At 46.2% G+C, this 121,896-nt stretch overlaps 2 protein-coding genes across 4 annotated transcripts in view; one reads left to right on the top strand and one right to left on the bottom strand.

The window, feature by feature from the left end:
• The first annotated feature begins 6,676 nt into the window (after positions 1-6,676).
• IPO4 (importin 4) lies at positions 6,677-85,438 on the top strand. Of its 3 annotated transcripts, none has more exons than XM_068115444.2 (30): positions 6,677-6,982; positions 20,698-20,784; positions 30,789-30,868; positions 31,335-31,376; positions 32,491-32,623; positions 33,447-33,623; positions 33,992-34,057; positions 41,833-41,937; positions 42,205-42,288; positions 42,390-42,548; positions 42,996-43,049; positions 54,411-54,520; positions 54,731-54,839; positions 55,202-55,343; positions 55,507-55,623; positions 56,312-56,434; positions 56,531-56,651; positions 61,058-61,169; positions 63,062-63,180; positions 63,461-63,538; positions 64,156-64,213; positions 65,870-65,975; positions 66,157-66,350; positions 76,127-76,177; positions 78,314-78,439; positions 81,586-81,794; positions 81,909-82,041; positions 82,283-82,387; positions 82,608-82,677; positions 84,732-85,438. In XM_068115444.2, exons 1-30 carry the CDS (start codon positions 6,917-6,919, stop codon positions 84,854-84,856), a joined length of 3,261 nt encoding a protein of 1,086 aa, XP_067971545.2. In that variant the 5' UTR covers positions 6,677-6,916; the 3' UTR covers positions 84,857-85,438. The 3 variants fall into 3 exon arrangements, with proteins under 3 accessions (XP_067971545.2, XP_067971544.2, XP_067971546.2); XM_068115443.2 differs by having other exon boundaries at positions 6,764-6,982; positions 20,698-20,787; XM_068115445.2 differs by lacking the exons at positions 81,586-81,794; positions 81,909-82,041 and having other exon boundaries at positions 6,828-6,982; positions 20,698-20,787.
• Positions 85,439-106,696: 21,258 nt separating this feature from the next.
• REC8 (REC8 meiotic recombination protein) overlaps positions 106,697-121,896 on the bottom strand; it is a 117,817-nt gene continuing 102,617 nt past the window's right edge. The window contains exons 14-19 of the mRNA XM_078777430.1: positions 108,488-108,539; positions 108,113-108,188; positions 107,845-107,943; positions 107,626-107,732; positions 107,236-107,413; positions 106,697-106,790 (exon numbers count right to left, since the gene is read on the bottom strand). Of these exons, the coding sequence (XP_078633556.1) occupies positions 106,697-106,790; positions 107,236-107,413; positions 107,626-107,732; positions 107,845-107,943; positions 108,113-108,188; positions 108,488-108,539 (606 nt within the window). The remainder of the gene's footprint in view (positions 106,791-107,235; positions 107,414-107,625; positions 107,733-107,844; positions 107,944-108,112; positions 108,189-108,487; positions 108,540-121,896) is intronic.

The following is a 121,896-nucleotide window of genomic DNA, read 5'->3' as shown; positions in this document are numbered from 1 at the left end:
ACCATTTTATTAACTCGAATAGCTTTGAGGCCTGTTTAGTTAGGCCCATGCTGTCTTTCTCTCTCACACAGGTTTATTTCAACTCAAATTCGATATATCATTTCATTTTTAACAGTCACTACCATCGTGTTAGACTCGGTTGAAAAAAAACGGGAAGAAAATCCCATGAAAGTTTCCGTTTATAGAACGAAATGAATTCTCAAAGGCCTGTAAAATAAAGCCCATTCATTGAGTCACCCTCACGATTTTATATCGAATTCACCATCTGATTTAATTTTTATCGATGGTTTTAGACTCGGTGTCAGAAATAATTGAGAACATTGACGCACACACGGGAAAATGCAGAGATATATTTTTAAAAATTGCGCCACGATGATACACGAAAATACACCGCCTAAAATAACAGTCGGGGAAAATGTCGACCTATATTAAAAATTCGCTTTTTCTTTTCCGTTAAGATATATTAGTTTTACTTTTGATGACAGTCGTCACAAAACGACATATATTTCTTCGTTCTTATTTCATTCAACATTATTATCCAGAAGTAAAATATGTTTCAGGAAATTACCGAGAGATATTTATTCGTTTTTTTAAAATTAGTTATGTGCGCATACACTTTAAATAGGTTTATTTGAAATCTTTAATTTTCACAATGTAATTTACTTGCCATTTGTCATTTGATGATTACGAGACACTTCCTCTTGAGGATCGTGACAATTCATGCGTTGCGTGGAAACTTCAATTTCCAAAATGAATGAGACGATCGATGAAGAACGCAGACTTGAACAGGATGCAGCAAAAAAAAGAACGATACGGGAGAACGAGACCCTCGACGAACGTGATCACAGACTCGCACAGGATGCTGCTGCAACGGGTGAGGAGGGTTGGAGAGGAGTGAGGGGTTGGAGAGTGAGGAGCTAGGGCTTGGAGAGTGAGGAGCTAGGGGTTGGAGAGTGAGGAGCTAGGGGTTGGAGAGTGAGGCGCTAGGGGTTGGAGAGTGAGGAGCGAGGGGTTGGAGAGTGAGGAGCTAGGGGTTGGAGAGTGAGGAGCTAGGGGTTGGAGAGTGAGGAGCTAGGGGTTGGAGAGTGAGGAGCTAGGGGTTGGAGAGTGAGGAGCGAGGGGTTGGAGAGTGAGGAGCTAGGGGTTGGAGAGTGAGGTGAGAGGAGTTGGAGAGTGAGGAGTGAGGGGTTGGAGAGTGAGGGGCGAGGGGTTGGAGAGTGAGGAGCGAGGGGAAGGAGAGCGAGGAGCTAGGGGTTGGAGAGCGAGGAGCGAGGGGTTGGAGAGTGAGGAGCAAGGAGTTGGAGAGTGAGGGCCGATTGGAGCGGAGAGTGAGGAGCGATTGGAGAGGAGCGTGAGGAGCGATTGGAGAGGAAAGTGAGGAGCGATTGGAGAGGAGAGTGAGGAGTGGTTGGAGGGGAGTGTGAGGAGCGATTGGAGAGGAGAGTGAGGAGCGATTGGAGAGGAGAGTGAGGAGTGGTTGGAGGGGAGTGTGAGGAATTGGAGAGGAGTGTGAGGAATTGGAGAGGAGTGTGAGGAATTGGAGAGGAGTGTTGGGATTGGAGAGGAGTGTTGGGATTGGAGAGGAGTGTTGGGATTGGAGAGGAGTGTTGGGATTGGAGAGGAGTGTTGGGATTGGAGAGGAGTGTTGGGATTGGAGAGGAGTGTTGGGATTGGAGAGGAGTGTTGGGATTGGAGAGGAGTGTGAGGAGGTATTGGAGAGGCGTGTGAGGAGGTATTGGAGGAGAGTGTGAGGCGGAGTGGGATTGGAGAGGTGTGAGGGTGGAGAGAGGAGAGTGTCAGGTGGAGAGGAGTGAGGGGTCACATATTATGTGAAATAAATAAATTGTGTTCATTACACCATTTCTGGATCTGATGAATTGCCAGAAACCATTTTGTAAAATTTAATGCGCAGCATCTAAATCAAGATGTCCAAATGTCACACACATCCATGCCCGTGGGATTCCCACGGGTGACCCCACTAGTTATATTATATTGAAGCACGCGGTGCTACGCGCATGACTTGCTACCAAGGAGGAAGCGGACAACGTGGTAAGTTTAATGTTCTTTATTCAAAGAGGTCACTGTAGCACTGGCGCGCTCCGGGCTGCGCGCCCGGTGTATATCCTGAGGCCACGCCTAACCCTAGGGCGTGGCCGCCGCCCACTTGGTGCGCGGAATGATGTCACCACGCCAGTGGGCTTTCGTGTCCGCCACACGCGCCCCCCCCAGAATTCCCGCGCACCTGGAGGGCCAGTTTGCGGGGCAAAAGGATGACCCGGCCGAAGCGCCCTCTGGCGACCGGCGGCGTCCGGGGTGCAGGGATGCCAGGTGGGATGCCCCCGGCTGTACCCGGGATGGGTGCCGGACCGGGGGGCGGCGTGCCTGCGGTGCTGTGCGGTGCCGGGGGTCCGCCCGCAGGGGGGCGGCCCCGACGCGGGGGCCGAGCCAACGGCGGTGGGTGGTCCACGTCGAGGTGGGCCGGCTTGAGGCGGTCTATGGAGACCCGGTCAGGAGTGCCACCGATGTCCAGGGTGAAATGTTTCACCCCGGTCTCCAGCACGCGGAAAGGCCCGTCGTACGGGGGCCGCAGTGGTGTCCGGTGGGCGTCGTGCCGGACGAAGACGTACTCCGTGGTGCGAAGCTCCGGGGCGACGTGTGTAGGAGGGTGCCCGTGGTGCGCCGTCGGCACCGGAGCGAACCTCCGGGCGGTCTCCTGCAGCGCAGAACGCTCCTGCGCCTCGGACCAAGGTGCCGTGGGGTCGGGGAGGAACTCGCCCGGCACCCGCAGCGGTTGTCCAAAGACCAACTCCGCCGCGGATGCACGCAGGTCCTCCTTGGGCGCCGTCTGGAGGCCCAGCAGGACCCAGGGGAGCCTGTCGACCCAGCCGCCGTCGCGGAGGGTGGCCCGGAGCGCAGCCTTCAACGAGCGGTGGAACCGCTCGCACCGGCCGTTGACCTGGGCGTGGTAGGCCGTGGTTCGGTGCAGCTGGACCCCGAGGCCCCGCGCGACCGCGGCCCAGAGCTCCGAGGTGAACTGGGGGCCGCGGTCGGACGAGATGTCCGAGGGGGCGCCGAACCGGGCGACCCAGGTGGCGATGAACGCCTACGCGACGTCTGCTGCCGTCGTCGCCACCAAAGGCACGGCCTCCGGCCACCAGGTGGTGCGGTCCACCATGGTAAGGACATGGGTGAAACCCCGCGAGGGGGGCAGAGGTCCCACTAGGTCCACGTGCACGTGGTCGAACCTACGTGCCGGCACCGTAAACGGGGCCAATGGGGCCTGGGTATGCCGGTGCACCTTCGCGCGCTGGCACGCGAGGCATGTCCTGGTCCAGCCACGGATGGCCTTCCCGAGGCCATGCCAGACAAACTTGTCGGCGACCAACCTCTGGGAGGCCTTCGTGCCCGGGTAGGACAGGCCGTGGATGGCGTCAAAAACCTGGCGCTGCCAGCCTGCGGGCACGATGGGGCGAGGCCGCCCGAGGGAGACGTCGCAAACGAGGGCCGTGCCCGCGCCGTTGAAGGGCACCTCGGTGACGCGTAGGCCCGTGACGGCGGTCCGCAAGGCCTGGTCCCCGGGGTCGGCGGCCTGGTCCGCTGCCATCCGGGCATAGTCGATGCCAAGGTGGACTGCGTGGGTGACGGCCCGGGAAAGGCAGTCGGCCACCGGGTTGTCCTTTCCCGCGACGTGTCGGATGTCCGTCGTGTACTTGGACACGACCACGAGGTGACGCTGTTGCCGGGCCGACCACCGCTCGGCGACCTTGCCCATCGCGAAAACCAGCGGCTTGTGGTCGACGAAGGCCGTGAACGCACGGCCCTCGAGCAGATGGCGGAAGTGCCTGACCGCCAGGTGAAGCCCAAGCAACTCGCGGTCGAAGGTACTGTAACGGCATTCGGGCGGGCGAAGCTGCCGGCTGAAGAACGCCAGTGGTTGCCAAGCACCACGCACCCATTGCTCGTGCACCGCGCCCACCGCGTAGTCCGAGGCGTCGGTGGTGAGGGCGATCGGTGCATCGGGCGCCGGGTGCGCGAGCATGGTGGCGTTGGCCAAGGCGAGCTTCGCGCCCGAGAACGCCGCGTCCATCTGCTCGGTCCAGGTAACGTCACCTTTGCCCGACTTCCCTCGAAGGGCCTCGTGTAAGGGGCGCAGGAGCTGGGCGATGCGGGGAAGGAACCGATGGTAAAAGTTTACCATGCCCAGGAACTCCTGGAGCCCCTTGATCGTGCGGGGGCACGGAAACCCCTTCACCGCCTCCACCTTGGCCGGTAGGGGGACGGCCCCGTGCCTGGTGACACGGTGCCCCAAAAAGTCGATTTCAGCGACACCGAACCGGCACTTGGCGGGGTTCACGATCAGGCCGTGCTGGCCCAGACGTTCGAAGAGCGTGCGGAGGTGACGAAGGTTGCTCTTCGCGGGACGCGCTGGCGACGAGGATGTCGTCCAGGTAGACGCACAAAAAATCCCAGCCGCGCAAGACGCTGTCCATGAGGCGCTGGAACGCCTGAGCCGCATTTTTCAAACCGAAGGGCATCCGAAGAAATTCGAAAAGCCCGAATGGCGTGATGACAGCCGTCTTCGGGATGTCCTCCGGCCTGACCGGGACTTGATGGTAGCCGCGTACGACCACCTTTGAAAAGAAGGACATCCCCGCCAACCGGGCGGAGAAGTCCTGGATGTGGGGGACGGGGTAGCGGTCGGGGGTAGTGACGTCGTTGAGGCGCCGGTAGTCCCCGCACGGCCGCCATCCCCTGCCGGGCTTGGGCACGATGTGGAGCGGGGACGCCCACGCGCTCTCGGAGCGCGCACGATGCCGAGCCGCTCCAGCGTAGCGAACTCCGCTTTAGCTATGCCGAGCTTCGTCGGCTCGAGGCGGTGTGCCCGGGCGTAGACCGGTGGCCCGGCGGTGGGGATGTGATGTTCCACCCCGTGCTTGATGGTCCCCGCCGAGAAGGTGGGCCGTGTGAGGGCCGGGAAACCCGCGAGGAGGCGGGCGAATTCGTCCGTTGCCGGAAGCGTACAGATGAACCTGGCCGGAACGGAACCGCTCAGCAAGCCGCTCGGCGAGCCGCTCTGTGAGCTGCTCAACGAGGCGGGCAGCGCGCACGCGAGCGAGCTGAACGTCTCAGCCTGGACAAGCCTTCTGCGCTTTACATCGACCAGTAATCCATTAGCACATAAGAAGTCTGCGCCGAGCAGTGCCATGGGCATGTCGGCCGTAACGAACGACAAACGGAAAACCTGCCCTCCGAACCGCAGAGAGAGACAGCGTTTTCCGTACGTGCGTATAGACGTACCATTGGCCGCAAGCAGCGCGGGACCTCGGCCCGCGGTGTGCTTGTCGGACGTACCGGCAGGAACGACACTCACCTGCACCCCCGTGTCGCACAGGTAACGGCGCCCTGACAAGGTGTCCGTTATCTACAGAAGGCTGTTTGAATTGCCGACGCTCACCGTTGCCACCGAGCGCCGGCTCGCCCGTTTCCCGACCTGCCGAATGAGCACGGCGTGCGACACTGCCGAGCCTCGTGGCTGAACTTGGCGTGGAAGAAACACCAGGCGGGCAGCTGCGGCGTCGGAGGCCGCTGTTTTCTTTGCGGCGGCGGCGGTGGTGGTGGGCGGGGCGTGGCGGCGGACACGAGGTGCGGTGCATCGGGGAAAGCCTCGGGAGCCTCGGGAGCGGCAACCGCACCAAGACTCGCCTGCGTGTCCAAAACCGCGTAGTATTTGTCGGCCTCGGCAGCGAGCGCACGGGGTTCCGTTAACGCGGAACCAGCCAAAGCGAGGCGGACTCGTGCTGGCAGCTGGCGTCGAAATAACGCCCGGAATAGAGCGTTCGGGGTTTCGTCGCCCATGAGCGCCAGCATATGGTCCATACGGACCGACGGCCGCGTGTCCCCGATCTCGGGGAAGTACAAGAGGCGATCGGCCCGTGCGTCCACCGTAAGGCCGAACATGGCGAGGAGGAGACGCTTGACCGCCTCGTACTTGCCGTCGGCAGGTGGATCCCTTAGGACCGATACGACGCGGGTGGCCGTGCCGGGCCCGAGGGCGGCGACCACGTGGCAGTACATGGTCTCGTCCACTGTGATGCCTCGAAGTCGGAACTGGGCTTCTGCCTGCAGGAACCAAACTTCGGCTTGTGACTCCCAGAATTCGGGGAGCTTGATGGAGACCGCGTTGGTAGCCATTGTTGCGGCGGTTTCAGGTGGTCAGCGACGGCTGACTCGAATGTCGGAGGTCCCCAATGAAGCACGCGGTGCTACGCGCGCGACTTGCTACCAAGGAGGAAGCGGACAACGCGGTAAGTTTAATGTTCTTTATTCAGAGGTCACTGTAGCACTGGCGCGCTCCGGGCTGCGCGCCCGGTGTATATCCTGAGGCCACGCCTACCCCTCGGGCATGGCCGCCGCCCACTTGGTGCGCGGAATGATGTCACCACGCCAGTGGGCTTTCGTGTCCGCCACAATATTGCCGTAATATAAAGCGGGTATTTTTTTACTCCAATCACTGCTTTGTACATCCGTCTCCATCCACAACTCACAACCCAAATGTATCCGTTCCTCGAGTCCCGGCGCTCACATCACATATTTACCTACGTAATATATAGACTTATCTTAATCCGCCATCCGCGTCATGATGCAATTTCTGAGAGCGAATGATCTGCCAAGCATTAGGCGGTGTATTGGTACTGTGTACAGTGCAGCTTGTTTTGCGTGTCGTACACGTGATTGCTGGTTTATACTGTACTCATGAGAAAAGGTACCGGTTGAAGTTCGTAGATCTCTCGGGTTGAACGAAAGAACGATCTTCGATTCATCGACAGACAACAACCTCGACCATCGCCGGTTGGGCTTCTGGTGGTGGTGGTGGTGGTGCGTGGTGCGGGAGGATCTTGGGGTCGGTTCCCTGTTCATGGAGACTCCCTTGGAAGTCACGTTGAGCCGTTTGTTGGAGGCAGACACGTCAATCATACAGGAGGTACGTATCCGGATGATGTAGACAGGGTGCGTTGAAGGGCGGAATGGGGTGCGTTACGGGGAGGGGAGGAATGTGGTGCGTTACAGTGAGGGGAGGAATGTGGTGCGTTACGGTGAGGGGAGGAATGTGGTGCGTTACGGTGAGGGGAGGAATGTGGTGCGTTACGGTGAGGGGAGGAATGTGGTGCGTTACGGTGAGGGGAGGAATGTGGTGCGTTACGGTGAGGGGAGGAATGTGGTGCGTTACGGTGAGGGGAGGAATGTGGTGCGTTACGGTGAGGAGAGGAATGTGGTGCGTTACGGTGAGGGGAGGAATGTGGTGCGTTACGGTGAGGGGAGGAATGGGGTGCGTTACGGGGAGGGGAGGAATGTGGTGCGTTACGGGGAGGAATGTGGTGCGTTACGGGGAGGGGAGGAATGTGGTGCGTTACGGGGAGGGGAGGAATGTGGTGCGTTACGGGGAGGAATGTGGTGCGTTACGGGGAGGGGAGGAATGGGGTGCGTTACGGGGAGGGGAGGAATGTGGTGCGTTACGGGGAGGAATGTGGTGCGTTACGGGGAGGGGAGGAATGTGGTGCGTTACGGGGAGGGGAGGAATGTGGTGCGTTACGGGGAGGGGAGGAATGTGGTGCGTTACGGGGAGGAATGTGGTGCGTTACGGGGAGGGGAGGAATGGGGTGCGTTACGGGGAGGGGAGGAATGTGGTGCGTTACGGGGAGGAATGTGGTGCGTTACGGGGAGGGGAGGAATGTGGTGCGTTACGGGGAGGGGAGGAATGTGATGCGTTACGGGGAGGGGAGGAATGTGGTGCGTTACGGGGAGGGGAGGAATGTGGTGCGTTACGGGGAGGGGAGGAATGTGGTGCGTTACGGGGAGGGGAGGAATGTGGTGCGTTACGGGGAGGGGAGGAATGTGGTGCGTTACGGGGAGGGGAGGAATGTGGTGCGTTACGGGGAGGGGAGGAATGTGGTGCGTTACGGGGAGGAATGTGGTGCGTTACGGGGAGGGGAGGAATGTGGTGCGTTACGGGGAGGAATGTGGTGCGTTACGGGGAGGGGAGGGGAGGAATGTGGTGCGTTACGGGGAGGGGAGGGGAGGAATGTGGTGCGTTACGGGGAGGGGAGGAATGTGGTGCGTTACGGGGAGGGGAGGAATGTGGTGCGTTACGGGGAGGGGAGGAATGTGGTGCGTTACGGGGAGGGGAGGAATGTGGTGCGTTACGGGGAGGGGAGGAATGTGGTGCGTTACGGGGAGGGGAGGAATGTGGTGCGTTACGGGGAGGGGAGGAATGTGGTGCGTTACGGGGAGGGGAGGAATGTGGTGCGTTACGGGGAGGGGAGGAATGTGGTGCGTCACGGTGAGGGGAGGAATGGGGTGCGTCACGGGGAGGGGAGGAATGTGGTGCGTCACGGGGAGGGGAGGAATGTGGTGCGTCACGGGGAGGGGAGGAATGTGGTGCGTCACGGGGAGGGGAGGAATGTGGTGCGTCACGGGGAGGGGAGGAATGTGGTGCGTCACGGGGAGGGGAGGAATGTGGTGCGTCACGGGGAGGGGAGGAATGTGGTGCGTCACGGGGAGGGGAGGAATGTGGTGCGTCACGGGGAGGGGAGGAATGTGGTGCGTCACGGGGAGGGGAGGAATGTGGTGCGTCACGGGGAGGGGAGGAATGTGGTGCGTCACGGGGAGGGGAGGAATGTGGTGCGTCACGGGGAGGGGAGGAATGTGGTGCGTCACGGGGAGGGGAGGAATGTGGTGCGTCACGGGGAGGGGAGGAATGTGGTGCGTCACGGGGAGGGGAGGAATGTGGTGCGTCACGGGGAGGGGAGGAATGTGGTGCGTCACGGGGAGGGGAGGAATGTGGTGCGTCACGGGGAGGGGAGGAATGTGGTGCGTCACGGGGAGGGGAGGAATGTGGTGCGTCACGGGGAGGGGAGGAATGTGGTGCGTCACGGGGAGGGGAGGAATGTGGTGCGTCACGGGGAGGGGAGGAATGTGGTGCGTCACGGGGAGGGGAGGAATGTGGTGCGTCACGGGGAGGGGAGGAATGTGGTGCGTCACGGGGAGGGGAGGAATGTGGTGCGTCACGGGGAGGGGAGGAATGTGGTGCGTCACGGGGAGGGGAGGAATGTGGTGCGTCACGGGGAGGGGAGGAATGTGGTGCTTCACGGGGAGGGGAGGAATGTGGTGCGTCACGGGGAGGGGAGGAATGTGGTGCGTCACGGGGAGGGGAGGAATGTGGTGCGTCACGGGGAGGGGAGGAATGTGGTGCGTCACGGGGAGGGGAGGAATGTGGTGCGTCACGGGGAGGGGAGGAATGTGGTGCGTCACGGGGAGGGGAGGAATGTGGTGCGTCACGGGGAGGGGAGGAATGTGGTGCGTCACGGGGAGGGGAGGAATGTGGTGCGTCACGGGGAGGGGAGGAATGTGGTGCGTCACGGGGAGGGGAGGAATGTGGTGCGTCACGGGGAGGGGAGGAATGTGGTGCGTCACGGGGAGGGGAGGAATGTGGTGCGTCACGGGGAGGGGAGGAATGTGGTGCGTCACGGGGAGGGGAGGAATGTGGTGCGTCACGGGGAGGGGAGGAATGTGGTGCGTCACGGGGAGGGGAGGAATGGGGTGCGTCACGGGGAGGGGAGGAATGGGGTGCGTCACGGGGAGGGGAGGAATGGGGTGCGTCACGGGGAGGGGAGGAATGTGGTGCGTCACGGGGAGGGGAGGAATGTGGTGCGTCACGGGGAGGGGAGGAATGTGGTGCGTCACGGGGAGGGGAGGAATGTGGTGCGTCACGGGGAGGGGAGGAATGGGGTGCGTCACGGGGAGGGGAGGAATGAGGTGCGTCACGGGGAGCGGAGGAATGAGGTGCGTCACGGGGAGCGGAGGAATGAGGTGCGTCACGGGGAGGGGAGGAATGTGGTGCGTCACGGGGAGGGGAGGAGAGGAAAGAGGTGCGTTACGGGGAGGGGAGGAATGAGGTGCGTTACGGGGAGGGGAGGAATGAGGTGCGTTACGGTGAGGGGAGGAATGGGGTGCGTTACGGGGAGGGGAAGAATGTGGTGCGTTAAGGGCAGGGGAGGTATGGGGTGCGGTTTTTTTTTTGTTTGTTTTTGTATACAAGATCGAGGCTCGTGAAAGAGCTAACAATCACACAAAAAGTCAAACCGACATATAAAACACAAAATAAGGGGAGTGGTAGACAAGATGGGGAGAGAGGGGGAAGGACGCAAACAACGTTTGAGAGACATCGGGAGAGCAGGGACATCTCCCGATCGGGAGAGCAGGGACATCGGGAGAAATGTGGGAGGGAGAGGGCTTGTGGGGAGGTGGGAGAGGTATAAAACATATGGACACTGCAAGGACTTCCAGGAAAGAAGTTGGAATTTCGAAAATGTGTATCTGGGGTGGATTAGCGGGGGTAGAAAAGATCAAGGTTTTGGATGGGGGAAGATAATTGGTGGTGGTGAACAGCTGTTTTAAAGACCTGGCGGGAGGAGTGGGATTGAAGAGAGTGAGGGAGTTTGTTCCAGAGGTGGGAGAAAAGACGAATGAAAGTGTGAAGGTAAATAGAGAGCCTAGATTTTGGCAGTTTAACCAAAAGAGGGTTGCTGGCAGATCTTGTGCGACCTGTAGGAATATTTGGGGGACAGAGCACAGAGAGATGGGGGAGCAAGGCCGGAGAGGAGTTGGTAGAAGACAAAGACCACCAACGTGAAAGGCCCTCGGAGTTAGCTTCATCACAGGAGATTCCAATGATTCTGAAAGCTTTGGTTTCAACAGCGTGAAGCCGAGCTAGGTGTGAGGCAGGAGCACCGGCCCAGTGGGGGGAACAGTATTCCATTGAGCTGCGGATGAAAGCCTTGTATGTGGTGAGAAGCTCAGGTGTGCCAAGGAAGGACTTCACACAACGGAGGATGCCCAGTCGGCGACTGACTTTGGAGGCCAGCTTGGAAATGTGGGTTTCCCAATAGAGATCATGGCAGATAGTGAGACCCAAAACCTTGAGCGACAGAACTTGTTGGAGAGAATTGTTGAGAAAGTAGATGGGAGGGTTTTCCAGTCGGTCTTTTCGGAGAGACCTTTTGAGAGTGTGAGATTTGTCAGGATTGAAAGACATGTTCCACTTGTTTGACCAGTCTGTGATTTTGTCCAGGTCTGCAGAGAGTGAGGAGGCTGCAGACTGCCGATCTGAGGGATGAGGAATGGAGTGGGAGAGAGAGGAGTGATCAGCAAAGAGATAGAGGATTTTCCAGAGAGTCGGAGAGATCATTAATGAAGACCAGAAATAGCACAGGGCCCAGAACACTACCTTGGGGAACTCCAGCCAGAACAGGAAGGGGAGATGAGAGAAATCCATTCAGGGCCACACGTTGACTACAACTGGAGAGGAAGTCCGCAAGCCATGAGTGTAGATTTCCATGGATATCATAGGAGGCGAGTTTGGTGAGCAGAGCTGGGTGACAGACCGTATCGAAGGCACATGATATGTCAAGAGAGACAGCTCTGATTTCCTGTTTGGCATTGAGGACCTCCATCCATTGTTGAGACAGCAGAAGCAACATGTCCAGAGTAGAATGACCCGGTCTGAATCCAAATTGATGATCAGACATCAAGCCATTGGAGAAGAGGAAGGATTTGATATCCGAAGCAATGATGAATTCCATGACTTTGCTGATAATTGGAAGCAGGCTGATTGGTCTGTAGTTGCAAGGATCTGTTTTTGCACCTTTTTGTGTAAAACGGTAATGTTTGCTGATTTCCAAGATGCTGGCAGATGACCTTGAGCAAAAGAGAGGGTGAAAAGAAGAGGGAGGGGCAGCGTGTGTTTGGAAAGGCAGATGGTGTGTTTCACCGAGTGTAAATTTGACACTCGAATAAAACAACCGGAATCTGCTATATAAGAGGGAGGGGTGTACGAGGGGAGGGGTGTAAGAGGTAGAGTCCCTTTATACAGAGAGTAACGACATGACGATCCGGAAAAATACGGTCACGTGACTCAGGGAGCCATTTTGGAGCCAAATTCGCGTTCGCTTAACTTCTCGCGTTCGCGTGTTATGCAAGTACAATCGATTCGACTACCTACGGAAGCCTTAGTTCACTGAAAATGCCGGGTTGTTGTGCATTTGGATGCACAAATAGACATGACAAGGGTTTCAAGATGTACAGATTCCCTTCAGATCCCAATCGACGTAAAATATGGGAGAATAAAGTGAGCCGTGTGGGCTGGAAGCCGGCTTCGTCTTCAAAGCTTTGCGAGGTAGGTCAAGTTACTGTTCAGTCCCACGTATTGTATTCCTTTAACACAGGGAGCACCCGGTTCCCGTAGAGATCGAGTGGAAACTTTACACAAATGTTCCTCATGGGGGTATGTTTCAATGTTACTTGAGACGTTTTGATAAGTCACATGGTTTGGCCGCAATAAATAATGGAAGTTAAATTTTAAAAATTCTTTTTTTAAAAATAAAATAAATAAAAAATAATAATAAAAAATTCTACAAAAAAAGAAGAAGTCTCTGTTTGGCATTATTGTGTATTCGTGCATGCATCTCTTATTGTGTATTCGTGCATGCATCTTTTATTGTGTATTCGTGCATGCATCTTAAGAAATAGCTTGCCCATGTCGCATATCCACTTACCCTGTATTTGGTCTTGCCATTTTTTTTTCTCAGGGGAACACAAAAGTTCTCAAAAAATTCCACATAATGCAATGAAAGTTTTAATGATTGTAAAGATAAAAAGCAGGAAGTTGCTATTCATATTGGGGTCTCAACCCTCACAAGACCTCTAATTTGTATCGTTCTTCAAAATGGTAGAGATAAATGGTAAAAAAAATTCATCACATATTGCAATTTTGACAGCTGGACTACGTTTCATTTATTCTGATTGTACCTGGATCTGTTGCTGGATGTGGTTAACTGATGAAAAGAAAGCTGAAAAGGTTAATTTACAGTGTGTGTGTGTGTGTGTGTGTGTGTGTGTGTGTGTGTGTGTGTGTGTGTGTGTGTGTGTGTGTGTGTGTGTGTGTGTGTGTGTGTGTGTGTGTCGCGTGTGTGTGTGTCCCGCGTGTGTGCATGTGTGTTTTAATGTGTTGATGTTTGTATGTATGTATGAGTTTATTGGCTCTGAAAACGCATTAAATTTGTTTCAGTTTGATAATGTTTACATTAAATTCATTTCTTTCAGACAAAACACACGTGTGTTTTAATGCCCCCCCCCCCCCCCCGCTTTTCCTATCCTCTTAATCGAAGAGGTTAAAGATTATTTTAGGTTACAAGACTACCTTGTCACATAGTATGTTCAAATTCTCTCCAGGCATCGTGAGTAACCCAAATTATTATTGCCAACATCGCGATAATGAGGATTCAGAAATCACCCATTTTCTCACTTCTCATCAACCGCTCATTTTTTCAGACAAACTAATATCCCATTATAGGCAATCTGGAACATAATGGAGCTAATACTCATAGACCGACATCTCGATACAATAAAATAAATAAATAAAAACATTCACCGAACTCCCTAACCCGCCCCGTGTTTGTGCAGTGGTGCATTGCATTATACACGCATAGCTCATAGTGCACTGTGCATGTGCCGGTTCAGTGGTTCCGCACAATTGGCCCCAAAATGGCGGCGTATTCTCAGTTGTCGTTACTCTCTGTATAAAGGGACTCTAGTAAGAGGGAGGGGTGTACGAGGCCATAGCGCTGAGAGATGAGGGGGAGGGAGGGGACTTGCCCAGCTGTTCCTTCTGCGATAAATTGATCGTGTGTGTGTGTGTGTGTGTGTGTGTATGTGTGTGTGTGTGTGTGTGTGTGTGTGTGTGTGTGTGTGTGTGTGTGTGTGTGTGTGTGTGTGTGTGTGTGTGTGTGTGTGTGTGTGTGTGTGTGTGTGTGTCAGTCGCCATTTTTCTCAGAGATGGCTGAACGGATCTTCATCAGTGAGTGCCTGGGAGTGTTTTAGGCAAAAAGAAACGAGAAGGACACTCTTCGACGCCACAACCTTGACTGATATGCATCCACCCACATTATTACATCATTATAACACTTGTGACAAGTTTGATTTAAATACATTCAGCTGTTCCCAAGTTAGCACATTTTTACCTGACATGACCTTTGACCTGTTGACCCCAAAATCTAATCAGTTCATCTTTACATCATGCTACATAACGGTACCAAATTTGGTCAGAATCCCATCACTGGTTCACAAGTTATCGCGGTAACAGTATTTTTACCTAACATGACCTCTGACCTTTGCCCTTTGACCTGGTGACCTTAAAATCGAACTGGTTAATCTTTACCTCATTATACATACCTGCACCAAGTTTGACTGAGATCCCTTTGGTCGTTCTCAAGTTATCGCGGTAACGATAACCTATCACGGACGGACGGACGGTCGAACGGTCGGACAACCTGGAAACATAATGCCTTCGGCGACTTTGTCGGCGGAAGCATAAAAATACAGTATATATAAAAAAGTTTTTTTTATTTTTTTATAATCTCTCTTATCGTGCCGAAGCCTTTTTGATTAATGACAGTTATATGCAAGTACACATTCACATAAATAAATACAAAACAATCACCAGACATTTTAACACAAATAATAAAACAATCCCGGAAGCGGTCGAAGTTGGTGGTAAGGCTTCTTCTTCTTCCTGTACGTCATCATACTTAACTCAGAAACGTCTTTCGAGGAAGATCTCGCGAGGAAGATCTTTCGAGGAAGATCTTTCGAGGAAAACGAGGAAGATCTCGCGAGATCACGGCGAGGTCACGTCTTTTCGAAGCTGCTCCATGCGCTCACGCTCTCGAAGCTAAGTGATCTATCACAATCGTGTTTTTGTCGAGACTGTATCTATCCTTCGGTGTGTGTACCTATAGCGTATCTTTTGGAAAATTTTCGGTGCTAATTTTTCGTACATGTATACACAATCGTCGGTTAATGGTATCGAGTATTCTGCGGCCTAGTACTCGTAGGCTTAGACTACCGTACCGTCTCCGACCTTGTGGTTTTTTCTCTCAGCGATTCGTCGAATGCGCTGAAATTATTTTCGTTCTCTGTTTCGTCCCAGTCGTTCACCCCGTACCTCCTTGTTTAATATCTGTACTCACAAAAAAAAAAAAAAAAAAAACCCCCAAAAAAATATTTCCTTCCCAGGTCTTATTCGTTTATTTGTTGTTCTTTTTGTTCGTTCGTTCCTCGTTCGCGATCACGCGGCTAGAAATGTATAATCTCTCTCCTGAACAACTATTTTCTCTCATATTATAACACCCTTTTCTTCTTTTCCAACAAAAGGATGCTTTCGTCTTGCTCACCAAATCTATTCATTCCAAAAAATATATATAATACCATCTCTTACAGTTCCTCCTTTCTACATTCCCTAAACTATCCAGAACTCCACCCCTCCTCCAGTGTCCTCAAACGTATTTTTGACTCGAAGGTCTCAAACTCATTTTGCAAAAAATGTTCGTTTCCCATGAATCGTACACTTTTCAAAATCCAATCTCACCCCTCCCCTCCAAATCCTCCCCATCACCCATCCCTTTCAAATCTCCCCCCTTGCCCCTTCCCTCCCCTCCCTCCTAAACTCCCCCCACACCCCTCCCCTCCGAGACTCTCCCTCGCTCCTCCCCTCCTAGACTCCCCTCTCACCCCTCCTCCTCAAAGCATCCTCCCTGCTTCTTCCCCCTTCCAACTTTCACCTTCATCTCCCCAAACCTTCTGCCTCGCTCTTCCCCCTCCTCAAACAACACCTCACTGTACCTCACCCAATCTCCATCAAACCTTTTGTCCGCCCCATTCTTCCCTTTCTCCAAGCTATTCTGAAATCTCTGAAATCTCTGACACACCTTCAACAGCTCTCCCTACCTCTTCCTCCTCTTCCACATCTTACCCTACCCCTCCCCCCCCCTGTTCTGGACCCGATGCTCCCCCTTCCTCTTCATTAACGGTATGGACCTCAAACATCCGGGGCCTTCGCTCAAACTTGATTGACCTCTCCATACAGGTTGCTTCTGACAAACCAGATGTGATCTGCTTAACAGAAACTTTCCTCCTTCATGATGTCTCTGATGCCTTGGTATCTCTCCCAGGTTACTCCCTCCTCCGGTATGATAGACCTGAGCCTCGTCCTGGAGGTGGGGTTGCTATCGTTATAAAAAACTCTCTTCCTCACTCGCCCTCCACTGCCCTCTCTCCACCTCACCCCCAAGAATACCTTTGGCTACGGCTTCCCCTTCGCTCCCACCTTTTGTTCATATGTGTGTTGTACCGTCCACCAAACAGCGATGACTCCATCTACATCTCACTGTCTGATAATATGGACCAACTTCTATCTACCCATCCCAACTCTCTCTTCCTCATATGTGGTGATTACAATTGTCACCATGCCAGTTGGCTGGGGGTGGGTACCTCTCTCACCAGCCATGGCTCTTCAGCAAAGGACTTCTGCGACTCACTGGGACTGACACAATCTGTCAATTTCCCGACCCGGATCTCAGTCAACGGAGCATCTTCTCTTCTGGATTTGGTTATGACAAACTTCCCTGAAAATGTCTGCTGCTCTTCTTCTGCTCCAATCGGCTCATCTGATCATGTGCTTGTCAAAGTGGACATCTCTCTGACCATTCTCAGAGAGCCTCCTCAGCGTCGACGAGTCTGGCATTTCACTCAGGCCAACTGGCACGGTCTTCAAGCAGCCATCAATCATCTGGACTGGTCTCCCATCTCTACCGCCTCTGACATCAACTCATCCTGGGAATTCTTTCAAAGTAAATTGCTCTCTCTCATGCACAGATTTATACCATCTCGTCTTCAGTTGTCATACCCTTCCTCCCGTCCATGGTACACGGAATCTTGTGGTGAGGCTGTTGGCCTGAAACAACTTGCTTTCGTCTCCTGGAAAGCAAATCCAACGGAAGGAAATCTCATTTCCTTTCACAAAGCCCGAAACAAGTGTGTGTCCACCCTCAGGAGAGCCAGGAAACAATATCTCACCATTCTCAAGACTGAACTCTCTTATCTGTCTCCCTCTTCCAAATCCTGGTGGCGTCTGGTCAAATCTGTTTCTGGTGTTTGTTCCCCCTCCATCCCCTCCCTCACCTCAAACGGCTTAACGACTGACTCCGCACGTGAAAAAGCTGAATGCCTCAACTCTGTGTTTGCCTCTAAATCTTGTGTCCCAAACCCATCCCTCTCTGTACCCACCGTACCCAGTCGTACCCAGCTGCTCCTGGACTCTGTGTCCTTTCCTCCTGACAAGGTGGAAAAGTTTCTGTCAACCCTCGACTCTGATTCTGCAACTGGTCCTGACGGCATCAGCCCACGGGTCCTAAAATCATGTTCTTCTGCTCTTTCACTCCCTCTTTCTGTTCTCTTCACCCTCTCTTTTGCTCAAGGTCATCTGCCATCTGCTTGGAAATCAGCCAACATCACCGGTTTGCACAAAAAAGGTGCAAAAACAGATCCCAGCAACTACAGACCAATCAGCCTTCTCCCAATTATCAGCAAAGTCATGGAATCCATCATTGCTTCAGATATTAAATCTTTCCTCTTCTCCAATGGCTTGATCTCTGATCATCAATTTGGTTTCAGACCTGGTCACTCTACTCTGGACATGCTGCTTCTGCTTTCTCAACAATGGATGGAGGTCCTCAACGCCAATCAGGAAATTAGAGCTGTCTCCCTTGACATTTCACGTGCCTTCGATACGGTCTGGCACCCTGCTCTGCTCACCAAACTCTCCTCCTTTGGTATCCATGGAAATCTCCACGCATGGCTGGCGGACTTCCTCTCTGGTCGTAGTCAACGTGTGGCCCTGAATGGGTTTCTCTCATCTCCTCTTCCTGTTCAGGCTGGAGTTCCCCAAGGTAGTGTTCTGGGCCCTGTGCTTTTTCTGGTCTTCATCAATGATCTCTCTGACTCTCTTGAAAATCCTCTCTATCTCTTTGCTGACGACTCTACTCTCTGTCGCTCCATTCCTCATCCCTCAGATCGGCAGTCTGCAGCCTCCTCACTCTCTGCAGACCTGGACAAAATCACAGACTGGTCAAACAAGTGGAACATGTCTTTCAATCCTGACAAATCTCACACTCTTACAATGTCTCTCCGAAAGGACCGACTGGACAACCCTCCCGTCTACTTTCTCAACAATCCTCTCCAATAAGTTTTGTCGCTCAAGCTTTTGGGTCTCACTATCTGCCATGATCTTTCTTGGGAAAACCACATTTCCAAGCTGGCCTCCAAAGCCAGTCGCCGACTGGGCATCCTCCGTCGTGCGAAGTCCTTCCTTGGCACACCTGAGCTCCTCACCACATACAAGGCTTTCATCCGCAGCTCAATGGAATACTGTTCCCCCCTCTGGGCTGGTGCTCCTGCCTCACACCTTGCTCGGCTTCACGCTGTTGAGGCCAAAGCTTTCAGAATCATTGGAATCTCCTGCGATGTAGTCAACACCGAGGGCCTTTCACTCACTCACTCACCGCAGGCAGGTTGGTGGTCTTTCTGTCTTCTACCGACTCCTCTCCGGCCTTGCTCCCCCAGCTCTCTCTGTGCTCTGTCCCCCCAATATTCCTTCAGGTCGCACCAGATCTGCCTGCAACCCTCTTATGGTTAAACTGCCAAAGTCTAGGCTCTCTGCTCACCTTCACTCTTTCATTCCCCTTTTCTCCCGCCTCTGGAACAAACTCCCCCACTCCCTTCAATCCCACTCCTCCCTCCAGGTCTATAAAACAGCTGTTCACCACCATCTCTTATCTTCCCCCATCGAAAACCTTGATCTTTTCTACCCCCGGTAATTCACCCCAGAGTCCTTGCAGTGTTCATATGTTTTATTCCTCTCCCACCTCCCCCCAAGTCCTCCCGATGTCCCTGCTCTCAAATGTTGTGTTTGTGTCCTTCCCCCTCTTCCCCCTCTCTTTTGTGTCCTTCCCCCTCTCTCCCCACCTTGTCTGCCGCTCCCCTTGTTTTTTGTGTTTTGTGTGTCGTTTTGTCTTTTTGTGTGATTAATGTTAGCTCTTTCACGAGCCTCGATCTTGTATACAAAAAAAAAAAAAAAAAAAAAAAAAAAACGTGATGAACGGCACATTCAGAGCATATATTCAACAAAAAGGTAAAATGATGATTTGACATTTGTGATGGATTCTGATTTGGATGTAATTGCTTTTCCATTATATTTTTCCTCATTTCAAATATGTTAATGTTTCTTTTTCTCTTGAGCAACGTCGGGTGCTCCAGCTATAAACACTAATATACTTTACTCGTGGTACAAATACAAATTTGTTTGGGGGGGTAACATCGGCTATGTGGCCGCAGCCTCATTCGGCGGTGTGGGGGACCGGGAGCGGGGTGTAAATTATCTATGTAAATGTGTACCATGTAGCGCCACCTCGTGATGATGGCAGAGGGTATTACAATTTCCTTTTCACTCCTCAGCCCAAATTGGGCGAAGGGGTATTGTCGTCACGGGCATCGTCTGTGCGGGCGTCCGTTCGGGCGTCCGTCAACTTTTGGTTTCTGCCAATTTCAAGGAGAACGGCTTGTCCGATTAAATACATTTTTGCAGTGTGTGTTGGGGCTGAGTAGAGGAAGGTGCCTTTCGAAAATGGGCATGCTGCGATTTTCAATATGGCCGCCACGGAAGCCATCTTGAAATTGGTTTCCGTCAATTTCGAGCAGAACGCCTTGTCCGATTAAATCCATTTTTGCAGTGTGTGTCGGGGTTGAGTTGAGGAAGGTTCCTTTCCCGATTTTCAATATGGCCGCCACGGTAGCCATCTTGAAATTGGTTTCCGTCAATTTCGAGCAGAACGCCTTGTCCGATTAAATCCATGTTTGCAGTGTGTGTTGGGGTTGAGTAGAGGAAGGTTCCCTTCGAAAATGGGCGTGCTGCAATTTTCAATATGGCCGCCACGGCAACCATCTTGAAATTGGTTTCCACCATGCATGGGCTGAGGGGATACGCCCGCTTTGCGGTGCTATTTATTTACCTGGGCAACTGAGGTTATGAAACACTTTGCATGGGAAAAAATTTCCTCCTACCCTTTCCCCCCTCCCCCCAAATGGAGGGGCCTGTCAATGTCACCATCCTCCCCCAAAATATGTATATGTAGTATATTTTTCCCCTCCCTTCCCCCTTCCACTCCCCCAACTCCCTTCCTCACCCCTCCCTCTCCTGCCACCCCTCCCCCCTGGGCAATGCTGGGTACTCCTGTTAGTTCTTTAATAAAATATGCTCCCATATTTCCGGGAGGATGAAATAAAATTTGTGCGATACCTTTAGTTTGTAGTGCTCTGAATCATGCAAGAGATGCTTGTCCAGGTGTGTGTCCAGGTTCTTACCTGATTTTTTAACCTGATACCTGAAAATTTTCCTCCTACCCTTTCCCCCCTCCCCCCAAATGGAGGGGCCTGTCAATGTCACCATCCTCCCCCAAAATATGTATATGTAGTATATTTTTCCCCTCCTTTCCCCCTTCCACTCCTCCAACTCCCTTCCTCACCCCTCCCTCTCCTGCCACCCCTCCCCCCTGGGCAATGCTGGGTACTCCTGTTAGTTCTTTAATAAAATATGCTCCCATATTTCCGGGAGGATGAAATAAAATTTGTGCAATACCTTTAGTTTGTAGTGCTCTGAATCATGCAAGAGATGCTTGTCCAGGTGTGTGTCCAGGTTCTTACCTGATAGTTGGTTGTGACAGTAATCCTAACTGATGTAATTAATTCTAGGCTACCGCGGAGCTGAGAATCGCCTGCAAGGATCGTGGAATCATCCCGGCTCTCTGCTCCATCCTCAGCAGTTCCTCCCATGCTCAGGTTGTAGGTCGCAGTCATTCCCCCCATTATGTTTTAAATTATTATTATTTTTGTCACTTTTGTTTATTTGTCACGTTCTTTCCAATTTCATTTTTAATACCCAAATCTTTCCCCCTGTCTCTCTCGGTCTAATTGGCGCCGTAACTCCCTTGGATGGAGTGGTGGAGTAAAGAAGGTCGCCGTAACGAGGGTCATGTGTTGTGGGGGACACAAGCTTATATGATGGATCACGGATGTATATAATATGACTGCTTTGAGAAGACAGGAGCAGATCGTGGGTTGGTGTTGGGTACGGTATACATCTTGATGGACTGGAGTGGGACGCAGTCGATTTTCTTCACATTGGCTAACGGGTTGTCCTGTAAATGTGAATTGATAGAATCGGTCTTCAGATGGATAAATTCTATGTCATCTTGTTGTACCTTTCTTTAAATAATTAAACTGACAATATTCACCTGATAATATCATAATCTATAAAAGGACGTTGGAATCACACTTTCAACAAACGGGTGGCAGGTGGATCTTTGTGCAGCGATCGCCAATATCTCAGCCCAGCCAGCGCAGTCGCTCCCACATTGTGCTTCCCTTTGACGAGTGGGAACTTACCTGATTTATCTTGTCACTCATCAGCATCACCTTGTTGTACCTAGCCTCATCAACATCCCATATCTTTGTGCGTACATGCGACACACAAACTCCGATGCGCAATCCACGTCTGGTTCAGTGTGTTTTCCAAGAGAAGTGAAGACGTGAAGGAATCGACTGTCTTTCGCCAAAATGTCCAATGGCTGACCTTTGCCCTATCCAGAATAAAGAAGTAAGAGTATTTAGAACTTTGACCAACAACATAATGCTTACATAATCCACAAAGATATTTGGGTCTACAATGAATTATAAAATTGTGCCACTACCAATAAAAAACATAATAATAATAATAATAATTCATTTATTTTGTATAGCGCTTTTCCAGAAGCCCAAAGGCGCTTTGACAGAGTGGCAAACATAATGCATAACAATACATGAAAACAACAATTGCAAAAAAGACAAGAATCAATAGGGAAATATTTAAAGCAAAAGGAGGGAGAAGGAGAAGAGATAGTCAGGGGTTAAATGCTGTGGGTTGAATGTTGAATGCAGTGTTGAACAGGTGGGTCTTTAGTGATGTTTTGAATGTGGTGAGTGAGGAGGAGTCTCTGATGGTGTGAGGTAGTGAGTTCCAGAGGGTAGGCGCAGCGATGGAGAAGGCCCTGTCCCCCCAGGATCTGAATTTGGTCCGGATGGAGGGGGTCAGGAGGTTTGTACCAGCAGAGCGGAGGTTGCGGGTGGGAGTGTGTCTGGAGAGGAGGTCAGCCAGGTAGGATGGGGCCAGGTTATGGAGGGCTTTGTATGTCAAGAGGAGGATTTTGTACTGGATTCTCTGGGGGATGGGGAGCCAGTGAAGCTTGTAAAGGACGGGGGTGATGTGGTCACGGGTCCGGGAATGGGTGAGTAGACGGGCAGCGGAGTTCTGAATGTATTGGAGTTTATTGGTGATTTTTGAGGGTGAACCATAGAGGAGGCTATTGCAGTAATCCAGACGGGAGGTGATGAAGGCGTGGATGAGGGTTTCTGCAGCCGTGGAGGAGAGGGATGAGCGGAGACGGGCAATGCTTTTCAGGTGAAAGAAGGCTGATATGGCATTCCACATAATGGATAAGAACATACCTGTAAAAGGCTGACATGAAGTCGCCACCCGTAAATGCATGGTAACCAGGTATGGCGATGACCAGTCCGGTCTTCTTTGCCTCAAGATTCGCCAAAATGTCTGTCACATTGATGAAACGTCTGGTATTCCCCGTGCCACATTCCATGGTGTCGGTCACATTGATGAAATGTCTGGTATTCCCCGTGCCACATTCCATGGTGTCGGTCACATTGATGAAATGCCTGGTATTCCCCGTGCCACATTCCATGATGTCAGTCACATTAATGAAACGTCTGGTATTCCCCGTGCCACATTCCATGACGTCAGTCACATTGATGAAACGTCTGGTATCCCCGTGCCACAATTCCATGGTGTCGGTCACATTGATAAAACGTCTGGTATTCCCCGTGCCACATTCCATGATGTTGGTCACATTGATGAAACTAGGACGTGCCCGTACGTGGGTGCCCGTTCCTTGCCAAAAAAAAAAAAAAAAATGTCTTCGCCCATGCATGCATGGGCGTGCCCATGGGCCCATGGGCATGCCCGTAAGTGCGTGATGTGACCGTACAATGAATGTATCGTCCCGACGCCGCAGCTCGGATGGCGCTGCAGTTAATCGGGCCTGTATCGGCAGAGTTATTATAAACGTGTACTACAATCGATCGTACCTTACAGCGTCTGCTCGCCACGTTCAGCATCAGTACGTCGTCACTATGGCTATCCGTAAGTCCGGAAGTGACGTCCTCATTTGACTGTCCGGAAGGTCGCATATCGCAGTTACGATGAATCGCAAATTAGTTTTAATTAGTTTTAAAACATAGTTTAACGCCAACATAGTTTGCCAACGTGAAATAAATGAATACGCTCTCAAATGTGCCGTCCGAGGCAGAGTCTGTTCGGCACGTTCGGCACACGTGATAGCTCGCTGCTCTCTGATTGGTTGAATCGTTTTTTGGACATAGCTCGGTAACTACTTCTCCGATTAATATGAAACCTTGAAAAGGCACATCCTCAGGTCCCCAGCAATATACCTGGCAAGTTTAAAGTATATCGGACCCGTGGTTGTCGAGAAACAGCGGTCACAGACACACAGACATACACACAGACATACAGAGATTACTGGAATTATAGATAGATGTCTGGTATTCCCCGTGCCACATTCCATGATGTCGGTCACATTGATGAAATGTCTGGTATTCCCCATGCCACATTCCATGATGTCAGTATCAGATGCTCTCATGAGGATGTTTCCGATGGCATTGCTGGTGTGGAAGGCGATCAGTGTGTCAGCTTCCTCATGCTTGTCTTGCAGGTGTTGCTTGCGGCTGCTGCACGATAACCCATTAGTCAGGCTGGTATCGTAGACTATATCCGCTGTGGGACACGATGAGGATTTTATGGCCAAGGATGTGCCCATAGTGGTCTTGCATCCATTCTCTCATGATGAACTTGGTGAGTTCGTCCTTGAAGAAACCGGTTTTCAGTAGCTGGTGCCCACTTTGCCGCATACACTGTTGTGGTTCTATGATGACGAATAGCCGGTCATCTGCTCCTCCAAATCAGCGCTCTCTCTCCTTTATGGATGTGCCATCGTTGGTATCCAGACACACGGGCACTTCATTCACCCCTTACTTGAGCAAACTTTGGACACAATGTTGGACATCCAAGCGATGGATGCGTATGAAGCGCCGTTATTCGTTACAGACAGGATGGAATGAACAAGGAGCCCTCTGTCATATATTTTGATTTTGATTAGTGGTAAATCATCATTAGAGATCGATTCAGCTTGGAACATCTCCAACTTTCACATTAGCGTGGTCTTGCAAGTGTCTTCACCGGGGTTCCGTCACTATGCGAGAGTGAGAAGGGGCACTGTGTGATTGGATACCTCATCAGTATTACATTGTGTAGGTCAAAGGTTGTGCGGTCAGAGACGGCAATGATCGTTCAGATGAACACGTCCCGCAGGCTTTCAGCGTTCTTCTTTGACAATTCAGACGCGGTGTTCTTGGGTCCTTTTCTTCACATTTTCTGCAGTGGAATTCTGAATTCTGGTGCGTGTGACGTTTTGGACAAAGCGAATGGAATCGCCGTTCCATTTGTCTTGGAACATTTTTCTGACCTCTTGATCCCTCGGAAGTGACCTGAGAATATATTTTCCCGTATCTGACAAAGGTGCTTTCCTGGCAGCGACATTCAATAATTCACTCGACGAAACGACTTCATTTGAGGTTGCCAATTTGGTTGCATGCTTCGTCAATTTTTGCATTCAGATTGGACCCCATAATGTCATTTGAAGATTGTCTCTCTCTATCAGATACCATCGCAACTGAACCGTTGCATTTTCTCACACGTCCAAACCTGTCATTGCACGCAATTTGGGGGCAGCCATTGCACGCAATTTGGGGGCGGCCATTGCACGCAATCCGGGGGCGGCCATTGCACGCAATCCGGGGGCGGCCATTGCACGCAATCCGGGGGCGGCCATTGCACGCAATCCGGGGGCGGCCATTGCACGCAATCCGGGGACGGCCTTTGCACGCAGTCCGGGGACGGCCATTGCACGCAGTCCTGGGACGGCCATTGCACGCAGTCCGGGGACGGCCATTGCACGCAGTCCGGGGACGGCCATTGCACGCAGTCCGGGGACGGCCATTGCACGCAATCCGGGGACGGCCATTGCACGCAATCCGGGGACGGCCATTGCACACAATCCGGGGACGGCCATTGCACGCAATCCGAGGACGGCCATTGCACGCAATCCGGGGACGGCCATTGCACGCAATCCGGAGACAGCCATTGCACGCAATCCGGGGACGGCCATTGCACGCAATCCGGGGACGGCCATTGCAAGCAGTCCGGGGACGGCCATTGCACGCAATCCGGGGACGGCCATTGCACGCAATCCGGGGACGGCCATTGCACGCAATCCGGGGACGGCCATTGCACGCAATCCGGGGACGGCCATTGCACGCAATCCGGGGACGGCCATTGCACGCAATCCGAGGACGGCCATTGCACGCTGCGTCATTGCTGTCAAACACCTATGAATGGCACTTTCATAATTTTGGAATGCAACAATTCCTTTAATTTGAGATGAACAATGAGCCTTGGAGTGATGGATGACTCCAATTCAAATTGTGATGAGCTGGACTAGATCCTTGCAGACCAGGCCAATATGGTCATAGGGTCTTTTTGTCCCTTGATGCTTGTTATAATGGCGCTCCATCAGCTGATATAGCGCATTTCTGGGCACCCCTTGTTGTAAAAATCAGATCTACAACATTGTCCCAATAGTAGGTTTAATTCAGAATTGATCTCTAGCAACACCTGCAAGAAATCAACAAGGATCGTATCAGTACCGTAATTATAGAAGTAATAATGGATTGGCAATTAGTGCAAGCAAGCCTGGAACATCGAGCAATACGCGCCATTCGAGTGTGCACTACCACACAGAATAAATGTCACAGGAATGAATCGGAGCGATGTCCGTCCGAGTTCTTATGGAAGCTTCTCAGTGGTCGGAGACAGCATAGCACCTGGGTTCAACTTAGACACAATTTCATTACATTCTCCCCTCCATTAAAACTACACTCCCGCTAGGCTGAAATCAAGCTAGCAAGTCATAGCAGCATATAACATCAGTTAGCAGCAGAATAATATTAGTGAGCAGCAGTCCATGTCACTCAGTCCAGCCATAGCGATCGGGGCGGCAAATTTCTCTCCCGGCGCGTGTCCGATAGACACCGGATACCACATCCCCGAGGCCGGAATCCCCCACATGGTAATGTCCGCCTAAATCGGGTGACTGCGGTAGCCCCACAAAGCCATCCGGATCGGGTGCGTGTGGCGATGGGGAAGCCGGTAGATTCTCCATTGTCGGATCAACTATACCATAAGCCGGCTCGTCAATATCCCCACATGGCGCAAGATGGCGCACCGAGACTGTAGACTCCCGTCCATTGGGCAACAGTACACGAGCGTGCTCGGGATTGGTTTGGAGAATACGCACCTTGTCAACGAGCGGGTCATATTTACTTGTGCAAACCGCGCGTTTGAGGAAGGCCGGTCCGGGCTCAGCAAGCCAGCCCGGCAGAGGACGTGTACCGCCTGAACGACGCGAGTAACGAAACATACGGTCGTGGGGAGTTTGATTAGTAGCGGTGCACAAGAAAGTCCTGATCGAACTTAACGCCCCGGGTAGCGACCAAGCCCATCGGTCCAGTCCTAGTCCGCGGGACTTAAGGCTCAGAGTAACGGCTCTCCATATGATGCCATTAAATCGTTCCACCTGTCCGTTCGCATGTGGCCTGTATGGAGTAGTATAGCTGGAAGCGATATTACGCTGTAGCAAGGAGTTTCACATCCTGGGACAAGAACACCGTGCCTCGATCGGTGTGCACATAGGCCGGATTCCCAAACATAGAAGGCCGTGATAATGCATCTGCAATGAGGTTATCCCTCCCCGGGCGTTATTTGATTTTGTAACAGAAATCGGCTAGCTCAATCCGCCAGCGAGTGATTTTCTCATTCTTAATGCGTTGAGCATGTTGCGTGTCGTACATAAAGGCAACACTCTGTTGATCCGTGATGATCTGAAAACTTCGACCGAGCAAATATGGACGCCAACGCCTGATCGACTCGACGATGGCATACGCCTCCTTTTCGACAGATGAGTGTCTTCGTTCCGCGGAGGAGAGAGTCCTTGAAAAGAAAGCCACAGGTCCCCCCCTGAGAGAGTGTAGCAGCTGTCGCATGGTCCGACGCATCGCTTTCCAAAACAAAGGACTTGTTTTCTTCAATCGTCGACACAGCGGCGCCAGCTATGTCGGACTTCAGGCCATGGAAAGCGCCCTTAGCAGCGTGACTCATGGGGAACGCATTGCAATCCACAAGTGGACGAAGCTTCTCGGAAAAATTTTGAACCCATTTAGAGTAATGAGCAAACAGCCCGAGAGCGCGCTTCAACGAAGCACGATCGTGGGCGGGGCCATGTCGAGCAAGGGTCGCAGAGATGCTCCTTATCCGGAGCGATGGAGCTGTGGGTCACGGTGTACCCTAGGAGATATATCGTTCAAGCAGAATAGCGACATTTAGCCTCGTTCATAGTCAGTTGATACTTGTGCACAATCTCGAGGAAGCGCTTCAGATTAGCATCATGATGTTCTTTGTCGTACCCACAAACCGTGAGATTATCCAGATAAACAAAGACATCGGTTAAATTCTCCTTAGCAATGAGGTCGTCCATGGCCCTTTGGAAGCACGAAACCCCATTCGTGACCCCGAAAGGCAGCCGGGTGAACTGGTACAACCTCTGTCCGGATTCAAACCCAGTGTAGATGCGATCTGCCTCAGAGAATGGAATCTGATGACACGCGCTATGTAGATCTAAGAGTGCTATATACTGAGTACTGTGCCACCTGTCGTACCAGAGAGCCCATTCCCGGGAGTGGGTACCGGTAGGCGTCCAATTGGGTAAACCGATTAATCGTCTGCGAATAGTCGATTACCATGCGTTTGCGGTGCGTTTCGGTTCGAACCACCAAAAGTTGGGCCCGCCAAGGCGATCGACTAGGTTCAATGATACCTTCCTTTAATAGCTGTGCAGTCTCTTCAGCAATGAATTGCGTGTCAGTCCGTGAGTAGCGTCGCAATTTAACAGCAACCGGTGTGCAGTCAGTAGTCATATTCGGAAACAGCGACAGTGGTTCAATTTCCATCCCTGCAAGAGCACACACAGCAAGAGTATCAGCACCACCAAATTTCATTTCCAAACGCACATGTCGCTGGAGAAAATTGTGTCCCAGCAAAAATTTGGCACATAGTGCTGGTAAGACCATTAAATGCACATCCAGAAACATTCGACCCTTAATCACAAGCTTCAGTCGACATTCCCCCCGAGTGCTGAGCCATCGTCCTTGAGAAGTCATGAAGATTCTGCGTTTTGTCCCGAGAATCGGCCAGCCACGCGTCTGAACAAGTCGTAAATCGACATAACTATCAGTGCATCCCATGTCGATTAAAGCATTTGCAAATTTTCCTTCAATCATGAGTGGAATAACAGCGCTGGACAGGCCCGGTGGCCCTGCAGAAGTCGAGTTGTCGAGAGGTGGTGCTCGAGCCTCATGTGTGGATCTGACGCCCTCTAATGTCTTCAGTGCAGTTGAAGTCGATTGTGGGCCGGTCGAGCCATCGGTAGAGGGCGCTCGAGCCACGCGTGGAGATCCCTTCTTTCGTGTAGTCAAAGTCGATCGTAGGTCGATCGTGCCGCCGCTAGAGGGCGCTCGAGCCACGCGCGGAGATGCGACGCAAGCTTGCGCCGTTCGTGAAGCCAAACCTGGAAGTGGGCTGGGTGTCAAAAGAATGCCCGTCAAGGACGGTCGAGCCGCGTACCGTTGTGATTGCGCCAGTTGTTTAGTCGGCACGGTAAGCCTCATCAAGGTCGAGCGCTCAGCTTGGGGCCCACAGAGAGGGGGCGATTCCAATCATGGCCGCGCAAGGCGCCGTTTGTTTCGCGGGCGGAGGGAGAAGCACATTCAGCGTCGAGCGGGTTTGCCGGCCCCGAGACGAACGACAAACTTTTGCAAAGTGACCTTTCTTTGAACACAAATGACACGTCGCCTCCTTAGCCGGACAAACTGACCTGAGATGGTTCCGGTTCCCGCAGAAAAAGCACTTAGCGTTACTTCCTGCCTTGGGTCCGGCCGCAGCGGCCGCTGTCAAACTCGAGTCGAGATCCTCAAGCGCGTCGGGTGTCTCCGATTCCGGCGAAGATGCAGCATCCGCTAGCTCGGCGGTAGCTCTCTCCGGTCGTGTCAGTCGGGTTAACCCTGCAGTAACGTATGGGCGGTCATATGTGTCGGCTTGTACCTGCGCTTCGTTGTACAGGAGAGATAGCTGAAGAGCTTTTTCTGGTGTCAAATCGTCTTCTTCAAGTAATCTCTGTCTGATGACTGGAGACCGAATCCCAGAAACAAAAGAGTCCCGCACAAGATCATCACAAACTTGTGCATGGGTGCGTGTCTCGGTAGTACAGTCCTTCAGTAACCGGCGGAGGTCTTGAGCGAACTGGTCGATGGTCTCTGTGGGTTCTTGTCGACGAGTCGCGAGCAGATATCTGGTGTAGACCACACTCCGCGTTTTGATGTAAATACGTTTCATTTCTTCCACAGCAGTATCGTACGTTCCGCACTGAGAAATGGACATGTACACTGTATGATTCACTTTGGAGTGCAGCACCGCCAGCTTTGTGACATCGGTGAGTTCGTCCTGTGCGTCCAGGTGACTGGTCAGTAGCTTCAGCCAGTGTAGTAGTTGTGCAGACACGTCCGGCGCTTGGGGTTCCGCACCAAAGATTGGAACTTGTATCAGCTTGTGAGACATGTTGTTCTCGTTCAAGACGAAGAGAAGATTCTGAATTAATTGTTGTAAAAATCAGGTCTACAACATTGTCCCAATATTAGGTTTAATTCAGAATCGATCTCTAGCAACACCTGTAAGAAATCAACAAGCATCGTATCAGTACCGTAATCATAGAAGTAATAATGGATTGGCAATTAGTGCAAGCAAGCCTGGAACATCTAGCAATACGCACCAATCGAGTGTGCACTACCACACAGAATAAATGTCACAAGAATGAATCGGAGCAATGTCCGTCCGAGTTCTTATGGAAGCCCCTCAGTGGTCGGAGACAGCATAGCATCTGGGTTCAACTTAGACACAATTTCATTACACCCCTTAAAAGGGTCTGTCAGGGCCTGTCCACTATTGAATTTGTCTGTGGTGTAGCAATGTTCAGGTGATTGTGTACTAGCATCGTGATATGGTTTCAGAAGGTAACCATTTCAGGTGATCTAGTGCAACATCTGAGACCATTTCCAGTCCCTTTCACAGGCCGACCAACCACTCAGAACCAGGCAGACATTCAGTTCCTCGAAATAGAGTATCTAACAGACATTGTGGTGATCACCAAATTGGTAACCTCGTCAACTAAGTTGGAGGCCTCGGGCTCCTGGTCTAAAATGGAGGAAAACGTTCAGACAGAAACCTGGGGCTTAATTCGATGACAAAGCAGCATGATGGACAGGTTGGTGGTTGCTAAAGGGGTTGATATAACAGCTAGGCCCTGCATCATGTCTGTAATAAAGGGTAAGCAGAGCCTCGACCTCCTGCTCATGATTACTCGATGTGCTGATGATTCCCAAGGCTTTTGTTGTTCATTCCTAACTGAGGTTCAACCTCCTTAACCAACGGAGCCCCATCACTTGTACCACATTCTGTCTCTTCAATGACGTCACGCCATGTCTGTGTCGTACAGATCAGACAGCTGGCATGCGTCCTGCTGCGCCGCTGCGTGTCGCGGCGATGGAGGAAGACCCCGGCAGAAGTCCAACAGAGGTTTGCGATATCCCATTGGCCCTTGTGGTTTTGTTACCGAATTTTAACGTAATAAATGAAAGGCCTTCGAGTGAAATCTCAATTCCATCTCGTGATCGATTACAGCTTGGTGTTGTCAAGTGGGGGGAGGGGTAGCATTCCAGCCTTGTGGGGAGGAGGGGGGTGGGAGGGTTCTGGCCTTGTCAAAGAGGGGGGGGGGGGGAGTCCACTCCTTGTCAATGGGGGTGGTCCTGGCCTTGTGTCAAGAGTGGGGGTCCCAGCTTTGTCAAGGGGAGAGGGGGGGGCAGGTCGTGGCCGTGGGGGGAGGATGGGTCACGGCCTTGTTGTGGGGGAGGAGGTTTCCAGCCTTGTTAAGGGTGTGGGGGGAATTGCACAGTTTTGAGGGTCCTGGCATGTCGCTTGCGTAGTGTTTTAACCCCCAAAGTGAGAATTTGCTTACAGCTCTCCATTTTGTATTGTTATCCAGAGTGAAGCCAATTATCCTGGAATCCCTGCAGAGAGAGACCGAGTGAGTGTAAACGTTTCACACCATGGTGTTTGTTACCACACCTCCACTGACTCTTTCCCTCTTCTCCATAATCCTCACTTTGTGACTCACTTCATTCATGTCAGTCTCTCCCCTTTATGACGTAGTGTTCACATCCGAATGATGTCAATTGTAGTTTCCTGTTAGGCCTTTTTGTGTTTGTTCATTAATATTATAAGGAACTTTTGGGAAAAACGTTTCAACTTCGCTGACAATCCCCATGAGGGTCGTTTAAAAGGTCGTCTACTTTCCACAGCTTTTCCGACGTCATTGTCCCGTGTGGTAATGCCCTCCTGCCTCGCTTTAGGGAACATACAGGTTCTAGTGACGCTTCCAGGTGTGCGATCGTCCAAGGTATATCCCAAGGGAGTTTTTTTTCCCCTCTGCTCACCGAGTCCGATTCTGACCACGTGGAGATCCAGACCGTAAGACTCATTGTCTGTTGGCGTCAGTTCATCTCCAAATGAGACCTCCTAGAGGTTGGTCACCTTTTGATTAGTCAGGATATTGAAGACTGCACAGGAAGAGTGACCCACCACCAAGACTGACGAAGAACACGCTCAAACCCGTGTGTTCTCTGTCGATCTACCTGCAGCGGCAGTTATATAACTTATCGATGGGACTGTCATGTGATTGTGTCACGTGACTTGCTACATCTTTATTATTCGGAGTCTGAATTGTCCCTGTAAAATCGTTGTTAATTGTAAAATAAAATTGTAATTTTTTTGTAAATATTGTAAATGAAATTTATTGTAAATTTTTATTTTTTTAAATTGTAAATAAAATATTGTAAAATAATAAATAAATAAATAAATGAAATGTGTATATATAATAAGTAAATAATAATAAAGTAATTTATAAATATAAAAATTAATAAATAAGTAAAATAAATGTAAATATTGTAAAATAAAATTTATTGTAAATTTTTTTTTTTATTGTAAATAAAATAAACATAATAAGCCCATTGATTTACCGAACTTGGTTTCAGTTTTTTCCCCCAACCTTGAGCACATTGTTTGCATTGAAGTGGTTAATGAAGAGTTGCACCACATTGGAGGTACTTGGCGGAACGTTTGCGTCCGTGTTGTCTTGGCAGGATTGTAACGCGGAACGCTGTCGCAAACCTCGCGGCGGATGTGGCACGGCTCCACCCGGCGGACAGGCCGTGGCTCGAGTTGCTGTCCCTGGTGCGGAGGTGGACGGAGAGTGAGAGTGATGCGGAACAGGAGGTTTGAAGTTCACTCGAATGATGTGACTGAATCACCGGGTTGCTGCCTCGGGCGTTCGTTCTGCTCGTTCGTTTGCACCACGTGTTTGTGAATGACCTTTCCATGTGTCCAACTCACCTGTCCTCTTCATGTTCTTCATTTCTTTCGTGCTCCTTTCCACAGGCTTTGTTTAATTCCTTTTCTGCCATGTTTTGCTTATGTAGCTGATATAGGAGTAATAAGGGCAGTGTAAGGTGGTATTGGGTTTTTTTTGTTAACATGTTCAACAACGTTGCTATTTTCCCGCTTTAATCTTTGTTACTTCCTGGTAATAAAGCCACGCCTGTCCGCCGAGTAACACAGCCGTTTGTTGGGTGTGTGTGTGTGTGTGTGTGTGTGTGTGTGTGTGTGTGTGTGTGTGTGTGTGTGTGTGTGTGTGTGTGTGTGTGTGTGTGTGTGTGTGTGTGTGTGTGTGTGTGTGTGTGTGTGTGTGTGTGTGTGTGTGTGCGTGCGTGCGCTGCCAAAGCCACCACGATCCAGAGAATGCATTGGGTGGTTTGCCATTGTTCTTGCCATCAATAATCACGGCAGGAACATCATCCAGGGTATAGCAGTTTGTAGTTTTGTTGGGTATCAAACCCAGGGTAAACATCTCAAAGGTGTGTCCGAGCTATCTTGTTTTGTTGAGTGCCTCAATTTGAACAGATTTTCAACTTTGATAACGTATTGTATCAAATTAATGTGAAAAGGTACGAATTAAGGTTTCTAGATATTGTTGTATTTTATGTTTTCTTTTTTTGAGGAGGTGAGAAGTGGTCGACGGTAACATTTGTTGTTCTTGCAGTTGGGCCTTCTGTTATTGAGCGTTCTACTCCAACATGCACCTTCCACCATGGCTCCTCATGCCTTTGACATCCTCCGCATCCTCGCGGCTGCCATCGGCTCGGCCCAGCACCTGGCTGCCCGATATTACGCCACGGTCGCTCTCTCAGCCCTCGCTGCTGTTGCTGAACCAGAGCTCGTACGTACTGCAAGACGTACCGTAGAATAAGCAAGAGACGCACCGTAATGGTGAATATGTTGTTGTGTGTTTGTTGCACACGAGGAAACGGTAGCAAGGAAATCGTGAATTTTACTCCGTGTGCCTCGGCTTGCCCTCCATCATGGATTCAAAAAGTGATGTGAAGGTTGCCCTTCACAAGTCTGAAAACGAGCTTTCCGAACTTGTGATGGATGATACGACCAGCCGTCTACCTTTTATTTTGATTGGAATGCGATGAGTTTTTTTAAATTGTAATTATTTGTTTAATTGATCAGGATGAATGAGTTGTGGTGCTGATTGTAGTGGTCTCGACGTTCAGAACGATCTCTCCTCTGATGCCCTTTTAGAACGTCCTCCGTGACACGGTGCCCAAAATTATCCACGTTGTCCGACAGCTCATCATACAGGACGAGGTAAGACTCATTGTTGTCCTCAAAAGGCCTGTGCGTGTGCACTGTTATCATTATGAAGTCACACATCCTCTCGAGATTGCAACTGAAGGTGTACGAAACACGACGGTTTCCCATTTTTACTTTGCTCCTTCGTACTCTGCCTTAGATGGAATCGCAATCCTGTTTGTAGATAGGCCGCACATGCTATCGGCGTGTTTGGTGTAGGACTTGTCAATTATGATGTTATAGGTCACAAGCTTGTTTGTCCAGGAAATTGATCGTTGGTTTTTTAAATTTATCTTTCAAGTCGTTGAGCGTCTGTAAAGTAAATAATCAAGTGAAGCGCAAAGTTCCCCTCCCTTTATATATGGGATCGTTTATCTGCATGCAAGTTTAACATGGGGACTGAAAATTAGTTTCTCAGCTTCTACTGGACGAAATACGCTGCAACTTTCAGAAGTAAATGATTTGTACATTGAGGTAATATGGTCCAAATTTCAGCAACGTCTGTTTCCACATTCTTGAGCTTATTTAGAAAAACCTCAAAATCACGTTGGTGTCCGTCTGTCCGTCCGCCCAAAATGTGTTGGCCCTCATATCTCGAGGGCTATACATTGAAACGAGCTGAAACCTGAAATATACAGTGCATTCAGAAAGTATTAGACCCCTTCCCTTTTTTCACATTTTATTATGTTGCAGCCTTATGCTGAAATCGTTTAAATTCATTTTTTCCCTCATCAATCTCCACTCAATACCCCATAATAACAAAGAGAAAACAGGATTTTAGAAAGTTTTGCAAATTTATTAAAAAGAAAAAACTGAAATATCACATGGACATAAGTATTCATACCCTTTGCTATGACACTTGAAATTTAGCACAGGTGCCTCCCATTTCTCTTGATCATCTTTGAGATGTTTCTACACCATGATTGGAGTCCAGCTGATTGGTGAAACGAAACGAGGCGGTTCACCAAAACTCCAAGCTGTGAGCTTTTATTCACTTGAATGCGACTGATCTACAAAGAAAACACAAAAGCTATTAAGCAAGCATCTCTGGCCACTTTCATTACCATTACACCATTGCAGAGATATTAGCAAATATAACACAGATCTTGCAACAATCTTACCAACTCGAAGACACCAGAGAGCAGAATGACCCATCCTTACTCAATACTCATAGCTGGTATATAAATCCTCCCCACGCGGTCGGCGTCGGAATAGCATCATGACCATCTTACTTCACGATATTCTCCCCCGTTAAAGTTTCAGCTAGCAGACTATCGACTATCAGAGACTATCTCAGACTATCGATATAAAGTATAAGTTGAAGATAGTAGATTAATTAGCAACCCAACACCCCGTCACAAATCCAAGCGTTGGGGTCGACAGCACGCTCGGTCCACACGCGTCCGGTAGGTAGGCGATCCGTTCGCATTCCCGTCTCGGCCAGCACGAGTCTGATCTGTGGGCGAACCAGGCACACTGCACGGGGCCGGAGAACCCGGCGGTGACGGTGACGGACACGGCGAGCATGGGAAATCTCCTGCTGCCGTTGCCAGCGGTGTTACGTCACACGGATGAGGGGTGCCCGGAACGGAATCCCCCAATTCGACCGGCGAAGCCTCCAAGGATAAGTTACGCCGGGTGTCCTCATCTCTGCACGGGGCTAAATGCTGGACCAACACGGTCGAAAGACGACCATCCCGCAGCCGGACGGTCGCATGCTGCGGATTAACCTGCACGATCTGCACCAAATCCACCGCCGGTTCGTACTTGCTTTGTCGCACTGTTCGCTTCAGATACGTGGGCCCGAGTTCGACAAGCCAACCGGGCATCGCTTGGCCGGTAGCGCCACGACGTTCAAAACGAAACATTCTTTCGTGGGGAGTTTGATTTGTGGCCGTGCATAATAAAGTCTGAATCGCATGTAATGCTTCAGGTACGGCTTGTGGCCATTGGTGCAGCCCCATTGAGCGCGTACGTAAGTGCAGCGCCACTGCCTTCCAGATGACCTGATTATACCTTTCCACCTGGCCATTCGCCTCGGGGCGATACGGAGTAGTGTGGCTAGTGGCGATTCCGAGGCTTACTAGGAAGGTTCGAACCTCTTGGGACATGAACGCAGCCCCACGGTCTGAATGCACAAACCCCGGATACCCGAACAGGACGAACAGCTGACGTAGACATCGTATGACAGTGGATGACATCGTGTCTGAGCACGGGAAGGCGAACGGATAACGACTGAATTCATCAATTACCGTCAATAGATAATGAGGCCCCCCTGCTGTGAGTGTTGATATCGGCCCTTTAAAATCGACGCTTAGTCGTTGCCATGGTTTCATTGCTTGAATGAGCGCCCATAACGGCGGCTTATAGAATCGCGGCTTCAACTCTGCACACACGGAGCAGGTGTGGCATAGATGTCGGATCTCCTCGATCGAGAAAAGCAAATTGCGAGAGCGCACAAAATGAGCGAATCGAGTTACCCCGGGGTGACATAATGAGTCCTGGATGCTCTTTAGATCATCTGACGTCATAGCAGCACAAACCGACGGGCGAGAGAGCGTGTCGGCTGCCACGTTCTCGCTCCCAGGGCGATAGATTATGTCATAGCAGTAATCAGCTAGTTCGACCTGCCATCGTGCGATTTTGTCGTTTTTTAATATGCTGAGGGTGGTCGTGGCCGAACATAAAAGCCACCGACTGTTGTTCTGTCAGGAGATCAAATTTCCTGCCCAGCAGCAGATGGCGTCACCTCCTGACCGACTCGACCACCGCTGCCGCCTCTCTTTCCACTGCCAAATGTTTGCGTTCAGTCGAGGTCAGTGTCCTAGAGAAGAATGCCACAGGTCGTTTGTTTTGCATTAGGGTAGCAGCAATCGCACAATCCGAAGCGTCTGTCTCGACGAGGAACGGGAGGTTATCATCAATGGAGGTCACACAGGCCCGAGCTATGTTCTCCTTCAGAAGTTGAAAAGCGTCTAGCACGTCCTGCGTCAGAGGGAAGACCTTGCTGTCCACCAGAGGCCTTATTTTCTCTGAGTAGCCTTCAATCCATCTCGAGTGATGTGCGAGTAGCCCGGGGCACCGCCTCAGGGACGCCCGATCACAGGGTGCCGCCATTTCGAGCAAAGGTCGGAGGCGCTCGGCGTCCGGTTTTATCTCTCCGCCGGTCACTGTGTACCCAAGTAAATCGATCGTTCTTGCACCTTAGTGGCATTTCTCGTGGTTCAAGGTTAATTTATAACGTTGCGCAACCTCCAAGAATCGTTTCAAGTTTGCATCGTGCCCCTCCTGGGTATGTCCGCAGACGGTCACATTATCTGCGTAAACGAATACATCTTGTAAATTCTCTTTAACCAAGATGTCGTCCATTGCACGTTGAAAACAAGCCACCCCATTAGTGATTCCGAAAGGAATCCGCCGAAATTGATACAGCCGTCGACCGGATTGAAAACCAGTATATGGCCTGTCCGATTCTCTGATGGGTATCTGATACGCTGATTTTAGATCCAAAGTGCTGAAGACCCTGAATTTGGCAACCTCCTAAACGGGATCAATTTTCGGCAAAGGAAAAGCGTCCAGCTGTGTAAATGTATTTATCGTTCGGCTGTAATCAATGACCAAGCGTTTCCTGTGATTGTCAGAGCATAGGACTAGAGCCTGCGATCTACTCGGCTCTATAATGCCCTCTCGGAGCATACACTCAGTCTCCTCGGCAATGTATGCAGCGTCGGCACGAGTATACCGTCAAGATTTCACGGTTACCGGTCGGCAATCGGCCGTCAGGCTGGGAAATAGCGCTGGAGGATCTATAGCCATCTCGGTTAAGCAGCAGACCGAAAGAGTATTCTCTCCGCCCCCCACGCGCATCTCCAACCGGCTGTACCGGCTCAGGAAGTCATGACCGAGCAATACGTCGGCGCACAGTTCCGGCATCACCGCGAGTTTCACCTCCTCATACAGTTTATCATCGACGATGAGTTTAAGAGAGCAAACGCCTTTGGTGCGTATGTTATGTCCGGACGAAGCCAGGTAAATTTGTCGGGTATCCGAGCCCATCGTCCAGCCGTGACGTCGTACCAAAGCATGGCTGACAAAACTGGAGGAACTACCAGTATCGATAAGCCCTTCCACGCGGATCCCTTCCACGAGTACAGGTGGCGCGGCGCACGCCTCGCGCCGTCAGTGAGGTGCGCGTATCTGCGAGACTCAAGCCCCGGGAAGACTTAGATTTAACCGCCCGACACATTTTAGCAAAGTGTCCTCTTTTACCACAATTATGACATTCACAATTTTTGGCAGGACACGCGGAGCAAGGGTGTCTCTTATTGCCACAAAAATAACATTTGGCATTCTCCGAAGAGTTCGCAGCTGCGGCGTTCGGATTCCCATCGTCTCCAGCGATCGGTGCCGGAGCGTCGTCTGGAGATTCCGCAAGAGCCCGTTCTGGCGATGCGGTCGACTCCGGCCGTGCCGCGGCAGCGGCCCCCGCTGTGAGATCGGGTCCACCGTATGCCTCCGCGCGGGACGCTGCCAGCTGTAGAATGCGTGCTTTGTCGCACGCTTGTTGGAAGGTCAACGTGGTTTGCTCCAGCAAACGGAGTCTGATGGCCGGCGACTAGATGCCAGCAACAAACGCATCCCGCATCAAGTCGTCGGTCGCCTCCGCGGCGGTTCGAGCCACCATCAGACAACCTTTCCCCAGGCGTATCAGCTCCTGGATGTAGTGTTCCTGGCTCTCCGAAGCTTCCTGGCGTCGGGTAGCCAACATGTGTCGTCCGTACAGTGCACTTCGTTGCTGGACATATATGCCACGCAGCGTCGCCACTGCCACATCTTAGGTGGTACAGTGGGATATGTACCCGTAGACCGGGAGGCCGACATGACAGGTCAGAACCGATAGCCGCTGTGCCTCGGTGAGATCCGGGACCGCCGCGGTGTAGTGCAGAAGAGAGTTGTGCCAATATTCCCATTGTCCGCGGCGTTCGTAGCCTGAGGGTCACCCGAGAATACCTCCAGGCGGAGCAGCTTCTCCATGGCTCCAACCGTAGAATTCAAGTGAATAAAAATGTGGTGAAATGTGGTGGTTCACCAAAACCCCAAGCTGTGAGCTTTTATTCACTTGAATGCGACTGATCTACAAAGAAAACACAAAAGCTATTAAGCAAGCATCTCTGGCCGCTTTCATTACCATTACGCCATTGCAGAGATATTAGCAAATATAACACAGATCTTGCAACAATCTTACCAACTCGAAGACACCAGAGAGAGGAATGACCCATCCTTACTCATAGCTGGTATATAAATCCTCCCCACGCGGTCGGCGTCGGAATAGCATCATGACCATCTTACTTCACGACATGGACATGATTTGGAAAGGCACACACCTGTCGATATAAGGTCTCACAGCTGACAATGCATATCAGAGCAAAAACCAAGCCATGAGGTCGAAGGAACTGCCTGCAGAGCTCAGAGACAGGATTGTGTCGAGGCACAGATCTGGGGAAGCCTACAAAAATTTTTTTGCTGCATTGAAGGTTCCCAAGAGCACAGTGGCCTCCATAATTCTTAAATGGAAGAAGTTTGGAACAACCAGGACTCTTCCTAGAGCTGGCCACCTGGCCAAACTGAGCAATCGGTGTTGGAGCCCATCCTCACCCCCTGGCATCGACCCGACAGAAAGTTCAGGATCCAGCTGCACAGGCTGGGGTTAAGTCCTAGGCCCCTTAGCTTGGTGTCGAGTCTGGAGGGGACTATTGTATTGAATGCTGAACTGTAATCTACAAACAGAATCCTCACATAGGAGTTCCTCTTCTCCAAGTGGGTGAGGGCGGTGTGGAGTGTTGTGGCTATGGCGAGTATGGTGTCGTCCGTGGATCTGTTGTGCCGGTAAGCAAATTGGTGGGGGCCTCAGGTCGGTGGTAACATGCAACAGATAAGATCCTTAACCAGCTTCTCAAAGCATTTGCTCACTGTGGGAGTGAGGGCAACAGGACGCCAGTCATTTAAGCACGTTACCTTGCTTTTATTCGGCACTGGAACAGCACTGGTTCTGCATTAACCAAACGAGTCATTCGTTGTCCATTGATTCATAGTCCGAACGTCGGTTTAACTTCCTGTTTTTTTATCTTCACCCTCGTCGTCTGTTGAATTTAATGGGATTTATCATTTTTTGAAGAACATTTAACATTTTCTAAATAATTTGATTCATATAGCTTTACGTACTGACATGTTTTAACCGATATATATAGGGCGCCCCTTTATATGAACTTTTCTAGAGCATTACTTGGTTCCTCCTAAGAACACCAGGGTAGTCCAGCATGCACACGACATATTTTGAACTTCCCTTCTTTTCTATTTTGTACAAGCAATGGAATGTCCCTTATTTTCTAGTTTGCCACATGGCACATACCATATAAAGGGGCCTTTTCTATGCCCCTGGCATTTATTTTTCCCAAGAAGGTTATACATTGCTCTTGGTTGATTTTGTAAAGGAATAAATTTGATAATTAAACCCGAGTCGGAGGTATTGTAAGACCCTGCTTTAAGTTGAGGATGCATCCCTGAACAGTGTGATGGACATCGAAACAACGTACTACAAATCAAAGCAGTTTTTCTCATGAAAAAATAATTTAATAATGGGGAATAAGTTCTTATTGTTGTCACTTCACGTATTATATTTCGCTTTTAATTAATTAGTTATATTCAAGTACACATACATATAAATAATAAACAATTACCAGACATATTTGAATATAAAATAAACCTCTTCTGGAAGCGGTCGAAGGTGGCGGTACATCTTCTTCCTCCAATTATCGTCAGCATATCTATCGATCAGAGGCAAATTTAACGCGGCAATCCATTAATACCAGCAACCCTTCGACAAATACCATCAAATTTCACTTCTAGGGTAACACTTTTACAATGCCTCTCAACCAATCTACAGTACTGTACATTTATTTATGGGGAAACAAAGTTTTCCTCCTGTTGGTGATTTTGCGATCTCCCCCGATTTGGTACTTTGGTGATGTATTCTGACATCTTTATCAGTCTTTTTGTAAGTTCTGAAAACACTCAAGAATAAATGGAAACAGTTTTTAAAACGACGTAAGTGTGAGTTGAGACGGTTGTGGTATTAATAACCTGATGACGTAAAAAGAGGTGACATAAATTGGTGTACTACTTTATTGGAACGTACCTTCGGAGTACGTTTAGCTTGGCCTAATCTTGGGGAGCTCGTCCTCACTATGGTCAAAGCAAACCCTCTGTGGTGACTTGCGTGGTTCCTCACATGGTGACTTCCATGGTGCCTCGCATGATGACTTGCGTGGTGCCTCGCATGATGACTTGCGTGGTGCCTCGCATGATGACTTGCGTGGTGCCTCGCATGATGACTTGCGTGATGCCTCGCATTGTGACTTGCGTGGTTCCTCCCATGGTGACTTGCATGATGACTTGCGTGGTGCCTCGCATGGTGACTTGCGTGGTTCCTCGCATGGTGATTTGCATGGTTCCTCACGTGGTTCCTCACGTGGTCCCTCACATGGTGACTTGCGTGGTTCCTCACATGGTTCCTCACGTGGTGACTCGCATGGTTCCTCGCGTGGTTCCTCACGTGGTGCCTCACATGGTGACTTGCGTGGTGCCTCACATGGTCCTCATGTGGTGCCTCACATGGGGACTCATGTGGTGCCTCACATGGTGATTTGCATGGTTCCTCGCATGGTGCCTCGCATTCTGACTCGCGTGGTGCCTCTCATGGTGATTTGTGTGGTGAATTTCTCTCCCTACAGGCAACTCGAGCTTGCAGAGCTATGGAGGTTTTTGATGAATTTATCGATCTTGAAATCTCCATAATCGCGCCACACCTTCGAGAGCTTACGGCCTTTTGCATGGAGGTGAGGATGCGTGCCGTGCTCTGAGGGCTCCGGCCCCATTGTAACTGAATGAAGAGTACCATAGTTTACTTTTCATCGTAAATTGATGCAAACTCACCCTGGGCATCGACGAGGTGCCTTTTGTTTAATTGATTTTGTTTCTAATTGTGGGTTTTTCTTGTTGGGTTTGTGATGTTTTAATGATTGTGACTTTTTGGAACCGTATTGTGCTTCATGCATTCATTCATTAATTATCGTTTGTTTCCTTCGTCCATTTAACCCCAACAGCTAGCTGGAACCTCGTCTCTAGAGGACAGTGTCAGGATGAAGGCATTTTCTGTTGTTGGATGTCTTGCCAGAATGAAGAGCAAGGTAACGAGGTGCTAACCCTATAATTAAGCAATCAAATAATATGCTAACCTTCCTTTGCTGTGGGTCATTCACCCCCTCATTAACCTGCTCTTTCCTTGCAGGCCCTGGTGAAACATCAATTGTTGGATCCCATTTTGAATGTCATCTTTGTGCTTGTAACGTCTCCCTGTGCGGAGGGTGATTGTGATGATGACGAGGACGAGGACGATGATGATGAAATTGACACGGAAGGCTCAACTCCACGCCAGCTTGCAATAAAAGTACATTATCTAGGGCTGTTGGTCCTAGTGGGGTCCCCATGGCCCTAACCCTGAATCCCAGTCGGGGTCGCCCTGGTCCTAACCCTGAATCCCAGTCAGGGTCCCCTTCTCCCTAAATCACAGTCGGGGCTCCGCTAACCCTGAAACCAGTTAAGGTCACCCTAACCCTGAAGCTGGTGCCGGTTGAAATGCTGGCAGTATCGTGCTGAGACGGCACCATTTTGCTTGTGGAGAAAGACCTTTGAGTGTTGTATTTATTTATTTGGTCTGTCCTTTAATCATGGGATAACCTTTTCCTTGCTAAGTTGATACTCTCACTCGGTTGAGGGAAGTGTCATGAGACTACAAGTTAAAGGATTGTACAAATACAATTGCATTGTGATAAATGAAGAACTCCAATTACACATGTCCAGTTGTTGTTAATTAATTTTGATTTGCCTCTCCCAGGTAATGGAAGACTTGGCCATGAATTTGCCACCGGAAAAGCTGTTTGGTCACGTGGTGAGTGATATTATTTATTTAGTTGATGTAATTATTATTTCCCGTTGTGGAAACATTGCAGACGAGTTATTTTGGAGGTTTGGGGATAAAGGGGTTTGGGAGGGGGTTTTATTTATTTATTGATCGTATTCAGACCTCCCCCATTTGTGTCAAATCGGAGATTTTTCATCTTGTGGTACTTATATGGATGGATAGTTTAAAAACAAGACCGATAGTCTAACAACGGCGTGGCTGGACTTGATTGATACTTCAGTTGAAGAGGGTAGTATGACCTGGGTGGGGATACCAGTTAGCAAATAATGTAAATACTTATATTAATTTTTTTTTATTTCAGACATGAACAGCCGGTTCGTGAATGACTTGGGTTAAAAAAAAAAAAAAAAAACTGTGAATGGCAAATGATGAACCAATGAATTCCACATTCATGTGCCACCTTCAGTTGAACGTCAGACATTGATGGCAGGTTCTCTATTTTCATTCCAAACAGCATCATTCATCATTCCAATCACAAATCAATACGGTAGTATTAATATATCAAAATATAATGTTAAATCACGATTGTATTGGGATATTATCAAAGAAAAACAGTGAACCGTCATCATCTGTTCACTTCCGGATTTGGGAGCAAGGTCCGTGTCGATGGCATTTCAAAATCGTAATTGTATTGAGGAATTTCTGAAACCTCCGACCGACCTTACGACACCTGCTGGGACCCCAAAACGTTGCACAGAAGGTTATATTATATTTCCTTTTAGTAAAAGATGCAACTGTATACAACAATATCCCTGGTGTTGGGCTAGTGGCTAGGGTGCCGGCTTAGGATCCTAGGATCCTGGGTTCGAATCCCGGTCGATTGCTGAATTAACGCCAGGGGGGTTGACTCAGCCTGTCATCCTTCCGAGGTCGGCTAATTGAGTTCCAGTTCACTGGTAATTCCCTGTTTGTCGTTAAAGGCGGCAAAAAGGGTTGGCGTCAGGAAGGGCATCCGGCCGTAAAACATTGCTTCAAAAAGGGGACCGAAAAACAACAACAACCACGGTTCCCGAAAAAGGCCAACCCCCGCTTTGCGGGGAAAAATGGCCTCTAAAGGTGGTTATTTTTTAAATTTTTATAAAAGATGCAACTGTAATGATTACTAAACGTGTCCTCTTGTTATGTGACCAGATCCTCAGCTCTGATTGGTGTACATTTGTGGGGACATATGGACAGACAAACACTGTTCTAAATGGCATTTCCCTATGGCCTAGGCCATAATTAACAATATTATTAGCCCCTCTTTGGACTTGGTCGGAAACAATTAGCTTCTGGATTGGGTCTCGTCCGTCCATGCGTGTGGCTGTCCACAACCATATCTCAGGCATGTAAAAACCAATTTTGTTCGTACTTGGCACAAAGACGATACATGATGGTATACATATTGTTGCGAATATGGAATTTGACCTCCATATCCGCTTGTAAATATTCCCCTATCTTCTCCGATACTCCCCAACTCTCCCCTTACCCCATTCCCTAGTCCCATTGTCTGTAAACAACACCCATTAGAGCCGATCTTCCCCTTCATTCCCCCATTAAATGTCGTGCCCAGGTCCCCCGCACCACACGTAGACAATTATAGGACATCTTGCTAGTTATTCTTAATCTATGTCAGTTAAGGACTTGTTTCCATTAATTATGACTCTTCGTTGCACCAGAATGTGATGATATGGCACCAGTAGGAGTTTAGGACCTTCCCATACCTCCCCGCATCTCTTCCCATCATCTCAAGCTCCAACAACAACCACAACAACAGCGGCTTTGCGTCCTCACTCCGGCTCGGTTGGCCGCCATTGAACATGTGCTCGACGGGGTTACCCAGAAGGGGGCTCCCTGTCGGCCCCTCGTCAAGGGCGGAGCCGGTAACCCCCGCACCCAATGAGAAGCCATGGGCCGATGCCATATGGGGCGGAGCTAACGAGCGAGGGCGTGACTCCCCGCCGGATATACGCGGCCCCGCGCCGGACGTGACGTCAGATGCGCCCCGAGCTTGAGACGACAAGACGCCACCCTCCCGAGCGCTGAGCGACCCCCCCGGCATCTCCACCAAAGTCGCGACCCACGAGCGCTGAGCGACCTCCCCGCATCTGCTGGACACCAACGTACGCGATTCTGTCCCTGAGCCAGGTGCACCTGAGCCATCGACTGCCGCTTTCCTGGCCATCAAACCCCGTGTGAGTGAGCCTTGTCCCGTTTATCCGTGGTCTGTCTAGGGTTAATATAAGAGTGTGTTTAAGTGCCCACCTTCCTATGTTTCCCTCTTGTCCCTGTAATCTAACCTTTTCCGCCTTAATATAACCTCCTCCGGAGGTCTTGAGAACTGAACCCCTGGTGTCGTATTGTGTGATTATAATCCAGCCGGGTGTCTTCTTTTCCTTATTGAGCCAGCATAGCGCGGCTTCGTCGACGTTCGAGTACAGTCGGGTAACTTGTACGGATACGGCGGCCATCCCGCTCGGCCCACCATACCATCAAAGTCGTATCTGTAACAATTGGTGTCGAGGAGTGAGATTCGGACCCGGGACTAAATTAGTTAGGCCCAAATTTTGGGAGGGAAAATCGATTCGGAGCGCGTTTCCCGCGCGAAATTATAACGGCGAAATTTCGAATTTGTTTTACGAAACTCGAATTTTGAAAGTCGCGCTATGGCGGATCAAGACGGCTGGGGTCCGGTAGGGGAGAGTGAAGCAGGGTCGGTCCAGGACCAAATTGAGACACGTGAGGAGAGCGAAACAGCGGGGGTAGCAGACGCGCGAAATGGCGCCTCGCACATAGCTACGTGGGCCGCACCCGCTGCACAAGTGGGAGGGATGGCCCAGATGCAGGTCCTCATGGAGCAATTTATGGCGCAAATGCAGGCGTCCCTCAAACTGCAGAGTAACCAATTGGGGGTAATGAGGGACGAAGCGAGGGCTCAGAGTGAGCAAATGGGGGTAATGAGGGACGAAGCGAGGGGTACCAGTGAGGGATTAGACAATAATTTTAAGGGATTAGACATGAAATTTGGGAAATTAGACGATAGATTAGGGGAAATACAGGAGGGGTTAACGGGGGTAGAAAACAGAATGGCCGCTCAAGAGAATCAAATGGAAGGGATGCAAAAAGGGTTAGAGGGGTTAGAAAACACCATGGAAGGCAAATTGAGGGACATGAGGGACCAAGCGGAAAGGGAAGTTAACCAAATGGGGCAGCAGATAGAGGGGGTCAGAATGGGGGTAGAAACCAAACTGGATGCTCACAGGGAGGAAATGGAGCAGATGAGGGTGGCATCTGGGCAGGAGATGCAAGTGATGGGAGAGGAGATCAGAAGAGGAGTGAGTGAGGAGGTCGGAGGAGTGCGCGAGGAGGTGAGGCACTGTAAGGAGCGCATGGAGAAAGAGGTGAGAAAGGGGACTGTAAAATTGCAAGGTGGTATAGAGGAGTTGACGCTGGGAGTAGAACAACTGACAGTGGGACAAAAGGAGTTGGGGGACCAGGTAAAGAAGAACACAGCGGTAATAGAGGGTTTAAAATCGACACAGAAGGAGATGAAAAAGGACGTAGGGGTAATTAAAAAAGAGTGCCAGACGGTACATGAGGACCTGACGAGGAAAATGGACAAGGTGGTAGAGGTAATGGAGGTTAAAGAGCGGGAGGTGCGGGAGCACATAGAAAAAAATAAAGTGGAGTTAGAGGAAGAACTTAAAGGGGCGCACGAAGAGATGAAGGAGATGAAGCAAAAATTAGAAGAAGTGGAAGAAGGGGTGAGCGAAATTAAAAAGCGACGGAGAGAGGATAAGAAAGAGATAAAAGAGGAGGTAAAAGAATTGGTCCAGAGTCTGTGTTCGGATCGTGATGATGTGCTCATTAACCGGATGAGGGATTCGCAGGTGATGGAGGAGAAGCGAAGAGGAAGAGGACCCGGTGTAAGTGGTGACCAATATGGTCGCGCGTATGATGCGCCAGGGGATTTAAGGAGCTTGGGGGTCGAGATGGACCCGGGTGTTCGTGAGAGGCCGTTGGTGAAGTGTGCGACAGGTCTGGTGTGCGAAAAAGGAGGTGAGCGAGAAAGTCCGACTCTGGGGTGTGTGAGGAAAAAGTGCGTGCCAAGGAGTGAGTGTGCTGGCGAGAGTGAGTCGGTCGTAGCGCGTGTGCGAGGGAGCACGTGGAAGCGCGGGGTGGTGAGTGTTACAGAGGGTGTGACGGGAGAGTGTGCGCAAGAGTGTGCGCGAGAAAGGTGTGTGACGGACAGGTGCATGAGGAAAGAGTGCGCTGTCAGAAGTAAGGAAGAGTGTCCACCTGTGGTGAGTGTTACAGAGGGTCTAACGGGAGAGTGTGCGCGAGAAAGGTGTGTGACGGACAGGTGCATGAGGAAAGAGTGTGCTGTCAAGAGTAAGAGTGAGTGCGTTGTCACGAGTGGAGGTGAAAGTAGTGAGAGTGACATGGAGCGTGAGTTAGTTGTGACAGGTGAGCGAGGATGTACACCTGGGATGGAAGGATGCACACCTGGAATGGTAGAGCGTGAGTGGGAATGCACGCTGGAGTTGGTGGTGAGGCACGTGGTTGGGTGTGCGAATGAGAGCACACCTGTGATTGTCACAGAGGAGGTGACTGAGGAGGGGGCGCGAAGAGGTGTTTTGGTGAGGTGTGCGAGCAACGAATGTGTGCCAAAGTGTTCGGTGGTCAGGTGTGTGACCAAGGCTGTGAGTGGAATGAGTGTACCTGGGTGTGTAAGGAAAGGTACGAGGAGCATGGGCACGGCTGGATGTGTGAGCAAGGAACGGGCTGCGGGGTGTAAGCGTCCAGGTGAAGCATCGACGTTACACGGGTTAGAGGTTAGAGCGACTTTTAGCCGAAGCAGGCCCTCGGTGCGTGCCGGGCCTCGCTTTGAACGGCCGCGTCCAGGCTCCACTAGGCGGAGCTGGCAGCCCGATAGAAAGGGTCGTCATGGCGACCACTTTTTGGGGAGACGTGCCGGCAGGTCGAGATCGGGGCATTGGATGGCTCCGTGCCGAGATGGTGCGTGGGATCTCGGCCCGGGTAAACCTCCTTCCCTGCACCGAGTGCCGGACGCATCCAGCCGCTGGCACAAAACAACCAGCATTCATTGTTTGGCTTTACGAAGCCGGGCTTTGGACAGGAATTGGCGCACCGAGAGTACCTAATAAGTAGACGGGTGATGGTGATAGTGATAGTAGTGATTTGATACAAAATTTAGAAAAGTGAATAGAATTGGCACTAAATGGAAAATTTTTGATTGTTGGATTTGGACGAGCAAAATTGATAGTGAAAGACCCCCGATGTGGTGGGATGGCAAATCCACCATCCTTCCCATGGGGGGCAAAGGAGCAATAGCTTATGGGGTGTATGGCAGTGAAAACTAGCCCGGGTGGGTTAGGATATGGTGTGTAGGGATCTAGCGAAGATTGACATTAGGTAACGTTAAGATTAGTTAGTGACTGATACCTGTAGTGGGGACGCAGGTAGATTAGTGTGGATGATAATGACGTGGGAGCGCAATAGTTAAAGGGACGACTGGGAAGCGCAAGTTTCAGAAGGGAGTAGTTAGATGAGATGATGCCGCGTGTGTGTGAGAATTGAACAGGTGTGATTGCACAGGTGTGCAACTGGACAGGTGTGTGGAGCAGTGTATGAGTAGTGAGTGTGTGGATCAGCGCGAATGCGCTTGGGGAGAGAAGGGTGCAGGTGGCACCAGGTGTGAGAGCACAGGTGTGCAGGTACAGGTGTGTGGAGAGAGTTGGAGTAAGTGGTACGGAGTGGTGTGCATGGTGCGAAGGTGTGAATGGGGGAAGAGTGGACCCCCATCACGGATACCCGGGGCGGGTAGTGTAAGTGTTAGGTAGAGGGTACAGGAAAATTGTGGTTGGATATTGGCATTTGTGGTGCGGTTGCAGAATGGTGTTGTGAATGGGTGCATTAGTGTTGTGGAAATGGCTGGGCGTGTAGCCTGTTAGTGTGTGTAGTTGGTTGGGCACTCCACCACTGTGAGGATGTCGGCCAGGTGAGGCCGCAGGTGGGCTCTGGGAGCCGGTAGTTGTGAGTGGGTGCCTGAGGATCCCGGGTGTGGATCGGGCAGCCCAGTGCCAGAGAGGGCACGGAGTGGGGAGAGAGCCAGAGGGCCTTCCCCTGGTAGTTAGGTTAGGGTAAGGAGCAGGTAAGCTCGGAGGCAACTGCAGTGGTGGAGGGGTGCAGGTGGGTAGACCCACTGGGAGAGGTACACGCCACAGCCCAGAAATTGTACGAGGGCACCGGGAGATGAATCGGGGGAGTGAGACCCCAAATTGAAGAGCACCACAGTTTGGCCAATGGGAATTGGTTTTTAGAACCCATAGTGTAAGAGGGCCAATGGGTTGGCCGGAGAAAGACCCCGGGTAGTGTAAAGTTGTTAAAGTCATTTAGGAAATAGTTAGGATTGATGAACCTGTCGCACCATACGCAGCCACTTACCTGTGGTGATGATGATGACTCCACACCTGTGTTTTCTTTGTTTGTGTTGCAGAAATGAGAATTGCTGTTGGATTTGTGAGACGCATCACGACGTGGATGAGACATTGGGGTGATTCCATCTCTCCCTCCCTAGGAGGGACTGATGATGAATTGGTGATGGCAAATTTTGATGTGCAGTTGGAGATGGCAAATTTTGATGAGAGTTGAAAATGGCAAATTTGATTGGTTAGGAGGGAGAGAAGACGAATTTGGTATATGGGAGGAACGGGGAAGACAGTAGGGATGTTTGTGGATTTGTAAAGTAGATGTTTATGGGTAGTGTTGTGTTTTGTTGATACAGTAAGGGGTAAGGGAGGGGCCATGTAGGTTACCTGGTGGGGGGGGCGTACGGTAGGAACGTACCTGTCTCACCTGGTTCCCATGTGCCCCCAGTGTGCATCACCTTGCATTGCGTGCACTTTTGCGCCCTTACCACCTTGCTCACTTGTCTTGTTTTTGTCTCCCACCTCCGAGGATCTGGCTTTGGGGTAGAGAGAGAGGAGAGAGAGGTGCTGGCGACGCAGTTGTGGGCCTGCACTTTCGCTGTTCGCTGCCTGGATCGGTACACCATATGGACCGCAATGTTTGTGGCCACCCACAATGGACCGCAGTTCGTTTGCGGCCAAGCACCACCCGGGGATGGACCTATGGGTCAACGTGGCACCTATGCCATACAGGTGAACCACTTTTAGTTAAACACCAAGTGCACCACAAGAAGAGCAAGAGACACCTGCAGGGTTAGGGGTTGTTGAAGTTATTTTTATTCCAATGAACAATGGTGACTGCACCGATTGGTGGTGGGGTGGTGCTTTTGATGCTGGGACAGGGTGCTCTGCACGTTATTAAAGGCCGTCGGCCACAGAGCACTCGTGGGTTGGTGTATCGATGTTGGCAAGCGCGCTCTCTCTATGCATAACATCTGCATGTGTTCCTCCAAAGACAGGTCCTGGATCGTAGTGTAAATATCAGCGTAGTCTTGTAAATAATGCTCCCTACCGGCTGTATGTTTAGTTTGAGGATTCTTTCCGGATTCGGTTATCCTGTGGGTGTGTTTCTGTGAGGAGAAGGGTGCAACGTCGCAGGGGGACATATTTACTCATTTGTGAATATCTGTAAAACTGTCGCACTCAGGGTAGAGTTAATAGTAGAGGGAACTACATTGCGTGCCACACTAAAGTAGGTAAAAATTTATCGGGTCGGGACGCCCCGAGGGTAGAGAAGGGTGCAATGTTGCGAATATGGAATTTGACCTCCATATCCGCTTGTAAATATTCCCCTATCTTCTCCGATACTCCCCAACTCTCCCCTTACCCCATTCCCTAGTCCCATTGTCTGTAAACAACACCCATTAGAGCCGATCTTCCCCTTCATTCCCCCATTAAATGTCGTGCCCAGGTCCCCCGCACCACACGTAGACAATTATAGGACATCTTGCTAGTTATTCTTAATCTATGTCAGTTAAGGACTTGTTTCCATTAATTATGACTCTTCGTTGCACCAGAATGTGATGATATGGCACCAGTAGGAGTTTAGGACCTTCCCATACCTCCCCGCATCTCTTCCCATCATCTCAAGCTCCAACAACAACCACAACAACAGCGGCTTTGCGTCCTCACTCCGGCTCGGTTGGCCGCCATTGAACATGTGCTCGACGGGGTTACCCAGAAGGGGGCTCCCTGTCGGCCCCTCGTCAAGGGCGGAGCCGGTAACCCCCGCACCCAATGAGAAGCCATGGGCCGATGCCATATGGGGCGGAGCTAACGAGCGAGGGCGTGACTCCCCGCCGGATATACGCGGCCCCGCGCCGGACGTGACGTCAGATGCGCCCCGAGCTTGAGACGACAAGACGCCACCCTCCCGAGCGCTGAGCGACCCCCCCGGCATCTCCACCAAAGTCGCGACCCACGAGCGCTGAGCGACCTCCCCGCATCTGCTGGACACCAACGTACGCGATTCTGTCCCTGAGCCAGGTGCACCTGAGCCATCGACTGCCGCTTTCCTGGCCATCAAACCCCGTGTGAGTGAGCCTTGTCCCGTTTATCCGTGGTCTGTCTAGGGTTAATATAAGAGTGTGTTTAAGTGCCCACCTTCCTATGTTTCCCTCTTGTCCCTGTAATCTAACCTTTTCCGCCTTAATATAACCTCCTCCGGAGGTCTTGAGAACTGAACCCCTGGTGTCGTATTGTGTGATTATAATCCAGCCGGGTGTCTTCTTTTCCTTATTGAGCCAGCATAGCGCGGCTTCGTCGACGTTCGAGTACAGTCGGGTAACTTGTACGGATACGGCGGCCATCCCGCTCGGCCCACCATACCATCAAAGTCGTATCTGTAACAATATTGTCCTGTCCGTAGCCGATGAACACCAGCCTCGGACGAAGAGCTGAAACGGTCCTTAATTCCGAGGCGAGTAGCCGAAAATTGGCGGTTGGTCCATTGCGCGCGGGTTGAAGGAAATAAAGCGTTTATCTGAACGGAAGCACATAGGTTTAATCCAGAACCCACAACGAATAAACAACAACAACAACAACAACAAATGATAAATGCCACACAATGAATTTAATGAAGTAAATCAAAGAATAAAAATGAAAGGTGAGGTAAATCTAATATTTCCTACGGTGAGACGTCTCCACTCGGTCACAATTACAACACACAGGAAAAGATTATGAAAATAAAATGTTTCTTTTCGACGGCCGGCACTCAGCTTTGTCCTCAATGAGGACTTTTTGGAGCTTGGTGGTCGGTGAAGCTTGAAGCCCCACAGGCGGGAAGCATGCAAGATAGCCACGGAGTCGTGCGCCATGAACGTGAGATACTTTGCGAGGATGGTCCTCTTCCAGGTCCCTCTGTCGTCCAGGGAAGCACAACGTGGACCCAGTCCACCATGACCTCAGCAGCGCCCGAAAAAAAAAAACCCCTCAAAATCCTGCCGACTCCGCAAAAGCATTCCTCTCAGGTTCACACACAAAAGAAAAGACGCAGCTCCTCCTGTACTCGTCGAACCTCTCATTCCAAAATCATGGGCATTAATATGGAGTTGGTCCCCCCCCCCCCCCCCCCCCCCCCTTTGCTGCTATAACAGCCTCCACTCTTCTGGGAAGGCTTTCCAATAGATGTTGGAACATTGCTGTGGGGATTTGCTTCCATTCAGCCACAAGAGCATTAGTGAGGTCGGGCACTGATGTTGGACGATTAGGCCTGGCTTGCAGTCGGCATTCCAATTCATCCCAAAAGTGTTCGATGGGGTTGAGGTCAGGGCTCTGTGCAGGCCAGTCAAGTTCTTCCACACCGATCTCGACAAACCATTTCTGTATGGACCTCGCTTTGTGCACGGGGGCATTTTTATGCTGAAACAGGAAAGGGCCTTCCCCAAACTGTTGCCACAAAGTTGGAAGCACAAAATCGTTTAGAATGTCATTGTATGCTGTCGCGTTAAGATTTCCCTTCACTGGAACTAAGGGGCCTAGCCCGAACCATGAAAAGCAGCCGTAGACCATTATTCCTTCTCCACCAAACTTTGCAGTTGGCACTATGCATTCGGGCAGGTAGCGTTCTCCTGGCATCCGCCAAACCCAGATGAGTCCGTCGGACTGCCAGATTGTGAAGCACGATTCATCATTCCAGAGAACGCGTTTACACTGCTCCAGAGTCCAATGGCGGCGAGCTTTACACCACTCCAGCTGACACTTGGCATTGCACATGGTGATCTTAGGCTTGTGTGCGGCTGCTCGGCCATAGAAACCCATTTCATGAAGCTCCCGACAAACAGTTGTTGTGCTGATGTTGCTTCCAGAGGCAGTTTGGAACTCAGTCATGAGTGTTGCAACTGAGGCCAGACGATTTTTATGTGCTATGCGCTTCAGCACTCTGCAGTCCAGTTCTGTGAGCTTGTGTGGCCTTCCACTTCGCAGCTGAGCTGTTGTTGCTCCGAGACGTTTCCACTTCACAATAACAGCACTTGCAGTTGACCCGGCAGCTCTGTCATGGTATAAATTTGACGAACTGACTTGTTGGAAAGGTGACATCCGATGACGGTGCCACGTTGAAAGTTACTGAGCTCTTCAGTACGGCCCATTCTACTGCCAATGTTTGTCTATGGAGATTACATGGCTGTGTGCTTGATTAATTAAATATACCTGTCAGCAATGGGTGTAGCTGAAATAGCGAATTCACTAATTAGAAGGCATGTCCGCATATTTTTGGCCATGTAGTGTATTGTTTGTTTGTCTGTCTGAACAAGATATCTCAAAGTTATGGACGGATTTGGACGAAACTTGGTGGATAGGTTGTGTGTGTGACAAGGAAGAATTGGTTCTATTTTGATGAAGATCTAGATCCGGATCTGGCTCATAGAATTTTTAAAGTGATCTTCCACCATGTAATGATATGGGCTAAAACCGATACAAAGGAGGATAACTCAAAAAGTTATGGACGGATTTGGACGAAACTTGGTGTATCATTTGGGTGTGTGACAAGGACAAATGGATTTGAATTTGGTGAAGATCTGAATATGGATTCGGATATGATAATTATTTAATTTTTTAGTGATTCTTCACCATTGAGAGATCGTGTGAAAAGCGATTATATATAACATGATATTTTAAAAAAGTTGTCATCGAGTTATGACTAAACTTTGTGGACAAGTTGGTTTGGTGACGAGAACAAGCCGATTCGATTTTGGTTCAGGTCCGAATCCAAATACGGCCTACCAGTGGGATACAAAGCATAACCTGTTCAGCCTTGTGGATGTATGCGCTCTACCGAGTTCTGTTCTAGTTTATTTATGGATGTTTAGCTGGGGTACCCCCCACTCCCCCTTTATGTGACCTTTCCATGCCACGACAGATGTCACCATTATCTGCTGCGTTGGACAGTGACGACCCTTGGAGGCGACGAGGAGGTCTTGCATTGGTCGCAGCGCTGGCTGAGGGCTGTGCCGGACATATACGTCTGAAGTGAGAAATGAGGGGTTAAGTAGGGAAGGTATTTTAACCTCCTCAACAGAGGGAATGGGAGAGGGAGGGGGTTGGGTTATATGGGGGTGGGGGGTGGGGGAGGGAGAGAGGGTTCATGAGGATCCTCCAAGCTCTTGCTCTCTTTAAGATTTAGTAAGTGGTGTTTGGTTGGTTGCAGTTGTAATTTTGATCGATGTTCTATTTTCACAGCTTTCTGCCCCAGTTTCTAAAGAGCATTTGTACTTCCTTGTGCGATGAAAACCATTTTGTTCAGGCCTCTGGTTTGTATGCCTTGGGCCAATTTTCACAGCATCTTCGGGTATGACAACACTGTTTGATCATCAGAGCGGTGTTAGCTAATACCTTGTTATAAAAATGTTCATAATTTGTTGCTATTCCTTCGCAATCAGTCATTCTTTCATTCACGTGAAGTTAACATTTGTGTATCTCTTGTTTCTTGAATTGAATGTATTCCTGGATTTAATTTACCAGCGTTGTTTTGTCATTAGTAAATAAATAAATAACAGCATCATGTGATGACGTAAATGTTTTGTGCTGGGGAAGGCCAATTGTATCAAAGTCCACCACTTGTTTCGTTTGTAATGTTTTGTGCATTGTGGATGGCCAGCTTAAGGCCGATGACTATAGACTAATAGGCCTGTATGTGCCCACGGCCCTCAGCCTGATATCAGCCGCTATGCTGAGGATGTTCTTCCTCGCTTGCTGGGCCTCCTGGCCAGAATTGGTGCTAATGCCGAACTCCAACCCAGTCCCTGGCTCAACAAGGCCTACTATGCACTAGACAATTTTGTTGAAAGTTTAGGTGAGTTTGTTAAAAAAACAAGTTTGTTTGTGGTTATTTGTATCACTTTATGGGTGAAAGAAGCCAAAGGTGTGCAAGACAGGTGCTGAAGGGAGGTGAGCAGGTTACTTTACTCCCACAAACCTCTGTAATTCTCTTCCTCTGAATACCTTCTCTCTTCTAGAGGGTGATCGTGTGCTGCCCTTCCTGCCTGCACTCGTGGAGCACATTCTTGGCATCCATGATCACACGAGGGTTGCTGAGATCAAGGAACTCTCACTGAGCGCACTTGGTTCAATAGGTGATTCATCCACCACTCACGAGGCAGCAACTGACGGTGTGCCATGTGCTTTGGTTTCTGGGAACCAATCAGCAGTTAGCTGTTTATTTATTTAATTTGGGGGCACCTGTGTGGCAGTGCTACCTGTTCGTAGGTTCTATTTCTATGTGCATCGCAAGCTGACCACGGGCATCAAGCATCAACCACAAAGCAACGATTGGCATCACGTCACGTGTTGACCAGACCAGGCAGACTAGTTATGCCCTTGGTGTAAGTTAATGAACCAGGAAGTTAATGACCACACATCATTAACTCTAACTTCCTTGATTTTCAAAAACTCTGAATCGAGATCCTAATCCCTGCCGCTTTTAGTCAGTTTTTTTTTTTTTTTTTTGTATACTGAATCGAGGCTCGTGAAAGAGCTAACATTTATTTCACAAACAAACAAAACAAACCAGACAAACAAAATATACAAAAAGAGGGAGCGGAAGACAAGATGGGGAGAGAAGGGGAAGCACACAACCACAACATTTGAGAGCAGGGAGAAGTGTGGGAGGGAGCTTGCAACATCTGGTATACTAGCCTAGGCCCCCGTCATATTTGAATTGTAAATATTTCATGGACAATTAATAAATTACCATCACTCGCGGAGTTTTGTAGATTTGAAAATTTCTCCTTTCACGTACTTTTTACTTGTTTCTCTTTATAGCTGTTGCTGCGGGTAACAACCTCCAGCCATATTTCCCAAGAATCATCGAATGCCTCCAACTGCACCTTTGTGTCCCAACAAGGCCGGACAGCACGCCTGCTCAGCTGCAGCTCCAAGCTCTCGGTGAGCTCATGGCGGCGACGATGTGCCGGGTAATAGAACGATTTGTATTTGAGGTTTTTGTTTGGATTCGGCGCTTTGTCCGTACGATCTGTGCAGACACGTTGGGGGTCGTCGCCACCGCCCTGGGGGACGCCTTCGCTCCGCACGCGGCCGGTTGCTGCCAATTGGCGCTTCGACTGCTGCAGTGTGGGGACGATCCAGATCTCCATCGGTGCACGTGTGTTTCGCACCGCAACCATAATCGCTCAACGTCCACACATAGTAAGGTTTTACTGATTGTAACAGGAAGTAACGTATATGCAGCACTTTCGTAAGTCGAAGTTCTATTAATCCAGGACTTTAACTCTTGAAAATGGTGGGCCATTGTGTGCAGGTATCCAGGCTGAATTCTGTAGTCCTGTGCATGGTCAGGTCAGGATCTCCGCTAGTTTCACTGGGGAGATGGGGATGAGAGCGGTGTGTGGTGGACACACGGACACAACTAGAGTTTTAATTGCAAATAAGATTAATATTTAACAAACTTTTTTATTGCGATCCTCAGGACAGTCACTAGCATGGCACTCGGTAGAGCGCGTACCCTTCACCAGGTGAACCGTTTGTTTTCTAGCGCACTTTTAGGCCGGATCTGCATCCAGATTGTTCGTCCTTGTCACACGCCCACTCTGTTCACCTGGTTTTGTTCCAATTAGTCCATAACTTTTTGACATATCCTGCTCCCAGATAGACAGAGGTGTAAACATTATTCTCACTCCAAAATTTTTGACATTTCACAAAAAGACATTTAGAAATTTTTGACAAAGAGCCAAAAACAAACTCACTCCAAAATATTGTTCTGCCTTCTAATTTTACTTCCTGTACCACTTTCTTTACTTCTATCTTTTATTATTATTATCGTCATTGAAGAATACTCTTCTTCCTTCTTCCTTTGAATGCCTTGAAAAACACATTAAACATTTCACTTCCCTTGTTTCTCCAACATGAGTACCCACGTGGTCTTCCTTATCCTAATCACGCTCTATTTTCCTCTTCTTCTTCACAGGGAATATTTTGCAAACTGTCTCTCACTGCCACGCTTGGTCCATCAATCCTCCTCCGGTTCCTACAGCATAACCTTTCTCCGTGCCTTCAACAATTCCATCCACCCATCCCATGATTTTTATCTCAGAAAGTTAAATATGGGAATGTTGAGAAGTTCAGTTTGCAGAGGTGTCTGCACACAATAATCAAATCCCCTTCCGGTTCTTTTACAGTGTCAAACCTCTCCATGTCCCCTCAAAGCTTCCCCTCTTGGCCTCCCCCGTCTTGCGCTCTCTTGGCTTCCCCTCGTCTTGCCCTCTCTCATCTTTCCCTCTCTCGGCTTCTCCTCGTCTTGTCCTCTCTCAGCTTCCCCTCGTCTTGCCCTCTTTCGGCTTCTCCTCGTCTTTCCCTCTCTCAGCTTCCTCTCGTTTTGCCCTCTCTTGGCTTCCCCTCGATCTTGTCCTCTCTCGGCTTCCACTCGTCTTGCCCTCTCTTGGCCTCCACTCGTCTTGCCCTCTCTTGGCCTCCCCTCGTCTTGCCCTCTCCCGGCTTCCCCTCGTCTTTCCCTCTCTTGGGCTTCCCCTCGTCTTGCCCTCTCTCGGCTTCCCCTCATCTTTCCCTCTCTTGGACTTCCCTTCATCTTGCCCTCTATTGGCTTCCCCTTGTCTTGCCCTCTCTTGGCTTCCCCTCATCTTTCCCTCTCTCAGCTTCTCGTCTTTCCCTCTCTCAGCTTCTCGTCTTGCCCTCTCTCGGCTTCTCGTCCTGCCCTCTCTCGGCTTCTCGTCTTGCCCTCTCTCGGCTTCTCGTCTTGCCCTCTCTCGGCTTCTCGTCTTGCCCTCTCTCGGCTTCCCCTCGTATTGCCCTCTCTCGGCTTCCCCTCGTATTGCCCTCTCTCGGCTTCCCCTCGTATTGCCCTCTCTCGGCTTCCCCTCGCATTGCCCTCTCTCGGCTTCCCCTCGTATTGCCCTCTCTCGGCTTCCCCTCATCTTGCCCTCTCTTGGCTTCCCCTCGCCTTGCCCTCTCTCATCTTTCCCTCTCTCGGCCTCTCCTCGTCTTGCCCTCTCTCGGCTTCCCCTCGTCTTGCCCTCTTTCGGCTTCTCCTTGTCTTTCCCTCTCTCGGCTTCCCCTCGTCATGTCCTCTCATGGCTTCCCCTCGTTTTGCCCTCTCTTGGCTTCCCCTCGATCTTGTCCTCTCTCGGCTTCCACTCGTCTTGCCCTCTCTTGGCTTCCCCTCGTCTTGCCATCTCTCGGCTTCCCCTCGTCTTGCCCTCTCTCGGCTTCCCCTCGTCTTGCCCTCTCTCGGCTTCCCCTCGTCTTGCCCTCTCTCGGCTTCCCCTCGTCTTGCCCTCTCTTGGGCTTCCCCTCGTCTTGCCCTCTCTTGGCTTCCCCTCGTCTTGCCCTCTCTCGGCTTCCCCTCGTCTTGCCCTCTCTCGGCTTCCCCTCGTCTTCCACTCGTCTTGCCCTCTCTTGGCTTCCCCTCGTCTTGCCCTCTCTCGGCTTCCCCTCGTCTTGCCCTCTCTCGGCTTCCCCTCGTCTTGCCCTCTCTCGGCTTCCCCTCGTCTTGCCCTCTCTCGGCTTCCCCTCGTCTTGCCCTCTCTTGGGCTTCCCCTCGTCTTGCCCTCTCTTGGCTTCCCCTCGTCTTGCCCTCTCTCGGCTTCCCCTCGTCTTGCCCTCTCTCGGCTTCCCCTCGTCTTCCCCTCTCTTGGGCTTCCCCTCGTCTTGCCCTCTCTTGGCTTCCCCTTGTCTTGCCCTCTCTCGGCTTCCCCTCGTCTTTCCCTCTCTCAGCTTCTCGTCTTTCCCTCTCTCGGCTTCTCGTCTTGCCCTCTCTCGGCTTCTCGTCTTGCCCTCTCTCGGCTTCTCGTCTTGCCCTCTCTCGGCTTCTCGTCTTGCCCTCTCTCGGCTTCTCGTCTTTCCCTCTCTCGGCTTCTCGTCTTGCCCTCTCTCGGCTTCTCGTCTTGCCCTCTCTCGGCTTGTCGTCTTGCCCTCTCTCGGCGTCCCCTCGTATTGCCCTCTCTCGGCTTCCCCTCGTATTGCCCTCTCTCGGCTTCCCCTCGCCTTGCCCTCTCTCGGCTTCTCCTCATCTTGCCCTCTCTCGGCTTCCCCTCGTCTTGCCCTCTCTCGGCTTCCCCTCGTCTTGCCGTCTCTTGGGCTTCCCCTCGTCTTGCCCTCTCTTGGCTTCCCCTCGTCTTGCCCTCTCTCGGCTTCCCCTCGTCTTGCCCTCTCTCGGCTTCCCCTCGTCTTCCCCTCTCTTGGGCTTCCCCTCGTCTTGCCCTCTCTTGGCTTCCCCTCGTCTTGCCCTCTCTCGGCTTCCCCTCGTCTTCCCCTCTCTTGGGCTTCCCCTCGTCTTGCCCTCTCTTGGCTTCCCCTCGTCTTTCCCTCTCTCAGCTTCTCGTCTTTCCCTCTCTCGGCTTCTCGTCTTGCCCTCTCTCGGCTTCTCGTCTTGCCCTCTCTCGGCTTCTCGTCTTGCCCTCTCTCGGCTTCTCGTCTTGCCCTCTCTCGGCTTCTCGTCTTTCCCTCTCTCGGCTTCTCGTCTTGCCCTCTCTCGGCTTCTCGTCTTGCCCTCTCTCGGCTTCTCGTCTTGCCCTCTCTCGGCTTGTCGTCTTGCCCTCTCTCGGCGTCCCCTCGTATTGCCCTCTCTCGGCTTCCCCTCGCCTTGCCCTCTCTCGGCTTCTCCTCATCTTGCCCTCTCTCGGCTTCTCCTCATCTTGCCCTCTCTTGGCTTCCTCCTCACTCCACCTATTCTCAGCTTCTCCCCTCCCCATACCACCCCACCATACCACCCCCTCCCATCTCCTCCCGGTTAATATATCTTATTCCCCATGGGGAGTACTTGACAATGAGCCTTGTTTCAAATTTTTTCCAATGAGCGGTTTGGGAAACATAGAAGTGTAATGCTCTTTCAAGATGGCGTCTGTACCATGTGACCTATGATGTCATAATTACGAATAAAAGTTTTCTACAGGCGGAGGCTCTCCTATGGTAAAATTTCGTGTCAATCGGACCAACTGTTGCCAAGAAAATTAGTTTAAAAACATGCAGACGTACGTATGCAACCGATCGCCTACCCCTGATTTTCGCTGCGCGCGCGCAGGGTAATAAATATATTTTTAAAATAATCATACTTTTCTTGATGAAACAAAAGTAAATGCACAAGTCTGCGAGTTATATGATTTAACAACTGTGCTGTGATGGTGGTGACGGGAGTAGGGGAAGGAGGATGGTAGGTGGCGGGGGCTCTCGTTTTTGATTTTCGTTTTTGATTTTCTTCGATTTTGTTTGATCGCTTCCTCCTCTCTCGTTTTTGACGGGCTCTGCACCAGTGGTGTAATAAAAACTAAAGTCACCGTATACCTGCTTGTCTTTTTCTTTTTTTGTGGGACGAAATGCATTGAAACTTGGTGGTTGCACTCAGGTGTGCATGCGAACCTTCTACTAAATTTGGATGGCTTCCTCCCACTTTAGGTTGCTCTCCTGAGTCTCCTATGCCGCTCCCTTAGCATTCCAAGTTTCTAATAAAGTGACAATGAATGAATTGTAATGCAATAACACCCCCTTCACCAACCCTTCAAACGTTTACCCCTCTCGCACCATACATTTCTTCATTAGGTACGGCCTGTTTGCATCAGTGTCTGGAGTAATGGGGCAGGAGCTGGCCCCCTACCTCCCCAACCTCATCCCTCTCATGATGCTTTCTCTACGCTCGAATGAAGGAATTGTGGTGAATATTCTCGAGCATTTCGCGCTTAACGGCCATACTGCACCTCGAGCATTATTTAGCTTCTACGGGGTACATGTGATACAGGGTACATGTGAGCATTATTTAGCTTCTACGGGGTACATGTGATACAGGGTACATGTGAGCATTATTTAGCTTCTACGGGGTACATGTGATACAGGGTACATGTGAGCATTATTTAGCTTCTACAGGGTACATGTGATACCCTGAAAAGTTGTTAATGTCGAAGGGAAACCAGATTCGTAAAATAGAGTACAGTGCAGTATTACTCGATGTGATCGTTATGGAACTTTTCACTTCACATCACTTTACACCATTGTATATCGTAAATCAGAAAGTGCAACATTGGTGAGTTTCCATCATGCCTGTGGGAGCCGTCACCTCTTTGACTTTGGGAACCCGTGATTGGCTGTAAAATGTCATTTTTACAGACCTAGTAATCCTATTTCTGAAACTTTGAGTTTACTTTACTTTAATTGACATTTTCTCTGAAATGCACTTGACATGAGATGTTTGTTCTCATCTTTATTAAGCATGCATTCAGAGAGTGAGGGAGAGAGAGGGTGGGGGGAGTGAGGATGTGGGGGAGAGAGGACGGAGGAGAGAGGGTGTGGGGCAGGGAGAGGGTGTGGGGCAGAGAGGATGGTGTGGGGGGCAGAGAGGATGGTGTGGGGCACAGAGAGGGTGGTGTGTGGCACAGAGAGGGTGGTGTGGGGCACAGAGAGGGTGGTGTGGGGCACATAGAGGATGGTGTGGGGCACAGAGAGGATGGTGTGGGGCAGAGAGAGGATGGTGTGGGGCAGAGAGAGGATGGTGTGGGGCAGATAGAGGATGGTGTTGGGGCAGAGAGAGAGGATGGTGTTGGGGCAGAGAGAGAGGATGGTGTGGGGCAGAGAGAGGATGGTGTGGGGCAGAGAGGATGGTGTGGGGCAGAGAGAATGGTGTGGGGCAGAGAGAGGATGGTGTGGGGCAGAGAGAGGATGGTGTGGGGCAGAGAGAGGATGGTGTGGGGCAGAGAGGATGGTGTGGGGCAGAGAGAGGGTGGCGGAGAAGAGGGAGGATGGGGCAGAGAGGATAGGTGAGAGGAGCTCATGTGAGCAGTTTTCCCCGTGAGCTCATATGAGTAGTTTTGCTGTGAACTAATGAGTAGTTTTTCCTGTGAGCTCGTGTGAGCAGTTTTGCTGTGAGCTCGTGTGAGCAGTTTTGCTGTGAGCAGTTTTGTTGTGAGCAGTTTTGCTGTGAGCGTGTTTGAGCAGTTTTGCTGTGAGCGTGTTTGAGCAGTTTTGCTGTGAGCTCATGTGAGTAGTTTTGCTGTGAGCAGTTTGTGAGCGCATGTGCGCAGTTTTGCTGTGAGCTAATGTGAGCAGTTTTGCTGTGAGCAGTTTGTGAGCGCATGTGCGCAGTTTTGCTGTGAGCGTGTTTGAGCAGTTTTGCTGTGAGCTCATGTGAGTAGTTTTGCTGTGAGCAGTTTGTGAGCGCATGTGCGCAGTTTTGCTGTGAGCTAATGTGAGCAGTTTTGCTGTGAACAGTTTGTGAGCGCATGTGCGCAGTTTTGCTGTGAGCGTGTTTGAGCAGTTTTGCTGTGAGCAGTTTGTGAGCGCATGTGCGCAGTTTTGCTGTGAGCTAATGCGAGTAGTTTTTCCTGTGAGCTCGTGTGAGCAGTTTTGCTGTGAGCTTGTGTGAGCAGTTTTGCTGTGAGCGTGTGTGAGCAGTTTTGCTGTGAGCTCATGTGAGTAGTTTTGCTGTGAGCAGTTTGTGAGCTCATATGAGCAGCTCGTGTGAGCAGTTTTGCTGTAAGTTGTGCGAGCTCGTGTGAGCAGTTTTGCAATGCCCGCTGATGTGATAGCGTGTGTGTTCCATTGTTCATCCTCCAGACACATTTTGAGTCAGACGATGAGACCGAAGCTTTTGCACTCTTTGAGGACTCTTCTGATGATGGAGAAGAACAGCAAGATGAAGATTTGGAATCTGAAGATGAAGATGTTATCACAGGGTAAAATGTCCTTTTCTTTGCTTGTTCCAGCAGCACAAGTTACCATCAATGTGCAACTGAAGAAGATAAAGCTTTGTTTGTTTTTGCTCCTCTATGAGCCTCCACTTTGTATTGACTGAGAATACAAATCATGTGATTTCAGTAATTCCATGTGTGTATTCAGTTCTCATCATTCAGTAATTGTTCACAAACCGATCTTCGGCAGACAGACACACCACCAGCGGTATATGGACATTAGACACCTTCCTTAACAGGCTTTCCCCTGACTGTTGTTGAACAGGTACAGTGTTTCCAACGCCTATCTGGAGGAAAAGGAAGATACCTGCAATGCATTGGGAGAAATCGCCAGCAAGACAGGGTTGGTTTGGGTGGTTGGTGACTTTAGTGTCTGTCAGTCTGTGTATTGTCTGGGTTGTGTCTGCAGACACTTTCCGGGCTTGTCCGAAGGTGTCCTGTCGTGCATATCAGAGGGAACTTGCTGGTTGTGTGAATAGATCGTGTGTTGCTTTATGACGGTGGTTCCCAATATTTTTCGGGTGCGCGGACCACCACATAGGACTATCAGTGATTCGTGTGACGACCTTTATTTTCACATGCTGTCTGTGTCTGTGTCTGTTTTCTATCTCCTCTATCACTGATTCACGCTTCGTTTGCATAGCTAACAATGTCGTGCAATTCTGCTTCCGGTACGGTACCTACATATATTTTCAGCAGCATCGTTTATTCCATTCATCCCGGTCGAAAGTCCACTTCTCTTAAGGTTCTGCAATGCCGGATGACGCTGTGCCACTTCCGTTGAATGACGACTTTGGCGCCATTTCATCACAGGATTGTTGTTCTTTGGCCATTCCTCGCAAATCCTGTACGATCCCATCATCCATGTTTGACGGATATATCCGCTCGTACTGTAATATTACATTGTTATAATAACATCATGATTTACATCGTGATTCCGTGATTCGTCTTCTGTTTTAGATCTGCCTTTTTGCCATACTTGGAGGGAAGTTTTGAAGAAGTGCAGAAATTGACGGAGGTGAATGGAAGGTTCTGATCTCCATTTTCGAATACAATTTTGAAGTGCCCACATATTAAAATGTTTTTACAGGCCCCTGCCTCTATTTTTACGGCGTAGCCCATAGGGCAAAGCCGTCTAGAACAGTGTTTGTCCGTCTGTATATATGTATCTGTCCCCTCAAACGTATACCAATCAGAGCTGAGGAACTGGTCACATGACGGGGTGATGTGATTACGTCTGATGTCATTATGGCGGTATGGCGGCTGAGTCTCCAAACACCGCCATTTTGATTTATATGCTGTTCATGTCGAACATATTATCGAACCTGTCATATATCACAATCGCCATGCTCGACCTTGACGTTTTTCATTCAGTGTGAAACACAAACAAACCGATTGTTAAAATGACCATAAAATATCAAAAACATCGGCGTTACGGCTCTTCCAACAAAACGGGTACGTACCCAACCCTTGTGGGTTACATAGATTACAGTAGATCTTCCCTCAGTTCTGTAAGTAAAACTTACCTCACAGATGTCGGGATTTCTCCAAATTTCTTTGTTTAATGTTATAAACAGCATTAGCGACTGTTTAAAAAGCTAATCATATGTATTTGTGGTTTATAATATTTTACAAGCCCGGCTACGCCGCTGTTAGACTTTTGGTCTTGTTTATGTTTATAAAGGTGAATCATCACTTTAATGGGATTGAATTGCATCATGATGCATCATATGAATGTCATATAATGATGTCATATGAATGTTGTCGTACGTCATATGAATGTCGTCGTACGTCACATGAATGTTGTCGCACGTCACATGAATGTTGTCGTACGTCACATGAATGTTGTCGTACGTCACATGAATGTCGTCGTACGTCACATGAATGTCGCCGTACGTCACATGAATGTCGTCGTACGGCACATGAATGTCATTGTATGTCATATGAATGTCGTCGTATGTCATATGAATGTTGGCATATGAATGTCGTCGTATGTCTTATGAATGTCGTCGTATGTTATATGAATGTCGTCGTATGTAATATGAATGTCGTCGTATGTTATATGAATGTCGTCGTATGTCATATGCATGTCATCGTATGTCGTATGAATGTCCTCGTATGTCATATGAATATTGCCATATGTCATATGAATGTTGCCATACGGCATATGAATGTTGCCGTATGTCACATGAATGTCGTCGTACGTCACATGAATATCGTCATACGTCATATGAATGTCGTACGGCACATGAATGTCGTCCGGCACATGAATGTCGTCCGGCACATGAATGTCGTCGTACGTCATATGAATGTCGTACGGCACATGAATGTCGTCCGGCACATGAATGTCGTCGTATGTCATTTGAATGTCGTCGTATGTAATATGAATGTTGTATTGTATAAGCATTTTAATATTCATATGACATTGTATGTCATATGAATGTCGTCATATGTCATTTGAATGTCGTCGTATGTCATATGAATGTCGTCGTATGTCGTATGAATGTCGTCATATGTCATATGAATGTTGCCGTACAGCATATGAATGTTGCCGTATGTCATATGAATGTCGTCGTATGTCGTACATCATATGAATGTCGTATGTCATATGAATGTCGTAGTATGTCATATGAATGTCTGCTCATCAAACCGAGTTTTTGTCTCCTCTCTTTAGCACCCACATTCAGATGTACGCAAAGCTTCGCTCCTGGCATTGGCACAGTTTGTCTGCAGTCTGCATAAGACGTGCTCGCAACATATCGAGTTGGCACTGAACAATAGTAGGTTTAACGTCGTCGCTTCCCTGACCATTTACGGCATGCCTGGATCTCGTCCCTCCGGAGCTGTCCCTGTCATATGAATGTCCCTCTGTCCCTCTGTCCCTGTCCCTCTCTGTCCCTGCCCCCCTCGGTCCATCTCTCTCACTCTTTATTTGTCCCCTTTCTGACCAACCTTCCCTAGTACTAGAGCGGTGCTTGATGGCGGTTCTTGGCACTATTAATCGAACAGTTCAGACAGACACAGACAGAAATGTTGTGATGGCTGCCCTTGAGGGTCTCAACAGCATTTTGACAGAGTGCCAGGCAGTTGTGGTCGCACCACCAGGCCGTCTTCAGGAGCTGGCAAGACTTGTACAATTGGTTCTGGACGGAGAGGTAGGGAGAGTGAAAATGAGATGTTGGGAGTTTGATTTTAATGTGTTTTTTTCCCGTTTGTCCATTGTCAATAACATTTCCTGTAAATCGAGGCCTTGCTTGCCATCGCTAACTGGTGATGCAGTTTTTATTTCTAAATGGATGTCCAATAATGTGTTGACCAGGAAACCCAGTGGGTTAGTTTTATTTTTAACACTCTCCCTGTGCCCGTCATCGAACGTGCAAAATATATTTGATTTTGTTGTTTTTATTCTCTCCCTTTGACCTCTTATTAGATATTTTGAACGGGTCTTTGCCAAACACTTCCTCTCTATAAGCTCCATACAATAGGCAAAGGCTTTGTTTTTTTTAGAGGCTGCAACATTTCACTTCCTTCGATTAATAATTTCCTTTTTTTAATTTGACATCAAATCAAAACACCGTGCTATTTGTTTGTGTCTCCACTGACTAATGAAAATCAGTCCCAGTAATCAAATTTATTTGTAGTGTTTGTGATATTACATTTTATAAGCAATTTAGGTTGAACAAATATTTTAAAATTTTAAAGAGAACCCCTCAGCACATACATACGGGAAGGGTAGGTGCAGACTGGAGGTTTGGGATGATTACACCTCACCACCAGGTAATTAAAAACACCTCACCACCACGAAATTAAAAACACCTCACCTCCACGTGATTCAAAACCACCACCACGTTATTAAAAAACATTTCGCAACCACAGAAACAAAAGTTTCAGGGATTAGTTCAGTGACAACAGACACTGCCCAGATATGTATATATATAGATAGATGACTGAACCTGAGTTGCTGTTGTCATGGTTTACACCAATCATAATACAAAGTTATTTTGCACAAATGGCTGTAATATATGTGATATTACATTTTATAAACAATTGAAGTTGAAGATTTAAATTTGAAAAATGTTTTTTTATTATTAAAAAAAAAAAAAAAAAAAATTTCGATATACACACGGGAGAGATAGGGGCATACCAGAAATTTGGTACGATTTCACAAACGTTTGAGGGAGTAGTTCAGTGAACAACACAACACAGACACTGCACATATCTATGTATGTATATATATATATATATATATATATATATATATATATATATATTGTTGCGGATCTCAAACGTCGGCCTCCCCCTTATCAAGGGGGGATTTAACCCCCTTGTCTTTTTACTAGCCGACGCGATCCGGGGCTATCACGTTCCTTCCGGTCGGTGTTAAATAGGGCTGTAAGCCGAATTCTTATTACTTAAGTACTAACACCAGCTGTGAAGCAAGGAAATAACCCCACCCGAACCACGGTTTCAGTGGACACGCCGAGCGAGCCGCGATTCTGGCCGTTAACGGGAACTAACCCGATTGGAGCGGTTCTTAATCGTGCCACGCTTACCCAATGGAGAAATCACTAAGACGGTCGAATCAGGAAAGACAGGAAGAGCAGATTGGTTGATTTACAATTGTATGGGAAGGAAGAGAAGTACACACAGGGCAGCCTTATACAGTCTTATACTTATCCCCTGGACACGGGCCCGTTCACACTCGGTCACACTCTCAAACTCACTCACACGGGGTTGTAGGTGGTCGGGTTGAGGGTCCACCGATGGCGTCCACAACTCGCTCCGGTCCCCGACTCATACCACGAAGCAGATGGTGATGGTAGACGGCAGGCGAGATCGCCCCGTGTTGGTGGCGCGGATCGGACAATTATATGGGGGGGGAGGAGGGATCGGTAAGCTGGCGATTATACTGGCATACGTAATAGTTGTACCGGCGTCTTTATACGCGCTCCCGGTATCGCTCGGTACAATGCGCCACTTCCACAAGTCCTCTGCAATGCGCCGCTCCTGCAATGCTTTCACAATGATGTCACCAAAGCGCCTTTCCCAATCGACCTTGCACAACAATGCAATGCGCTCCAACCAAGTCCAAGCCCTTTGCCACTGCCGTATGCACGTGAGTCCTTGGGCAGTCCTTCAATACCACGTAAGTCCTTCTCATATATCGAGTGCCGTTCAGTCCTGTGGAAGGGCTTTGTGCTCGCGGTTATATAGCGCCGCTTAGCGAACCCTCTCGAATCTGGGAGATGCACACTCACCACGCCCCTTAGCCATGCCCACTCGAGCCCTGGTTGGTTGATGGGGTCTTACCGGCTCCGCCCTTGATGTCGGCTTGACGTGGCCACACCCCCGACCTCGTGCTCCGCCCCCTTTTCGGTCCTTACCTCGTGGCATTTGGGCTGGTTCGAGCGAAAGCCCAAGGGCAGCGAACCCTACTGGCAAGCAAGGTGCAACAAACTGCGAGCATCCTAATGCGAGGAGCAATGGGGTGCAGACTGGATGGTGTGCAATGGAGTCGATTGGAGGGAGGGCTGCAGAATGAACGGGGCCTACTTTTATTTGTTTTACACAACGCAGATGATAACTATTGGAAATGGCCTTATCTCACATATACGAAGAAATAACTAATGTTCTAAGGTGACCTACGTGTTGCTCGTGGACTAACTATGGGGGCAGAACCTTTAACCTTTATTAAGCAAATATGTACATTTTCAGAACCGCAAATATATATATATATATATATATATATATATATATATATATATATATATATATATATATATATATATATATATATATATATATATATATATATATATATATATATATATATATATATACTGTATATATATATATATGTATATATATATATACTGTATATATATATATATATATATATACTGTATATATATATATATATCAGTCACTATGCGACCTTCATATCATCAGTGGAGAACCTGGCGGCTGCTGATGATTCTGATGATGATGCTGATGATGATGCTGATGCCGATGATGATGATGATGATGAGTGCTGGCGGTTCTCCACTGATGATATGAAGGTCGCATAGTGACTGATATAAAAACCGAAAGGGTCACAGAGTTACAAGTGTATGGAAAGCCTCACTGCGTTGCCCTGATGAAGCCCCAACAAGGGCGAAACCAGGTCGGTAACTGTGAGTTTTGCATGCACTTGTGACAGTATCTGTATTTATAATCCGTAATGACGCACTGCTAGATGGTTCCTCTGGAACTTTGCAGGCAAGGCGGACGTGCATGGCGATGACGTCATGTTGTCCGCTCATTAGGTTGGAGAACCAGATTACAGATACCATTATATATATATATATATATATATATATATATATATATATATATATATATATATATATATATATATATATATATATATATATATATATATATATATATATATATATATATATATATATATATATATATATATATATATATATATATATATATATATATATATATATATATATATACCGTATATATATATATGTGGGGGTTCAGACCCCCCCCCCCCCCCCCCCCCCACCTCCCCCCTTGTGTTCTATTATCGTTTGACCTATTACCAAGTATAAACAAGAAAATGTTCTGTTTTTGATTGATTTCTGTATACTCATAATACTTTCATGTTCTTTGGAAACCTGTTATCCCAGTATTAGGCTAAAGATGTTGCTCAATTACCAAAAATAACTAATTTGGATGTGTTGCTTTGTGAACCTTATCCATTATATTTCCTGTTAAAGAATTAAGTTACTGTGATGGCATGTTCTCTTACTGTCGAAATGTTCTTTGGAAACTTGTTATAAAAAGTTATATGCTTTGTAAATCCAGACCCTGATGATATAATCCCTCTGTGAAGACCAACCTATCTTTCCCAGTCCCCCTTAAAGGACTGCGTTATATCACTTTCATGTTTGACATTTTTACGACTTGCTGAACTCCCCCAAAAATCAGGTTTCTAGAGAATCGTCAACATGTTTGACCCTTAAATGACCTTGGAGACTACTCTGTCTTTCCTTTGTCTCGAGAGTAAAAACCACACCCAAATATTCCTTTTATAAAGTGAAACTCGACCGAATTATTTCAGAGCATCATGTTGGAATCCTGGTCCTTGTGGGCCTCAGTTTTAAGCATTTTGCTTTCCACCAAGCTTGTGTGTTTGATGAATCAAATAAATATCTCAGTTGTTCCTTCCCTCAATCATGAGTCTTGAGTCCTAAGTCACGGATCCATCATATATACTGTATATACATATACAATGAATGAATGATCGTTTTAAGGCCTTTTTCCCCGCTAGAGCAGGGGTTAGCCTTGCGGGCCCCATGACAATCATGGTTCCCTGTTTGAGGCAATGTTTTTTTATGGCCGGATGCCCTTCCTGACGCCAACCCTTAATCGCCTCTTATGATGCGCAGGGATACGGTTGGAGCCGTACCTATTCTAAACCGGGTACACACCGGGAGTTTTGTTGCGTTGCGGATCTCGGTTTACGGCGCTCTCCTTACCGAGGGGGGTTTAATCCCCTCGTCTATTAAGCTGACCGTCCGAGTCCTAGAAGATATTGTGCTCCTTTGCGGGGTTGAGATTGACCAGGGTGACTGGTCAATGGAGTCCCAGATACCTTCGCCAACCTCTCCGCAAAGCAGGACGATACTTCAGCCCGAGCCACGGACAAGATGGAAGATTGCCGAGCGGTTTAGCAATCCGAAGCTCGAGCCGTTAGCAATAAAACTAACCTGATTCTGAGCGGTTCTAATCGTGCCACAGGTATTCAATTGGGAAAAGACTAAAGCGACCGGATGAGAGGAAAACCCAAAGAATAAGAAGGGTGAAGGAAGAACAAATATGATTTATTAACTACACTAAAAGAGGAAACGAAAGGCAAGAGTATACAAAAGAAGGAAATAAAAGGACATCGGGCAACCTTATCCACTCTTATATAACACGCCCAGGACAATACAAACACACTTGCACGAATGGGGTGCTGGTGGTGGGAAGGAAGAGAAGGGTCCAAGCAGATGGTTCCAGGCTCCGGGTCCGCCACGAAGAATGGCAGGCAGCTGGTGTCGTTGGCGCGCGACCGGACCTTACAAATGCGAGGGGCGGGGAGGCTTTGCGCATATAGCGTGCCGAACGCTCTCAAACCAAACGGGAGTTCGTATCAAACGATCGTTCCAAGCGATCCTCTGCGCAGTTCTTCTTCAAAGGGCTTCCCTCGTGCAGTTCTCTTAGATTTGACTCCTTCTCTCTCCCTGGCGCATCTCTCTCCTCCGCGTAAAAGGGCTTCGCGCTTGCGCTTTTATAACCCGCTTAGAATCAAGCCGCGCTTCATCGAGCCACGCCTATTAACGAGCTCACCTCAGCCCTGGTTGGTCAGCGAGGGCTCACTGGCTCCACCCTCGACGGCCCGTGGGCGAGGCCACACCTCCTCCCGTGGCTCCGCCCTGTCTTTCCTCGAGCTGACCGCATGTTTTTTTTGTTTTTTTTGTATACTGAATCGAGGCTCGTGAAAGAGCTAACATTTACTTCACAAACAAATCAACCAGACAAACAAAATACCCAAAAAGAGGGAGCGGAAGACAAGATGGGGAGAGAAGGGGAAGCACACAAACACAACATCCGAGAGCAGGGAGATGTGTGGAAGGGAGAGGGCCCGGGGGGAGGAGGCATGGGAAGGGAGGGGCGGGGGAGGGAGAAGATCAAGGTTTTGGATGGGGGAAGATAAGAGATGGTGGTGAACAGCTGTTTTGAAGACTTGGAGGGTGGAGTGGGATTGAAGAGAGTGAGGGAGTTTGTTCCAGAGGCGGGAGAAAAGAGGAGTGAAGGTGAGCAGAGAGTCTTGATTTTGGCAGTTTAACCATAAGAGGGTTGCAGGCAGATCTTGTGCGACCTGTAGGAATATTTGCGGGACAGAGCCCAGAGAGAGCTGGGGGGGCAAGGCCAGAGAGGAGTCGGTAGAAGACGGAAAGACCACCAACCTGCCTGCGGTGAGTGAGTGAGAGGCCCTTGGAGTTAGCTTCATCGCGGGAGATTCCAATGATTCTGAATGCTTTGGTTTCAACAGCGTGAAGGCGAGCTAGGTGAGAGGCAGGAGCACCAGCCCAGAGGGGAGAGCAGTATTCCATTGAGCTGCGGATGAAAGCCTTGTATGTGGTGAGGAGCTCAGGTGTGCCAAGGAAGGACTTCGCACGACGGAGGATGCCCAGTCGGCGACTGGCTTTGGAGGCCAGATTTGAAATGTGGTTTTCCCAGGAAAGATCATGGCAGATAGTGAGACCCAAAAGCTTGAGTGACAGAACTTCTTGGAGAGGATTATTCAGAAAGTGGATGGGAGGGTTGTCCAGTCGGTCTTTTCGGAGAGACATCGTAAGAGTGTGAGATTTCTCAGGATTGAAAGACATGTTCCACTTGTTTGCCCAGTCTGTGATTTTGTCAAGGTCTGCAGAGAGTGAGGAGGCTGCAGACTGCCGATCTGAGGGATGAAGAATGGAGCGACAGAGAGTAGAGTCGTCAGCAAAGAGATAGAGAGGATTTTCAAGAGAGTCAGAGAGATCATTGATGAAGACCAGAAAAAGCACAGGGCCCAGAACACTGCCTTGGGGAACTCCAGCCTGAACAGGAAGAGGAGATGAGAGAAACCCATTCAGGGCCACACGTTGACTACGACTAGAGAGGAAGTCCGCCAGCCATGCGTGGAGATTTCCATGGATACCAAAAGAGGAGAGTTTGGTGAGAAGAGCGGGGTGCCAGACCGTATCGAAGGCACGTGATATGTCACGGGAGACTGCTCTAATTTCCTGTTTGGCATGGAGGACCTCCATCCATTGTTGAGAAAGCAGAAGCAGCATGTCCAGAGTGGAGTGTCCAGGTCTGAAACCAAATTGATGATCAGAGATCAAGCCATTGGAGAAGAGGAAAGATTTCATATCTGAAGCAATGATGGATTCCATGACTTTGCTGATAATTGGGAGAAGGCTGATTGGTCTGTAGTTGCTGGGATCTGTTTTTGCACCTTTTTTGTGCAAAGCGGTGATGTTGGCAGATTTCCAAGCAGATGGAAAATGACCTTGAGCAAAAGAGAGGGTGAAGAGAACAGAGAGAGGGAGTGAAAGAGCGGAAGAACATGATTTTAGGACCCGTGGGCTGATGCCGTCAGGTCCAGTTGCAGAATCAGAGTCGAGGGTTGACAGAAACTTTTCCACCTTGTCAGGAGAGAAGGACACAGAGTCCAGGAGCAGCTGGGTACGACTGGGTACGGTGGGTACAGAGAGGGATGGGTTTGGGACACAAGATTTAGAGGCAAACACAGAGTTGAGGCATTCAGCTTTTTCACGTGCGGAGTCAGCCGTGTGGCCATTTGAGGTGAGGGAGGGGATGGAGGGGGAACAAACACCAGAAACAGTTTGGAGTTTGGAGTGAGCGCTAAGGCAGCGACAACGGCAATAAGATTATGTGGCAGCATTGGGAAGGACAAGCCCCATTGAAGGTGCTACTGGCACTTTGAGGAGAGAGAGAGATTGGGGATAATTGAAAGGGCCTAGGTTATTTGATTAATGCAACGCAGATTCAACTATTGGGAACAGATCCTTACCTGAAACACATACTAATGAAATAACTAAAGAAGAAGCCTATGGTGTGCTACGTGTTGCTTTCTTACACATATATGTAAAAGGGTGGTCCAGAAACCCTGGGCACATTTTGAAAACGATACCTGCAACAAACAACAAAGTTTATTATTGTTCTTTGGTGCAAAACAAAACATGATTACTCGTAAATGTTGTGACCGCTTCAACACGCATGGGCATCACGTGATACGCAACAGGGTGAGGTGCATCACGTGATATGGATTGGGGTGTGCTTCGCTCACTGTGCTGCACGCGTTTGTCTTTGCATTAGTTCAGTTCATTGTGAATTAGACACCCTAATATGACGGAGGATATCGTGAGACAGAAAATTCACGCTGTATGCTTGTATTCTGTATCTGGAAATTCGGCTGAAATTCACAGACAACTTGTCAAAGAATGTGGCGGCGACGCAATTGACAGAAGAACCATCGGCAGAATAAACAAGCAGTTTGATGAAACCTGCAGCATTCTTCCAAAACAATCACCTGGTAGGCCTCGTACTGTTCGAACTGAGGAAAGCAGAGCGGTCATTCAACAACAACTCGACAGCAACATACCATTATCAACTTGTCGTTTATCAAACGTCACCAACATAAGCCAATCATTGATTTGAAGAATACTAAAAGATCTGAATGCGAAACCATACATACCCAGATTAATTTACCAACTATCTGAGGATGATTTTGACATGTGCGTTGAGACATGTGAGACATTGCTTGGGTTAATGGATATAGACAATGATTTGCAGAACAGGATCTTGTGGTCAGATGAATCCAAGTTTACTTTATCTGGTTCTGTGAATCGTCATAACAGCGTGATATGGGCAGTAGACAACCCACGATTTATTGTTGAGCACAACGTCCAGTATGAAGCCGTCTGGGCAGGTACTTCTTCTGGAGGCATTGTTAGACCAATATTTTTTGAAGAAAGTGTGAATGCTGCAAATTACCTTCTAATGTTGGAGCAGCATGTATTTCCACTCGGTGATGGCCAAATGTGGTTCATGCATGATGGTGCACCTGCTCAATATGCTGCCAGTGTACGCCACGCCCTCGATTTGAACTTTACAGACAAATGGATTGGCCGTGGTCTGGTTGAATGGCCACCGTGGTCTTGTGATATGACACCACCCTGTGATTTCTTCCTTCGGGGTTTCCTCAAACACAAAGTGTATGCGAGGAATCCTGCGACCCTTGGAGACTTGAAACAATTCATCCGTAATGAGACTGCTGCCTTCACGACTGAAACATGCAGAACTGCGTGTCAGTGTTTTGTCACAGATACAGCTGTGCAGACAATGAAGGAAAGCAGTTTGAACATCTGAACTGATCTGTTTCATGTATATTAGACTGACTAGACTGTTTAACGAGTAATCATGTTTTGTTTTGCACCAAAGAACAATTAATAGACGAAGTTGTTTGTTGCAGGTATCGTTCTTCAAAATGTGCCCGGGGTTTCTGGACCACCCTGTATATATCATCCACCCCTATAGACATCATCTTCCCCCCTCTCAAAAACGCAATTACCAGACATTTGTGATCCGACGCATGCCAGGTTTCATCAAAGACCACATGTCCTTCACAAACGTATTGTGTCTATCTGTGTGTCTAAATGAGGATGTAAAATAAAGTGAAACATGATAAATAAATAAATATTTTATTTTCGTTATAACACGGAGTTGTTGTTGCTGTCATGGATGTTGTTGTTTGTGTGCTCCTTCTATTGGTACTTGTATATTTATATATTTTCTATTGCTTAGAGAGGTATCACGATACCTTATAGAATGTTGTGTGCTCCTTCCTTCCTTGTCCGTCATACTTTATTCTAAACGGTTCCTGCAGTCTTACCGTTGGAACCGTGACGTTAAATATCCAAATCCATTCTGGAAAGACGGGCTTTTAAAATCAGTATTTTTATGATTAAACGGAAACAAATTTTTGTTCCAAGTAAATGTATCAGCAACTTACCAACCAAGTAAATTGATTATTATTAGCTTTCCAACAGCACCATTTTTATTATTCTGACAGTACAAACCCTTTAGAATGAAGCATGACACACACACACACACACACACACACACACACACACACACACACACACACACACACACACACACACACACACCTGTGCATCTCCCTTTAGTAATAGATGTAAAGATTTCCATCCATGGATAACATTTTGAGACTCATCCAGTGGCGCTGCTTTCATGTGTTGTTATTAAACGAGTTTACGTAGTCTCTCCCGAATAAGTTCATAGTAAGCATTCGCCTTTGCAGGTGACATGTCAATCGGTCCCCCTGGAGGATGCAGATGAAGATGAGGAAAAGGTAAGTAGTAAATCAAACATTTTGGGCTGGTGATTGTACGCCATGTTGTACCCAGTGTGCGTATGTTGTTGTTGTCCAGCTTTACAACATCGCCATTTTGGGTTTTTGGTACAAGTGCAACTGTTAGTGCAAAGAGAAGTCTTTCTACAAAATCAAGGTGGACATTGGGCTTGAAGCACTTGCTGAATTAGCAGATGAATGCAAGATTTAATACGAGATGGAGACGGTTATAATAAGCTTATCATGAGACCGGAAAGGGTTCATAGGACTAAAGATATAAAATAAAACGTACGAGTGAGAATTCTTTACGAGACAAGACGAGTGAGACTCCATCCCTTGTGATTTCCTTTTTGGGACATTTTGCATCAAATTTTTTTTTTTGCTTGTACACTTCGTCAAGGCTCAAGGAAGAGCTGGAACACAGAATGGATCAGGAACCTAACAAAAGGAACATCAGAAAGAGAAAGGGGAAACGCCAACAGCAGGGCCGAGGGAGAAAATAGACGGAGACGGACAAACAAGGGATGTGGATAACGATGAAGGGTAGGGGAGAACGCAAGCGGTGGATAAGAGGGATACATAAGCAAAATGTTTGGGAGGGGTGGGGGTGGTTTAACAGGTGCAGAAAAGATCAAGGTCTTGGATTGGGGATGACTTGAGATGGTGGTGAACAGCTGTCTTGAAGACCTGGAGGGAGGAATGAGAATGAAGAGAGTGTGGAGGTTGATTCCACAGACGGGAGAAAAAAAGAGGAACAAATGAGTGGAGGTGAGCATTGGTTCGGGATTTAGGTAGTTTCACTAGGCGGCACTGCAAACTCTCAGAGCTACTCTCCAAAAGTACCGCAAACCCTCCTATCTACTTTCTCAACAACAATATTGAAGAAAAGTTTGTCAGTCAAGCTCTTGTGGTCTCACTCTCAACCATGATCTCTCTTGGGCAAGCCACATTTCAAAATTGGCCTCCAAAGCCAGACTGGGCATCTTCCATCATGCAAAGTCCTTTCTTGGCACACCTGAACTCTTATCCACCTACAAGGCTTTCATCCACAGCTTGATGAAGTATTGCTCTCCTCTCTGAGCTGCCCCCCTTCCTCACATCTTACTCAGTTTGCCGCCGTGGAAACCAAGGCCTTCAAGATCATTGAAACTCCCGCGATGAAGCTGATTCTATGGGCCTATCACTTCACCATCACCGACAGGTCGGTGGTCTCTGACTTATTTCGCCCCCTTTCTGGTCTTACACCCTCTGCCATCTCCCTGCTTCACCCCCTCTCTCTTCCCTCCACCTTCCCCCAGGTATCTGCAGGAGTGGACGCTCCCTCCTAATGAAACTCCCAAAATCCAGAACCACTGCTCACCTCCACTCATCTGTTCCTCTTTTTCCCACCTGTGCAACCAAATTCCACATTCTCTTCAATGTCTTTCTTCCCTCCAGGTCTTCAACAAAGCTGTTTACCACCATCTGAAATCATCCCTCATCCAAAACCATGGTCTTTTATGCACCTGATAAACCACCCCTTCCAAAAATTTTATTCCGTGTCCATCTTGTTCATCCCTTGCGTTCTTACCTACCTCATCATTGCCTGCATCCCTTGTTTGGCTGTCTGTCTATTTTCTCCCTCTGCCCTGCTGTTGGCATTTCCCCTTCTGTTTTTGTTGTTCCTTTTATGTTGCTTCCTGGTCCGTTCTGTATTCTAGATCTTCCACGACCCTTGGCTCTATTTTTTTTAAGTAAAAAAGAAAAGAAAAGCACTTCATTTCTTCATCTATTGTCTTGGATCATGTGAACCACAGTGCGCAGACTGAGGCTGCACTGGCATACGAAATATCAAACATACGCCTCGGCGTCCTAGCCGAAGCAGCTGCGGAAGAATTATCACCGTTTTTATTCATGGATATTTTGGTTTATGGAAGTATTTAGACGGTTCTGTGATTATTATGTTTTCCCCTGGGATATTGGCTTTGAGTTGCATCAGTGTGCAAAATATCTGCTTTCTACCCCACCTGGAAAATACGAAATGTTTATATCAGTGAGTGAGTGGTTAGAAAGATATTTATATATCAGATAATATCCAGGCTGTAGACAAGTTTGCTTTGCGTAAAGTGGAATACGTAATGTCTGTATACCTTACAGGCGGAATACGAGGCGATGGTCGCTGAATATGCCGGTGATACCATCCCACTGCTGGCTAAAGCCGCCGGAGGGACTGCTTTTCTCCCGCACTTTACTGCGCTCACGCCCCGGCTACTCAGTCGGATGGTATACACAATGCGATTCACGCCTTGCTTCTGCATTTTCAGTGCTAAAGATTGACACTGCTTGGACAAACCACAATGCATCGGGAGAATATTGACCAACGCATTATCAACAAAATAGAATACATGTGACGTCAGTAATGTTTTGTGAATCCACAATTGGCTATGAAACATGTGATATTGGTTGTGACTTGAGTATTTTGTCCGGTCATTGATAAGATGAGGAATACAACAACAACAACATGCATTTTAAAGGCCATTTTCCCTGCTAGAGCGGGGGTTAGCCTTGCGGTCCCCATGACAATCTTCTCCATTTTGCCCTGTTTTCTGCATCTCTCCTTGTTAACCCCCTTGCCCGCATTTCTTCTTCCACCATCTTTAGCCAAGTCTTTCTCGGTCTTCCCCGTCTTCTACTTCCTTCTACATTCATTTCCATCACTCTTCTCAACCAGTCACTTTCATCCTTCCTCAACACATGACCAAACCATCTCAACCTGTTCCTCTTCACAGCATCAATCACAGGCTCTATTCCCATCATCTTTCGCAATTCATCATTTGTCTTCCTCTCTCTCAACGATACTCCGCACATCCGTCGAACCATTCGCATTTCCACCCTTTCCAACCTTCGTTGCTGCTCTACGTTCATTACCCATGTCTCGCTCCCATAAATCATAACACTTCTCACACATGCAGCATACACCTTTCCCTTCAGCTTCAACGACACTCCCCTCATCATCAGCACGCCACTCAATTCCCGAAACTTCTTCCATGCACATCTCACTCGAGCAACCGTTGCCGAGTCTGATCCACCTTCTCCATTCAGCATGTCTCCGAGGTAGCAAAATGTTTTCACACCTTCCAGCTTCACACCGTCTCCAAGATCCAACTCAACATTTCCTCCATCTGCAGCTCCCTCTGTGCACACCTTACATTTGAATGTAGCTGCCACACTGGTTAATGACCCTCTCAGACCACTACATTTTTGATGAACCCACTCAGCGCACATTGTACACTGAATGGAGTTCACTCCGACACCCTTCCTACACACAGCACAGGGCCACTTCCCAGTTCTTTCCACCTCACCACATGCTTTACCACTTGCCATCACCTTCGTCTTTCCGATATTCACCTTCAGACCTTTTGTCTCCATACATTCCTTCCACGTGTTCATCTTTTCCTTCAGTCCATCCATACTTTCCGCAATCAACACCAGATCATCTGCATACAACAACTCCCACGGTAAACCCTCCTTTACGTTCTGAGCCAGCACCTCCATCACAGCTACAAATAGTAGTGGACTTAGTACCGACCCCTGATGCACTCCCACCTTCACCTCAAACTCACCACTGTTCCCGTCCTTCGTCCTTACAGCTGTGCGCGCTCTGTTGTACATTGCCATCACTACTCTGATCAACCATTCCTCCACTCCTAACTTCCTCAATGCCCATGTCAATACTTTGCGTGGAACCCGATCGAATGCTTTCTCCAGATCAACAAACCCAAGAAACAACTTCTTCCTCTTCTCCATGTACTTCTCCTGCAACTGCCTCACAATGAAAAGCGCGTCTGTCGTTCCTCTTCCTGGCATAAATCCAAACTGCATTTCGTCGATCTTCACTTTCTTCCTTATCCTCCTCTCCAACACCCTTTCCAATACCTTCATTCCATGCTCCAATAACTTTATCGCTCGGTACGAGCCACACTCCAGAGGGTCACCTTTCCCCTTGTATAGAGGGACGAGGGTACTCAGTTCCCAATCCACTGGAATGCGGCCTTCTTTCACCACCAGATTACAGATCTCTGTCATTCTCTTCACACCCCAACTTCCTGCTGCCTTCAACATATCTCCCACAACTCCCGTCGGCCCTCCCGCTTTTCTACCCTTCATTGCTTTTATCGCTTCCTCAACTTCCTTCTCAGTTATCTTCTCTGCCGGTCCTAAAACTGGATTACTCTCTATGTTGCCATCCCATTCATTCTCAGTATTCAACAGCATTTCCATATATCTTTTCCATCTTCCTTTAATTCCATCTGGGTCGACAACGATTTGTCCCACTTCATCCTTCAAGCAGCTCACCCCCATCACATCACACCTCTCTTTCGCTATCTGCTTTGCAAGCCTGAATACCGCTCTCTGACCCTCTTCCGAATCCAAGCGTTCTCCGAACATTTTCCTACATGCCTCCTGCGCCTTTGCTACCTCTTTCTTTGCAGCCTTCCTGGCTGCCTTATAACTTTCATGCTCTGCTGTTTCTGCGCCCGTACCCTTCGCCTTCTGCCACTCCTTGAACTTCTTCCTCTTCTCGTCAATCCTCTTTCCAACTTCATCATCCCACCACCATGTTTCCGAGTGCCTCGGTGGTCCTTTTGTCCATCCACATACCTCACCAACGGCTCCCAACAGACTAGCTTTCATTGACATCCAACCACTTTCAAGCTCAACCACATCATCCTCGACCCTACTCAGCCTCTCTTTTAATGCCTCCCTTACTGTCACCTCTTTCAACCTCCACACCTTCATTCTCGGTTGGTACTTCACCCGCCGAGCTCTCCTCGCACTTTTCACCCTTACGTCGCAGACAACCAAGTGGTGCTGTGAAACAGCCTCCTCCCCCGGGATTACCTTTGTGTCTCGGAGGTGCCCCCTATCTCGCCTACGCACCATCAGGTAGTCAACGGTTGTCGTCGACCCACCTGACGTGTATGTAACAAGCTTATTATCCTCTTTCTGGAACTGAGTATTACAAATCAACAAATCAGCTCCATCAGCAAACTCCAAAATCCTTTCACCTTCTCCATTTCTCACACCATATCCGTAACCCCCATGAACTCCGTCAAAACCATCCTATACACGTCAAAACCAAAACCAAAACCATCCCTATTGATAAGATGAGGAATCCCCAACAGAAATTGCTTGAAATGATGGTAGGATTTGTATTTTCCACAACTACAAGTATGTAAAGGGAAATCTTTCAACGATTTATCAGATGTTGTGCTTGACGGTGTTTGAAAGCAGAATCATTTCAATTTTGTGAATCCTGGTATTTTGCACAATGACACCAAATGAATGATCGTCTTTGGAGGTTTGCATGTCAAATGAAATGAGAATTATTACACGTGTGTAACTGACCGAACCCACGGTGCCGCCAGTCTCCTCGGTGCACAATCGCAGAACGCTCGTTTGGGGTGGGTGTCCTCGCCGAGACCGTGAAGGTGCTAGGTGCACCATTAGGCCCACTTGCGCAGCACCTTCTGGCCCCGTTCTCCACGTGCACCCGCGATCCGGATCCTGAGGTTCGGCAGAACGCCGTCTTTGGCCTCGGCGTCCTAGCCGAAGCAGCTGCGGAAGAATTATCACCGTATCTTTTTGCTTCTCGTTGCCTCAGAGCGAGGTTTATGTGAATTATGGACTTTGACATTATCTGAATTTGACAATCTGGTTCTAAAACCTTAACCTAACGATCCTCAATCAGACATTACGCGCCCATCCTCGGCTTGTTATCCACTGTACTGAGCGAGGAGAAGCACCAGAAAGTGATCGACAACATCTGTGGTGCAGTTGCACGTATGATCTTGAGCAGAACCAGCTCTGTACCTCTGGAACAGGTGATGGCTGTAGTCTTTGTGACGTTATGATTGTGCTCGGCCTTTCCGGGTTTTTCTCCCAGACGACACAAAGGCCAGGAGAGTTTTGGTCATGATCTTAGGTTGATGAAGTTTAAAGATAAAAAAAAGTTAAACGCTTAAGTTCCACCAAAATGCTTTTGTTATAACAGAGCTTGCTTGTAGTTACAATACAAAATCATTGTAAACAGTTTGTAAAACCACAAGATGTGTTTGTCTGTAGGTGTTTCCAGTGCTGCTTCGTAACCTCCCTCTGAAAGAGGACCTCGAGGAGAACGCTACAGTATTTCGATGCATTGCACATCTGTACCAGGGTCAGCACCCACAGGTACAGGATGAACATCACCCCTTCATCCATCAATACCTTGTAGGCTCTCACATACGAAGGGCTTTCGTTACAAAAAGCAATGATGGAAGCTGAAAGTTTCCGGGTGCACGCTAACCACAAGTTTGGTGAAACCTTTTGCTGGATTTCTCAAAGGCAGTTTGGTGTTTTTTATATTTGTATTTATTTTGAGGACAGAGTAATTGTATTTGTGGTGGTCCAGGTGCTGCAACACCTTGGGGAGATGTTGGCTGTGCTGGGTCATGTGCTTGCAACAAACCAATTGGAGGAAGGTGAGAACCAAGTGGTGGGCTTTACCTCTTTGGATTGGTTCATGTGGAATTGTTTGACAAGTGCACATCTTCATCTTGCTATGTAACGTCTCCTTAGTTTATTAACCTATATAATAATACGCTTGTCCGTCCGTGTGTAACGCTCCTTTCCACCCATTGGTTGGACAACTGGCCTGACTCCACCCGCATTGGTAACCTGAATATCATCCCGCCGCCATTTTGGCGATATGCGAAGCCAAAGACTTACCACTCCCTCCCTCTATGAGTTTTCCCTTCAGTGTAAAACGACCAAAGTGGCTGTTAAAAGTTTCATTAATTATTGAAAGGTTGGAGCAGATGGGCACCACGGGCTTTATGAAGGCCACAGTAGTTATAGGCCTTAGGCTTCAGGTCTCTGGTGTCAGCCTCTATGCCAGTGTAATTGGAATATATCCGAGCTATATAACCAGGATGTTTAATATCTGCATATAGGTAGTGGGCATGCTTTTGCTTCAAATGCAGCTTAATTTTTTATTTTCAGGAGTGTTCGAGGCAGCAGTCCGCTGCCTATACACTGCCCAACTATGTGGCATTCTCTTGAGGAAAGGCTTTTACAGCGGAGGTTCCGTAGGACCTTGCTATTATTTCCGTATATTTTCTCTTAAATGACTCGACCAGGAACAATACAACCCATGTCATTATAAAGCTCGTTGCCCCGAGGTGTTTCGGGAATCTCGCGAGATTGTGAAATGGCACATGCACCATTATTTACTTTTAACGATGTGTGTATATATGCATAAAGAAGAAGAAGAATTGGTGTATGGTCGTTTATTGGCACAATTAGGCTGCTCATGGTCACTTGAGAGTTTCAATTCCACAGGGTTTCCGTCTATCTTGTGGGATTGTAAGTTGGCGGGTGACCGTGACGGGCCCTTACATGTCGGAGCCATGTTGTTTTTGTTTCAATCACGGTTTCTGCGAAGTCGGTGATGGTATGATAGGAGAGGGGAAAGCATTAAATATCCCGCTGTTTTAATGAGGTAATGAAGAAATACGTCATGATCATTGTGGGAATACCATTTTGTTTTTATGATAGGAATGAGGGGGCAGAGGGAAGGGCAGAGATTTGGGGTTGGGAAGAGGAGGGGGCATCAAAAATAGGACAGATGATTTTGGGTGGAGGGGGTTGATGACTTGGGGTTTGTGAAGGGATGGGATAGCAAGGGGGGGGGCAAGGGGGAGTTGATGCCTTTGGGTTTGTGAGGGGATGGGAGGGGGCAGTTGAGGACTTGAAGCCACATTTTGTATAATGTAGATTAGGATGGTTCTTCCAAATGAAAGTTAGGGAAGTCATGCTCCTAACACTTTAAAAAAATTGTATGTATGAAAAATCCCTTGTGATGAAATTTTAAGCCATTTGGAGTAAATTTATGGGTTGCACATGGAGTTTGTAATTTCACATATTTGACTCGCATAAATGTTTGAAGTTGATTATTTATTCTCCACTGCTTTACCTGTGATTTTGCCCATCACAGTTGACCTATGACCTTGCTATGTACTGCACATTTTCAAGTTGTTTTAAAGTTAATTGAATACAGTCCAGCTGTACTCTGGTGTATGCAGTTTATCTCATTGAAGAGTACAATCGTCTCCTGACGAGGGATGAACAGCAAACCCAGTATCTGCTTCAAGTTGTGACAGAACATCACAAGAGGTTTCCCGGTTGCAGGAAATTGGGCACAAACATTGAGTTGCTGGCAACCATGAATCACTGTGCAACCCCTAAAACTTGATGTATTCAAAAAATATTTCGCAGGCAGAAGTTTTACCTCAATACCAAAAGAATTAAAGGTTAGGAGTAAAACAATTCAATTTTTTTTTTTTGCCTTATGTAGCTAAGAACCACCCTAATGTGGATGTTCCCATGGGAATCTGCTAGTCTCTCACATTATTATGTAGGTTACCAAGTCCTGTTTGTTTATTTTTCTTGTAATTTGAAGCCACAACTGATTCTGTAGTGTTGCTGTGCATTACTCGAAGTTTTGTCCATGAAAATGTGTGGTTGTGTGAGCCAGCTGTGAAGGATGTGGTCCTGAGCGTGGTGCGGGATGCGGTTCAACGTTACCCTGCAGACTTCCAGCGAGCGCTTGCATCACTTCCACCAGAAACGTCCAACTTGTTGTCCCTCGCCGCCTCCTGAACCTCCTACCCCAAATACACATACATTTCTGGCACCTTTCAAAAAAATTTTGGAACTTTACTCACCTGTGCCTCTTACCCATGGAGCAAAGTGCATTGTTTCATTAGGGAAACATTTGGGAGAAAGTGCTGGTGGGTGAGGTTGTGCCATGTATTATTCACAGACACAACGGAAACGTGTGAACCCCATTTGTGAAGTGAAGATAGTGAAGGTGACAATTTGATTCCTCAATTTGTTATTTGCTTGGAGTCGACAATGAAATTTGTTCAAACAGGATTTGTTAGCATTTTATGTTACCGATAGCCTTGTGCACACCTGAGGTTACCATAGCCGCGAAGCACCATCCATAGTACTGTACTCGGCTTCACGCGTGATGGTCGAATATTGTAACTGGACTCGTCGACTCGTGTGAATATTATGGATTTTATTTTTATTAATCAGAGGTCATGAGTTTGTCATTTGGGATGGACAATCTATGGAATGGTTTTTCATTGGATATATTAGCCCCATGATGGTTGAAAAGTTTGAACACAAGAAGCTTATTGAAGAACTATTACTCAACAAGGATGGTACGGAAAGTTACCTTTGCTATGATCTGTATGATTGTCAAACATAAAAACCCCAGGTGTGTTTTATCGGCACGTTAGAGGGAATATCGGATGCGGGACAGGTTCAGGTCTCTCGTCTGATATAGAAAACCAACGTGATTTGCTTTTCTGTTGTTTTTTTGTTTGTTTTTTTTTCCCAACTTAGGCCACACATCTTCACTCAAACTACCTCTCGCACATTTAAAAAAAATCGGAAAGCTGAAGATTGAGAAATGCAGTCAGGTAACGGTGCGTTTGTATCAGTATTAATGATGTACAGGGTGTACGTCCACAAAGTCGCGCATCATGGGCAAAACATTTATTTGTAAGGTTGGCTTCATCAGTTGTTCGAAATGTGTCCCACCAATCTCAACAGTATTAATTTTGAATAAAGTTAATAAAATAATATGGAATAAAGTTATAAAATCTGAAAATAAATAAATAAATCGAACATTAAAAAAAATAATCACATGAGATAAATTAAATAATTTCCTAAGACGTTAAGACTTTGTGGATACCCTGTAGGTTATTTAATTATCCACATGTACTGTGCTCCACTTCTTGGGAATCACTATACATCCCAGCAAATGTGACCATGAGTATTATTCCTATATGATCACGTATTGCGATCGTTTACATCTATCTACGAGGACGCGTTGAACAAGTAATCCCTCCTATTTTTTTTCTCCAAAGCAGGTAAACATATGTCAATGAAACAGACAGATATGAACATCAATCTTTATTCTACCTTAGAGTATATTTATTTATCAAGATATTCACTACGGTCCACATGCTTCTACCAACTTTCGCGTAGTTTTGTGAAAACCTCATAATGTTATCGTGGTAACAGGATTTTTACCTAACATGACCTTTGCCCTTTGATTTCGTGACCCCAAAATCTAATCAGTTCATCTTTACGTCATTCTACATAACGGTACCAAATATGGTAAGAATCTCATCACTGGTTCACAAGTTATCGCGGTAACAGGATTTTTACCTAACATGACCTTTGCCCTTTGACCTCGTGACCCCAAAATCTGATCAGTTCATCTTTACCTCATTCTACATAACGGTACCAAATATGGTCAGAATCTCATCACTGCTTCACAAGTTATCGCGGTAACAGGATTTTTACCTAACATGACCTTTGCCCTTTGACCTCGTGACCCCAAAATCTAATCGGTTCATGTTTACCTCATTATACACACCTGCATCAAGTTTGACTAACATCCCTTATAGTAGGGGAGCTCCCAATAGAGTTCGTGACCATTTTCCCGTGATCAAGGTTTGAAGGTTGATTTTGAAAGATAAAAATATATATAAAAAAATAAGCTTGGGTATCTTTTTTTAAAATGCGGGCTAACTCGGCCAGAGGACAAAATCCAAGATGTCCGCCAAAACCGCGAAATCGGGCATATTTCCGCCTACGTGAATGCTACATATACATATTGGGTGTCCATATGTGGGTTTTTCTGGGCCCAGATCTTGCATCTTACATCAGTCAAGTGATATTGTGACTTAAAATGATATTAAATGATTAATGTTGACCAAAATCCAAGATGGCCGCTGCAAAAAACCATGTATTGTATATGTTCATAATTGTGCATACCATAGATTCATCGCTGGCGTCTAAATACAGTTTTACATGACTAGTGTTTTCATTTATAACCTTATTGTTACTATGAATGACTTTTTGAGCAGGTAACGAACCAAGATTGCTGCCTTATCTACAAGATGGTTTGATTAAGTTTCACAGGTATTTGTTCACAGGTAGTTGTTAGTATTAATTTCCAGGGAGTACCAGGGTGGACAATGGATCAAGGCATTACAGTTAAGTATATTCAACTAATAATAGTTAAAATATTAGTTAAGTCCCTTTCTTTAAGAGATAAAGATCTGTCCTGTTCAATATTTAAGTTCAGTTAAGTATTAACATCATTCATATCATGCTGTCTGATGTACGGTATGTACAGTAAGTAATAGGTTTTATTTTTCATTGCAGAGTATACCATGGCGACACCACCCATTCAAGGAAAGAAGAGAAAGAGTGAAGATGAGGACCAGCCTCCAGGACTATCAAGCTCCAGTGAGTGTATCCTCTGTCATAAGCATTGTGATGAGGAAAAGAGTAGCTTAAGCCCAGAAGCCTGGCAGCATCTCCAACAACAAGCAGAACGATGGAGAGGATTGGACAAATACGGTCAAGTCTTTGATGCAGTGCCATGGCACAATGGACCAGCTGGAATATATTTCCACAAACTGTGTAAAGTTCAACTGGCCAGTAACTATAAATTGGAGCAGGCACTAAAGCGACAAAAGAAATGTTTTGAAACAGAAATCTCTCGCAGCGATGATGTAGCTGACGAAGCACCTGGACCATCTTGCGCTCAGAGACAATCACGATCACAAACCGGTATTATACAAGACAAACATTTGTGTATTTGGTGTATGAAGGGAGAAGACCTGAAACACCCTGGACGGGACAAGGGCACATCATGCAACAAATGGATGCATGGCATGTCTTCAAAGGTCACACAGTCCATCTGGACGACGAGAATATGCGGGATCGCATTTTGACACTGATTGATTCCACGTCAGATCCATTTGCCACAGAGATCCGCTACCATCGGTCATGTTGGACGAAATACATCAAAGTCCATGATTATAATGATCAACATTTGCACATGCACAATGTACGACTGGCAGAAGTACGTCAAATGTTTTTCAAACATGTGCGCACTGTAATTTTTGAAAGACATGAACTCCGAACACTACAGAGCCTTCTACAAGACTACACGCAAATGCTGGTGAACTTTGGCATGACTGTGAACACTGTGAAGTCTAGCACAATAAAATCTATGCTCCAAACGGAATTCAGCGACCAAATTGGTTTCCACGAAAGAGTTACAAAAAACAAGAGCTCAATGGTTTTTGACACGTCAGCTGGTGGAACATACATAGAAGCTGCTGTAAATTGCCTAGGTGCAACTGATGACCAACTCGTCTCAATTGTAGCGCAACGAATTAGAGCTGAAGCAGCAAAAGTATCGCCAATGATCTGGCCACCTCACATTGACGATTTACTCAATGAGGACGAAACAAGCAGCCTACTGAAACAGCTCATTTCCCGTCTAAAGTCTTCAAAACCTCAGCGTGACCTTGATATGGAGGATGACGACTCTGCAGTTATCGCTTTGACTGCCTTGCTCTCTTCATATATGACAGGCAAACGAACTTCATTTGGAACAAGGTTGTCTGTTATGATACACGGACTAACCAGAAGCCGGGAACTTGTCGAGTTATTGAAAAAATTCTCAATTGGGATCAGCTACAAAGACGTGCTACATCTCTATGATGCTTGGGCCAAGTACGATATTGAGCAGAACAAAGCATGTCCAGAGGAGCTTGCACTGGGTATGCCAGGGACAGCAGTAATGGACAATGATGACTTTTCTGAGGACACGCTAACTGGCGCGAACACTTCACACCGTACAAATGTTATGTTTGTCCAGCCACTTGATTTGGTTCATGCTCCAGAGGAATCGGCCCCAGAATTAACAATTCCCAAGTCTAAAGAAATGAAGCATCTTTGCATCGATCAGCATAAAGTCCATCCTTACAAGACTGTCCAGCGTGGAGCTCCAAGTATGCGAACAGGTGTTGACATTACTCCTTCAGATACTAAAGTCCAGAGGCAGCGAGGACTCATTCATGCCATGGCACGTCTAGATGAGACTCATACACCACCTGCACCATGCAGTCAAACAGTTGGGGGATTTGCAGGTTTCCAGTCAACAGTTCAGCCGCATGTTGTCAAAAGCAAGCCGTATTACTTCTTGACTTTTCCAAATCCTCCTGGAAAATCTGTAGTGCACGAAATAATGTGCCGGATGGTTGATGCAGCAGGCAAAAAGAACATGCCCTTCATCCAGTTGGTAGGAGATCAACCAGTGTATGCCTTGATAGTGCAAATGAGATACGAACACCCTGATAAATTCAGTGTCGTGTTGCCTTCTATGGGCCCATTTCATATTCACGTCTTACATTTCTGCCATGAATAAGCGTTTTCACGGGTCTGGCTTGTCTGACATCCTCGTTGCGGCAGATGTTATTGCAGAAGGGTCTGTGGACCAGGCATTACGGGGCAAACACTACAAGAGGAGCATACGATGTCTCCGATTGATGTATGAAACTCTGCTGAGAAGAATCATACAACAGTCACTACAGAATGGGGGAAGCATCTCAGATGAACTTGAAGCTCACTTGACTGTCCTGCGGAATCCTTCCTCAACAGCAGAAGAACGGCAGGAATGTTATGCACTTCTGGAAGCCAACCAAGAGGTTATTTCATTGGTGGCAGATGAGTTCAATAGAATTGAGGAGTCCGGTGGTTCAATGGCAAAGTACTGGATCACATTTATGGAGATGACTGAAATATTGATGATGAATCTGCATGCGTTGAGAATCCAGAACTGGGAACAATTCAAGTCGACATTACGTTTAATGCTACCATGGATCCAGATTTATGACAACGATAAATATGGACGGTGGTTGGTTGAGTATTGGCTGGAAATGGAATCCCTCCCAGAGGATGTAGCACAATACATGCGAGATGGCTTATTTGCTCAATCCATGTCGGGAAAGCCTTACTCATGTTTGCCATTGGATCTCTGGATCGAGATGACAATGAACAAGGGTTCAAAGATGAAAGCTGGCTGGCTCAAAATTTTGAAGAACGAAAAGATGCTGCTGTCACATTCCCGAAATGCTAACAATGTTAATAGAGTCCGATCCTCACTGCATGATCTTGCCAGCACATCAGAATCAAAACGACATCACAGTGAAAATGCTCCCACTCGCATGAAGGAAGACGAACAAGCTGTACAAGATATTAACAACTGCATCACTGAATTCGGCTGTGACCCTTTCAATGAAGAAAACAAGGTCTTGAAGTCACTACAGTCTGGAATGGTAGCTTCTGATGACCTCATTCAAGATTTTGAATCGGTCCACACCGATGGCGAGAAATGCTTGAAGGCATTCTGTGAAGACAGAATGTTCAGCAGCAACAAACCTTTCCATGCAACCATTCACAGGAATTTGAGACGGAACTTCAGCAACCCACCTTCAGTCAAGACTGGCGAGCGCATCATGAAGTCAGACGCAATGGAGAACAGAGCGATGGCAGCAGTTGTCTCACTTGCTGAAAATGACACCGAAAATTTCACCTTGTCAGAGATAATGTCGTACCGAGTCACAGATGAATGTCTGCCAATATTCAATATCAACGGCACCATGAAAAAAGTGCAAAAATCTAAGTTGGTAGAAAAATTCAAGCTACATGCGTTGGAACCAACACCAGACAAGTACACGGCGATCCTGGACATGGGATTTATATGGCGTTTGTCTACGCCATCGGTAGAAGACAGGGAAAAGGCTGATGGAATTTCCTACACCTGGGGAGACTACGCATCGAAGGTGTTCGCCGTCATTATGAGCAGACATAAATATGCATCACAAGTTGTGTTTGTCAATGACAGATATGATGTTTCCCTGACCGTCAAGGATAGCGAACGCAAGCTTCGAAAAAGCACTTCTGGATTTTCAGATGGCTCCAAGAATGTATTTTTCAAGCAGTCGGACAAATTCCCATCTGCCAAAGGATTTCAAGACTTCTTCCACAATGCAACAAACAAGCAGCACCTACAGATCTTTCTCAGAAACGAGTTCAGCGTGTTGTACCGAAACTATTCTAACACTGAATTTGTCTACTGCGTTGGGCCCACATGTGTCAATCTATCGACAGGTTTGCCTGTTACAGACTTCCAGTGTGAACAGTTAGAAGCAGACACATGCATGTTCTTCATCTACTCACAAATACGTAAAGCTGGAATAGAAACACCTGTTATCATCGACGCAGAAGATACGGACGTGCTTGTATTGGCATCGTATGTTGCTCATAGAACTGAAGGGGTGCTCGCAATGAAGTACAAAAAGCAGTTCATAGATTGTACAGCTTTCTGCCCGAAGGAAATAGCAGATATCATAGTTCCTCTTCACGTCCACAGCGGCTCAGACACAACAGCAGCATTCTTTGGACATGGGAAGAAAACCATCTTCGACATATCATCCACTTCACCTGAAGCTAGAGCGTTCCTCAGTGAAGTAGGGAAACACCTACCGGTCCCTCAGCAGGTGCTTGATCATATGATGCTGTACACCATACGGTACATATACAAGGACAAACAAAGTACCACTCTGTGTGATGCTCGGGCCAGGAAGTGGCGACAAATGAAAAGGAAATCAATACTGCGGCTTCCACCAGACAAAGAATCCCACGATTTGAAAGTCAAGAGAGTGAACTATCAAACCTACGTGTTGCTCAACTATGAAAAACCTGATGCGCCACCGTCTCCTTTATCTCATGGCTGGCATCTCGAGGAAGGCATGTGTCTTCCATTGAGGTACATTCACCCAGCACTCCCAGAAAAACTAACTCAGGCTTTGGAAAGCAGCCCAACTATGGATGATCCAGTCGAGTCTGGGTCCGAGACGGACGATTCGGACAGTGAATAACAATTTCAATCTATCCAACACAAACAAACTGTTATAACAACTATTGTCATTTTCAACCCTACCGTATATGCTACTTGTGCAATGTGTATCACTGCTTGTAAATGTAATGTCATGTCACTGTAAATATAATAAAACAAAATAGAGAAAGATAAATTCTTTCTTACTGATTGCAAATGAAAACCTTGAACATTGTGTCAAATAAAAGACGTTGCAATAGATACAATGTACAGTAGCCATAACTGCTTGTCTAACGGGCGAGAGGCAGCCATCTTGGCTCGTTACCTGCTCAAAAAGTCATTCATAGTAACAGTAAGGTTATAAATGAAAACACTAGTCATGTAAAACTGTATTTAGACGCCAGCGATGAATCTATGGTATGCACAATTATGAACATATACAATACATGGTTTTTTGCAGCGGCCATCTTGGATTTTGGTCAACATTAATCATTTAATATCATTTTAAGTCACAATATCACTTGACTGATGTAAGATGCAAGATCTGGGCCCAGAAAAACCCACATATGGACACCCAATATGTATATGTAGCATTCACGTAGGCGGAAATATGCCCGATTTCGCGGTTTTGGCGGACATCTTGAATTTTGTCCTCTGGCCGAGTTAGCCCGCATTTAAAAAAAAGATACCCAAGCTTATTTTTTTATATATATTTTTATCTTTCAAAATCAACCTTCAAACCTTGATCACGGGAAAATGGTCACGAACTCTATTGGGAGCTCCCCTACTATTAGGCCGTTCTCAAGTTATTGTGGCAACGAAAACCTATCACGGACGGACGGACAACCTGAAAACATAATGGCTCCGGTAACTTCGTCGGTGGAGGCATAAAAAGCTTCTCAACTGAAGCTATTAAACAAAAATAAATGTAAGTCTAAGTAAAATCATTCATTCGTTTTTCATTCATCACACGAACTGCCTTTGGATGAAAACTACTGAGGAAACGTTTGGAGCGGATCCCGGGTCCCAGTGGAGCTGTGTCCATCTTGGACCTCACGCTTCCCAGGAGGAGGAAACTCAAAAGGAGATTTGTGAGTAATATTTGTCCAGAATGATATGAACACCTCGATAATTACCGACTATGTTAGTGTGGTAAATACCCGAATGTTACACAAAGACTGCACATTCAGGAGGGACCAGCACCAACTATCTGCTGTGCAGTCCGGATCGTTTACCATATCATTACCATATACCACACAGTGATCGTTTACCATATCATTACCATATACCACACAGTGATCGTTTACCATATCATTACCATATACCACACATTCACCATAGCATTACCATACCACACGTTCACCATATCATAACCATACCACACGTTCACCATAGCATTACGATACCACACGTTCACCATATCATTACCATACCACACGTTCACCATATCATTACGATACCACACGTTCACCATAGCATTACCATACCACATGTTCACCATATCATAACCATACCACACGTTCACCATAGCATTACGATACCACACGTTCACCATAGCATTACCATATACCACACGTTCACCATATCATTACCATATACCACACGTTCACCATATCATTACCATACCACACGTTCACCATATCATAACCATACCACACGTTCACCATAGCATTACGATACCACACGTTCACCATAGCATTACCATACCACACGTTCACCATATCATAACCATACCACACGTTCACCATAGCATTACGATACCACACGTTCACCATAGCATTACCATACCACACGTTTACCATAGCATTACGATACCACACGTTCACCATATCATAACCATACCACACGTTCACCATAGCATTACCATACCACACGTTCACCATATCATAACCATACCACACGTTCACCATAGCATTACCATACCACACGTTCACCATAGCATTACGATACCACACGTTCACCATAGCATTACCATACCACACGTTCACCATAGCATTACGATACCACACGTTCACCATAGTATTACCATACCACACGTTCACCATAGCATTACGATACCACACGTTCACCATAGCATTACCATACCACACGTTCACCATAGCATTACCATACCACACGTTCACCATGGCAATACGATACCACACGTTCACCATAGCATTACCATACCACACGTTCACCATAGCATTACGATACCACACGTTCACCATAGCATTACGATACCACACGTTCACCATATCATTAACATACCACACGTTCACCATAGCATTACCATACCACACGTTCACCATATCATTACCATACCACACATTCACCATAGCATTATGAAACCACACGTTCACCATAACATTACCATACCACACGTTTACCATAGCATTACGATACCACAGGTTCACCATAGCATAACCATACCACACGTTCACCATAGCATTACCAGACCACACGTTCACCATAGCATTACCAGACCACACGTTCACCATAGCATTACCAGACCACACGTTCACCATATCATTACCATACCACACATTCACCATAGCATTATGAAACCACACGTTCACCATAACATTACCATACCACACGTTTACCATAGCATTACGATACCACACGTTTACCATAGCATTACCATACCACACGTTCACCATAGCATTACCATACCACATGTTCACCATAGCATTACCATACCACACGTTCACCATAGCATTACCATACCACACGTTCACCATAGCATTACCATACCACACGTTTACCATAGCATTACGATACCACAGGTTCACCATAGCATTACCATACCACACGTTCACCATAGCATTACCATACCACACGTTCACCATAGCATTACCATACCACACGTTCACCATATCATTACCATACCACACGTTCACCATAGCATTACCATACCACACGTTCACCATAGCATTACCATACCACACGTTCACCATATCATTACCATACCACACGTTCACCATAGCATTACCATACCACACGTTCACCATAGCATTACCATACCACACGTTCACCATATCATTACCATACCACAGGTTCACCACAGCATAACCATACCACACGTTCACCATAGCATTACCATACCACACGTTCACCATAGCATAACCATACCCCACGTTCACCATAGCATAACCATACCCCACGTTCACCATAGCATTACCATACCACACGTTCACCATAGCATTACCATACCACACGTTCACCATAGCATAACCATACCCCACGTTCACCATAGCATAACCATACCCCACGTTCACCATAGCATTACCATACCACACGTTCACCATAGCATTACCATACCACACGTTCACCACAGCATAACCATACCACACGTTCACCATAGCATTACCATACCACACGTTCACCATAGCATTACCATACCCCACGTTCACCACAGCATTACCATACCACACGTTCACCACAGCATAACCATACCACACGTTCACCACTGCCCGATATAATTATAAGTTAACCAACAATGAATAATCAACACTGAAACTCTTAAGGCGTCTAAAAAAACAAACGTTGCTGCGCTTTCTTAACATTGATCAACATGGATTTAACTGTTGACTTAACCAGCTCTTAACAGCGACTTTGACGTCATCGTCGGAAGAATAATGTTCTCCATGAAAAATTTCCTCAACTTTGGGGAAAATATGACGGAGCCAACTTGGGACTGGTGATCTTTCTTTTCCTCTTGGGATCGTAATGGTGCACCCAACTCTCATCTCCAATCAGTTATCCCAACTCTCATCTCCAATCAGTTATCCCAACTCTCATCTCCAATCAGTTTTCCCAACTCTCACCCCCAGTCAGTCATCCCAACTCTCACCCCCAGTCAGTCATCCCAACTCTCACCCCCAGTCAGTCATCCCAACTCTCACCCCCAGGCATCACAACTCTCACCCCTAGTCATCACAACTCTCACCCCCAGGCATCACAACTCTCACCCCCAGTCATCACAACTCTCACCCCCAGTCATCACAACTCTCACCCCCAGTCATCACAACTCTCACCCCCAGTCATCACAACTCTCACCCCCAGTCATCCCAACTCTCACCCCCAGTCATCCCAACTCTCACCCCCAGTCCTCCCAACTCTCACCCCCAGTCAGTCATCCCAACTCTCACCCCCAGTCAGTCATCCCAACTCTCACCCCCAGTCAGTCATCCCAACTCTCACCCCCAGTCAGTCATCCCAACTCTCACCCCCAGTCAGTCATCCCAACTCTCACCCCCAGTCAGTCATCCCAACTCTCACCCCCAGTCAGTCATCCCAACTCTCACCCCCAGTCAGTCATCCCAACTCTCACCCCCAGTCAGTCATCCCAACTCTCACCCCCAGTCAGTCATCCCAACTCTCACCCCCAGTCAGTCATCCCAACTCTCACCCCCAGTCAGTCATCCCAACTCTCACCCCCAGTCAGTCATCCCAACTCTCACCCCCAGTCAGTCATCCCAACTCTCACCCCCAGTCAGTCATCCCAACTCTCACCCCCAGTCAGTCATCCCAACTCTCACCCCCAGTCAGTCATCCCAACTCTCACCCCCAGTCAGTCATCCCAACTCTCACCCCCAGTCAGTCATCCCAACTCTCACCCCCAGTCAGTCATCCCAACTCTCACCCCCAGTCAGTCATCCCAACTCTCACCCCCAGTCAGTCATCCCAACTCTCACCCCCAGTCAGTCATCCCAACTCTCACCCCCAGTCAGTCATCCCAACTCTCACCCCCAGTCAGTCATCCCAACTCTCACCCCCAGTCAGTCATCCCAACTCTCACCCCCAGTCAGTCATCCCAACTCTCACCCCCAGTCAGTCATCCCAACTCTCACCCCCAGTCAGTCATCCCAACTCTCACCCCCAGTCAGTCATCCCAACTCTCACCCCCAGTCAGTCATCCCAACTCTCACCCCCAGTCAGTCATCCCAACTCTCACCCCCAGTCAGTCATCCCAACTCTCACCCCCAGTCAGTCATCCCAACTCTCACCCCCAGTCAGTCATCCCAACTCTCACCCCCAGTCAGTCATCCCAACTCTCACCCCCAGTCAGTCATCCCAACTCTCACCCCCAGTCAGTCATCCCAACTCTCACCCCCAGTCAGTCATCCCAACTCTCACCCCCAGTCAGTCATCCCAACTCTCACCCCCAGTCAGTCATCCCAACTCTCACCCCCAGTCAGTCATCCCAACTCTCACCCCCAGTCAGTCATCCCAACTCTCACCCCCAGTCAGTCATCCCAACTCTCACCCCCAGTCAGTCATCCCAACTCTCACCCCGTCAGTCATCCCAACTCTCACCCCCAGTCAGTCATCCCAACTCTCACCCCCAGTCAGTCATCCCAACTCTCACCCCCAGTCAGTCATCCCAACTCTCACCCCGTCAGTCATCCCAACTCTCACCCCCAGTCAGTCATCCCAACTCTCACCCCCAGTCAGTCATCCCAACTCTCACCCCCAGTCAGTCATCCCAACTCTCACCCCCAGTCAGTCATCCCAACTCTCACCCCCAGTCAGTCATCCCAACTCTCACCGCCAGTCAGTCATCCCAACTCTCACCCCCAGTCAGTCATCCCAACTCTCACCCCCAGTCAGTCATCCCAACTCTCACCCCCAGTCAGTCATCCCAACTCTCACCCCCAGTCAGTCATCCCAACTCTCACCCCCAGTCAGTCATCCCAACTCTCACCCCCAGTCAGTCATCCCAACTCTCACCCCCAGTCAGTCATCCCAACTCTCACCCCCAGTCAGTCATCCCAACTCTCACCCCCAGTCAGTCATCCCAACTCTCACCCCCAGTCAGTCATCCCAACTCTCACCCCCAGTCAGTCATCCCAACTCTCACCCCCAGTCAGTCATCCCAACTCTCACCCCCAGTCAGTCATCCCAACTCTCACCCCCAGTCAGTCATCCCAACTCTCACCCCCAGTCAGTCATCCCAACTCTCACCCCCAGTCAGTCATCCCAACTCTCACCCCCAGTCAGTCATCCCAACTCTCACCCCCAGTCAGTCATCCCAACTCTCACCCCCAGTCAGTCATCCCAACTCTCACCCCCAGTCAGTCATCCCAACTCTCACCCCCAGTCAGTCATCCCAACTCTCACCCCCAGTCAGTCATCCCAACTCTCACCCCCAGTCAGTCATCCCAACTCTCACCCCCAGTCAGTCATCCCAACTCTCACCCCCAGTCAGTCATCCCAACTCTCACCCCCAGTCAGTCATCCCAACTCTCACCCCCAGTCAGTCATCCCAACTCTCACCCCCAGTCAGTCATCCCAACTCTCACCCCCAGTCAGTCATCCCAACTCTCACCCCCAGTCAGTCATCCCAACTCTCACCCCCAGTCAGTCATCCCAACTCTCACCCCCAGTCAGTCATCCCAACTCTCACCCCCAGTCAGTCATCCCAACTCTCACCCCCAGTCAGTCATCCCAACTCTCACCCCCAGTCAGTCATCCCAACTCTCACCCCCAGTCAGTCATCCCAACTCTCACCCCCAGTCAGTCATCCCAACTCTCACCCCCAGTCAGTCATCCCAACTCTCACCCCCAGTCATCACAACTCTCACCCCCGGTCATCCCAACTCTCACCCCCAGTCATCCCAACTCTCACCCCCAGTCATCCCAACTCTCACCCCCAGTCATCCCAACTCTCACCCCCAGTCATCCCAACTCTCACCCCCAGTCATCCCAACTCTCACCCCCAGTCATCCCAACTCTCACCCCCAGTCATCACAACTCTCACCCCCAGTCATCACAACTCTCACCCCCAGTCATCACAACTCTCACCCCCAGTCATCACAACTCTCACCCCCAGTCATCACAACTCTCACCCCCAGTCATCACAACTCTCACCCCCAGTCATCACAACTCTCACCCCCAGTCATCACAACTCTCACCCCCAGTCATCACAACTCTCACCCCCAGTCATCACAACTCTCACCCCCAGTCATCACAACTCTCACCCCCAGTCATCACAACTCTCACCCCCAGTCATCACAACTCTCACCCCCAGTCAGTCATCCCAATGGGCTTGATGTGGTGGCAGCCTCTCCCTGAGACTCGAACAGCCAGCATGTGGTGACCTGCCATGCTGTGCTGGTCTATGGACGCCGGTTGAACCACATGGACAGGTATGGAGTATAGCCCACTGGACAACCATTGGGGCATCTGTGGAACGTGATGGTGTCAGCATGATCTTCCACAGCTGATCTGTTGTGATTTGGGGACTCTCGGTTTGGGAAGAGAGCCCTGGGATTGATTAATTGGGAAATTCGAACGAGCCGAGCATACGGGGCCATGCTTGGCTGGCAAGTTTATGGAGAAGCGCCCTTCTTTGGTAGAAGATAGTGAAATGTGGAAAAAATTCGCACGGGTAATTTGAGGGTGAGATGTAAAATTGAGGTTAATTTTGTGAGGCTAGGGTGGTCACTGGGAACAGTGACACCATTGTTGATCCAAGTGTGTTAGACCAAAGTGTTGGAGGTTGGGACAAAATTGATAGAGTAGCAGGACACAGCCTTCAACTGGCTACGGGGGTGACGGCGCCAATATTTGGATGCGGCGTTGTAAGGATGGAGTTGGGCAGTCTGGAGGTCAATGTGGTGTTATGGGTGGCCGAGGTGTGCGGACCGTGTCTTCTGGGATTGTCTCTCCAGGTGGAACACTACTGTCAATTGGACCGTGGGCGAGGTCATCTGTGGTTGGGCACTGGGGGCTGCATTTGGTTGGACTGGGGGATGGGAAAGACTGGGGGATGGGTGCAGGGGACGTGGCTGGGGGATGCCACGCACTGCGCCCATGCCCCTCAGGTCCGAGGCCTTGGGAATGGCGGAGTTGGCAGCAGGTGCTCACCACATTCGCCAGCTTAGGCTAGTGGAGCCGTGGTCCTCGCAGGGGGCCGAAGGATGGATGGTGAGTCGCACCCTTGTGGACACTCGTGGGCCATGTTGGCGTTTCGGCTGCTCAACTTACCCGATAGCCCTTGCACGGTGAGGGGCGGTGCTGTCGTAGCCAAGGGTAGTAGTGTAGTAAAGGTCACCGGAGGAGGTGGATCCACATGCTTGCCAATGCAGTGGATAAAAGGAAATTTGGGGAAATTGATGGGCCCCATGGGATAAATTGGAAATTTGGCCGGATGGATGACACTCTTGGACCCGACCAACCTGCGACTGCCTGCACGTAAGGTGAGGCCTTGATGCTTACTGTCCCGGGGCTTCGGTACTTGCTCAGAAATTGGGACATGAGTAATTTGGAATGGGGGCGGGTGAGAGTGCTAATATGATCGGTGAGGGGATCAGAATGTGTGCCACAAGGTGTCTTGTGGGTGGCGTTTATTTATGTGTGAAGGTTTTGTGTTTTTATGTGGTCGTGAGAATGGAGATTGAGATGTGCTTGGAAATGTGAATGGGGAATTCACATGTACGCAGGGCCATGGCAGTGCAGGAACACGATCAACATCTTTTGTACTGCAGTGTTTGAGAATTGAATGGTAGCGGCGGAGGGAGTGTCATTTTGGATTTTGTTGGTGGGGAAGGTGTGTGTGTCCGCAGGTACGGATCAAGCTCTGGAGGAGTGGTGACTGCGACCCCCCTGCTGAGGTAATTTGCCCCTGGCAGCCGGTGGTGTCTGGAAATTGGAAACCTGTCGGAGGGGGTCTGGTTGGGCGCCCAGAGGGTATGGAGACCCCTGGCAACCCGGAGACTATAAGAGCCTGAGGCCGAAGGTGCCTGGTGTGGAGACCTTCCCCGGCGGAACGACAGCTAAAGAGCTATTTGGCTGTCATGGGGCCGAGAATTGAAGGGGGAGGGGGGGCTGAAGAAGTCGCAAGTCGGGCACTTGCTTTTGGGACTGCAGGCACCACAGCCTGAAGCGCTCCCACCATCTTGCTTGTACAGTACCGCCCCGCTGCCTAAGTGAGGATCACACATGTGTGTAATGACATTTGTGTTACGCGTATGGGGGTAGGTAATGACGTACCGTAGTCGAGGTAGAATTGTATGGAGTAGCGTGCTCCGTATGCCATGAAGCCACGTCGGTGTATTTAAGTTAGGACCGGATGTCCGTGTAAGCGTTATGTGTCTCCATGCGAGGGGTGGAGCTATGCTAATTACTTAGGGCCGATGGATAAATTCCCAGTGTGTAATTGCCCTTGTGATTTTTCCCTTCGTTCTTATAAAGTACCACAAAACTTCACACCCAGTGCCAGGAAGAACTTATGTGCGAACAACCTTTGTTTCATTCAAATATCCTTCCATGTTTTGGAGAATAATAGGAGGCATTACTTTTCAACACTCCCTCGTATTTTCACCCAAACTTTATCTCTACATTCCTGTGGTGGTTGTGCCCGGGACGTTCAGCCATGGAAATTGTAATTGTGTACCAGAAACGATTTGATGAAACCCACGAAAAAATGGCTTCTTTTTACCTTTACCTGTACATCTTTACCTGTACTCTGCCCTGGCGTGCGGGTCCTTTACGATGTACCAATACTCGGGTTATCGGATTACCGTATCTAGACTTGCTGCGGTGTTTTCACCCATCCCCTCGTATTATTATAAAATTTAATTAACGTATATAAATAATGTCTAACATGTATTCCTGGCTCATTGAGAGGTACAAACTGTGATAACGACTGTTTTTACCCTGCGCTCATGAAGCCAAAAGCACGGTTACACATTCGGTTGCGTACGTGTGGCGTATGTGCGTAAATGTGGAATGTGGTGTACGTGAGTGTCTACATTTTTAAATTTATTTTCTCGGAAACAGTTGGTCCGATTGACACAAAATTTTACCATAGGTGTGCCTCCACCTGTATAATTTTTTAATGCAAAATTATGACGTCATAGGCCACATGCTACAGGCGCCATCTTGAAAAAAACCGAAAAACTTTGCATTTCTATTTTCAAAACCGCTCCATGGAAAAAATTGAAACATGGCTCATTGTAAAAAAAAAAACTCCGCATGGAGAATGTCGTTAATGATGACGTCATTGGTGCCGTAATTATGACGTCATAATTCGACAGGGACAACGCTTCGTCTGATCAGTTTAAAATGTATTGAGCGTGATCTACACAGCAATTATATTAGAGAATATAAAATGATGATGTAATCGCTCACGTGGTCTGGCAGCCATATTGGATCAAAAAAAAATAAAACAGAAGAGTTCGCTCGCACCAAGTTGACTGTGCAGGGTAAGTATTCTACGAATACCATCTAGTTCGTTTTGGTTTCCAACTCGATTTTTTTTGGGGGGGGACGTGTCTCTTGTACGCCTTATGCAGGTGTGTTGTTTGCGACTTTATGATTTTACCCTGTTTTGCAACAGGTGTTCAGGTAGAAAGTGTCCTCGAAATTAATTCTTCCTGAAGGCTTTTAGGTGTTGACTTGTACTTCAGCAAAATTTTGCCTCTTTCATTCACATGAAATAAGTATTCGTTGAGGAAGACCGACAACTTGTGGTTATTTGTGAAAGTTATTTCCTGTTAAACATGATACAAAGCACGTGTTCAATCAAGGCTAAGAGAAGACTATCGGTCGGATAATGTTTCATTAATTTCACTGACGATTCCTAGAGATAGTGTTTGTTTGTAAACCATTACAATGGAATGAAGGATAATCAATAAACTAACTTGCACAAATATGGAAAATACAGATGGAATGAAGGATAATCAATAAACTAACTTGTACAAATATGGAAAATACAGATGGAATGAAGGATAATCAATAAAGTAATTTGTACAAATATGGAAAATACAGATGGAATGAAGGATAATCAATAAAGTAATTTGTACAAATATGGAAAATACAGATGGAATGAAGGATAATCAATAAAGTAATTTGTACAAATATGGAAAATACAGATGGAATGAAGGATAATCAATAAAGTAACTTGTACAAATATGGAAAATACAGATGGAATGAAGGATAATCAATAAAGTAACTTGTACAAATATGGAAAATACAGATGGAATGAAGGATAATCAATAAACTAACTTGTACAAATATGGAAAATACAGATGGAATGAAGGACAATCAATAAACTAACTTGTACAAATATGGAAAATACAGATGGAATGAAGGATATCAGTAAAGTAACTTGTACAAATATGGAAAATACAGATGGAATGAAGGATAAATCAATCTAGTAACTTGTACAAATATGGAAAATACAGATGGAATGAAGGACAATCAATAAACTAACTTGTACAAATATGGAAAATACATATGGAATGAAGGATAATCAATAAACTAACTTTTTTTTCTTTTCTTTTTTTTGTATACAAGATCGAGGCTCGTGAAAGAGCGAACATTAATCACACAGAAAGACAAACAGACACATAAAACAAATAACATCGGGAGCGGTAGACAAGATGGGGAGAGAGGGGGAAGGACACAAACACAACATTTGAGAGCAGGGACCGAGAGACATGGAGACATCGAGAGATCTGTGGGAGGGAGAGGGCTCTGGGGGGGAGGCATGTGAAGGGGGGGGGGGAGGTGGGAGAGGTACAAACATATGGACACTGCCAGGATTTCCAGGAAAGAAGTTGGAATTTCAAACAAGGTGGATCTGGGGTGAATTAGTGGGGGTAGAAAAGATCAAGGTTATGGATGGGGGAAGATAAGAGATGGTGGTGAACAGCTGTTTTAAAGACCTGGAGGGAGGAGTGTGATTGAAGGGAGTGTGGGAGTTTGTTCCAGAGGCGGGAGAAAAGAGGAATGAAAGAGTGAAGGTGAGCAGAGAGCCGAGATTTCGGCAGTTTAACCATCAGAGGGTTGCTGGCAGATCTTGTGCGACCTGTAGGAATATTTGGGGGACAGAGCACAGAGAGAGCTGGGGGAGCAAGGCCGGAGAGGAGTCGGTATAAGACAGAAAGACCACCTACCTGCCTGCGGTGAGTGAGTGAAAGGCTTGTACAAATCAATAAAGGGTAATCAATAAAGTAACTTGTACAAATATGGAAAATACAGATGGAATGAAGGATAATCAAGAAACTAACTTGTACAAATATGGAAAATACAGATGGAATGAAGGATAATCAATGAACTAACTTGTACAAATATGGAAAATACAGATGGAATGAAGGATAATCAAGAAACTAACTTGTACAAATATGGAAAATACAGATGGAATGAAGGATAAATCAATAAAGTAACTTGTACAAATATGGAAAATACAGATGGAATGAAGGATAATCAAGAAACTAACTTGTACAAATATGGACAATACAGATGGAATGAAGGATAATCAATAAACTAACTTGTACAAATATGGACAATACAGATGGAATGAAGGATAATCAATAAACTAACTTGTACAAATATGGAAAATACAGATGGAATGAAGGATAATCAAGAAACTAACTTGTACAAATATGGACAATACAGATGGAATGAAGGATAATCAATAAACTAACTTGTACAAATATGGAAAATATAAATGGAATGAAGGATAATCAATAAAGTAACTTGTACAAATATGGAAAATACAGATGGAATGAAGGATAATCAATAAACTAACTTGTACAAATATGGAAAATATAGATGGAATGAAGGATTAATCAATAAAGTAACTTGTACAAACATGGAAAATACAGATGGAATGAAGGATAATTATCAATAAAGTAACATGTACAAATATGGACAATACAGATGGAATGAAGGATAATCAATAAACTAACTTGTACAAATATGGACAATACAGATGGAATGAAGGATAATCAATAAACTAACTTGTACAAATATGGACAATACAGATGGAATGAAGGATAATCAATAAACTAACTTGTACAAATATGGAAAATATAGATGGAATGAAGGATAAATCAATAAAGTAACTTGTACAAACATGGAAAATACAGATGGAATGAAGGATAATCAATAAAGTAACTTGTACAAATATGGAAAATACAGATGGAATGAAGGATAATCAAAGCAACCTTCCTGCTTGTAAAGCAACATTTAATGGCCAACAATAGTTCGACAGGAACCTCATGTTTTATGTTTAATAACTCAATAAACCAACTTTAAGGCAAAATGTGTTATCATCGATGTATCGCCGACCAGGCAACTTTTTACATGTATGACGGACATACAAATATCATCTCTCGAGCAACAAAGTGTTAGTTTGTAAAACCATGGGTTTTAAAAAACAATTGTTGTGATGAAAGAACCAAAATGGTTTCATAAATACTTGGTGCAGACAGACGATACATACCACGATACATAAAAATAATACTGCGACGTTTGTTTTGAAAACTATGTTCTAATTTTGATGGGATCTGAAGTCTATCCCGGACACTTCCTTCCCGGAGGGGGAAGGACACAAACACAACATTTGAGAGCAGGGACCGAGAGACATGGAGACATCGAGAGAACTGTGGGAGGGAGAGGGCTTTGGGGGGGAGGCATGGGAAGGGGGGGGTTCACTTCACAATTAAATGCAAAATTTACAAACTATTAAGGAAACAAAGTAAAAACGTTTTATATATATATATAAATGGTATTCCATGTGTGCCTAAGCGAGTCAATTGTGGACTTGAACACAGCGAAACGCACGCGACATCAGAAAACCTTCACCAAACGAGGAAAATTGTTTGATTTGTAGTTGAAGGAACATCATACAGTTTGTCATTTGATGTGCGTTAATAATACTACATTTAAACAGCTTCAAAAGTGACAGAAAAATCTGTGAAAGTTACTGCATTGTGAAAACTGAATGCGAAAGTTACTGCATTGTGAAAACTGAATGCGAAAGTTACTGCATTGTGAAAACTGAATGCGAAAGTTACTGCATTGTGAAAACTGAATGCGAAAGTTACTGCATTGTGAAAACTGAATGCGAAAGTTACTGCATTGTGAAAATTGAATGTGGCAATTACTGCATTGTGAAAGCTGAATGTGGAAGTTACTGTATTGTGAAAACTGAATGCGAAAGTTACTGCATTGTGAAAACTGAATGTGAAAGTTACTGCATTGTGAAAATTGAATGTGGCAATTACTGCATTGTGAAAGCTGAATGTGGAAGTTACTGTATTGTGAAAGCTAAATGTGAAAGTTACTGCATTGTGAAAACTGAATGTGAAAGTTTTACTGCATTGTGAAAGCTGAATGTGAAAGTTACTGCATTGTGAAAGCTAAATGTGAAAGTTACTATATTGTGAAAACTGAATGTGAAAGTTTTACTGCATTGTGAAAGCTGAATGTGAAAGTTACTGCATTGTGAAAACTGAATGTGAAAGCAACTGCATTGTGAAAGCTACTGCATTGTGAAATCTCAATGTGAAAGCTACTGCATTGTGAAAGCTCAATGTGAGCTATTGCATTGTGAAAGCTACTGCATTGTGAAAGCTGAATGTGAAAGTTACTGCATTGTGAAAACGGAATGTGAAAGCTGCTGAATGTGAACGTTACTGCATTGTGAAAGCTACTGCATTGTGAAAGCTACTGCATTGTGAAAGCTACTGCATTGTGAAAGTTACTGCATTGTGAAAGCGGAATGTGAAAGTTACTGCATTGTGAAAACTGAATGTGAAAGTTACTGCATTGTGAAAGCCAAATGTAAAAGTTACTGCATTGTGAAAGCCGAATGTGAAAGTTACTGCATTGTGAAAGCCGAGTGTGAAAGTTACTGCATTGTGAAAGCCGAATGTGAAAGTTACTGCATTGTGAAAGCTACTGCATTGTGAAAGCTACTGCATTGTGAAAGCTGAATGTGAAAGCTACTGCATTGTGAAAGCTACTACATTGTGAAAGCTGAATGGGAAAGCTACTGCATTGTGAAAGCTGAATGTGAAAGCTACTACATTGTGAAAACTGAATGTGAAAGTTACTGCATTCAAAACGACTGCAGTGTGAAACTATCTAATATGAACCTCAACTTGAGAACTTTCAAATACAACCTCAAATTTGGGTTAGTCGTTTGGGCTAAATGTCCATGGCCTCCTCCCCCTCATCCTTCCCTTCCTCCTCCTCCTGCTGCTCCCCCACCTCCTCTGCCTCCACCTCCTCTGCCTCCCCCACCTCCTCTGCCTCCCCCACCTCCTCTGCCTCCCCCACCTCCTCTGCCTCCCCCACCTCCTCTTCCTCCCCCACCTCCTCTTCCTCCCCCCTTTCCTCCTCCTGCTTCCCTTCCTCCTCATCCCCCTCATCCTCCTCTCTCTCCTCTTCCTCCTCCTGTTCCCCTTCCTCCTCCTGCTCCCCTTCGTCCTCTTCCTCCTCATCCTCATCCTCCTCATCCCCCTCATCCTCCCCTTCCAACTCCTCTTCCCGCTGCTGCCCCTCGTCCACGGCGTCGTCATCGTTGTCCTCCTCCCCTTCAAACTCAGGGTCTCTCACTCCTTGCGGTATCAGCAAACCGAAGTGAGGGCCAGGCTGAATGTGAATGGGACCGTACGGTTCACTCTGCCACAGCACAACCACACGCCGTGCCGCCAAATCTGAGGAACAGTGGGTAAGTGGGTGATTTAAGGGTGAGAAAGGTGTGGAGCCATCGACCAATGATATCAAACGTGGTATGTCCTGGTTGTAGGCTTGCAGCCACAATGTAATCCAATCATGTGTTGCACGTGCTTATGATTTGGGAATCGATTGTGCACCAGGTGTGCCATGTCTGATGTGTGATTATGTTGCTAATGTTAAAGGAACTGACTGAGGCAAAGCATGAAGGCCCGTGTAGCAAGTGTTTCCGGGCAGCCTGGGGGAAGTAAGCTGTTCAAGTCCGTTTCCTCGGTAGGAGGGCTCAGCTCTCTCATTAACCTGTCGTGCAGGGATAGTTCGGGTTAGTTTAAGGAAGGAAATCAAAAATAATTTGTACTTTGTCTCATGGCTGATGATTAATTATTGGAGTGTGAATGGTGAGAGATGTTACCTTTGGAAGATTTCGTTTATAGGACTTGACTCTTCTGGCAATGACAATATTGGCGATTGCAATTCCTCCACAACCTCTGGGATGCGTTCGGGAAGTTCCCTGCACAGAAGGAAAGATCCAGAATCCAGCACAGCATCTTTCATGACGAATGTCCTTTAAACAGGTACAGGTAAACATGTGCGGGCACAACTGCCCCCCAAGACTTGTAATAAATATATTGTGTGAAAGGATGAACAGTTTACTAATTTGATCCTATTAACAATTCCACCTTGTGAAAGTTTCCTCCTTTCCTTCCAGGGCTGGTGTTCCTTCCGTCCGCTCCTCGGAGTGAATCGTGGGGATTTCTGGTGAACATGGGATGGAATAATTCCTTTTTTTTACTGGATCTAATTTGTACGGCTCTGTGACGCATCTCCATTGCATCCCTTATCAACCCAAAGGTTACCCTCACTCTGCCTGGCATTTTCCTGTTACCCCGAATAAACCACACATTGCGTAAGAAATCAATAAAAACCCATTTTCTTCCCTCTGATACATGTGAACTGGTTAAAGAATGAGCATTCCTTAAGATACCTCCCAGCACCTTGTATATGATGTATCACATTCCGGAGTAAATCTGGATTTTCGATATCTCACTATTTACCTTCAGAGATGCCCAAAACGGGGCTTGGTTCTATTGCAGTGGCTCGAAGAATCTGATGGAAAATACAGATGGAATGAAGGATAATCAATAAAGGTAACTTGTACAAATATGGAAAATACAGATGGAATGAAGGATAATAATCAATAAAGTAACTTGTACAAATATGGAAAATACAGATGGAATGAAGGATAATAATCAATAAAGGTAACTTGTACAAATATGGAAAATACAGATGGAATGAAGGATAATCAATGTAGTAACTTGTACAAATATGGAAAATACAGATGGAATGAAGGATAATCAATAAAGTAACTTGTACAAATATGGAAAATACAGATGGAATGAAGGATAATCAATAAAGTAACTTGTACAAATATGGAAAATACAGATGGAATGAAGGATAATCAATGTAGTAACTTGTACAAATATGGAAAATACAGATGGAATGAAGGATAATCAATAAAGTAACTTGTACAAATATGGAAAATACAGATGGAATGAAGGATAATCAATAAAGTAACTTGTACAAATATGGAAAATACAGATGGAATGAAGGATAATCAATAAAGTAACTTGTACAAATATGGAAAATACAGATGGAATGAAGGATAATCAATGTAGTAACTTGTACAAATATGGAAAATACAGATGGAATGAAGGATAATCAATAAAGTAACTTGTACAAATATGGAAAATACAGATGGAATGAAGGATAATCAATGTAGTAACTTGTACAAATATGGAAAATACAGATGGAATGAAGGATAATCAATAAAGTAACTTGTACAAATATGGAAAATACAGATGGAATGAAGGATAATCAATAAAGTAACTTGTACAAATATGGAAAATACAGATGGAATGAAGGATAATCAATAAAGTAACTTGTACAAATATGGAAAATACAGATGGAATGAAGGATAATCAATGTAGTAACTTGTACAAATATGGAAAATACAGATGGAATGAAGGATAATCAATAAAGTAACTTGTACAAATATGGAAAATACAGATGGAATGAAGGATAATCAATGTAGTAACTTGTACAAATATGGAAAACACAGATGGAATGAAGGATAATCAATAAAGTAACTTGTACAAATATGCAAAATACAGATGGAATGAAGGATAATCAATAAAGTAACTTGTACAAATATGGAAAACACAGATGGAATGAAGGATAATCAATAAAGTAACTTGTACAAATATGGAAAATACAGATGGAATGAAGGATAATCAAAAAGTAACTTGCACAAATATGGAAAATACAGATGGAATGAAGGATAATCAATAAAGTAACTTGTACAAATATGGAAAATATAGATGGAATGAAGGATAATCAATAAAGTAACTTGTACAAATATGGAAAATACAGATGGAATGAAGGATAATCAATGTAGTAACTTGTACAAATATGGAAAATACAGATGGAATGAAGGATAATCAATATAGTAACTTGTACAAATATGGAAAATACAGATGGAATGAAGGATAATCAATAAAGTAACTTGTACAAATATGGAAAATACAGATGGAATGAAGGATAATCAATAAAGTAACTTGTACAAATATGGAAAATACAGATGGAATGAAGGATAATCAATGTAGTAACTTGTACAAATATGGAAAATACAGATGGAATGAAGGATAATCAATGTAGTAACTTGTACAAATATGGAAAATACAGATGGAATGAAGGATAATCAATAAAGTAACTTGTACAAATATGGAAAATACAGATGGAATGAAGGATAATCAATGTAGTAACTTGTACAAATATGGAAAATACAGATGGAATGAAGGATAATCAATATAGTAACTTGTACAAATATGGAAAATACAGATGGAATGAAGGATAATCAATAAAGTAACTTGTACAAATATGGAAAATACAGATGGAATGAAGGATAATCAATAAAGTAACTTGTACAAATATGGAAAATACAGATGGAATGAAGGATAATCAATGTAGTAACTTGTACAAATATGGAAAATACAGATGGAATGAAGGATAATCAATGTAGTAACTTGTACAAATATGGAAAATACAGATGGAATGAAGGATAATCAATAAAGTAACTTGTACAAATATGGAAAATACAGATGGAATGAAGGATAATCAATGTAGTAACTTGTACAAATATGGAAAATACAGATGGAATGAAGGATAATCAATAAAGTAACTTGTACAAATATGGAAAATACAGATGGAATGAAGGATAATCAATAAAGTAACTTGTACAAATATGGAAAATACAGATGGAATGAAGGATAATCAATGTAGTAACTTGTACAAATATGGAAAATACAGATGGAATGAAGGATAATCAATAAAGTAACTTGTACAAATATGGAAAATACAGATGGAATGAAGGATAATCAATGTAGTAACTTGTACAAATATGGAAAATACAGATGGAATGAAGGATAATCAATAAAGTAACTTGTACAAATATGGAAAATACAGATGGAATGAAGGATAATCAATAAAGTAACTTGTACAAATATGGAAAATACAGATGGAATGAAGGATAATCAATAAAGTAACTTGTACACATATGGAAAATACAGATGGAATGAAGGATAATCAATGTAGTAACTTGTACAAATATGGAAAATACAGATGGAATGAAGGATAATCAATGTAGTAACTTGTACAAATATGGAAAATATAGATGGAATGAAGGATAATCAATGTAGTAACTTGTACAAACATGGAAAATACAGATGGAATGAAGGATAATCAATGTAGTAACTTGTACAAACATGGAAAATACAGATGGAATGAAGGATAATCAATGTAGTAACTTGTACAAATATGGAAAATATAGATGGAATGAAGGATAATCAATGTAGTAACTTGAACAAATATGGAAAATACAGATGGAATGAAGGATAATCAATGTAGTAACTTGTACAAACATGGAAAATACAGATGGAATGAAGGATAATCAATGTAGTAACTTGTACAAACATGGAAAATACAGATGGAATGAAGGATAATCAATAAAGTAACTTGTACAAATATGGAAAATACAGATGGAATGAAGGATAATCAATAAAGTAACTTGTACAAATATGGAAAATACAGATGGAATGAAGGATAATCAATGTAGTAACTTGTACAAATATGGAAAATACAGATGGAATGAAGGATAATCAATAAAGTAACTTGTACAAATATGGAAAATACAGATGGAATGAAGGATAATCAATGTAGTAACTTGTACAAATATGGAAAATACAGATGGAATGAAGGATAATCAATAAAGTAACTTGTACAAATATGGAAAATACAGATGGAATGAAGGATAATCAATAAAGTAACTTGTACAAATATGGAAAATACAGATGGAATGAAGGATAATCAATGTAGCAACTTGTACAAATATGGAAAATACAGATGGAATGAAGGATAATCAATGTAGTAACTTGTACAAACATGGAAAATACAGATGGAATGAAGGATAATCAATGTAGTAACTTGTACAAATATGGAAAATATAGATTGAATGAAGGATAATCAATGTAGTAACTTGTACAAATATGGAAAATACAGATGGAATGAAGGATAATCAATGTAGTAACTTGTACAAACATGGAAAATACAGATGGAATGAAGGATAATCAATGTAGTAACTTGTACAAACATGGAAAATACAGATGGAATGAAGGATAATCAATAAAGTAACTTGTACAAATATGGAAAATACAGATGGAATGAAGGATAATCAATAAAGTAACTTGTACAAATATGGAAAATACAGATGGAATGAAGGATAATCAATGTAGTAACTTGTACAAATATGGAAAATACAGATGGAATGAAGGATAATCAATAAAGTAACTTGTACAAATATGGAAAATATAGATGGAATGAAGGATAATCAATGTAGTAACTTGTACAAACATGGAAAATACAGATGGAATGAAGGATAAATCAATGTAGTAACTTGTACAAACATGGAAAATACAGATGGAATGAAGGATAATCAATAAAGTAACTTGTACAAATATGGAAAATACAGATGGAATGAAGGATAATCAATAAAGTAACTTGTACAAATATGGAAAATACAGATGGAATGAAGGATAATCAATGTAGTAACTTGTACAAATATGGAAAATACAGATGGAATGAAGGATAATCAATAAAGTAACTTGTACAAATATGGAAAATATAGATGGAATGAAGGATAATCAATGTAGTAACTTGTACAAACATGGAAAATACAGATGGAATGAAGGATAATCAATGTAGTAACTTGTACAAACATGGAAAATACAGATGGAATGAAGGATAATCAATAAAGTAACTTGTACAAATATGGAAAATACAGATGGAATGAAGGATAATCAATAAAGTAACTTGTACAAATATGGAAAATACAGATGGAATGAAGGATAATCAATGTAGTAACTTGTACAAATATGGAAAATACAGATGGAATGAAGGATAATCAATAAAGTAACTTGTACAAATATGGAAAATACAGATGGAATGAAGGATAATCAATGTAGTAACTTGTACAAATATGGAAAATACAGATGGAATGAAGGATAATCAATAAAGTAACTTGTACATATATGGAAAATACAGATGGAATGAAGGATAATCAATAAAGTAACTTGTACAAATATGGAAAATACAGATGGAATGAAGGATATAATCAATGTAGTAACTTGTACAAATATGGAAAATACAGATGGAATGAAGGATAATCAATAAAGTAATTTGTACAAATATGGAAAATACAGATGGAATGAAGGATAATCAATGTAGTAACTTGTACAAATATGGAAAATATAGATGGAATGAAGGATAATCAATGTAGTAACTTGTACAAACATGGAAAATACAGATGGAATGAAGGATAATCAATGTAGTAACTTGTACAAATATGGAAAATACAGATGGAATGAAGGATAATCAATGTAGTAACTTGTACAAATATGGAAAATACAGATGGAATGAAGGATAATCAATGTAGTAACTTGTACAAATATGGAAAATACAGATGGAATGAAGGATAATCAATAAAGTAACTTGTACAAATATGGAAAATACAGATGGAATGAAGGATAATCAATGTAGTAACTTGTACAAATATGGAAAATACAGATGGAATGAAGGATAATCAATAAAGTAACTTGTACAAATATGGAAAATACAGATGGAATGAAGGATAATCAATAAAGTAACTTGTACAAATATGGAAAATACAGATGGAATGAAGGATAATCAATGTAGTAACTTTTACAAATATGGAAAATACAGATGGAATGAAGGATAATCAATAAAGTAACTTGTACAAATATGGAAAATACAGATGGAATGAAGGATAATCAATGTAGTAACTTGTACAAATATGGAAAATACAGATGGAATGAAGGATAATAATCAATAAAGTAACTTGTACAAATATGGAAAATACAGATGGAATGAAGGATAATCAATGTAGTAACTTGTACAAATATGGAAAATACAGATGGAATGAAGGATAATCAATAAAGTAACTTGTACAAATATGGAAAATACAGATGGAATGAAGGATAATCAATAAAGTAACTTGTATAAATATGGAAAATACAGATGGAATGAAGGATAATCAATAAAGTAACTTGTACAAATATGGAAAATACAGATGGAATGAAGGATAATCAATGTAGTAACTTGTACAAATATGGAAAATACAGATGGAATGAAGGATAATCAATAAAGTAACTTGTACAAATATGGAAAATACAGATGGAATGAAGGATAATCAATGTAGTAACTTGTACAAATATGGAAAACACAGATGGAATGAAGGATAATCAATAAAGTAACTTGTACAAATATGGAAAATACAGATGGAATGAAGGATAATCAATAAAGTAACTTGTACAAATATGGAAAATACAGATGGAATGAAGGATAATCAATGTAGTAACTTGTACAAATATGGAAAATACAGATGGAATGAAGGATAATCAATATAGTAACTTGTACAAATATGGAAAATACAGATGGAATGAAGGATAATCAATAAAGTAACTTGTACAAATATGGAAAATACAGATGGAACTAGAACGGGCACTCGGTAGAGCGCATACCTTCGCCGCAGCTACTGTTCTGTACTTGGCATGGGAGTGTAGGGAACAGAACAACAAAAATACGATTTTGACCTTTTCGTGACCTTGACCTTTGACCCGATTGCTCCCAAAATCTAATCAAATGTGTCCCGTATAATAACCAATCATCCCACCAAATTTCATGCAATTCGGTTGAATACTTTTTGAGTTATGCGAATAACATACACACACACACACACACAGACATACAAATAAATACACAGCGATCAAAACATAACCTTCCGCTTTTGCGAAGGTAATGAAGGATAATCAATAAAGTAACTTGTACAAATATGGAAAATACAGATGGAATGAAGGATAATCAATGTAGTAACTTGTACAAATATGGAAAATACAGATGGAATGAAGGATAATCAATGTAGTAACTTGTACAAATATGGAAAATACAGATGGAATGAAGGATAATCAATAAAGTAACTTGTACAAATATGGAAAATACAGATGGAATGAAGGATAATCAATGTAGTAACTTGTACAAATATGGAAAATACAGATGGAATGAAGGATAATCAATAAAGTAACTTGTACAAATATGGAAAATACAGATGGAATGAAGGATTTATAATCAATAAAGTAACTTGTACAAATATGGAAAATACAGATGGAATGAAGGATAATCAATGTAGTAACTTGTACAAATATGGAAAATACAGATGGAATGAAGGATAATCAATAAAGTAACTTGTACAAATATGGAAAATACAGATGGAATGAAGGATAATCAATGTAGTAACTTGTACAAATATGGAAAATACAGATGGAATGAAGGATAATCAATAAAGTAACTTGTACAAATATGGAAAATACAGATGGAATGAAGGATAAATCAATAAAGTAACTTGTACAAATATGGAAAATACAGATGGAATGAAGGATAATCAATAAAGTAACTTGTACACATATGGAAAATACAGATGGAATGAAGGATAATCAATGTAGTAACTTGTACAAATATGGAAAATACAGATGGAATGAAGGATAATCAATAAAGTAACTTGTACAAATATGGAAAATACAGATGGAATGAAGGATAATCAATAAAGTAACTTGTACAAATATGGAAAATACAGATGGAATGAAGGATAATCAATGTAGTAACTTGTACAAATATGGAAAATACAGATGGAATGAAGGATAATCAATTAAGTAACTTGTACAAATATGGAAAATACAGATGGAATGAAGGATAATCAATGTAGTAACTTGTACAAATATGGAAAATACAGATGGAATGAAGGATAATCAATAAAGTAACTTGTACAAATATGGAAAACACAGATGGAATGAAGGATAATCAATAAAGTAACTTGTACAAATATGGAAAATACAGATGGAATGAAGGATAATCAATAAAGTAACTTGTACAAATATGGAAAACACAGATGGAATGAAGGATAATCAATAAAGTAACTTGTACAAATATGGAAAATACAGATGGAATGAAGGATAATCAAAAAGTAACTTGCACAAATATGGAAAATACAGATGGAATGAAGGATAATCAATAAAGTAACTTGTACAAATATGGAAAATATAGATGGAATGAAGGATAATCAATAAAGTAACTTGAACAAATATGGAAAATATAGATGGAATGAAGGATAATCAATAAAGTAACTTGTACAAATATGGAAAATACAGATGGAATGAAGGATAATCAATAAAGTAACTTGTACAAATATGGAAAATACAGATGGAATGAAGGATAATCAATAAACTAACTTGTACAAATATGGAAAATACAGATGGAATGAAGGATAATCAATAAAGTAACTTGTACAAATATGGAAAATACAGATGGAATGAAGGATAATCAATAAAGTAACTTGTACAAATATGCAAAATACAGATGGAATGAAGGATAATCAATAAAGTAACTTGTACAAATATGGAAAATACAGATGGAATGAAGGATAATCAAAAAGTAACTTGTACAAATATGGAAAATACAGATGGAATGAAGGATAATCAATAAAGTAACTTGTACAAATATGGAAAATACAGATGGAATGAAGGATAATCAATAAAGTAACTTGTACAAATATGGAAAATACAGATGGAATGAAGGATAATCAAAAAGTAACTTGTACAAATATGGAAAATACAGATGGAATGAAGGATAAATAATCAATAAAGTAACTTGTACAAATATGGAAAATACAGATGGAATGAAGGATAATCAATAAAGTAACTTGTACAAATATGGAAAATACAGATGGAATGAAGGATAATAAATAAACTAACTTGTACAAATATGGAAAATACAGATGGAATGAAGGATAATCAATAAAGTAACTTGTACAAATATGGAAAATACAGATGGAATGAAGGATAATCAATAAACTAACTTGTACACATATGGAAAATACAGATGGAATGAAGGATAATCAATAAAGTAACTTGTACAAATATGGAAAATACAGATGGAATGAAGGATAATCAAAAAGTAACTTGTACAAATATGGAAAATACAGATGGAATGAAGGATAATCAATAAAGTAACTTGTACAAATATGGAAAATACAGATGGAATGAAGGATAATCAATAAAGTAACTTGTACAAATATGGAAAATACAGATGGAATGAAGGATAATCAATAAACTAACTTGTACAAATATGGAAAATACAGATGGAATGAAGGATAATCAATAAAGTAACTTGTACAAATATGGAAAATACAGATGGAATGAAGGATAATCAATAAAGTAACCTGTACAAACATGGAAAATACAGATGGAATGAAGGATAATCAATAAAGTAACTTGTACAAACATGGAAAATACAGATGGAATGAAGGATAATCAATATAGTAACTTCTTTTTTTTTGTTTTTTTTTTGTATACAACATCGAGGCTCGTGAAAGAGCTAACATTAATCACACAGAAAGACAAACAGACACATAAAACAAATAACATCGGGAGCGGTAGACAAGATGGGGAGAGAGGGGGAAGGACACAAACACAACATTTGAGAGCAGGGACCGAGAGACATGGAGACATCGAGAGAACTGTGGGAGGGAGAGGGCTTTGGGGGGGTGGGAGAGGTATAAAACATATGGACACTGCCAGGACTTCCAGGAAAGAAGTTGGAATTTCAAACAAGGTGGATCTGGGGTGAATTAGTGGGGGTAGAAAAGATCAAGGTTTTGGATGGGGGAAGATAAGAGATGGTGGTGAACAGCTGTTTTAAAGACCTGGAGGGAGGAGTGTGATTGAAGTGAGTGTGGGAGTTTGTTCCAGAGGCGGGAGAAAAGAGGAATGAAAGAGTGAAGGTGAGCAGAGAGCCGAGATTTCGGCAGTTTAACCATCAGAGGGTGGCTGGCAGATCTTGTGCGACCTGTAGGAATATTTGGGGGACAGAGCACAGAGAGAGCTGGGGGAGCAAGGCCGGAGAGGAGTCGGTAGAAGACAGAAAGACCACCTACCTGCCTGCGGTGAGTGAGTGAAAGGCCCTCAGAGATAGCTTCATCGCGGGAGATTCCAATGATTCTGAAAGCTTTGGATTCAACAGCGTGAAGCCGAGCCAGGTGTGAGGCAGGAGCACCAGCCCATAGGGGAGAACAGTATTCCATTGAGCTGTGGATGAAAGCCTTGTATATGGTGAGGAGCTCAGGTGTGCCTAGGAAGGACTTCGCACGACGGAGGATGCCCAGTCGGCGACTGGCTTTGGAGGCCAGCTTGGAAATGTGGTTTTCCCAAGAAAGATCATGGCAGATAGTGAGACCCAAAAGCTTGAGCGACAGAACTTCTTGGAGAGGATTGTTGAGAAAGAAGATGGGTGGGTTGTCCAGTCGATCTTTTCGGAGAGACATAGTAAGAGCGTGAGATTTGTTAGGATTGAAAGACATGTTCCACTTGTTTGACCAGTCTGTGATTTTGTCCAGGTCTTCAGAGAGTGAGGAGGCTGCAGACTGCCGATCTGAGGGAAGAGGAATGGAGCGGCAGAGAGTGGAGTCATCAGCAAAGAGATAGAGAGGATTTTCCAGAGAGTAGGAGAGATCATTGATAAAGACCAGAAAAAGCACAGGGCCCAGCACACTGCCTTGGGGAACTCCAGCCTGAACAGGAAGGGGAGATGAGAGAAATCCATTCAGGGCCACACGTTGACTACGACCAGAGAGGAAGTCCGCAAGCCATGCATGGAGATTTCCATGGATACCATAGGAGGAGAGTTTGGAGAGGAGAGTACAGATGCAATGAAGGATAATCAATAAAGTAACTTGTACAAATATGGAAAATATAGATGGAATGAAGGATAATCAATGTAGTAACTTGTACAAACATGGAAAATACAGATGGAATGAAGGATAATCAATAAAGTAAGTTCTACAAACATGGAAAATACAGATGGAATGAAGGATAATCAATAAAGTAACTTGTACAAATATGGAAAATACAGATGGAATGAAGGATAATCAAAAAAGTAACTTGTACAAATATGGAAAATACAGATGGAATGAAGGATAATCAATAAACTAATTTGTACAAATATGGAAAATACAGATGGAATGAAGGATAATCAATATAGTAACTTGCACAAATATGGAAAATACAGATGGAATGAAGGATAATCAAAAAGTAACTTGTACAAATATGGAAAATACAGATGGAATGAAGGATAATCAATGTAGTAACTTGTACAAATATGGAAAATACAGATGGAATGAAGGATAATCAATGTAGTAACTTGTACAAATATGGAAAATACAGATGGAATGAAGGATAATCAATAAAGTAACTTGTACAAATATGGAAAATATAGATGGAATGAAGGATAATCAATGTAGTAACTTGTACAAATATGGAAAATACAGATGGAATGAAGGATAATCAATAAAGTAACTTGTACAAATATGGAAAATACAGATGGAATGAAGGATAATCAATAAAGTAACTTGTACAAATATGGAAAATACAGATGGAATGAAGGATAATCAATAAAGTAGCTTGTACGAACATGGAAAATACAGATGGAATGAAGGATAATCAATAAAGTAACTTGTACAAATATGGAAAATACAGATGGAATGAAGGATAATCAATAAAGTAACTTGTACAAACATGGAAAATACATATGGAATGAAGGATAATCAATGTAGTAACTTGTACAAATATGGAAAATACAGATGGAGTGAAGGATAATCAATATAGTAACTTGTACAAATATGGAAAATACAGAGGGAATGAAGGATAATCAATAAAGGAACTTGTACAAATATGGAAAATACAGATGGAATGAAGGATAATCAATAAAGTAACTTGTACAAACATGGAAAATACAGATGGAATGAAGGATAATCAATGTAGTAACTTGTACAAATATGGAAAATACAGATGGAGTGAAGGATAATCAATATAGTAACTTGTACAAATATGGAAAATACAGAGGGAATGAAGGATAATCAATAAAGGAACTTGTACAAATATGGAAAATACAGATGGAATGAAGGATAATCAATAAAGGAACTTGTACAAATATGGAAAATACAGATGGAATGAAGGATAATCAATGTAGTAACTTGTACAAATATGGAAAATACAGATGGAATGAAGGATAATCAATAAAGTAACTTGTACAAATATGGAAAATACAGATGGAATGAACGATAATCAATAAAGTAACTTGTACAAATATGGAAAATACAGATGGAATGAAGGATAATAAATAAACTAACTTGTACAAATATGGAAAATACAGATGGAATGAAGGATAATCAATAAAGTAACTTGTACAAATATGGAAAATACAGATGGAATGAAGGATAATCAATAAACTAACTTGTACACATATGGAAAATACAGATGGAATGAAGGATAATCAATAAAGTAACTTGTACAAATATGGAAAATACAGATGGAATGAAGGATAATCAAAAAGTAACTTGTACAAATATGGAAAATACAGATGGAATGAAGGATAATCAATAAAGTAACTTGTACAAATATGGAAAATACAGATGGAATGAAGGATAATCAATAAAGTAACTTGTACAAATATGGAAAATACAGATGGAATGAAGGATAATCAATAAACTAACTTGTACAAATATGGAAAATACAGATGGAATGAAGGATAATCAATAAAGTAACTTGTACAAATATGGAAAATACAGATGGAATGAAGGATAATCAATAAAGTAACCTGTACAAACATGGAAAATACAGATGGAATGAAGGATAATCAATAAAGTAACTTGTACAAACATGGAAAATACAGATGGAATGAAGGATAATCAATATAGTAACTTCTTTTTTTTTGTTTTTTTTTTGTATACAACATCGAGGCTCGTGAAAGAGCGAACATTAATCACACAGAAAGACAAACAGACACATAAAACAAATAACATCGGGAGCGGTAGACAAGATGGGGAGAGAGGGGGAAGGACACAAACACAACATTTGAGAGCAGGGACCGAGAGACATGGAGACATCGAGAGAACTGTGGGAGGGAGAGGGCTTTGGGGGGGTGGGAGAGGTATAAAACATATGGACACTGCCAGGACTTCCAGGAAAGAAGTTGGAATTTCAAACAAGGTGGATCTGGGGTGAATTAGTGGGGGTAGAAAAGATCAAGGTTTTGGATGGGGGAAGATAAGAGATGGTGGTGAACAGCTGTTTTAAAGACCTGGAGGGAGGAGTGTGATTGAAGTGAGTGTGGGAGTTTGTTCCAGAGGCGGGAGAAAAGAGGAATGAAAGAGTGAAGGTGAGCAGAGAGCCGAGATTTCGGCAGTTTAACCATCAGAGGGTGGCTGGCAGATCTTGTGCGACCTGTAGGAATATTTGGGGGACAGAGCACAGAGAGAGCTGGGGGAGCAAGGCCGGAGAGGAGTCGGTAGAAGACAGAAAGACCACCTACCTGCCTGCGGTGAGTGAGTGAAAGGCCCTCAGAGATAGCTTCATCGCGGGAGATTCCAATGATTCTGAAAGCTTTGGATTCAACAGCGTGAAGCCGAGCCAGGTGTGAGGCAGGAGCACCAGCCCATAGGGGAGAACAGTATTCCATTGAGCTGTGGATGAAAGCCTTGTATATGGTGAGGAGCTCAGGTGTGCCTAGGAAGGACTTCGCACGACGGAGGATGCCCAGTCGGCGACTGGCTTTGGAGGCCAGCTTGGAAATGTGGTTTTCCCAAGAAAGATCATGGCAGATAGTGAGACCCAAAAGCTTGAGCGACAGAACTTCTTGGAGAGGATTGTTGAGAAAGAAGATGGGTGGGTTGTCCAGTCGATCTTTTCGGAGAGACATAGTAAGAGCGTGAGATTTGTTAGGATTGAAA

Source organism: Myxine glutinosa, chromosome 5 (genome assembly GCF_964187855.1).
Source record: "Myxine glutinosa chromosome 5, kmMyxGlut1.1, whole genome shotgun sequence".
Taxonomy (NCBI): Eukaryota; Metazoa; Chordata; class Myxini; order Myxiniformes; family Myxinidae; genus Myxine; species Myxine glutinosa.
The sequence above is the reverse complement of the archived record's forward strand: the minus strand, read 5'-3'. Positions and strand labels throughout refer to the sequence as shown.

What these genes read in the sequence shown, in the direction of transcription:
- IPO4 (XM_068115443.2), top strand. Translation starts at nt 6,917, where the DNA reads ATGGAGACTCCCTTGGAAGTCACGTTGAGCCGTTTGTTGGAGGCAGAC. An exon ending in AATTGGTTCTGGACGGAGAG is followed by an intron (nt 66,351 to 76,126) that starts GTAGGGAGAGTG and finishes TCGCCTTTGCAG; the next exon opens with GTGACATGTCAATCGGTCCC. An exon ending in CCCGGCTACTCAGTCGGATG is followed by an intron (nt 78,440 to 81,585) that starts GTATACACAATG and finishes CGGTGCCGCCAG; the next exon opens with TCTCCTCGGTGCACAATCGC.